Source organism: Amblyraja radiata, chromosome 23 (genome assembly GCF_010909765.2).
Source record: "Amblyraja radiata isolate CabotCenter1 chromosome 23, sAmbRad1.1.pri, whole genome shotgun sequence".
In the NCBI taxonomy this organism is placed as follows: Eukaryota; Metazoa; Chordata; class Chondrichthyes; order Rajiformes; family Rajidae; genus Amblyraja; species Amblyraja radiata.
Window position 1 is genome coordinate 6,526,686 of NC_045978.1, and position 144,179 is coordinate 6,670,864.

At 44.6% G+C, this 144,179-nt stretch overlaps 3 protein-coding genes and 1 long non-coding RNA gene across 5 annotated transcripts; 1 reads left to right on the forward strand and 3 right to left on the reverse strand.

Annotated features, from left to right (window-relative positions):
* Positions 1–1,310: 1,310 nt before the first annotated feature.
* Positions 1,311–38,622, reverse strand: LOC116986187 (sodium-dependent lysophosphatidylcholine symporter 1-like). The gene is made up of 15 exons (XM_033041463.1): positions 38,257–38,622; positions 34,891–35,016; positions 29,728–29,852; positions 28,692–28,824; positions 26,393–26,471; positions 22,009–22,166; positions 14,768–14,858; positions 12,648–12,769; positions 10,522–10,605; positions 9,749–9,832; positions 8,567–8,679; positions 6,801–6,944; positions 5,164–5,334; positions 5,077–5,082; positions 1,311–4,008 (listed from the first exon to the last, which is right to left on the reverse strand). The coding sequence occupies exons 1-15, from the start codon at positions 38,350–38,352 to the stop codon at positions 3,969–3,971; spliced, it is 1,572 nt and encodes a 523-aa protein (XP_032897354.1). The 5' UTR covers positions 38,353–38,622; the 3' UTR covers positions 1,311–3,968.
* A 7,887-nt stretch (positions 38,623–46,509) lies between these two features.
* Positions 46,510–77,822, reverse strand: LOC116986188 (NSFL1 cofactor p47-like). Its single transcript, XM_033041464.1, has 9 exons — positions 77,660–77,822; positions 70,330–70,424; positions 65,255–65,326; positions 62,450–62,615; positions 60,993–61,085; positions 59,085–59,194; positions 57,756–57,893; positions 53,374–53,538; positions 46,510–49,665 (listed from the first exon to the last, which is right to left on the reverse strand). The coding sequence occupies exons 1-9, from the start codon at positions 77,762–77,764 to the stop codon at positions 49,503–49,505; spliced, it is 1,107 nt and encodes a 368-aa protein (XP_032897355.1). The 5' UTR covers positions 77,765–77,822; the 3' UTR covers positions 46,510–49,502.
* Positions 56,602–82,747, forward strand: LOC116986189. Its single transcript, XR_004415434.1, has 3 exons — positions 56,602–56,635; positions 74,988–74,991; positions 82,630–82,747. It is a non-coding gene; the product is annotated as an uncharacterized LOC116986189 (long non-coding RNA).
* A 3,278-nt stretch (positions 82,748–86,025) lies between these two features.
* On the reverse strand, positions 86,026–104,720 carry LOC116986190 (protein FAM110B-like). 2 transcript variants are annotated; one of them, XM_033041466.1, is made up of 2 exons: positions 104,473–104,720; positions 86,026–88,107 (listed from the first exon to the last, which is right to left on the reverse strand). In XM_033041466.1, the coding sequence occupies exon 2, from the start codon at positions 87,892–87,894 to the stop codon at positions 86,911–86,913; it is 984 nt and encodes a 327-aa protein (XP_032897357.1). In that variant the 5' UTR covers positions 87,895–88,107; positions 104,473–104,720; the 3' UTR covers positions 86,026–86,910. The 2 variants fall into 2 exon arrangements, with proteins under 2 accessions (XP_032897357.1, XP_032897358.1); XM_033041467.1 differs by having other exon boundaries at positions 104,394–104,487.
* Between the last annotated feature and the right edge of the window lie 39,459 nt (positions 104,721–144,179).

Sequence of the window (144,179 nt, forward strand, 5' to 3'; positions counted from 1 at the left end):
CAGACAGCACCTGTAGGCAGGATCGAACCCAAGTCTCTGGCGCTGTAAGGCAGGTAAGCAATGCTACTGCTGTACCACCGTGCCTTTCCAGAGGACTCAACTCAAGGTAGTTTCTTTAAGAAACAGGGCAAATGTAAGGGTTTTGTAGATGGTGGATAAGCCAAGTGTGAGATGAAGTGAGAGATGATAGACATCAAAAACTCGGTCAGCTTTAGCTTATGGACGAGTTAGTGATTTGATGCAGACAGCGTGGTCCAAGCTGGGGGAAAGGCCCTGAAATCAATGCTAATGCTCATCGTAGTCTCGGTTTAACATAGAGCATTTGAATGAGATACAAGGAACTGCAGATGCTGGTTTACAAATAAAAGACACAAAGTGCTGGAGTAACTCAGTGGGTCAGGCAGCATCTCTGGAGAACATGGATTTGTGATGTTTCTGGCCGGGGCATTTACCCCACCCAAAATGTTCCCGATGTTGGGGGAGTCCAGAACCAGGGGCCACGGTTTAAGAATAAGGGGTAAGCCATTTAGAATGGAGGTGAGGAAACACTTTTTCCACACAGAGAGTTGTGAGTCTGTGGAATTCTTTGCCTCAGAGGGCGGTTCCCTGGATACTTTCAAGAGAGAGCTAGATAGGGCTCTTAAAAATAGTGGAGTCAGGGGATGTGGGGAGAAGGCAGGAACGGGGTACTGATTGGGGATGATCAGCCATGATCACATTGAATGGCTCGAAGGACCGAATGGCCTACTCCTGCACCTATTGTCTAAAATGTCACCTATCCACGTTCTCGAAAGATGCTGCCTGACCTGCTGAGTTACTCCAGCACTTAGTCTTTATTTTTTGCTTTTTGAATATTTGAATGTGGAGTATTTGTTTAGTTTAGAGATACAGCGTGGGAACAGGCCCTTCTGCCCACCAAGTCCTCATTGACCAGCGATCCCCGCACACTAACACTACCCTACACACTAGACACAATTTACAAATTTACCGACTCCAATTAGCCTACAAACCTGTATGTCTTTGGAGCATGGGAGGAAACCACAGCTCCTGGAGGAAACCCACGCGGGTCACGGGGAGAAGACACAAACTCAATAGAGACAGCACCCGTAGCCAGAATCAAACTCGGGTCTCTGCCGCTGTAAAGCAGCAACTCTACCGCTGCGCCACCGTGCCACAGGCCTGTTTCCGCACTGTACCTATAAACTAAATGGAGTATTTGTGTAGATTACAATTACTGTATAAACCCACTGAGGCTGCTTTACCCGATGCCTGTCTAGATTCCTATTAACAAAGTGCAGTATAATCAGAAGTTAACTTAATGTTATAAATTTAATATATAATTCTGTGCACAACAATAATTAAATTTACATCATGTAACAAAGGAAAACAAAAGATATAAACACCCGACAGATTTTAAGTGACAGAACAAAGTTTTCAGAAGCATTTACAATTAATTCTCGTTACTTCCAAAGGATATTCAGCGTAAACATAAACTGTGGAGATAAAATGCAAGTCCTGGCCCACTGTGGTCCTAAACTGGGATGTTTCATGCTTAGAGCAAAGATACCTTGCTGCTAATGAGTTTTTAAAGGGCCTACATGGGCTATCCTTCCTCTCAACCATCCAGTGTTGACACTGCTTATTGGGAATGGCTACTAACGGGTGTCAGGGGTTATGGGGAGAAGGTAGGAGAATGGGGCTAGGAGGGAGATAGATCAGCCATGATTGAATGGCAGAATGGACCCAATGGGCCAAATGGCCTAATTCTGCTCCTATCACTCATGGCCCTTATTGACCACTTTCCTGCACAAAGTCACAATGTTTTTTCACACATCATTGAGGTTTTATTTTCCACAAGTTTCTTCACAGAGATTTCAAATGTTTCCTTATCAGATTCGCCGGCCACTGCACAGACAGACAGAAAAGTGCTGGAGAAACTCAATGGGTCAGGCAGCGTCTGTGGAAGGAATGAACAGGCGACGTTTTGGGTCGGGATATTTCCAGTCTGCAAAAGGGTCGCGACCTTCAAAATGTCTGTCCATCCCCTCCATAGATGCTGACTGACCCACGGAGTGTTTTCAAACACCAAGTGCAAGATTATGTATTGAAGTCTATCATAGATTGGCATCCATCCATGGTTCTGGTGTTGGACTTGTGCAGCTCCCTTTCAACTTACAACACAAATTAACATTGTTTACACCTGATAATCAGTTATAAAATGAATGAAACTTTAGGAGAAATATTGAAAGATGCCCTAATTTGTGCACTGGCCCAGAATACAATTTATTTTGTCTTTTAAAATTAATAAAAGATCTTGGCCGTAAGAGGTTATATTTAGCTTCCTGTCCACAAAGCTAATAGTAGCATGAAGTACATCAGTGCTCTGTGAAGAAGTTCAATAAAACAGAATATTCTCAGAATCACCCATCCATTACACAATGAAACACAAACAGTGTGGCTCATCCTTCAAATCACGAGCTTGACTCAAATTTCACTGCACCTTAATTGGTACATGTGACAATAAACTGTCCTTGACTCAATTTCAGAAAATGCTAAACACATTGTAACAAGACCAAAATATAAATAAAAAGTTTAATCATCATCTAATTCTTCATTTTTCCTATTAATCATCCTTCCTTTCCCTATTACTCATTGCTTTTTTTAGAAAAATAGAACTTTTACACTCGTGCACATTCAAAAGTTTATGGAAATGCGTTTACGGGCTATTTCTCAGGTAATTATGCAAAAAAACACTTATTCCCCCCCGAGAGAGTTATTCACTTAAAAAGTGAATAACTGTTGGCTTCCAAAGTACCAGGTGATAGATCAGTGCAGAAACCAGAGCAAAAAGGGTATTTCAGATCCCTTCCCCTTCGTTTCAGCCATTGCTCTCCCCACCCACCCCCCGACCCCCCTCACCCAAATAGTATTAAAGAGATGGCTGAGCAACGTTTGGGCCAGCATTTGTTTCATTAAATGCTTTTGATATATTTGTATTCATGTTAGCTGCAATATTATAATACATTATTTTCCTACATTTACATGAGTGGAGAAATTCACACGTAATGATGAATATCTCTCTTTACTGTGGATTTATAAAGCACAATTCAGTTATAATTAGATCTTTTCTCTTGATTTCTCCTGTGGTTCAATTCATTTATTGCACGCACACATCTGTTTAACTGAGGTTGTATATTTAAATTCTGCTTTTCTAAATGAGAAATAAAAATATCAGCAGCATTTAATGGCAGTACATTTTCTACTGTCTCCCTTATCAATAGCTCCCAGACGTAGCACATGGAAGGCAAAAAGTGTCAGAGGCTTGAGAGATGACCTTGGCTCCCACATCTCCATTCAAAGTGCGGTGGATACGGTGAACTGCATATGCTGGAATCTTGAGCAAACACAAATTGTCGGAGGGACTCGGGTGGGTCAGGCAGCATCTCTGGAGGGAATGGACAGACGTTTCAGGTCGAGACACTTCAAGTCTGAAGAAGAGTCCTTCTGTCTGCCTATTCCCTCCACAGACGCAGACCTGACCTGGCCTGCTGAGTTCCTGCAGCACTTTGTGCTCTGCTTGCAGAACGAGGAATTGTTATTAAACTTTTCCTGCAAGCCAAGACTGAGTTAGCGCATGGTTTGACATATACTAGAAAAACAGGTTTTATTTAAAAAAAAAAAAAAAAATTTAAAACAAAAACAAATGTTCTTTATTTTGGTGTCATGTTGTTTTGGCCATGGTGGGTGACGAGGTAAGGCTTGGTTAGTTCAGGTCTGCTTCGGTCTCCATGTCTCTCTGTGGCAGCTCGGTGACGAGTCTGGTTTGATTCTTTACGGGAGGAACGGCTCTTTGATGACCACTTGTCCTCACATCTGTATTACAAGAATTCGGCATCTCAATCTTCAACCTGAAGCCAGAATCCACACGAGTCACAGATCTTACAAAGGATTTGGTGCATTTTTTGGTTTCAAAGTGTGTTCTCTTCGAGTTCCACTTCCCAGCTTGTTCTGTCAAAGAAAGGCATTGTTGATGAAAGGGTGACGTGATGAGCAACTGTACACACAATCGAGGACAGCGACACAAAGCTTCTCTCTCTCTCTGATCTATTCAGTTCCTTCAGCTTCCTTTGTTAGATGGTCATCATCGGTACTGCCATCTTTATAACACAACACAATTGCTTACAACAAGTGCTATGGCCCAAGAACTGTCTTAGTAAAATATGGTGTTGTAATCATTAGTGATCAGAGCAGAATTAGGCCATTCGGCCCATCAAGTCTACTCCGCCATTCAATCATGGCTGATCTATCTCTCCCTCCTAACCCCCATTCTCCTGCCTTCTCCTCATAAACCCTGACACCCATACTAATCAAAATGTAACAGCTATTCAATATTTTAAAGTTAATTCCCTCACTTCATTGGGACAGTTTATTACAAAATCAAAATTGTTGTGCAATAACAGAAGGGATGATTAATTTAATGGTTTGGTATAAAATGTAAACATTCTCCCTAGTGTGTGTAGGATAGTGTTAATGGGCGGGTAATCGTTGGTCGGTGTGGACTTGGTGGGCCGAAGGGCCTGTTTCCGTGCTGTATCTCTAAACTAAAACTAAGCTAAATCAACTCTGACCAGCGATCCCCGCACACTAACACTTTTACTAAAGCCAATTAACCTGCAAACCTGTACGTCTTTGGAGTGTGGGAGGAAACCGGAGCACCCGGAGAAAACCCACGCAGGTCACGGGGAGAACGTACAAATTCAGTGCAGATAGCACCGGTGGTCAGGATCGAACCCGGGGCTCTGGCGCTGTGAGGCAGCAACTCTACCGCTGCACCAGAGTGTGGCCCTGCCTTTGGGACATGTGGGAAACCTATGCGGACACAGGGAGAACGTGCAAACTCCACCTAGCCAGCAGCCAAGGTCAGTATCGAACTCAGATCCCCAGAGCCGTGAGGCAGCAACTCTACCGCTGCGCAACCGTGCCGCCCCGAATACGTATCCGCCTGTTCTTCCCTCTGTCCTTATGAAGCTGCTGCTAAGGGCACCGTGCCCAGGAAGCCATCAAACCACTGTGCACAGAACTCTCGCCAACTTCACTTGGCCAATCTTCCGTCTCTACCAAAAACCCAAGCTAAACAAAGAGATTAATAGCCCACACGCTTACACTTCAAGCTCCATCTTTAATTCTCTTCTCCGCTTCTCGTCTATCGGATAAAAATAAAATATCGCCAATCCGATCAGCACCATCATTATTGGGACGGGTGCCACCAACACCTTCAGAGTCGTCGCCACGGCTGGGATTTGTTCGCAGGTTCCCGGTCTGTAACCTGAAAAGCTGAACAGACACACAGATGACGGAACCCCCTGTGAACTCTGGGGTGGTTGGCAACATGGCAACTCATGAAATGCTTCTCAATGCACTAAGGGTTGAACGATGAAGCACGTTGTACATCCCACCATGGTACGATCCGGTGGCCATCCAGCTATGACCACCTGAAGCACTCGTGTCCCACCACATATGCCTCATAATGAAGCAGCATTCACCTCCTCACTCGCGGTAACAAAAAATAATTTGACCGAGACGTTTGCAGTTCTGGTCGCCCCATTACAGGGTGGATGTGGGGGCTGCAGAAGAGGTTTTACCAGAATGCTGGATTAAAACTGGATTAGACGGCATTAGCTAAACTCCCACCGTTCACATCCTTGTATCCCCATCGTCCCCAGCCAACAATGGACCATGATGGACTCCACCCTCCCCGAGATCATCTGTTGCTGACCCTGTGTTGTTCTGGCCTTTTCTCTCGCCTTCGCCTCCACCCCCCCCCCCACCCCCGAACCAACCCTCCCCACCTCTATCTTTCAGTCTGAAGAAGGGTTCCAACCCAAAACATCACCTATTCCTGGTTGGTGCAGACTTGTTGGGCCGAACGGCCTGCTTCCACTTTATGTCGCTAAACTAAAACTAAACTTGGCCTCACGTCGAGCATGGACATCATGGGCCGAACTCAGTCTGAAGAAGGGTCCCGGCTCAAAACATCTCCTATCCATGTTCTCCAAAGGAGCTGCCTGACCTGCTGAGTTACTCCAGCACTTTGTGTGGCCTCTTGTGAAAACCAGCATCCTTGTTTCTCCACTTTAACAGAGCATACTGTATTGCTAAAGGTATAGATGTATTGTAAGCATGAGGTACATAACTTAAATCAAGTATCTCCGCCCGAGAAATGTGAAATCTAAAATCGGTTATGTAACTAAAACAGTAACACAAAAAAGCAATTGGATGGTTGGAGAGAACAAAAGGGTTCAGAGAAGATTCACGAGGATGTTGCCAGGACTAGAAGGTGTGAGCTATAGGGAGAGGTTGAGTAGGCTGGGTCTCTATTGCTTGGAGTGCAGGAGGATGAGGGGTGATCTTATAGTGGTGTATAAAATAATGAGAGGAATAGATCGAGTAGATGCACAGAATCTCGTGCCCAGAGTAGGGGAATTGAGGAGCAGAGGACATAGGTTCAAGGTGAAGGGGTAAAGATTTAATAGGAATCTTGAGGGGTAACTTTTTCACACATAGGGTGGTGGGTGTATGGAACAAGCTGCCAGAGGAGGTAGTTGAGGCTGGGACTATCCCAACGTTTAAGAAAGACTTAGACAGGTACATGCATAGGACAGGTTTGGAGGGATGTGGACCAAACGCAGGCAGGTGGGACTAGTGTAGCTGGGACATGTTGGCCGGTGTGGGCAAGTTGGGCCCGCTTCCACAATGTATCACTCTATGACTCTATATAAAAACATAAATTGGAAACATACTGCAAACACAAGGTTGAAAAGCCCAGGGAGGCTCCAGCAGCGAATTTAGTGAAGAATACATAGAAGGAGTAGAACAAGGGCTCCAGGTCTAAGCAGCGAGGATTCTTTGCTCGAAAATCATCCACAACATCTGGAAGCATTGACCTGGAAATAAAACTCAGAACAATCAGGCGGGTTGGCGGACAAATCAAACGGAGAAAACCACAATAAAATTAACGCTTAGCTCTGAGTTGCAAAACAAGATTGGGGATTGTAATATACCAATTGAAAAAATGACACCAATGGATATTTTTAAAGCAGAGATAGATAGATTCGTGATTAGTACGGGTGCCAGGAGTTATGGGGAGAAAGCAGGAAAATGGGGTTAGGAGGAAGAGATAGATCAGCCATGACTGAATGGCGGAGTGGACTTGATGGGCTGAAAGGCCTAATTCTGCTCCTATCACTTAAGAATTTATGAAATTAATACAACTGCAATTAGATACTCATCGGAGTACTTACAGCTCAGAAACAGGCCATTCGTCCCTTCTTGCCCATGCCAACCAGGTTGGTACATTAGACTAGTCCCATTTTGACTGTGTTTGGCCCTCAGCTCCCCAAAACCTACCATATATCTGTCCAAATGTTTTAAAAGACAGCAAAGAAAGCTCGTTCGTAAACCACACTTCCCTCTGCAAAGAGCGAGACTGTGCAGCGGGTAGAACTGCTACCTCACAGCGCCAGAGACCAGGGTTCGATCCTGACCTCGGGTGCTGTCCGTGTGGAATTTGCCCGTTCTCCCTGTGCCCATGTGGGTTTCCTCCGGGTGCTTCAGTTTCCTCCCACATCTCAAAGATGGCGGGTTTAGAGATTGATTGACCCCTATAAAATGGGCCCTGGAGTGTGGGATGAGAAAGCGGGATAACATAGAACTAGTGTGAACGGGTGGTCGATGGTCGGCGTGGACACGATGGGCCGAAGGACCTATGCCCATTCTGCATGATCTGTAAACCTGGTTAAAATGCAGTCGAGATTTTTCAGTCGAGATTTTTGGACTCCATCTTTAATTATTATTTTGGTTTGGTTTTTTTTATACCCCTGTTCATCTGAAGCAACTATGTTAAATGAAAGCTGATTATTGCCATTTAATCAAAAAAAAATGGTTGAAAAAAGTTGGGGCGTACAGTTGTAAGATGTAGAATAAGGCATTTAGTCTATCATCTTGGAGGGGCTGTAACCTGGGGCTGGCAAAAAGAGTACAAAATAGTGACGTCTTGAAGGAAAGATACTAGACTATGGATAGGCTTGCTCAATTATGGAAATTCGATATCCAGCATTTCATTTTTATTTTAACCTAGTTGAGTGTGGTTTTAGTTTGGAGATACAAAGCGGAAACAGGCCTGTCGTCCCACTGAGTCCGCGCCGACCAGCGATCTCCGCACACTATCACTACCCTACACACACTAGGGGACAAGTCCCAATTATTACCGAGCCAACTAGCCTATAAAATCTGTACGTCTTTGGAGTGTGGGAGGAAACCGGGGATCCCGGGGAAAACCCACCAGGGTCACGGGGAGAACGTGCTAACTCCGTGCAGACAGCACCCCCTGGTCAGGATCGAACACAGGGACACTGGCGCTGAGAGACAGCAACTCCACCGCCACGCCACCCGCCTTTCACAATTCAATAAGCAAATGTTTATCTCTCTCTCTCTCTCACTGTCAAGAGAATCTTTGGACCAAAGGTTCTATCTGGAGCGTGACGTCACAGTGACTGGACAGACTTACCATGGCAACAGGAAGGCAACGGCAAGGCTGGCCCCAGTAGCGATGGCCATGATGATAATCACTGGCAGGTTACCGTTCACCGTGACTATGGTGATCAATGGAGGGATGTACCACTGAGAGGAAGAAAGAAAGACAGGAGAAAAGATATCCGTCAGTGTCCAAAGTCCTACCTTCGAGTGGTGAGAACACTAATTTCCCTTTAGTGAATTAAATGCAACTAAACAATTATTGATCAGTATACCATGCTAACAGAAGATCGAACAGGTTAGAGGCATAGTCGTACAGCGTGGAAACAGACCCTTCGGCCCACAGTCTACTATACTATATATATTATTTTTATGTGGAAAGAAAGCACAGTTCAAATATATGTGCAAGAAGCCAGTGTGGAAACAGGCCCTCCGGCCCAACTTGCCCACTAACATGCCACGTCTACACTAGCCCCACCTGCCTGCGTTTGGTCCATATCCCTCTAAACCTGTCCTAATGTTTCTTAAACATTGCAATAGTACCTGCCCTATCTACTACCTCCTCTGGCAGCTCGTTCCATCCACCAACCAGCCTTTGTGCAAAAAAAAAGTTACTCCTATTAAATCTCCCCCTCCCCCTCACAAGCAAACTTATGTGAGTATTTTGGTAGAGGTGCTTCCTCACAACGCCAGACACCCCGGGTTCGATTATGCATTGCCTGTTTGACCTCGATTCTCCACCCCATATCCTCCATTTCAGAAAAAAGATGAGGAGGAAATTCTGTAGCCAGAAGGTGGTGAATCTGCGGAATTCATTGCTACAGATGCAGTGGAGGCCAAGACGAGGGGTCATTTTTAACGCAGACATTGATAGTTTCTTGATTAGTAAGACTGTAAAATGGTCACGGGAAAAAAAGCTGGAGAATGGGGTTGAGAAGGAAAAATAGATTGGCCATGAATCAATGGCGGAGCAGACTCGATGGGCCAAATGGCCTAATTCTGCTCCAATGTCTTGTGGTCTTACAATGGAATATATTCAGCAGCAAGAAAGACCATCTGACACCATCCTACACCTCCTCAACAGCTAACAAGCACCTGCTCGATCTAAAACATAATGGTCGCACTCGTCGGGGAGAACAGGACAAAGATCACACCATGGCAATGAGACGGCAGAAAGAGAAAGATTTCAGCTTTGTTGCAGGACATGTCAACTCACGATCAGTCCCACAAACAGAGCTAATTTCTTTCCAAACTTCACCAGGACCCACTGCCAGAACGGAACCATGAGTGTTGCAGAGATCTGGAGAGGGAGAGAGAGAAAGAAATTTAATCATCTAATTGCTTTCTACTAGAAATAAAGCAGAGATCTAGGTATATGATGAGATTAGTATGGAGGGACTATTTGATAGTCAGCATGCATTTAGTGGGCTGAATGGCCTGTTTCTGTTTTTGGTGCTATTGAGGGTTGACTCCATTGACGGTTATTCGAGGGTCAGCATGGGAGCGGTGGGCTGAAGGGCCTGTTTCTGTGCTCCATAACTCTACGACCCTCAACAGCAACATCAGGTTAAAGGGCGCCAAAATAATTTTGCCCAATATTTAATTTGTGCGTGCCTTGTATAAGTCACGTCAATCATTAATGGGACAAGGAGGAGGTAACAATATAAATTGTCCAGCTATTAATGGGGCAGAATTTATAAAATGTAGGCACCATAAATCTTCAAATTGACTGAAATGCATGCAATCAAAAGATCCAAGTGCAAACAAATAAATGACCTAGAATGCAAGAAAATAAAGTTACAATTGTACATAAAATTGTCCTATTGCAATGTTTAAGAGGCAATTGGACAGGACAGGCTTAGAGGGGTATGGGCTAAACTAGTGTAGATGGGACATGTTGGCCGGTGTGGGCAGTTTAAATAGACATATTATTCACACAAAAGATTTCCTTGAGAAATTACATTTGCGTCTGTGAACATCGATACATACCAAGATGACAAAGATGATGTGCTGGAAGTGATTGCCCAGCCCAGCAGCATGCGTGCAAAACAGGGCAAAATTATTCTGGACGAGCTGCGGACATGGGAAAGCAATAGGAAGAAGTGTTAAGCTTATTACATTTTAGACAATAGACAATAGGTGCAGGAGTAGGCCAATCAGCCCTTCGAGCCAGCACCGCCATTTAATGTGATCATGGCTGATCATCCACAATCAGTACCCCGTTCCTGCCTTCTCCCCATATCCCCTGACTCCGGCATATCTTTAAGAGCCCTATCCAGCTCTCTTGAAAGTATCCAGAGAACTGGCCTCCACCGCCCTCTGAGGCAGAGAATACCACAGACTCACAACTCTCTGTGTGAAAAAGTGTTTCCTCATCTCCGTTCTAAATGTTTAACCCCTTATTCTTAAACTTGACATGGACATGGCCATTTGCAATGAAGCGTAATCTTAGCAAACACAAATTTCAACAGCAAATCTCAGCGGTGAAAGCAAATCCTGAACACACGCTGTGGCTGCAGGTACAAATGTTTGATTTTTCTGCTTGTGGTTTTCGTGTTCGAGGTTGCTGCCCTCCAGGTCCCGACAGAAATAGTTGGCCTGCATGTGTGTGCCAAGGGAGAGTGTCCAAAGAACACGGGTTCATTGGGCTCAGGAGTAGGTGGGGATACTGGACAAAGGTCATGGGACACATGCCCCAAAGTTCATGGGGTTCAGAGAAGGGGGGGGGGGGACACACCTGATAAAGAGGCAACGCTCAAAGCTGCTTTATTGTCGAACGTACAAAGTGCCAACGCACAGTGAAATTAATTTCTTCCAGTCCCGTAGAGTATTGCCGTATCATCCCCGATTAGCAGTTGTACAGCAACAGTCTACTGAGCCCGCGTGCAAGAGGCGGCATGTTTTGGAGCCATTTTCCAAGTCCAGCCCACGCTCCAGTGGCTATGAGTGGTGCCCGACCCAGGCGAGCCCCAGGCTGCTGCGGGGCCTCCAGCCATCGCCTTCCGTGGTCGACCAACGACTTGGCGGCTGAATTCCATTGTTTTCTCACGCAATTGGTGAATGCACTTAAGACTTTTGAGTCCAAAGAAGGGACCCGAGCCGAAACGTTCTCCAGAGATCACCCGTACACTAGATCTACGTAGAGGCGCCAGGGAAAATTAACGTTTAAACTTGTACGTCTTTGCAATGTGGGAGGAAACCGGAGCACCCGGAGAAAACCCACGCGGTCACAGAGAGAACGTAACAAACTCTGCACAGACAGCACCTCTAGTCAGGATCGAACCTGGGTCTCTGGTGCCCGCCTCTATCTGTCCAATATTCCAGCATTCCAGCATCTGCATTCTCGTATCTCTACTGTGTCTTTCATTCACTCGCACTACTGTTGATTATCAGCTTCAGATTATGTTTCGTCCAGTCTTATGTGGACATAGGTTTAAGGTGAGAGGAGGGGGGGGGGGTTGATTTTTATAGGGATCTGTGGGGTAACCTTTTCACAGAAAGGGTGGTGGGTTTTTAGTTTAGTTTCGAGGTACAGCGCTGAAACAGGCCCTTTGGCCCACCGAGTCCGCGCCGTCCAGTGATCACCGCACATTGACACTATCCCACAATTTTACATTTACACCCAAGCCAATTAACCTACAAACTTGTGTGTCTTCGGAGTGTGGGAGGAAACCGAAGATCTCGGAGAAACCACACGCAGGTCACGGGGAGAACGTACAAACCCTGTACAGACAGCACCCGTAGTCGGGATCGAACCCCGGGTCTCTGGCGCTGTAAGGCAGCAACTCTACCGCTGCGCCACCGTGCTGTATGGAATGAGCTGCCGGAGGAGGTAGTTGAGGTAGGGACTATTGAAATGTTTAAGAAGCAATTAGACAGGTACAATGGATAAGACCCATCTTGAGGGATGTGGGCCAAACGGGGACAGGTGGGACTAGTACAGATGGGATACTTTGGTCGGTGTGGGCAAGTTGGGCTGAAGGGCCTGTTTCCATGCTGTACGCCACTACGACTCTAATACTGAACAACATGACTTCTGGGTTCTTTAGTTTACCAATGATGCTAAAGCCTAACGGCAACAGATAAATACAGTGCAACATAGTCACTTGAGTTACCTGAAAAGCCAAGGAGATGAATAGAAAGCCAAAGGTTAGACTCAGGTATGGTTTGTGACTCATCACCAGCTTCAGGCCCGTCAGGTACGACACATGGAAATGGTCTTTGGGAGTAAAGCAACCTGCAATAACCAAAATAAAAGTACCAATTAATCTACAAGTAATGTCTTCCAAATACACGTAGACACAAATAACTGCAGATGCTGGTCTATAAAAAAAAAAAGACACAAGGTGCTGGAGTAACTCAAGGGGGCCAGGCAGCGTCCCTGGAGGACAAGGATAGACGACATTGTGCCGTCCAAAAAAAAGGGTTCCAGGATGTTGCCCGACCCGCTGAGTTACTCCAGCAATTGGTGTCCTTGTAGCCCTGTCCCACGGTACGAGTTCATTCCAAGAGCTCTCACGAGTTTGCCCTGATTCGAACTCGGAGATTTACGGTAATGACCGCTTGTCGGTACTCGGGGCCCTCGTGGACATTTTTCAACGTGTTGAAAAATCTTCACGAGTCTTCCCGTGCTTTCCTGCCGTTAGCGAGTCTTCCCGAGTACCAGCCGTTAGCGTTACGAGCCGCTAAGAGACGTCCCCGAGCTCCGACGTACCCGCTGGGTACGTCGGAGCTCGGGGACGTCTCTCAGCGGCTCGTAACGCTCATTCTCCGTGCTTACCACGAGTTTGATTTTTTTTAAACTCGGGAGAGCTCTTGGAATGAACTCGTACAGTAGGACCGGGCTCTTACTACACTCAAATACACATAACTGGTTCACTGAGCATCTGAGGGTATCGGAATCAGAAATTATGTAAAGCTTAAACTTGTCCAATCTGTTTGCTGCCTTAAACAAACTATGTCGTAAATTTCAGTGGCTGGGGTCAGGTATAAAAAGTAGCTGTTCTGGTGAAGCAATAGACTCTTGTTTAATTGTCTATGTACTGACAACTAAAGTTCGGATAGCAGGCCTGTAAACGCGATAAACACAGATAAATATTGCAATCAAAAATTCAATAAATTAATAACCATAACACTGGTGCACAAACAAGAGGTGTTTAGTGCAGTCAAAGACAGTGCACAGAAGTCCATTGTTCACAGTTGCTGAGGTTAGTGTTGTGTAGCGTTCAAGAGCCTGATAATTGCTGGGAAGAAGCTTTTCCTAAGCCTGGTGGTCACAGTTTTCAGGCTCTTGTACCTTCTTAGAGAGTCATAGAGTCTTAGTGTTGAAACAGGCCCTTCAGCCCAACCTGCCCATACCGGCCAACATGCCCCATCTACATTAGTCGCACCTGCCTGCGTTTGGCCCATATCCCTCGAAACCTGTCCTATCCATGTACCTGTCTAAATGTTTCTTTAACGTTGCAATATATTTAGACAGGTTTCTTCCTGCTGTCAGGAGTGAAATGGGTGCGTGGCCAGGGTAGTGCGGGTACTTGTTGATGCTGGTTGCCTCTTTGGGCCAGTGCCTCCTATAGTTGCCTTCGATGGAGGAATGATTAATGCAAAAAGAGAGAGAAAAAATAGCAGAGGCAAAAAATGCACAGTGGCGCTGTGGTAGGGCTACTGCCTTACAGCGCCAGAGACCCGGGTTCGATCCTGACTTCGGGTGCTGTCTGTACGGAGTTTGTACGTTCTCCCCGTGACCTTTCTCCGAGATCTTCGGTTTCCTCCCACACATCCAAAGATATACAGGTTTGTAGGTTAACTAGCTTGGTATAAAATTGTAAATTGTCCACAGTGTGTGTAGGATGGTGTTGGTGTGCGGAGATCGCTGGTCGGTGCGGACTCGTTGGGGTGAAGGAGCCAGTTTCCGTGCTGTATCTCTAAACGAAAGACAAGTTCATACACCAGTATCCGGGCAGCAATTGAACATTTTAGTTTGCGAATAAATTTTGTTTATCAGCCTCATGGGCCTGTCCCACTTAGGCGATTTTTCAGCAGACTGCCGGCAACTGTCAGGGTGGAACACACAAACACACAGCTTCCTTCACCAGCCCATGTGAATTTTTTAGACAGTGCTCCCCCCCCCCCCGCTTGCCCTGTCTAAAAAATTCACACAGTGCAAAGCCAAAGTGACACAGACACACACCGCGATGAACAGGAAGGTTGGCGCTGTAATATACAAGCAACATACCTGCGCGTTCCTTAACTCCAATTAATAGAATCAATGCACAGAGGAAGTATAGGCTACTAATCACCATTGCTGCCAGCATGTAGGCCCATTTCTGCGGAAATAGAAAAATACATGTTCCTTGTATTAATATCCCAAGCCCACGGCTCGGGAAAGTCCCTTTACATCATTGCAACTAAACCGAAAGATCCTAGCTGTTGTCGGCTTGAAACAAAATTCAATCTACTCAAAGGTTTTACTGTCGAGAGTGGCACAGGGTAGACCCTGGTTCGATCCTGACCTCCGGGTGCTGTCTGTGTGGAGTTTGCACGTTCTCCCTGTGACCTCGTGGGTTTCCACCGGGTGCCCCGGTTTCCTCCCACGTCCCAAAGACGTGTGGGTTTGTTGGTGAATTGTAAATTGCCCCGGGTGTGCAGGGAGTGGATGAGAATGTGTGGGCAACATAGCAGTAGTCTGGACCGGTGATCGATGGTCGGTGTCAACTCGGTGACCCACGGGCCTGTTTCCAAATTGTGTCTTTCAATCAGAAAAACTCCAAAGATTTTATTCTTCACCATCTCAATCAAGAGCCCATTCCACTCATTGGTGCCTCTTTATCTGATGCTGACAATAGACAATAGACACAGGAGTAGGCCATTCGGCCCTTCGAGTTAGCACCGCCATTCAAGGTCATCATGGCTGATCATCCCCAATCAGTACCCCCGTTCCTGCCTCCTCCCCATATCCCCTGACTCCGCTATTTTTAAGAGCCCTATCTAGCTCTCTCTTGAAAGCATCCAGAGAACCTGCCTCCACCGTCCTCTGAGGCAGAGAATTCCACAGACTCACCACTCTCTGTGAGAAAAAGTGTTTCCTCGTCTCAGTTCTAAATGGCGGAGACGAGGTCCTGAACGAGGTCCCCATCACCGTCCCATGTCAGAACCGCTATTTGACTTGCTGAGCATTTCAAGCAGAGAGTCGTAGAGACAAAGAGTGCTACATCGTGGCAACAGGCCCTTCGGCCCACACCGGCCAACATGTCCCTGCTACACCAGTCCCACCTGCCTGCATTTGGCCCATATCCCGCCAAACCAGTACTATCCATTTGCACCAAGGCAAATTCCTTGTATGTGAACCTACCTGGCCAATAAAGTTATTAATTCATTAATTCATCCATGTACCTGTCTAACTGTGTCTTAAACGTTGGGATAGTCCCAGCCTCCACTACCTCCTCTGGCAGCTCATTCCATACACCCACCACCTTTTGAGTGAAAAAGTTACCCCTCAGATTCCTATTAAATATCACTTCCCTCACCTTAAACCTATGGCCTCTGGTCCTCGATTTCCCCTATTCTGGGGCAAGATTCGCTGTGCATCTATCTGATCTATTCCTCTCATAATTGTACACACCTCTACAAGATCACCCCTCATTCTCCTGTGCTCCGAAGAAGTCCCAGTCTACTCAACCTCCCCCTATAGTTCAGGCCCTAAAGCATTCTCAACTCTCATTGCCAACTCGTTCTCATTGATGTAGCTTCACCTTCTAAGTACATGCAGCATTTATAGACAATAGGTGCAGGAGTAGGCCATTCGGCCCTTCGAGCCAGCACCGACATTCAATGTGATCATGGCTGATCATCCACAATCAGTACCCCGTTCCTGCCTTCTCCCCATATCCCTTAACTCCACTATCTTTAAGATTCCTGGACTTTCCCGTCACCCTGGGAAAGGAACATATTCCGGGACTGGGTTTTCTCCGGGTGCCTCAGATTCCTTCCTCATTCCAAAGCTATGCAGCTTTGTGGGTTATTGGTTTTGTGAGCTGTCCCTAGTGTGTGGGATAGAACTAGTGCATGGATGATCGTTGGTCGGCACTGACTTGGTGGGCCGAAGGGCCTGTTTCCACATTGTATCTCTAAACTAAACTAAGAAATTGTTTTAAATGTACACGATACAATATTTCCCTAGCTCTTTGGTTAAGAGTGCTCAAGCATGCTGGTGTTCTAGATTTAGTTAATGTTTTTAAAATTACTCAGATGAGGTTCTCCATGATGAAATAACATACTCAATATTTTTTAAAAGAAGCAGTTTCTACAGCAGTTCCCATAACTCACTCCCTTCATTTCAAGGACCGTTCTTCCAACCTTCCCCAAGCCATGCATAGATAGACCTTCAATATTATTTACTAGACAAGACTGATAAGCCTTGAGGTGGGAGCAAGTGGATGGCTGCAAACAATGGCAAGAGAACTTGGAATAGACCACGCACAGGCCAGACCCCCCACCATTGACTCCATCTACACTTCATGCGACCTCAGGAGAGCAGCCAACATAATCAAGCACCTCGAAGGTAGACAAAAGTGCTGGAGAAACTCAGCGGCATCTATGGAGCGAAGGAAATAGGCAACTTTTCGGGCCAAAACCCTTCTTCAGACTGATGTAGGGTGGGAGGGCGGGGAGAAGAAAGTAAAAAGGAAGAGGAGGAGCCCGAGGGCTGAGGGAGAGCTGAGAAGGGGAGGAGACAGCAAGGGCTACCGGAAATTGGAGAATTCAATGTTTATGCCTCTAGGTGTGAGGTGTTGCTCCTCCAATTTCCGGTGGTGCTCACTCTGGCCATGGAGGAGGCCCAGGACAGAGAGGTCGGATTCGGAATGGGAGGGGGAGTTGAAGTGCTGAGCCACCGGGAGATCAGGTTGGTTAATGCGGACCGAGCGGAGATGTTCGGCGAAATGATCGCCAAGCCTATGCTTGGTGCCCACCTAATCGAGCTCCTCGATCTTTCCTCCTCCTCCCAGCTCAGGCATGAAGGCGCGCACCACCAGACTCAAGAACAGCTTCTTCCCCTCTGCTATCAGGCTTGTGAACGGCCCTTCCATAAGCTAGGCTACTGTCCCAATTCTCCAACCCACCTCATTGTGGACAATGGACTTTTTCTTTGTCACAATGTTAGCCACAATGCTGAGAAACTATATTCTGCACTCTGTTTAAGAAAGAACTGCAGATGCTGGAAAAGTCAAAGGTAGACAAAATTAGACGGTAGACGTATTCTGCACTCTGGTATCTTTCTCTTCACTTCTGTACCCGTGGCTGGCCTGATTGTATTCATGTATAGTATTATCTGATTTCTTTGGATAACGTGGGGACAGAAGCATTTCACTGTACCTCAGAACATGTGTCAATAGTCGGCCTAATTCCTAATACATTGAGATGGATCCAACACATCTTTGGATCAAACTGCTATAGCACTTTAAAGTATAACATCTGCTTCCGCTAACTTATCTTTTACAATTCTCACTGTATAATACAGATATGAATTTGATTTCTCAACTTCCGTTCTGTTGCAATTAAACACATATGGGCAGAGAGTCAAACAGGCCCTGCGACCTAACTTGCCCCACACCAACCAACATGCCCCATCTGCACTGGTCCCATCTGACTGCATTTGGCCCAAATCCCTCTAAACCTGGTCTATCCATGTACCTGTCTAAATGTTTCTTGAATGTTGTGATAGTACCTGCCTCAACTCCCTCCTCCGGCAGCTCGTTCCGTACACCCTCCACCCTTTGTGTAAAAATGAGAAGATTTCCGAGGATGTTGTCAGGGCTCGAGGGTCTGAGCCACAGGGAGAGGTTGACCAGGCTGGGACTATTCCTTGGAGCTCAGGAGGATGAGGGGTGATTTTATAGAGGTGTACAAATTCATGAGAGGAATAGATCGGGTAGATGCACTGGGTCTCTTGCCCAGTGTAGGGGAATCGAGAGCCAGTGGGGACATACAGTAGGTTTAAGGTGATGTGGGAAAGATTGAATCTGAGGAGGAACATTTGTTGGTTGAGGGTATGGAACGAGCTGCCACAGGAGGTAGTTGAGGCAGGGTCTATTGCATCGTTTAAGGAACAATTAGACAGGTACATGGATGGGACAGGTTTAGAGGGATATGGGCCAAACGTAGGCAGGTGAGACTAGTGCAGATGGGACAATAGACAATAGGTGCAGGAGTAGGCCATTCGGCCCTTCGAGCCAGCACCGCCATTCAATGTGATCATGGCTGATCATCCCCAATCAGTACCCCGTTCCTGCCTTCTCCCCATATCCCCTGACTCCACTATCTTTAAGAGCCCTATCTAGCTCTCTCTTGAAAGTATCCAGAGAACCGGCCTCCACCGCCCTCTGAGGGCAGAGGACATGTTGGTCGGTGTGGGCAAGTTGGGCTGAAGGGCCTGGTTCCATGCTGTATCACCGAGGGATGTACATATTCAATTCAATTCAATTCAATTCAAGTTTATTGGTCACATACTCAATTATACAGGTATAACCAGTAGTGAAATGCTTAAGTGCCTGTCCAGTTGTGCATGGTTCCCCACTTACACATAACCCACATAAAACAATACCCACATATAACACATACCCCATAAATATACCATATAGCAAGTAGTGCTGTTACAAGCAAAGTGACAAGTGCCGTGGAACACCTGTGATGACAGCATGTTCCATCCAGTTCAGTCCCATGTGTGTGTGTTTGATGGTAGCTAGGCAGGGCGGGGCGGGGGGTTTGGGCTGGGGTGCAGGTGCTGGTGAGGTGCTGGTGAGGAGGGTGGGGAGGGTTTGGGCGTTGGGCGGCTGGGGGGCTGGGGGGGGGGGAGGGGGGCGGCGACACTCAGTCCTCGTTCAGCAGTCTCATGGCCTGGGGAAAGAAACTCCTCCTCATTCTCTCCGTGTTGGCCCTGAGCAGCCGGTACCGTTTCCCTGAGGGCAGCAGGGAAAACAGTCTGTTGTTGGGGTGAGTGTGGTCCTGGATAATCCTCCTGGCTCTTGACCTGCAGCGCTTGGTGTAGATGTCCTGCAGGTTGGGAAGGGTGGTTTTGATGGTCGGCTCAGCTGAGCGAACCACCCTCCTCAGAGCCAGTTGTGGTCCCTCTTGGTGGTGTTCCCCCTCCAGGTGATGATGCTCCCACTCAGGATGCTCTCCACAGTATGGGTGTAGAAGTTCTTGAGCACCCTGAGGGGGAGCTTGAAGTCCCTCAGCCGTCTGAGATGGTAAAGACGCTGGTTGGCCTTCTTTACCAGGCTGCTGAGGTGGTGTGACCATGTCAGGTCCTGGGAGATGTGGATGCCGAGGTACCTGAAGCTCTCCACCCTCTCCACCTGGGCCCCGTTTATGCTGCTTCCTGGAGAAGTCCACTATGAGCTCCTTGGTCTTGGAGGTGTTCAGCTCCAGGTTATTCTCCCTACACCAGTTTGCCAGGTGGATGATTTCAGAGTGGTAGGCTGCCTCATCATTGTTTGAGATTAGGCCTACCACTGTGTTGGTTGAGGGTATGGAACGAGTGTATTCGGCAAACTTGACTATGATGTTAGAGTCTGAGATGGCCTTGCAGTCGTGGGTGTAGAGAGAATACAGCAGAGGGCTCAGCACACAGCCCTGGGGGGCCCCCAGTGTTGAGGGTGAGGGAGGATGACATGTGATGGCCCACACGCACCACCTGTGGTCTGCCGGTCAGGAAATTGTGGATCCACTTGCACAGGGGTGGGCAATTTGGGTTAACACTGCAATGAAAACAGCAAATGCTTGTAATCTGCAGCAGGGCAAGTTGCAATAACTGCTGTGGGACGGTGATAAGGTTTTGTTGTTGTCTTCTTACAGCGAGCATCACCATAAACCCATCAACCTTTTGGTCTCCACCCCATCAACAAACCCTCCCTTTCCTTCTCTCCGCCCAGCACTGCATGAGCCGCAAACTCATCACTTCCCCGAGAATCCTGATAAAAGTTCACCAACCTGAACGGTAAATTATTTTTCACCCCTCACTGATGTTGCCCGACCTGCCGAGTCTATCCAGTATTTTCTGCTCCCTCCTCTCCACTCCCCAAACTAAATTTCCAGCATCAATAATATACGGGGCCCAAAATTGCTGACAATACTCCAAATGCGGACTGAAACAGCGCCTTATAAAGCCCCTGCATTACATCGAAGATAGACGCAAAGTGCTGGAGTAACTCAGCGGGACAGGCAGCATCTCTTGAGGGAAGGAATGGGTGACGTTTCAGGTCGAGGCCCTTCCTCAGACCGTCTGAAGGCAAGGTCTCGACCCGAAACGCCACCAATTCCTTCTCTCCAGAGATGCTGTGTGTCTCTCTGAGTTACTCCAGCACTTTGTGTCTATCTTCGGTTTAAACCAGCATCTGCAGTTCCTTCCTCAGCATTACATCACTGTTTTTATATTCTAGTCCTCTCGAAATAAATGCGAGCATTGTATTTGCCCACCTTACTACCAATTCAACTTGCATATTAACCTTTAGGCAATCCTGCACCAGCACTCCCAAGTTCCTTTGCACCTCCGATTTCTGAATTCGCTCCCCATTTAGAAAATAGTCCATGCCTTTATTCGTAACGAAGTGCATGACTCCGCACTTTGCTACGCTGTATTCCATCTGCCACAGCTCTGCCCACTCCCCCAACCCGGCCCGAACCCGGGTTCGATCCTGCCGATGGGGTGTTGTCTGTACGGAGTTTGTACGTTCTCCCTGTGACCTCGCGGGTTTTACCCGGGTGCTCCGGTTTCCTCCCACAGGTTTGTAGGTTAACTGGATTCTGTATATCGCACCGCAGTATGTCAAATAGAACTAGTGTACGGGTGGTTGTTGGTCAGCAGGGTCTCGGTGGGCTTAGGGGCCTGTTTCCGTGCTGTATTTCTCCCTTAAACTAAGCTACGCTTGCTAAGTAACGAGCTTACAAGAACACAAAATGCTGGAGTAATTCAGCAGCTACCCGTTTCAAAAGCCACTGGAAGTCTAAGATGCTAAGCTGATTATTTTGAATCACTTCCCTCTAGAAGGCAACTCCGGACTGTCAAAGCTGCCACAGCCAGTCATAAAAACAGTTTTTATCCACGAGTAGTTGCTCTACTCAACAGCCAAAAATCTGTAGCCTCTCTTTGATCTGGTACATGCTTGATCAATGATGTTTTATCATTAATGCTTTATTATTATTAATGTTTAGTGTTTTCTGAGTCATTCGTAACCGTCACTGTATGTCATGTTGTCACTTGTGGGCGGAGCACCAAGACAAATTCCTTGTATGTGAATACTTGGCCAATAAACTTACTTAGTTTAAGAAAAGATTGATGCTGGCCGCAGAACACTTGTTCACAACATCCAGTAGCACTGAGCTTCACTGTCACGTCCACTCATCTCTGAATTTAGCCCGAGCAGAATAGCCGGCAAGACGCCACAGAGACCACTGAGACTATTCTTAAACGACACTGACCGTGTTATTGAGGCTGTTCACTAGTGCAGTGGTAGTGTTGAGTGTTGTCACATTCTGGAGCATCTGGCAGGTTTCCATAGTTTGTGTATGGTAGGCTCCCACGATCTGGCCCTGAATAGCAGCTCCAGCCAGCGTGGCGACAACCTCGACTCCCATTCCTGCAAGAAGACGGCAGTAAGACGTCAAATCGGTATTAAGGCAAAATCAATTAGTTTAGTTTAGAGATACTGCATGGAAACAGGGCCTTCGACCCACCGAGTCCACACTGACCAGCGATTCCCGCACATTAACACTTTCCTACGCACGCTAGGGTACAATTTACACTTATGCCCCTGTCCCACTTAGGAAACCTGAACGGAAACCTCTGGAGACTTTGCGCCCCACCCAAGGTTTCCGTGCGGTTCCCAGAGGTTGCAGGTGGTTGCCGGAGGTTGCAGGTAGTGGAAGCAGGTAGGGAGACTGACAAAAACCTCCGGGAACCGCACGGAAACCTTGGGTGGAGCGCAAAGTCTCCAGAGGTTTCCGTTCAGGTTTCCTAAGTGGGACAGGGGCATTATACCGAGCCAATTAACCTACAAACCTGTACGTCTTTGGAGTGTGACAGGAGGCTAAAGAACTCGGAGAAAACCCACGCAGGTCGCGGGGAGAACGTACAAACTCCGTTCAGACAGCACCCGTAGTCAGGATTGAACCTGGGTCTCTGACTCTGTAAGGCAGTAGCTCTACCCCTGTGCCACCGTGCTGCAATGCTAACATTTATTTTGCGAGGACTAGAATATTAAAACAGGGATCTATCGCAGTCGCTGCCTCAAAAAGGCTGGCAGCATCATCAAGGACCCACACCATCCTGGCCACACACTCATCTCTCCGCTGCCATCAGGTAGAAGGTACAGGAGCCTGAAATCTGGTACATCCAGGTTCAGGAACAGCTTCTTCCCCACAGCCATCAGGCTATTAAACTCGCCATCAACCAAACTCTGAACTATAACAGCCTAATGCACTTTATCTGTTTATTTATGTATATATATATGGTCTATGCTATATATAGACACACTGAACAGTTCTGTGTTTATGCTTACAATATTCTGTTGTGCTGCAGCAAGCAAGAATTTAGTCTGAAGAAGGGTTTCGGCCCGAAACGTCGCCTATTTCCTTCGCTCCATAGATGCTGCTGCACCCGCTGAGTTTCCCCAGCAATTTTGTGTACCTAAGAATTTCCTTGTCCTATCTGGGACACATGACAATAAACTCTCTTGACTTGACTCGGATGTAATGTTGAGGCTTAAGAAGGCGCTGGTCAGCCCGCATTTGGAGTATTGTGAACAATATTGTGCTTAAGCAAAGCAAGAATTTCATTGTCCTATACAGGGACACATGACAATAAACTCACTTGAACTTGAATATTGAGCCCCATGTCTGAAGAGAATGATCCCAGGAATGATTGGGTTAACATATGGTGAGCGTTTGGGGGCCACTGGGCCTCTACAGCTTTTAATACAATCATCCCACAGCAGCTGGTGGAGAAGCTGAAGCTGTTGACTGCTGTTGACAGTCAGGGTGGGCAGCCGGACATCACGAACCATCGCTGTGAGCACTGGGCTCACCCCAAGGCTGTGTCCTAAGCCGCCTGCTGTTCAGTCTGCTTACTCATGACTGTACTGCCAGACTCGGCAATAATTATATCAACAAGTTCGCTGATGACACAACAGTGGTGGGTCTCATCAGCGACAACAATGAGTCGGCGTACAGGATGGAGGTGGAGCTGCTGACAGAGTGGTGCAGATCTCACAATCTCACCCTCAACGTGGAAAAGACAAAGGAGATGGTGATCGATTTCAGGAGGGCTGGAAAACACCATCACACTCCGCTGCGTATTGATGGCGCTGCTGTGGAGAGGGTCAGCAGTGTGAAGTTCTTGGGACTCCACCTGGCGGATGACCTGACCTCAACGACCAACACCACAGCAGTCATCAAAAGAGCTCAGCAGCGGCTCCACCCTCTCCGGAGACTAAGGAAAGCAGGTCTCTCTACTGTTCATCTAAGGACCTTCTACAGGGGCACCATCGAGAGTATACTGACCTACGGCATCACTTCCTGGTTTGGGAGCTGCAAGGCTTATGAACAAAAACAACTTAACAGGATAGTGAAGACAGCCAGCAGGATCATTGGTGCTCCACTCCCTTTCCTGTTGGAGATCTATCAGAAGCGGAGCATCAGCAGAGCCATCTCCATTATTAAGGACCCCCATCATCCATCACACCACATCTTCTCCATTCTGCCATCTGGGAAGAGGTACAGGAGCATCAGCTGCAGAACCAGCAGGATGCTCCACAGCTTCTTCCCACAGGCAATAAGACTGATTAACGGACTGTGTCCCCTCCCCATATATCATACACCAACACTATAACCTCGCCCATACTATGACAGCTCGGCACTTGTCAAAGCAAAGCCACTGTTCGGTCTGAATGTCTGTTTTTTTCAATTTAGAAACATAGAAACATAGACTATAGGTGCAGGAGTAGGCCATTCGGCCCTTCGAGCCTGCACCGCCATTCAATATGATCATGGCTGATCATCCAACTCAGTATCCTGTACCTGCCTTCTCTCCATAACCCCTGATCCCTTTAGCCACAAGGGCCACACCTAACTCCCTCTTAAATATAGCCAATGGCAGGGAATTCCAGAGATTCACCACTCTTTGTGTAATAAATGATTTTCTCATCCCTAAAAGACTTCCCCCTTATCCTTAATTTTTAGGCCTATTTTAGATATGTTCATTTTAATTTTAAAGCTATATGTATTTATTCTGTTTTTATTAACTGCACTGACGGGGACTGATTGAGAAACTATTTTTTCGTTTCTTCTGTGTATGTAAGTACTCAGTTAAAATGGCATTAAAGTAAATGCTGAATACTCGCTGGAGTTTAGAAGGATGAGGAGGAACCTCATTGAAACTCACCGAATAGTGAAAGGCCTGGATAGAGTGGATGTGGAGAGGATGTTTCCACTGGTGGGAGAGTCTAAGACCAGAGGCCACTGCTTCAGAATAAAATGATGCACCTTCACAAAGATGAGGAGGAATTTCTTTAGTGGTGAATCTGTGGAATTCATTGCCACAGACGTCTGTGGAGGCCAAGTAAATGGATATTTTGAAGGCGGAGATTGACAGATCCTTGATTAGTACGGGAGTCGGGGGTTATGGGGAGAATGCAGGAGAATGGGGTTGAAAGGGGAAGATAGATCAGCCATGATTGAATGGCGGAGTGGACTTGATGGGCCGAATGGCCTAATTCTGCTCGCATATCTTACGATCTTATGAACCCATTAATGTCACCATTCACATCTCAGCGTTCATATTTTCCATGTGCCAAATTTTCAGGTTTCAGATTTCTCTTCCTGAAATGTCACCCATCCAGACATGCTGCCTGACCTGCTGAACGACTCCAGCACTATGTGGCATCTGAAGAAAGTTCCCCAACCCAAATCATCACCTATAAGAGTCATAGGAGCAAACTAGGCCATTTGGCCCGTCTAGTCTACTCCGTCATCCGATAATGTTTGACCTATCTCTCCCTCCTAACTATTAGAAACATAGAAAATAGGTGCAGGAGGAGGCCATTCGGCCCTTCGAGCCAGCACCTCCATTCATTGTGATCATGGCTGATCGTCCCCTATCAATAGCCCGTGCCTGCCTTCTCCCCATATCCCTTGACTCCACTAGCCCCTAGACCTCTATCTAACTCTCACTTAAATCCATCCAGTGACTTGGCCTCCACTGCCCTCTGTGGCAGGAAATTCCACAAATTCACAACTCTCTGGGTGGAAAGGTTTTTTTCTCACCTCAGTCTTAAATGGCCTCCCCTTTATTCTAAGACTGTGTGGCCCCTGGTTCTGGACTCGTCCGACATTGGGAACATGTTTTCCTGCATCTAGCTTGTCCATTCCTTCTATAATTTTATATTCTCCTGCCTTTGCCCTGTAACTCTCGACGCCCGTACGTATCAAGAATCTGTCAATCTCCGCCTTAAAAATATCCATTAACTTGGCCACCACAGCCGGCTGTGGCAATGAATTCCACAGATTCACCGCCCTTAAAACCTGCGCAATCTAGTTTTGGACTCCACAACCCCGGGGGGAAATACGCAAAAAAACGAAGAAAAAATGCAAAAAGGGTACATGATGCAAGGAAAGGGGGAACCCCGGGGAATATTCAGGGTGGAGTCAAAATAATATGAAGCTTTGACAGGGGCGAATAGACACCTACTGTATGCTACACAAAAATGCTGGAGAAACTCAGCGGGTGCGGATGCACCCGCTGAGTTTCTCCAGCATTTTTGTGTACCTTCAATTCTCCAGCATCTGCAGTTCCTTCTTAAACACCTACTGTATGCTGTTGCAGAATCTCGGTCACGTTGATCACCGCCTAGAAACATGGTCAATGCAGAGTAGGGGACGTGGAAACACTGTGGGAACAGCAACAATGAAAGCATTAAAACAAATCTCGAATGGCATTCGCAAAGGCAGAGCCAAATATACCAGGAGTTTCTAGTCTAAACAGAATGAACAGTTCAAAGTTCAGAGGTTGACTGGGTTTAGAAAGCCATTTCCCCCCCCCCCCGTGGAATCTGAATTACGATTCCAGTCTCGGTCAAGAGGGGACATAGAGGGCACAGCTTTCAAATACTAGAGGGCAAAGGTTTAAGGTGAGAGGGAAAAGGTTTAAAGGAGATTCTCAAGGCTTTTTTTGTTGTTGTTTTACACAGAGGGTGGTGAGCGCCTGGAACATGCTGTCAGGATTGGTGGTTGAGGCAGATACGATAGTGGCAGGAGCAGAGATAGAAGCAGAATTAGGCCATTCGGCCCATCATGTCTACTCTGCCATTCAATCATGGCTGATCTCTCTCTCCCTCCTAACCCCATTCTCCTGCTTTCTCCCCATAGCCCCTGACACATGTACTAATCAAAAATCTATCTATCTTTGCCTTAAATATATCCACTGACTTGGCCTCCACAGCCTTCTGCGGCCAAGAATTCCACTGATTCACCACCCATTATGAGGCTTTAGGAGAGGCGTATGGATATGTCGGGAATGTAGGGAACATGGATTATGTGCGGGTGGATGTGAGATGTTTGGCACAGACACTGTGGGCCACAGAGCCTATTTAAGTGGTATGCTGTTCTATAAGCCTTCTCAGGGACTGTCATATGCTGAGAGAATGGAGTGGCTGTGCTTGTACACTCTGGAGTTTAGAAGGATGAGAGGGTATCTTATTGAAACATATAAGATTAAGGGTTTGGACACGCTAGAGGCAGGAAACATGCTCCCGATGTTGGGGGAGTCCAGAACCAGGGGCCACTGTTTAAGAATAAGGGTTAAGCCATTTAGAACCGAAAGGAGGAAACACCTTTTCCTCACAGAGAGCTGTGAGTCTGTGGAATTCTCTGCCTCAGAGGGCGGTGGAGGCCGGTTCTCTGGATACTTTCAAGAAAGAGCTAGATAGGGCCCTTAAAGATAGCGGAGTCAGGGGACTCAGGATTTGTGGAATTCCCTACCACAGAGGGCAGTGGAGGCCAAGTCACTGGACGGATTTAAGTGAGAGTTAGATAGAGCTCTAGGGGCTAGTGGAATCAAGGGATATGGGGAGAAGACAGGAATGGGGTACCGATTGGGGATGATCAGCCATGATCACATTGAATGGCGGTGCTGGCTCGAAGGGCCGAATGGCCTACTCCTGCACCTATTGTCTATTGCCTATAGATATCTAATAACAAATAACTCTTTCTTTGGGTCGCTCTTCACTTATTCCCAATCACCTGCTCCATGAAATAAGTCGAGAGGTTTGGTTACATTGAATTGCTGATCTTTCACTCAGTGGCCATTGTGTGAAAGAGAGATGAAGCTGTACAAAATGCATTGGACATTGTTGGTACAAAGGAACGATCACCCACCCACTCCGCACCACACCACCAGACTGAGGGAGCATCACATTACATTCCTACACTTCATTAGGTTTAAGCCCAGCTAAGGTCATCTCAAAGACAGCTTGTTTCATTTAATCCAAAGAATACAGAAGGCTTTTAGTCTTTCAATATTTAAAATGTAGAAAGTGCAAACCACAACGCAGACAGCACAGAAGCTCTTCCTCTTTGAGATTGACCAACTTCCTGCACATGTTGAAACCTCTGCTCAAATATTGACATTTTGCTTTTCTAACGTGTTTTAACCACCAAAAAAATTTTTTTTTTTAATCCTCTAAGTCCCTCCAATGGTGTCTGTACACCTGCAACTTTATTTGGCAGTGCTGGGAGTTACGCTTTCACGGTTATATTTTCTGATCTTTCTTTCTCTCCGCTGCTCGGAGCAACAGGCTACTGTAAAGACACCATATCGATGTTACAGTGAGATACTGAGTGCGCCTGAGTCACGTACCACTGTCAGTTATCCTCGCAGTAAACAACAATGCCCATTGAGAGGTTCAACTATACTGCTGTGCCACTGTGCCGCCCCAAGATATTATTAGGATATTATCAGGATATTATTTTGAACAATTTAACACTTGCCCCATGCCTTTGTATTTCACAGCAAGGAGGAAAAAGGACCCAACCTTCAGATCCAGGGATGGTATTAGATATTAGTTTATTGCATAGCCTTGGAGTTTAATCCGATTCAAATGAACACTTACACTCATGCAGGTATGAAATGCACAGTAGGTCATAAGATACCAGAGGAAGCTGTATTCCTGGGACATCGTGTAAGAAGGACTGAACCACAATAGGAAGTAAGAAACAACTCCAAACGGCATGGAGAACAGAATCCTGGAAAAATCACAATGTCAAAATTATTCAGTTGCGACAAATTTCTTTAAAATCAAATCCAAAAACAAAGTCGCAGGATATTTTCTTCCAGAGCCAATTACTCACGACTTAATTCCTGAGATTTAAGGGGCTGTCCCACTTGGGCGACCTAATCTGCGAGTTTAGAAGAGTGTCTTCGACCGTCAAACTCGCAGCATGGTCGACACGTGGTCCTAGGAGGTCCTATGAGGTCGCTGGAACTCTCCTTCATGCTCGAGGGAAGTTCCCGAATACTCGTGGCCTCAGCTAGGTCGCGGAATAATTTTCTGCATGTTGAAATTTTTTTGATTGTGCCTAATGTGATTGTCACTGAAACGTCTGCATAAAATAATGTCCTTGCTCTTAGATACATGTGAAAATAAAGTATCATTTTAAAGTACCATTGAACTTCACACAGACAGCACCCATAGTCAGGATTGAACCAAGGTCTATGGAGCTCTAATGCCCCTGTCCCACTTAGGAAACCTGAACGGAAACCTCTGGAGACATTGCGCCCCACCCAAGGTTTCCATGCAGTTCCCGGAGGTTGCAGGTGGTTGCCGGAGGTTGCAGGTAGTGGAAGCAGGTAGGGAGGCTGACAAAAACCCCCGGGAACCTCCAGGAACCGCACGGAAACCTTGGGTGGGGCGCAAAGTCTCCAGAGGTTTCCGTTCAGGTTTCCTAAGTGGGACAGGGGCATTAGGCAGCAGCCGCGCCACCGTACCACCCAAACCGGTTTCAATTAACAGTTGGTTTTGTGTTAAATGCCTCCAGAACAAAGCACGTGTAACTCCCATGACTACAGCGTTCATTACCGGACCCCAAGTCCAAATGTACCGCTTCGTGTATTTCCCCACAAATTAATATGATTGAGGGTATCCTCACCATGGGAGCAACTTGCCAAATCTTGTTCTCCTGCTTTTGCTGATGAGGAAACCAACACCTGGATCTGTGAAAGCGTCCCAGACTCGACCAATGAATAAAATAAGAGATGCATAGAAAGCCTCCATCTGATGAAGAAAGAGTTACAACACATATTGTTTATTGTGCAAGTTTCAATCAAAAATAGTTCCCAAGTTACAGTGCCCTCCATAATGTTTAAGAAGGAACTGCAGATGCTGGAGAATCGAAGGTACACAAAAATGCTGGAGAAACTCAGCGGGTGCAGCAGCATCTATGGAGCGAAGGAAATAGGCAACGTTTCGGGTCGAAACGTTGCCTATTTCTTTCGCTCCATAGATGCTGCTGCACCCGCTGAGTTTCTCCAGCATTTTTGAGTGCCCTCCATAATGTTTGGGACAAAGACCCATCATTTATTTATTTGCCTCTGAAGTCCACAATTTGAAATTTGTAATAGAAAAATAAATCATGTGTGGTTAAAGTGCACATTGTCAGATTTTATTAAGGGTATTTTTATACATTTTGGTTTCACCATGTAGAAATTACAGCGGTGTTTATACATAGTCCCCCCTCACCCCCCCCATTTCAGGGCATCATAATGTTTGGGACACATTGCTTCACAGGCATTTGTAATTGCTCAGGTGTGTTTAATTGCCTCCTTAATGCAGGCATAAGAGAGCTCTCAGCACCTAATCTTTCCTCCAGTCTTTCCATCACCTTTGGAAACTTTTATTGCTGTTTATCAACATGAGGACCAAAGTTGTGCCGATGAAAGTCAAATAAGCCATTAGGAGACTGAGAAACAAGAATAAAACTGTTAGAGACATCAGCCAAACCTTAGGCTTACCAAAATCAACTGTTTGGAACATAATTAAGAAGAAAGGCATACAGAGGCAAATAAATAAATGATGGGTCTTTGTCCCAAACGTTATGGAGGGCACTGTATTTAAGTTCCCAAGTTAAACTTCGTGTTGCAAAGTAAAGAAACTAGAAGGCACGAGGCCCTTCAAATAGATTGATACAAAATAATGTGGACTAATACATAGTAAATGCACAACACATTCCCGCTCTTTGCCTTCAGCCAACCTTCTATCCATGCTAGTATCTTTCCTCTATAGTGGCGGCATGGTGGCGCAGTGGCAGAGTTGCTGCGTGACAGCACCAGAGACTTGGGTTCCATCCTGACTACGGGTGCTGTCTGTACGGAGCTTGTACATTGTCTCCGGGACCACATAGGTTTTCGCCGGTGCTCCGGTTTCCAAAGACGTACATGTTTGTAGGTTAATTGGCTTCGGTGAACATTGTAAACTGTCCCTAGTGTGTAGGATAGTGCTAGTGTAGGGGGGATCGCTGGTCGGCGCGGACTCGATGGGCCGAAGGGCCCATTTCTGCGCTGTGTCTTTCAAAGAATTAAATAAAAACCTAAAACTCCACTTCTTTCATCTTCTTTAGCAGCCTCGTGTGGCAAAGCTTTGGTTGCGTGACGAATCATATGGCATTTTGCTGGAGTATTGAACAAACTTTGACATCAAACATCAAAAGGGGACAATAAATCATATTTGGGTACATCTTACAAGTCATGTTGGGGAAGTGAATGCCAAAACATCGTGTCGGGGCCAAGATAACATAACTGCCACAGTGCAAGCAAGCCGTGCAGAAAGCCAGAAATGGCCGTTCAATCCTGACTACGGGTGCTTGTCTGTACGGAGTTTGCACGTTCTCCCCGTGTGGGGTTTCTCCGGGATCTTTGGCTTCCTCCCACACTCCAAAGACGTACATGTCTGTACGTTAATTGGCTTGGTATAAATGTAAATTGTCCCTAGTGCGTGTAGGATAGTGTTAGTGTGCGGGGATCGCTGGTCGGTGCGGACTCGGTGGGCTGAAGAGCCTGTTTCCGTGCTATATCTCTACACTAAACTAAACAGTCATGGGACTCGTTTGGCTTTTAAAGTAAGGGAGATTTCTTCCTCTTCCTCAGATGTGCAGCCTAAAATCCTTCAGAGCACAAAGACTATTTCTGTGCCTGAACAGGCTGATTTGTCACGTGGAATGAACCATGGAAACTAAAATTATAAGCGTATCGAGTGGGAACATCTTCTTTTCTAACTCCACTTCCCATTAATCAAATTTGGTCTCTTAGCTCAAAGACTGGTGAAGTAAGTCATGTTTCACAATGTGTGAAAGTTCTAGTATTTACATGGTACACAAAAATGCTGGAGAAACTCAGCGGGTGCAGCAGCATCTATGGAGCGAAGGGAATAGAATTCCACAGACTAGTATTTACATGGTTTAGGGTTAGTATTGTCACCTGCTCCTGGGATGGCGGGACTGTCATATGAGGAAAGATTGAAAAGACTAGGCTTGTATTCACTGGAGTTTAGAAGGATGAAGGGATATCTTATAGAAACATGTAAAATTATAAAAGGACTGGACAAGCTTGATGCAGGAAAAATTTTCCCAATGTTGGGCGAGTCCAGAACCAGGGGCCACAGTCTTAGGGGAGGCCATTTAAGACTGAGGTGAGAAAAAACGTTTTCACCCAGAGAGTTGTGAATTTGTGGAATTCCCTGCCACAGAGGGCAGTGGAGGCCAAATCACTGGATGGATTTAAGAGAGAGTTAGATAGAGCTCTAGGGGCTAGTGGAGTCAAGGGATATGGGGATAAGGCAGGCACGGGTTATTGATTGGGGACGATCAGCCATGATCACAATGAATGGCAGTGCTGGATCGAAGGGCCGAATGGCCACCTCCTGCACCTATTTTCTATGTTTCTATGTACAGAGAAAAGCTTTGTTCTGTAAGTTATCCAAACAGGTCAGATAATAACAAGCATAAATACAGTCAAGTCAATCTCAAGTACGACAGATAGAGCAAAGGGGAAGATAGGAGCAGGGAGGTTCTACTGCAGTTGTACAGGGTCTTGGTGAGACCACACCTGGAGTATTGCGTACAGTTTTGGTCTCCTAATCTGAGGAAAGACATTCTTGCCATAGAGGGAGTACAGAGAAGGTTCACCAGACTGATTCCTGGGATGTCAGGACTTTCATATGAAGAAAGACTGGATAGACTCGGCTTGTACACGCTAGAATTTAGAAGATTGAGGGGGGATCTTATAGAAACTTACAAAATTCTTAAGGGGTTGGACAGGCTAGATGCAGGAAGATTGTTCCCGATGTTGGGGAAGTCCAGAACTAGGGGTCACAGTTTAAGGATAAGAGGGAAGTCTTTTAGGACCGAGATGAGAAAATCATTTTTTACACAGAAAGTGGTGAATCTGTGGAATTCTCTGCCACAGAAGGTAGTTGAGGCCACAGTTCATTGGCTATATTTAAGAGGGAGTTAGATGTGGCCCTTGTGGCTAAAGGGATCAGGGGTTATGGAGAGAAGGCAGGTACAGGATACTGAGTTGGATGATCAGCCATGATCATATTGAATGGCGGTGCAGGCTCGAAGGGCCGAATGGCCTACTCCTGCACCTATTTTCTATGTTTCTAAGATACAGGGAGTAGAATCCTCAGCATTGCAGAATTATAGGTAGAAACAAGATTTAAAAGAGTAGAGCCATGGTGTTGGATGATAGTAGATCCTTCTCTGGGAAGAGCATGTGAGATGCCGTACTCCAGCGCCATCAGCCTTTAGAGATGCCGCGCGGGAACAGGCGCTTCGGCCCACCGAGTCTCCGCCAACCAGCGATCACCCCGTAGACAAACGCTATCCTACACACCCGGGACAAACCTGTACGCCTTTGAAGTGTGGGAGGAAACCGGAGCACCGGGAGGAAACCCACACACACGCATGGAGAACGTGCAAACTCTGCACCCGTAGTCAGGATTGAACCTGGGTCTCTGGTGCTGCAAGGCAGCAACTCCCCCACTGCGCCACTGTGTCGTGCAGTGGATATCCGTGAATATTTCTTTAACCATCAGTGGGTTGTTAACCCCTTTCAAATAATGTAATAACTAAACAAGTGGATAGGCACAAATTTTTGGAGTAACTCAGCGGGTCAGGCAGAATCTCTGGGAAAAAGGAGTAAGTGTCATTTCGGGTTGAAATCCCTCTTCAGACTTCAGTCTTCAGCCTGAAGAAGAGTTTTGCTCTGAAAAGTCCCCTATTCCTTTTCTCCAGAGGTGCTGCCTGACTCGCAGAGTTACTCCAGCATTTTTGGTCTATCTTCGGTGTAAACCAGCATCTGCAGTTCCTTCCTGCACCATTGAGCAAGTGGAGCAGACTGAATATGGATGGCAAGTTCAATTTTCTGAAGGTCATTTATGAACTAATTGAGTTTTGAAACTGAAAGTTGAGAGACCTGGATGAATTTACTGGATTTTATTAGACGATTTGCCATTGGGAGACTCTACACTGACCATTTCTGGGCTGGAGTAACTCAGCGAGTCAGGCAGCACCTCTGGAGGAAAGGAACAGGTGACTTTTCACATCTAAACCCTTCTTCAGCGTAGCGGTTACAAGGTTAATTCCCGGGATGGCGGGACTGTCATATGCTGAGAGAATGGAGCGGCTGGGCTTGTACACTCTGGAGTTTAGAAGGATGAGAGGGTATCTCATTGAAACATATAAGATTGATAAGGGCTTGGACACACTAGAGGCAGGAAACATGTTCCCGATGTTGGGGGAGTCCAGAGCCAGGGGCCACAGTTTAAGAATAAGGAGTAAACCATTTAGAACGGAGATGAGGAAACACTTTTTCTCACAGAGAGTGGCGAGTCTGTGTAATTCTCTGCCTCAGAGGGCGGTGGAGGCCGGTTCTCTGGATGCTTTCAAGAGAGAGCTAGATAGGGCTCTTAAAAATAGCGGAGTCAGGGGATATGGGGAGAAGGCAGGAACGGGGTACTGATTGTGGATGATCAGCCATGATCACATTCAATGGCGGTGCTGGCTCGAAGGGCCAAATGGCCTACTCCTGCACCTATTGTCAGACTGAAGACTACGGGTGCTGTCTGTACACAGTTTGCACGTTCTACATGTGACTGTGTGGGTTTCCATCAGGTGCTCCGGTTTCCTCCCACACTTCAAAGACATCCAGGTTTGTAGGTTAATTTGTAGGGTGATCTGGTGACTAGTATGTGCTTCGTTCCTCGGTCATGGCTGCACATTTGGACATGAAGAAAGATCCATCCGTTTAAGTCCTACCTGAACCACATCCAGCAGGAAGATCTGGAGGAAGAATCCAATGGCGTTTCCTGTCATTTGGTACGGAGCACCTCCCATGGCAAAGCAAAGCTTCTGGATAAATGGCAGCCCTTGACGATTGCCCTTCTGTGGAGAGAGGTTCGATCGGTCAAAATCTGGGATGCAGACCAATGGTTTCGGCAAAGATAGTGGTGCGGAATAACTCAGCGGGTCAGGCAGCATCTCTGGAGAAAAAGGATGGGTGACGTTTCGGGTCGGGACAAAACCTTTTTTCGCCTCCAGCTCTTCAGCTCCACCACCTCCTACTTTCTGTCTGAAGAAGTGTCCCAACCCGAAACGTCATCCTCCAGAGATGCTGCCCGAGTTACTCCAGCACTGTGTGTGTATCTTTGGTGTAAACCTGCATCCGTAGTTTTTTGTTTCTATAGTATCAGGTAACAACCCAACCCCCTACCATGCCCTTTCCCACCACCTCTCTTGTCTATAACCCACTGGATGCACATCCATTCCCCCCCCCCCCCCCCCATTATTTTTCCTTCCCTCGATGTTCCTTCCTCTGGCTTCACATTTTCACTCCTCATCTCTCTTCATCTCACAGCCTTTCACCTTCTTTTCATCTCAGGCTTTTGTCCATGCATCTGCCAATCAACCCCCACCCCCCATGTATCCACCTATCGCTTGGCCAGGCTTTGATCCACCACCCACCTCCTTTCTGCCTTCTCCCCCTAACCCCCCACTCCAATCAATCTGAATATGGGTCCCAATCCAAAACGTAGCCCATCCACATCCTCCAGAGATGTTGCCTGACCCGTTGAGTTACACCAGCACTTTGCGTTTTGGTTTTAAGATTCAAAGAAAGATAAGCTCAAACAGACAGTTCTAAAGAAAAAATTAGTGCTGGAGTAACTCAACGGGTCAGGCAGCATGTCTGAGATTTCTCAAGATTGCAGAATTTGCAAATCCTTGTTTAGTATTATTGTAACATGTGCCGAGATCGAGTGAAAGATCCTCAGTACACGTGACAATAAACTAAACTCAAAGCTTTTTGTTGCATGCCATCCAGTCAGCAAAAAGACTACACATCATTACAATCAAGCCGTCCACAGTGTACAGATACAAGATAAAGGGAATAATGTTTGGTGCAAGATGATGCCCAATGAAGTCCGATTAAAGATCGTTTAAAAGGACTACCTCAACATTCTGTGTCTCCAGTTGTACTAAAGATCAAATTACTTCTGAATTAATAGTCTTTCCTATGCTTCTCTGGCCTTTCAAAAGTACTGTCTCTTCATAAGTAATAGGAGACGAATTAGGCCATTCGGCCCATCAAGTCTACTCCACCATTCAATCATGGCTGATCTATCTTTTCCCTCTCAACCCCACTCTCCTGCCTTCTCCCTATAATACCCTAATGGGCCTGTCCCACTTAGGCGACTGCAGGAGACTATGCAGTCGCCACATGTTCGCGGGTGGCTGTCGGGTAATCGCCTTCATGGTCGTGAGGAGTTCCCGCATTCTGGGAACTAGGCGCGGCCTCATTATGGTCACCACGAATTTATCAACATGTTGAGAAATTAGCGGCAACTCGAATGAAGCCGCCATGGAGAGTAGTGGGTCGCCTGGAGGTCGAAGGTTGTTGTAGGTTGTAGCCGGTGCTGACCGGTGATTTCCTCGGTTCATTGGGAAAAAAAACATAAGCAGTAGTTTTCAGAACCAAGGATAACCAACCGGTAATGTTAAATGTCCGCCGAACTTCACAGCTGTGTATCTCTGGCTTCTTAAAAGTTGTCTCCACTCCTTCTCACCCCCTCTCTCCCCAAGGACTTACCGTACACTGTGCTTTAGCCGTCTTAATTACAGCGCCAACCTTCCTGTTCATCGCGGTGTGTGACTATCACCTTGGCTTTGCACCGTGTGAATTTCACTCAGACAGCGCTCCCCCACTTGCCCTGTCCCCCGCCTGTATAACGGGCTGGTGAAGGAAGGAAGGAAGGAAGGAAGGAAGGAAGGAAGGAAGGAGTGTGTGTGTGTGTGTGTATGTTCCACTATGACAGTCGCCGTTTTTTTTAGGCGACTGTCAAGCCTAAATGGGTAAGGCCCATTACTAATCAAGATTCTCTGTCAATCTCCATCATGAAAATATCCATTGGCTAGATCTCGGCAGCCTTCTGTGGCAATGAACTCCACACATTCACTGCCATCTGACTGAAGAAATTGCTCAACTCCTTTCTAAATGTGCGTGCTTTTATTCTGCTATGGGCTCTGTTCCTAGACTCGCCCACTAGTGGAGACACTAGTGTCACTTCAGGAGATGTTGTTTTTGGATCATCAATAAATCCTTGGTAACTCAACCACATCATAGTCCCTGGTTTATCAAGTACTTCACTACAAAATATTTCACATTGGGTTCCTGACCTGATCTCAGTCCATATCAAGAGTGAACACTGAATCATCTGTAATCCTCATGGCAGCTTTGACTGATTCTCTTAAACATGGACAGAAGTGGTTACGGATTTCAAAGCATAGAAACACAGAAAATAGGTGCAGGAGGAGGAGGCCACTCGGCCCTTCAAGCCAGCACCGCCATTCAATATCTTCCAGAATCAGTATCCTGTTCCTGCTTTCTCCCCATATCCCTTGATTCCGTTAACCCTAAGAGCTATATCTAACTGTCTCTTGAATACATCCAGTGAATTGGCCTCCACTTCCTTCTGAGGCAGAGAATGCCACAGATTCACAACTCTCTGGCTGGAAAAGTTGTTCTTCATCCCAGTCCTAAATGGCCCACCCCTTATTCTTAAACTGTGACCCCCCTGGTTCTGGATTCCCCCCAACATGAGGAACAATTTTCCTGTATCTAGCCTGTCCAATCCCTTAAGAATGTTATATGTTTCTATAAGATCCCCTCTTATATCCTTCTAAATTCCAGTGAATATAAGCCCAGTCGACACTTGCATTTTTCTCTGGCTTCTTAGTAAAAGTGACGATACTCTACAATGAATTGCCATCTGACCGAGATCAGATTGTGGAAGGCGCCTTTTTTGGACCCCACACCAACTTCCCTCTTTCAGCTTGCAACTTCAATCTCTCTGCTATTTAATCTCTCCCCCTTTCACCCTGTGTCTTAAAACGTCCCTCTTGCTTTATCCAGCGCTTGATCTCATGAATAATTACTCTACGCAGATGGTTCGCTGACAAGCTGCAGAAATCTTCAGCATGTTGTTGTTATGTAAGAGTTGCACAGCTCTGCTTGTGCTTCAGATACTAAGCGACCCACACAGCATATTTAAAACGGGCATAAGTCCCTCCCGCTCTAGAGTAGCTGCTACCCAACCTGTTCAACACCTGGTTTGCAAGGTGTCTCACCTGCAGGACTCGCACCGATCCCTCTGGCTCTGGCTCTGGCTCTATCTCGGTCTCCTGCAGTAGTTTCTCCCCCAGGCTGCGCTCCTCGGACCCCATCCCGCTCGCTGGACAAAGCAGCCCCGGGGCCGCCTCTCGCACCAAGCTGAGCCGGGAGGAGCTGGTGCCGCCTCGTCACAGCGCCCGGGGATTGTGATCGAGCCGCGGCCGGGGTAGCGTCACCCTTTGAATGAACAGCTAGCGCTAGCTGCTACACTCACGACACTACACTCTGCTCAGCCCGCAGCTGGAGCAAAGATACAGCCAGCTCCGCTCCGCCCCTGCTCCACCACAACTTCACAACAAGCCCCAGCTCTTCCGCTCTCCCTCCAAAGGGGGTGGAACAAAGCCTGAATGCACACCCACCCACCCACGCACGCCTCCCCTGTAAGATGACAGAGTCTGGACGGGTTTGTGTTGACAATGTGGTTCTTCAATGCAGTTTATAATGAATGCATGCATAGAGCCACTCGGTCAGTTGTGGAGATGTACTTCAAGATGGACATTTTGAAAAGTATTGGAGAACTCAAAACAATTTAAATTCAACTGCAATATTGTGGACTATCAAAAACAAAAGATGACATTCCACAAACATGGTGCTGCAGGTTAGAGTGATGCATTTTTGGGTCTACATTTTCTACCACGATTTCAGCTTCATTCCATTGCTATTTCAGTGTTGCCGCTACTAAACGCCTCTGCTCAGAACTTCCCCGTTGTTGCTTGCTGCAAGTAAGAATTTCATTGTCCTATCTGGGACATGTGACAATAAAACATTCTTGACTTGTGTAGGAAGGAATTGCAGATGCTGGTTTATAGACACAACGTGCTGGAGTAACTCAGCCGGTCAGGCAGCATCTCTGGGGAACCTGGATAAGTGATGTTTCGCGTCGGGGCCCTTCTTCAAACTCCCAAGATGCTCCTGAGTTACTCCAGCACTTGAGCTACTCCAGCACTTTGAATCTTTTTTGTTGTTGTAAACCAGCATCTGCAGTTCAGTGTGTTTATAAGCGTAGGAAGGAACTGCATGTGTTGGTTTACACCGTTGATAGACACAAAATGCTGGAGTAACTCAGCGGGTCAGGCAGCACCTCTGGAGAAAAGGAATATGTGACGTTTCGGATCGAGACCCTTCTTCAGACTTAGAGGGGGGGGGGGGGGGGGACACCATTTTCTTGGAGTTGTGTACGCCTCTGACAGAGAAATCTTCCATTGTTGATTGATGCAAGAACTGGCAATACTTCTGAAATTGTTCCAGCAAAAGATATAACGGGAGAAAAGGTTTTGGTTGTTTTACTCGCCTCAGTTAGTGGACGCAGAATTAATCAACGCCCTCAAAATGAAGTTGTTATGGATAATATGTCGAGGAAGGAACTGCAGATGCTGGTTTCCACCGAAGATAGACACAAAATGCTGGAGTAACTCAGCGGGACACGCAGCATCTCTGGAGAGAAGGAATAGGTGGCGTTTCAGGTGGCTCCAGGTCTGAAGAAGGGTCTCGCCCAGAAACGTCACCTTTTCCTTTTCTCAAGAGATGCTGTCTGACCCGCTGAGTTACTCCAGCTTTTTGTTTCTATCTCGATAGTAATTTGCTGGGGTACAGAGGAAGTGCAGGAGGGATAGAATTATCGATTTACTGTGAGAGCCGGCAATGACTCGATGGGCCAAATGTCCTGTAATGTAACATTTTGGATTCAATCCAAGGAGTCCCAACTTTTGTGGCACATTCTTTATGCCAACATCTTTCACATTTAGGTATATTGTCACGTGTAAAGAGGTACAGTGAAAAGCTTCGTTTGGCAAGCTATCCAATCAGATCAGATACTTTACACAAATACAAATCAAGCTAAACTCAAGTACAATAGGTTGAACAAAAGGGGAAGTCAGAGTGCAGAATATAGTTCTCAGCAGGTGAATTATATTCAACTGAAGTAAGCGTGCAGGTACAGCAGGCAGTGAAGAAATCGAATGGCACGTTGGCCTTCATAACAATTGGAGTTGAGTACAGGAGCAAAGAGGTCCTCCTGCAGTTGTACAGGGTCCTAATGAGACCACACCTGGAGTATTGTGTGCAGTTTTGGTCTCCAAACTTGAGGAAGGACTTTCTTGATATTGGGGGAGTGCAGTGTAGGTTCAAGAGGTTAATTCCTGGGATGGCGGGACTGTCATATGTTGATAGATTGGAGCGGCTGGGCATGTATACTCTGGAATTTAGAAGGATGAGAGGGTATCTTATTGAAATATATAAGATTATTTATGGTTTGGACATGCTAGAGGCAGGAAATATGTTCCCAATGTTGGGAGAGTCCAGAACCAGGGGCCATAGTTAAAGAATAAGTGGTAAGCCATTTAGAACAGAGATGAGGAAAAACGTTTTCACACAGAGAGTTGTGTGTGTGGAATTCTCTTCCCCAGAGGGCGGTGGAGGCTGGTTCTCTGGATGCTTTCAAGAGAGAGCCAGATAGGACTCTTAGGGAAAGCAGAGTTAAGGGATACGGAGAGAAGGCAGGAACAGGGTAGTGATTGTGGATGATCAGCCATGATCAGATTGAATGGCGATGCTGGCTCAAATGTTATATGGTTAAAGGGCCGAATGGCCTACAGCTGCACCTATTGCCAGTCTAATTCAGGGACAGTTTCTTCTAAGCTGTTATCAAGCAACTAAATCATCCCACCACAACCAGAGCAGTACTGTGCTACTATCTACCTCTTTGGTGACCCTCAGTCTATCCTTTAAGAAAGAATTGCAAATGCTGCAAAAATCGAAGGTAGACAAAAATGCTGGAGAAACTCAGCGGGTGAAGCAGCATCTATGGAGCGAAGGAATAGGTGACATTTCGGCTTTAGACCCTTCTTCAGACTGATGTGGGGGTGGTGGGCAGGAAGAGGCGGAGACAGTAAGCTGTGGGAGAACTGGGAAGGGGAGGGGAAAGAGAGAGAAAGCAAGGATTACCTGAAATTGGAGAAATCAATGTTTATACCGCTGGGGTGTAAACTACCCAAGCGAAATATGAGATGCTGCTCCTCCAATTTGCGGTGGGACTCACTCTGGCTATGCAGGAGGCCCAGGACAGAAAAGGTTGGATCGGAATGGGAGGGGGAGTTGAAGTGCTGAGCCATCTGGAGATCAGGTCGGTTAATGCGAACTGTGCGGAGGTGTTGGGCGAAGCGATCGCCAAGCCTGCGCTTGGTCTCACCGCAAGCGCAAGCTTGCAGATCGCTTCGCCCGACACCTGCATTTGTACACTGTAAACAGCTCGATTGTAATCATGTATTGTTTTTCTGCCGACTGGATAGCACGCAACAAAAGCTTTTCACTGTACCTGACATGACAATAAACTAAACTGAACTGAGCATGTAGTGTATCCATTCCATATACAAAGTCCAAACGTCCACAATTGGGTGGAGGTGAAATGGTTCCCCCGATGTTCCTTCCTCTGGCTTCACATTTTCACTCCTCATCTCTCTTCATCTCACAGCCTTTCACCTTCTTTTCATCTCAGGTTTTTGTCCATGCATCTGCCAATCAACCCCCACCCCCCATGTATCCACCTATCGCTTGGCCAGGCTTTGATCCACCACCCACCTCCTTTCTGCCTTCTCCCCCTAACCCCCCACTCCAATCAATCTGAATATGGGTCCCAATCCAAAACGTAGCCCATCCACATCCTCCAGAGATGTTGCCTGACCCGTTGAGTTACACCAGCACTTTGCATTTTGTTTTTAAGATTCAAAGAAAGATAAGCTCAAACAGACAGTTCTAAAGAAAAAATTAGTGCTGGAGTAACTCAACGGGTCAGGCAGCATGTCTGAGATTTCTCAAGATTGCAGAATTTGCAAATCCTTGTTTAGTATTATTGTAACATGTGCCGAGATCGAGTGAAAGATCCTCAGTACACGTGACAATAAACTAAACTCAAAGCTTTTTGTTGCATGCCATCCAGTCAGCAAAAAGACTACACATCATTACAATCAAGCCGTCCACAGTGTACAGATACAAGATAAAGGGAATAATGTTTGGTGCAAGATGATGCCCAATGAAGTCCGATTAAAGATCGTTTAAAAGGACTACCTCAACATTCTGTGTCTCCAGTTGTACTAAAGATCAAATTACTTCTGAATTAATAGTCTTTCCTATGCTTCTCTGGCCTTTCAAAAGTATTGTCTCTTCATAAGTAATAGGAGACGAATTAGGCCATTCGGCCCATCAAGTCTACTCCACCATTCAATCATGGCTGATCTATCTTTTCCCTCTCAACCCCACTCTCCTACCTTCTCCCTATAATACCCTAATGGGCCTGTCCCACTTAGGCGACTGCAGGAGACTATGCAGTCGCCACATGTTCGCGGGTGGCTGCCGGGTAATCGCCTTCATGGTCGTGAGGAGTTCCCGCATTCTGGGAACTAGGCGCGGCCTCATTATGTTCACCGCGAATTTATCAACATGTTGAAAAATTAGCGGCAACTCGAATGAAGCCGCCATGGAGAGTAGTGGGTCGCCTGGAGGTCGAAGGTTGTTGTAGGTTGTAGCCGGTGCTGACCTGTGAATTCCATTGGTTCATTGGGAAAAAAAACATAAGCAGTAGTTTTCAGAACCAAGGATAACCAACCGGTAATATTAAATGTCCGCCGAACTTCACAGCTGTGTATCTCTGGCTTCTTAAAAGTTGTCTCCACTCCTTCTCACCCCCTCTCTCCCCAAGGACTTACCGTACACTGTGCTTTAGCCGTCTTAATAACAGCGCCAACCTTCCTGTTCATCGCGGTGTGTGACTAGGCTGGCAGTATCATCAAAGACCCACACCATCCTGGCCACACACTGATCTCCCTGCTACCTTCAGGTAGAAGGTACAGGAGCCTGAAGACTGCAACAACCAGGTTCAGGAATAGTTACTTCCCCTCAGACATCAGGTTATTAAACCTGGCTCGGACAAAACTCTGATTATTAGCAACCACTTTCTGTTATTTGCACTACCAGTTTATTTATTCATGTGTGTATATATTTATATCATGGTATATGGACACATTTATCTGTTTTGTAGTAAATGCCTACTATTTTCTGTGTGCTTAAGCAAAGCAAGAATTTCATTGTCCTATACAGGGACACATGACAATAAACTCACTTGAACTTGAACTTGAACTATGGGCTCTGTTCCTAGACTCGCTCACTAGTGGAGACACTAGTGTCACTTCAGGAGATGTTGTTTTTGGATCATCAATAAATCCTTGGTAACTCAACCACATCATAGTCCCTGGTTTATCAAGTACTTCACTACAAAATATTTCACATTGGGTTCCTGACCTGATCTCAGTCCATATCAAGAGTGAACACTGAATCATCTGTAATCCTCATGGCAGCTTTGACTGATTCTCTTAAACATGGACAGGTGGTTACGGATTTCAAAGCATAGAAACACAGAAAATAGGTGCAGGAGGAGGCCACTCGGCCCTTCAAGCCAGCACCGCCATTCAATATCTTCCAGAATCAGTATCCTGTTCCTGCTTTCTCCCCATATCCCTTGATTCCGTTAACCCCAAGAGCTATATCTAACTGTCTATTGAATACATCCAGATACAACTGCAACGCACTCCACAATTTTACCTATTAGTTATATCTAAACCCTAAAACGAAGCCTTGATGCTGAGGGCCATTTAAGATGATTATGCACCACTGTCATCTTTAAGTTATTCTGCACTAGAATCTATATTGCATTTACCCTGGAGTGGGGCTGCGGGTTTCATATAAACCCGTAAACTGGCATGTGGTCAACACTGCAACATAAGGTCAAAATTTCAAGCATTCTCAAATAGCGAATACTATTTGACCCAATGTAATCATACTAAATGAACAGTGTCCTTAGACTGTGCCTCAGGGTCAAGTCTGACTTGCCTCCATTCCCGTTCTGCAATCATAATTTCATGTCATAGGAGCAGAATTAGGCCATTCAGTCCATCGAATCTACTCCGCCATTTGATCATGGCTGATCTATCTTTCCCCCTCAACCCCATTCTCCAGCCTTCTCCTCATAACCTTTGACACCCTTACTAATCAAGAGCCCGTCAATCTCCGCTTTAAAATTACCCAATGACTTGGCCTCCACCACCAACTGTGGCAATTAATTCCAGATTCACCAACCTCGCCAAAGAAATTCCTCCCCATCTCCTAGAAGGTACAGGAGCCTGAAGACTGCAACAACCAGGTTCAGGAATAGCTACTTCCCCACAGCCATCAGGCTATTAAACCTGGCTCGGACAAAACTCTGATTATTAATAACCCATTTTCTGTTATTTGCACTTTATCAGTTTATTTATTCATGTGTGTGTATATTTATATTATGGTATATGGACACACTTATCTGTTTTGTAGTAAATCCCTACTATGTTCTGTGTGCTGAAGCAAAGCAAGAATTTCATTGTCCTATACAGGGACACGACAATAAACTCACTTGAACTTGAACTTGCAAAGGTACATCCTTTTATTCTGAGTCTGTGCCCTCTGGTCCTAGACTCTCCCACTAGTAGAAACATCCTCTCCACATTCTACTCAATCCAGCCCTTTTACTATTTGGTAAGTTTCAATGAGGTTACCCCCTCATCCTTCTAAACTCCAGTGAGTACAGGCCCAGAGCCGTCAAACACCTAAATGACTGCATATGGTCAAAGTGTGATTTGTAACCTGTTCCACAGATGGTGGTGGATGTACCGAACAGGTGAGGTGATCAGATTCTCTGCATGGGGGACTACATGGAATAGTCATGAATGGTGGCTGTTGCAACCGAGGTGTAGCAAGGTGCTAATGGATTGTTGTGCTGCCCAACATAGCCAACCTTCATCGCCCTCATTTCAGCCTGGCTTATAACAAATGGTATTTACATTGGCACCTGTACATAGGGGGGGACTTGGCGGGGTCTGCTGCCCACTTGTGGCAGCACTCTTTGTTCCCTGCTACGTGCAGAAGACTGTTCGATTAACATTGTGTAACTTTGTCAGTGCCAGAAACAGGCGATGCTTTGTGTACTGTCTAGGTGAGGTGTGCCGGATCATTTTACCAGATTGTATGCAAAACAAAGAATTTCACTGTACCCAGGTACGTGTGAGAATAAATTATCATTGAATCACAAACATACCAAAGCATGCTCGGTGTGTTCTCAAATTGTAAATTATCCCTAGTGCGTAAGATAGCTAGTGTATAAGAGTGATTGCTGATTGGTGCCAAAGGCCCAGTTTCCGCGCTGTATCTCTAATGTGAACACTTACACGGGAGGTCATTTGCTAATGAACTTACTATCCAGCATATTCCCACGGTTTCTTCCCACATTCCCCAGACGTTTGTAGATTAATTGGCCTCTGTAAATTACCCGTGTGTAGGGAGTGGATGAGAGAGTGGGCTAACATAGGACTAGTGTGAACAGGTGATCGATGGCTGGCATGGACTCGTCGGGCCAAAGGGCCTGTTTCCATGTTGCATCACTCAACTAAAGATACAAAGATACAAAAGTGGAATAGTTGGCAGATCAATTATTTGGTTTATGACAAACCCACATACAAGGTCCATCTAAACCATTTTGTTGCACTGAAAAGTGCAATGACACTAAAATTGAATCTAATCTAATCTTTACGTTACACCCACCAGCTGATGTCTCCCAACTCCACATCTCCCCTATTCTGTTCCATCTGCCCATCATTCCTCTCCTCACCCAGCTCCTGCCAGCCACTGCCTTGCCCCACCCTCTCAGCCTTCTATTCTGGCCATCTCTCCACCACTCCCCCTTCTCGATGCAGGGTCTCGAGCTGAAATATTGACCATCTCTTCACCTGATCCGCTAAGATCTTCAAGCAGTTTGTTGTGCGATTCCGATTGTAGCATCCATCGTAGGTGGCCCGATGAGCTTGTTCCTGCTACAATTTCAATCTTGGCTCCGAATAAGGAATATCCATGATGGAAAGCTTTAAGAACCATGTTCATAAATGAAAGGAACAGAATTAGGCCAATTGGCCCATCAAGTCTACTCCACAATTCAATCATGGCCGATCTATCTTTCCCTCTCAACCCTATTCTCCTGCTTTCTCCCCATAACCCTGACACCCCTATAGGTCCAAAGTCAACAGTTTGTTCACAACTACATACACACTTAAGTGTGCTACAACCTACCGAACACAGTGTATCTGAAAATGTTACTTCCGAGAAGGAATGATCTAATTTATTGATATAAGACATGATTCAATAGAGTGCATGTTTAATTCAATGTCACGGAGAAATACACGTTGATACATGGCACGTTATGATGTCTTGAACGAAGACTAACTTTCCTATTTATCCAGAATTAACGATAGTTAAAAAGTACACTGGGCAACAAAGGGGCTGAATCTACTTTAGCAACCACTGGTGTCTTGGAGACATTAGGTCTGGTATAAAAGCACACATAATGAATATGTATTTTCATTCTCTTGCCTGAAGGTACACCAACTTCTCACTTTTACCTTCTTTAAATAACTAAATACCACCCACTCGAATCATGGTACCAGGTTACATATCAAAGATTACCCAATATGAACAGAACACTTAATGGAGAAAAGATGTTCTAAACACTCGATAGTACGTACATTTCTGGAGCATTGCCAAGTGTTGGTTCTGGTGTGCACCTGCTGTTAATAAATAAAGCATGCAAAAAGATCAAGTTAAATGAATCGAGACTCAGATTCAAGGGGTAATTAGTAAACAGTGTGCCTTATGGTAGATTGTCGGAACAAGTTCATTATGGCTTAATGTTGCTCTTGCAGTGTACACTTTCTGACAAATATTACCAAATTGAAGGTTGTTCAATTTATGTCAAGTTTGAGATCAAAACACCAGTAACAATGAACCACAAGTTGCTTTGGATTTTCCTAACTTCATCAAACTTCAGATAAATGATCACTCCCACCTCCCCCCTCCCCATAAGAAGGTTTTTTTTTGTTGTTGTTGCAAAGTAGGGTAACTTGTTTGGTTCCTGTTCTACAAGCTGATAAAATGGAATTACGAAGTAAACATTTTAATAATCCTTCATCTGTGAATAGCCTTATAAAACACTGAAAATAAATTTAAAATTACGGCGAGCCATTTACCATATCTGGTGTTCTTCACTTTCTTGGTAAATTAACTACAAATTGCAGCTAAAACTTCAGTTTGAAGAACTATCCTGAATAAATATAAACTAATTTCTTCCAAATGGAGGAGTGGGTCACGATAGATCTTGGCATAAATTCTTAGGGTTCACTATTGTGGATGTTCTACTGACACGTGTGAACTGTTCAAAATGGTAATCTTTTGCTTTGGATGTTACTTATGCTGAGAATAATAGTTGCAACCAGGCTAACCAGCAGAAATCATCATTTTAATGGTGTGATCTGCTTACATTTTCCAAATGGCGTGGCATCACCACAAATCTTCCACAATTCTCTTAAAACCCCGGGATCATCACATCTCCATTCTGCTCAGGATGGAACTGCAGACGCTGGTTTAAACCAAAAATAGACGCAAAATGCTGGAGTAACTTAGCGGGACAGGCAGCATCTCTGGAGAGAAGGAACGGGTGACGTTTCGGGTCGAGAACGGTCTTGACCCGAAACATCTGTCCCCCCCGCTGAGTTGCTCCAGCATTTGTGCCTATCTTTTATTCTGTTCAGCACTGTTTTCTTCCATATAGTACCCTGGGGTATGTTTTACCATTTTAAAAAAAATGTTAAAGTATCTTAACACAAGAAACTGCAGATGCTGGTTTACCAATGAATCCTCTAATTTTAGGTAACTAAAAAAAACCCCAACCCTCTCCCCTTTCTTTCCTGCACCTCTCTCCTGTGACCCACATGGACTCCCACCTAGTTCTCCCCTCTCCACCGACATTCTTTCCTCTAGCTTCACAACTCTCCAATACTTCTGCCTCACACCATCTGTCCTTTAATCTCTGGCCATTGTCCAACCAGCTGCCTGTCAAAAACTCCCTCAACTAGGCTTTGTCCTGACCTCCCTTCTCTTCCAGTTCTCTCCCCCCCTACAACCCAATCCCTCCACAAGCAGCCTGGAGAAGGGTCCAGACCCAAATCATCACCTGTCTATGTTCTCCAGAGAAGCTGTCTGACTCGCTGAGTGAGTTTCTCCAGCATATTGGATCTTTTTTCTTACATGAAAGTAAACTGGTTGTTTTTTTAAAAAGCCATCTTGGGTTGTTGTGATGGCCATTATATGTCTGGTCAGAGAGAAAGGCACTTTCTATTAAAGAGGCGATAATGCCAAACTCAAAAGTCCACAACCTCCATCATCAAAGAGAAAACGGATGGGGTTTGATTCCGATTCTATATCCGATTACTACGTGAGGCTTTCGAGATAAAGAAGAGTTATACAGTTCTTGGGTTCTTTCCACTGGTTAGTGAATGTCCACATACAGAAAGTAAATAAAAATGTCTTCAGTCAAAATGGAAGAAATTCTAAGTCCTAAATCATTGCTAAAATGAAACTTAAATGTCTACTTGAGGAGGATTTTTGAAAAACAAACTCATTTTATGATCTAATAAATTGAATTAGATTAACCAGAAAAAAGCTCCACCAACAAGATGGGGGGAAATGAAGACAATCTCTCTAATTGTCAACAGCAACTGAAGTTCATTATGAAACCTCAATGGGCATAGGGGGGAAAAAAAATAAAATTTGGTGATCGTTTTTCTGCAAACCATTCTACAAAGAAAGTTATAACCCAGGCTGAAAATAAAACTCACAATAACATTGTTGTCAGATTATTCATTCAATGCAGCAGTGTACAAGATGAACAATGCTTGGTACAGGACACATTTCACAAACATAGTATGTTTAAAATTTGGTTTGATTTTTAGAATGCAATTTTCTATCAAGGTACACCTTCTCCTATACATAGCAGTCACAGAGAATTAGAGTTAGTTGGGATGCATCAACTTATAATGGTGAATTTGAACTTCAAATGTGTAATGTTTTCACTTAAAAACGGCAACAAAAAAAAATTATAAATCAAATGCGCAATTAAAGTTTTATCACAAAGTCACGCCGAAAGCTGTGTAACCGAATGAGCACATGAATAACCTCAAGGGTAAACCGTTTTGTCTAAAAGCATTGTCTCCAATTTATCACAACCAGTGAGTTTAACTAATGGAAAGTCTGAACAGTTCAAGTACTCCACAAACGGAAGGTTTGACGGAGACGGCATTCATTTCAGCCTCTGTACTATTACGGCATTCATCAGGTTGGCATCTTTTACGGTTTTGTCCTCATTTGTCAGCTCTTCACTGGGGAAGGTGGTCATCAGCACAAATGGAGTATAAGCCAGAGATGGACGGGCATCGATAATAAAATGCCGAATATCCTGAATCCTGCAGGCAAGAGGAAAACACCCATTACATTTCTTCACACAAGTTTACAATAAATTTGAGGCTCTGTACAGATTGAATTCTTTAAGATTTCCAGACTGTTAAGGGCCTGTCCCACTTGACCGTCATTTGCGCCTCATTTACGCGTAATGTGTAAAATAAGTCGATGCGTCGTTACGCGAGCAAATCACGCGTCATCGTGCCTTCTGGTGCGCATGACGTCATTAGAATACCCTGCGGCGCGTGGCGACGCATGGTTACGCAAGGTGATGTAACCATGCGTCACCAAGCGATACACGTGAGACGTCGGGACGCAGCGTGCGAAGCCAATGCGTCAGCGAGCGTACGCAATACGTCACGAAGATGGCGCGCGACGATTTCGTGCAGCACAAAATCCTGGAGCGCCGTGCGATACTGCGCGCAACTCCACACTGCTCCACGCCTCTCCATGCGCCCGTCCCGCGCTACCCACAGGCTACCCGTGCGTCACAACGTGACCACCTATTTCACATATGACGCGTAAATGAGGCGCAAATGACGGCCAAGTGGGACAGGCCGTTTATATGGGAATTGAGAATAGCGCCAAACTGACGACTCTGTATACTGTCTCAGTGTTCTACTGCTATACATTTGTAAAATCTAATGTGTATCTAAGTGCTTATGTGTAGTGAAGGAAGGAACTGCAGATGCTGGTTTAAACCAATGATACACACAAAAAGCTGGAGTAACTCTTCGGGTCAGACAACATCTCTGGAGGAAAGGAATAGGTGACGTTTCGGGTCGAGACCCTTCTTCAGACCCTGAAATCTCCTGATGTTTTTTTCTGGGATATTTAGATGAGAAATTCCATTTATCTTATAGACTCAGTTATCCACTAGTGTCGGAGATTTGCTGCAACAGACTGTATCATTCTCGTCACACGAGGAGAAGCGGTGCCAAATCTGTATACTGTCTCAGAGTGCTACTGCTATAGACTTGTCCTATATCTGAGATGCTTACCTACGATGTATCGAAGTGTGTATGTATAGTGATACTTGTACTGAACTGTATACAAACATGGATTTCACTGTACCTCACTGTAGCTCTGCAGTGGGAGAGTCTGGGACTAGAGGTCATAGCCTTAGAATAAAAGGACGCATGTTTTAAAAGGAGATGAGGAGAAATTTCTTTAGTCAGAAGGTGGTGAATCTGTGGAAGTCTTTGCCACAGAAGGCTGTGGAGGCCATGTCAGTGGACATTTTTAAGGCAGAGATAGATAGATTTTTGATTAGTACAGGTGTCATAGGTTATGGGGAGAAGACAGGAGAATGGGATTAGGAGGGAGAGATAGATCAGCCACGATTGAATGGTGGAGTCGAATGGCCCAATTCAACTATCACTTATGAACTCAGTACCCGTGACAATAAAGTACCATTGAACCTACTCAGCCAGAGTTCTAACTTCATTGATTGAACGGTCTGCAAACATCCAAGTTCTTTTTTGTGAGCGAGTGAAATGTTCAATCCAGAATCCTTCAGATTAGATGTCAACTCGATGGGGTTATGCAAAAAAATGAAGAGGAGACTTTTGCGATACTTAAAGACAACAAGAAGACTCTGGTCACAGTGTCCTGGCCAACGCCACTACCTCTGATGGCATTACGCGATCCAAGATGATTCATTATTTACATCATGGGCGGATTGTGGTTGCTGGCCCAAAATGTCTTTCATGAAAGTGGAAGTGGTGGAGGCAGGTTCGTTGGTATCATTTAAAAATAAATTGGATAGGCACATGGATGAGAAGGGAATGGAGGGTTATGGTATGAGTGCAGGCAGGTGGGACTAAGGGAAAAAAGTTGTTCGGCACGGACTTGTAGGGCCGAGATGGCCTGTTTCCGTGCTGTAATTGTTATATGGTTATATGATTATAAAGCATCACTGCATTCATTTCATAAACAAAACTTTAACAAAGAGCCAATACAACAAAATCATCAAATTCGAATTTCAGATGTAGATGTAGACACAAAACACGGGAGTAACATAGAGGGTCAGACAGCATCTCTGGAGAAAAGGAATAGGTGACGTTTCGAGTCGAGACCCTTTTTCAGACTGAAGATATCCAAGGGTCTCGACCCGAAACGTCACCCATTCCTTCTCTCCAGAGATGCTGCCTGGCCCACTGAGTTACTCCAGCCATATGTGTCTATCTTCAGTTTAAACCAGCATCTGCAGTTCCTTCCTACCAATTTCAGCTATCATTTTTAGAAAGCTAGCTATGCTATAGAGTATATACAGCATGGAAACAGGCTCCTCGGCCCAACTTGCCCTCACTGACCAACATGTCCCATCTGCACTAGTTCCACCTGCCTGCGTTTGGCCCATATCTTATTTTTCCACTTTGGGATTCAAACACAGAAATAAAAACTTTGCTTAGAATTTTGGTGAATTATCTTTGGTCATTACAGGCCCAATTCTGAAATGACGATAAATAAAAAGGGAAAAGGCGAGGGGGCTTCTCTGCATGTTCACTCCCACAGCTTGGCACAATAAGTTATACATATATTATTTCTATAACCTTATTCACACTACAGGAAGAATTTATCTTCGAGCCAGCACCGCCATTCAATATGATCACGGCTGATCATCCAAAATCAGTACCCCGTTCCCGCTTTTTCCCCCACATCCCTGGATTCCGTTAGTACTAAGAGCTAACTCTCTCTTGAAAACATCACACAATAAGGCGAGTATCAGATTATGAGATTCAATTTATTTTCCGATCTTACTTTATCTCAGCTGAGGTAGGAACGGGACACAAAACTAACTACTGGCATTAATTCTGAAGGATCAGAGGGATAAATATATACTGCGAAGTTTTCTATGTAAACCTCAGAAGATTCTATCAATTAAATCATAACCATTGCAGATAAGTTCAGTTGCCAGGGTTAAATTTAATCTTGAATTATGACTCCCGGATAAGGTACTATCTGCATTCAGTATGCAAAACAATAGTTCTATCAGCTACAATAAAGAAGCAGAAAGAAAAATCACTTCCATTTTCCTTTCCCATCTGGTGTCTAAGTCATTCCAGTGTAAATGTTTGTAGTACTTGTGGCACAGTGGCGCACGGGGAGAGTTGCTGCCTTACAGCACCAGAGACCCGGGATCGATCCTGACTACGGATGCTGTCTGCATGGAGTTTGCACATTCTCGCTGTGAGCACGTGGGTTTTCTCCAGGTGCTCGGGTTTCCTCCCACATTCCTAAGTTGTGTGGATTTATTGATTAATTGGCTAATGTAAATCGCCCCTAGCGTGTAGGAGCAAACTATTATACAGGGAGATTGTTGGTCGGCATGGACTCGGTGGGCCAAAGGGCCCGCTTCCATGTTGCATCGCTAGACTAAACTAAATGTGTGCGCGGTTATGCAGGGGCGATGTGGGAACTAACAGACTACAATATTTTATACATAGGCTTCTTTAAGTTAATTAAGACATCAGGAAATGGTCTTCAAAATAAGGAATGTAGAATGTAGAAACAAAGAACTGCAGATGCTGGTTTACTCAAAGTGCTGGAGTTAGGCAACATCCGCTGAAGAAAATAATTATTCCAAAGAAGGGTCCTGACCCGAAACATTGCCCATCCATGTTCTCCAGAGATGCTGCCTGACCCGCTGAGTTACTCCAGCATTTTGTGACTGTTTATCTTCAAAATCACCTTGCTTTCCATCATCCTACCTGTGTGTGAGGTTAAACTTCTGAACAAGACGCCCCCCATCTGCAAGTCGTATCTGGATACTGGTAGTTTGTTCCGCTTCACTTAGATCTACAGAAGAACTGGCCTTGGCTTCATTTTCCGCTTGCTGGGCTGGAGTAGTTGTGGTGACCAGCTGAGGAGTGGCACTGCAAACCAGAAACACAAACAGAAACACTAATCAGAGACACTTGGCAACACTAATTGGCGCAACATATAAAGATCAAGAGAGTACAGAAACGGAACAATATGTGGATAATAAGGGAAAGTAACTTGAATCTTTGGGAAGCACTGGTAGGGAATGTTTCCAAACTGACTGGAGATACGTTGTGCAAGACGAACAATAATATGGATTTGCTGCTGACTATCGAGTCAAAAGGTGGACATTATTGTGAGGAAAAAGAGATACATATGTTCAAACAAACAGATCATGCTAACGGATTATAATCGACCTACTATACAGTGGCCTGAATCTCAGACAGTACTGCTCCCCATGCCCGCGTGAGGGGTTCCAGGGGAGACATCGTTATCTAGTGGATAGCATCTTTATCTAGTGATATCCCCTGAAACCATGACATCATCAAATGTAAAATAATGGGAATAAAATAATTTTCAGATCAACGTTTCACAGGGAAATAGTGATTAAAACCAGATTAAACAATTAACTTCAAGAATTTACCATTATACATAAAAATAAATGCATGAATGTAGAAACACAGTATGATAAGGAAATGTGATAGTCATCTGGTTACAATGATCCAGGGCAAGATATACCTCATTGAAACTTACCGAATAGTGAAAGGCTTGGATGGACTGGATGGGGAGAGGATGTTTCCACTAGTCTAGGACCAGAGGTCATAATCTCAGAATTAAAGGACGTTCCTTTAGGAAGGAGATGAGGAGGAATTTCTTTAGTCTGAGGGTGGTGAATCTGTGGGATTCTTTGCCACAGAAGGCTGTGGAGGCCAAGTCAATGGATATTTTTACGGCAGAGATAGATAGATTGATTCTTGATTAGTACGGATATCAGGGGTTATGGGGAGAAGGCAGGAGAATGGGGTTAGGAAGTAGAGATAGATCAGCCATGATTGAATGGCGGAGTAGACATGATGGGCCGAATGGCCTAATTCTGCTCCTGCCAGTTATGACCTTATGGTATTTTCATACTTGTGGCTAAGTAGCATAATTGTAGTCATAGCCATGGTTAATCATAGTATTAGCTGGACCTTCAACCAAACTGACAAGCCGTGGAAACTCAACAACTTTCATGTTTTGCAGTGTAAAAGCACATGGAAACAATTAATATAACATCCACATCTAGAGAACAGCCAAGAGGCAAATACCAAAAACGGAATTACTAAGAATTATTTAATCATAAAAAACGCACGCACGGCAACCTATTGATTACAAAATAGATTAGAAAAGTTTAAATCAAAACCTGTACTTCAAGTTAGACTACTTCTGCCAGACTAGGAAGCATAGAGCACAAGCAACCACTAACAAAAGGCAACTTCTCCACTTACACTGTAATTAATAGCACGAATATCATCCTACCTTAGAGGTATAGGAAAGCATGTCATAGTCATAACAAGTTGCTGCATGTTTAATTGTTTGGGGAAAGGGTGGCGTTGATCTAACTAGTTTATATGGAAATAACTCAGATGCCCTATCACATACATTTTGAGCAGCTTCATTAGAAGTTCTATGCATGCAGTCGTTGACAAGATTTTAAAAAAATAACAATTTCCTGCTGCTATCTCTCCATTAACCAGCGACCTGGATCCAGGGGTCATCTCATGACCACAAGAGCACATTACGCCATTATCTCACATTCAATCTTCCTTGGTTAAAGCACAGCTTTAAACGGCTGCGGTTTAAACCAGCATCTGCAGTTCCTTCCTCTACAGCTTTAAAAGGTGTCAGGAAAGGGGCAGAGCGCAATAGTTAAATTGATAAAAACAGATCATTCCTTGGACTTAAACTGAGCGCAAATGCAACTTTCCAATAACAGGCATCAGATGAGACGACATAGGGCACATATACTGAGCTTACTGAAAAGAAATACTATATCCAAATCAAATTTCTTCCTGGAATCTGAAGAGACACTAAAGATATGGGGTGTCTTTAGTTGCAATCTCTTATTTGTTCTGTTTAGATGTTGGCATTAACTTAACCACACTTCTTCTGAGACGAGCCAAAATGTGTAGGAAGGAACTGCAGATGTTGGTTTATACCAATGATGGACTGTGCTGGAAGTCCGAGTCAGCATGGATTTAGGAAGGGGAAATCACGCTTGACTAATCTTCTGGAATTTTTCGAGAATGTAACTAGGAAAATGGACAAGGGAGAGCCAGTGGATGTAGTGTACCTGGACTTTCAGGAAGCATTTGATAAGGTCCCACATAGGAGATAAGTGGGCAAAATTAGGGCACATGGTATTGGGGGTAGAGTGTTGACATGGATAGAAAATTGGCTGGCAGACAGGAAACAAAGAGTAGGGATTAACGGGTCCCTTTCAGAATGGCAGGCAGTGACTAGTGGGATGCTGGGACAGCAGCTATTTACAATATACATCAATGATTTAGATGAAGGGATTCAAAGTAACATTAGCAAATTTGTAGATGACACAAAGCTGGGTGGCAATGTGAACTGTGAGGATGCTATGAGAATGCAGGGTGACTTGGACAGGTTGGGTGAGTGGGCAGATGCATGGTAAATGCAGTTTAACGTGGATAAATGTGAGGTTATCCATTTTGGTAACAAAAACAGGAAGACAGATTATCTAAATGGCGTCAAGTTGGGAAAAGGGGAAATACAATGGGATCTGGGGGTCCTTGTTCATCAGTCAATGAAAGTAAGCATGCAGGTACAGCAGGCAGTGAAGAAGGCGAATGGTATGTTGGCCTTCATAACAAGAGGAGTTGAGTATAGGAGCAAAGAGGTCCTTCTGCAGCTGTATAGGGTCCTAGTGAGACCACACCTGGAGTATTGTGTGCGGTTTTGGTCCCCTAATTTGAGGAAGGACATTCTTGCTATTGAGGGAGTGCAGCCTAGGTTGACAAGGTTAATTCCCAGGATGGCGGGACTGTCATATGCTGAGAGATTGGAGCGGCTGGGCTTGGAAACTCTGGAGTTTAGAAGGATGAGAGGGAATCTTATTGAAACATATAAGATTATTAAGGGTTTGGACACACTAGAGACAAGAAACATGCTCCCGGTGTTGGGGTAGTCCAGAACCAGGGGCCAGTTTAAGAATAAGGAGTAAGCCATTTAGAATGGAGACAAGGAAACACTTTTTCACACAGAGAGTTGTGAGTCTGTGGAATTCTCTGCCTCAGAGGGTGGAGGAGGCCGGTTCTCTGGATACTTTCAAGAGAGAGCTAGATAGGGCTCTTAAAGATAGCAGTCAGGGGATATGGAGAGAAGGCAGGAATGGGGAACTGATTGTGGATGATCAGCCGTGATCACATTGAATGGCGGTGCTGACTCAAAGGGCCGAATGGCCTACTCCTGCACCTATTGTCTATTCTCTATAACTCAGCGGGTCAGGCAGCTTCTCTGGAAAAAAAGAATGGGTAACTTTTCGGGTCGGAACCTCTCTTCAGTCTGAAGAAAGGTTCTGTCCCAAAATGCCACTCATCCTTTTTCTCCAGAGATGCTTGCTGACCCACTGAGCTGCTCCAGTATCTTGTGTCTTTCCTCAGAAGCTATATGAGAACTGCAATATGCTAGAGATCAGATTAGCGGGGCCTACAACTTGACAATTCCTAAACAGAAGAAAACAGGAGGATTTGGGAAGATGGAAATGGTATACCTGACTACAGGAGTGGAGTTGAGTACTGCTTTAAAAAGGTCGAAGTGGATAGATTAATTATAGGCCAACTAGTTTGACTATTTGGGGGGGGGGGGGGAATTATTGGATACATTTCTAAGGGATAGTGGACTTTTAGATGAGAAAAGATTAATCATAGGGTGGGGAAATAAAGAACTCGAGGACATTGATTCAAGGCGAGGGGAAAGATTTAATCAGAACTTGGGAGGAGAAAGAATTTCTTTTGTCATATTTGAGATTTACCCCAAATGCATTGGTGCAATTCGTAAAGCTGACCAGTGTTGTCCAAGCACTTTAGTTCCATGTAATTCTCTATAACTTGCTGCCGATTTATCAACCAGGAGACAGCTACAGCATCAACTTACTCCATTTCTCGAAGTAAGGAGAAAGTTACACTAAAATACAACATTATTCTGCAGTAGACTTTCTGCAGAGACATGCTGTGGCAATTTATGCTGTCTTTAACATTTAATCTCCCTAAAAGTGTTTAAATTATTGACTTTGTAAGAAACGTGAGCAATTTATCGCCATTACCTCCCCAACTTTTGACCTTCGCCTCCAAATGCCTTAAATGTTGCCTTTGACTTCACAAAGTCTTGGTCGCGATGGTCCTCCATGTCCAAGTTCACCTGCCCACCTCGAGCCAATCTCCGCAGCTCCAGCGGAATCTCACTGCCAGAGGCAAAAGAAAGAGATACTCACTCCAATAGATTTAAATGTGGACCTACCTAAACATTTTACCTTTCCTTTTACTCGATGTTCCATGCAAAGTAATAATAAATAATAGCACGGTTACTTGCAGTGGTAATAAAACAAATGAAACACCATTTATTGTCGTTTCTGTTATTTACAGATACTTTGAACTTCTTTGCTCAAACTTAGGGTGGCACGGTGGCGCAGCGGTAGGGTTGCTGTCGTACAGTGCCAGAGACCCAGGTTCAATCCTGACCAAAGATGCTGTTTATTTCAATGGAATTTGTACGTTCTCCCAGTAACTGCATGGGATTTCTCCGGCTGCTCCGGTTTCCTCCCACACTCCAAAGATGTGCAGGTTTGTAGGTTAATTGGCTTCTGTAAATTGCTCCTAATGTGTAGGATAGAACCAATGCATGGGTGAATGCTGGTCGGCGTGGACTCAGGGCCTGCTTCAACACTGTACCTCTAAACTTAGATTACATCAAAATCCGAGAGCCGCTGTCAGCTACTTCATAGTTTATACCAAAATCCTAAAACTGTTCACAGTTATTTAATGCATCCACTGCTTGCAGCCTATTTTTAGTTAATAGTTACTTCCACTTCCAATGGCCAATTCAAAGAATCAGATTATGAGATAACTCTGCTGTGCATTAATTCATGCCTCCAGTGGCAACATGATGAACTACTAACAATGAGTTCAGTCTCAAGGATGTCCACCAGGTGTCACATTTTTGCAAGTTACATCCAACTAGCAAACCAAAAGCAAGTTAAATATTTCCATGTTTTAACCGTTAGTCAGCTTTAAAAGAAATTAGCTGCTGCATTCATAATTTATCTACAACCAATTATCTCAGACGAGTTGGATACACAAGAAAGTGAAGATGCTGGAATCTTGAGCAAAAGAAAGTGCTGGAGGAACTCAGCAAGTCAGGCAGCATCTGTGGAGGGAATAGACAAGATGATATTTCAGGTCAGGATGCTGTCAAACATCACATATTTCAATGTCCATACCCTACCTGACATATGCTAACTGACCTGCCGAGTATTTTTCCAGCACTTTGTGCTTTTATCTCAGAGAAGTTACTTTGCACAAGGACAAACATTAAGGCAGAAAATAAAATCCTAACATACACATACGTAACCAAACACAAGCAAAAAGCCACTTACCCTCGCCTAATAGCTTCTAAAAACTGAGCATTTGTCGGGTCAGTATAATTTCTCTGCTCACCATTATCAACACTGAAACCACTTTTCCAAAGCTTCAGTATAACATGAACCTGTTAAATAAAATGCAAAAATATACAGAATTTGACAAAATATATATTTTTAGATAATGTACAATCCAAATCGTTGATGGTCTCTATGGAAAAAACCCAATCCCTTCTGTAAACACCGGAAATTTGTACCATGTAAACTGTCTAATTATAGCTGATCTACCTCAAAACTTACCAGCAATAATGTTGGCAATTTAAGAACGCAAGAATGTTTAATATAATGCTCAGAAAGTGCAAGTATTTGGAAACATACCACTTAATCTTCTACTTTGAGGAATAACATTTTCACTAAACGAATGAAATATAACTATCTCCAGGTTCTTAATATTTGAACTTGCTTCAGAGTATTTTAATAGTTATTTTAAGTTACTTATTGATCAGAATCAACTAATTTCTCTCCTCCTGTTTACAAGCACACATTAGCCTTGTAGTTATAGCAACCCAGAGTTCATGGGATCAAAGTTAAGCCCATGATTAAACCAAGTGGTTTATTCCTTCAGGGAAGGCCTGCTACTGCTATCTGGTTAGGTGTCCACGTGACTCAAAGGCAAACTATGTACTTCACTAGAAATGGCTTCAGGTGAAAAGGGGTGGGGAATAAATCTTGAGTCTCTCCTCCCCACCTCCCTAATAGGTGGAAAAAACATGCTGATTCTCAAGCCTGAAATATAGAATCACAGACATACAGCATGAATACTGTTCACCAGCCCAACTTGCCCACATCGACCAACATGTCCCATCTTCACTAGGCCCACCTGCCTGCGCTTGGTGCATATCTCCCTAAACCTATCCTATCCATGTAACTGTTTAAATGTTTCTTAAACATTGCGATAGTATCTGGGTTTTTTCTTTCTTTTACTCCCAGAGGAGGTGGTTGAGGCAAGTTCTAATTAAAGCAGGCTGGGAGTTGATCAGGGTCATGTTATGTCATTAAAATTACAATAGATTAAAATATATACAATTGCACTAAAAAAATTCCTAAGGGAAGACATTAGGAAAATTGTTAGCAAGACTGGCAACAACTAGAGAGCCATCTTGAACTACTATCTACCTCGTTGGGAGACCCTCAGACTATCTTTGATTGGACTTTACTGGCTTTATAGTGCACTAAACGTTATTCACTACATTCCCTTTATCATGCATCTGTACACTGCAGATGGTTCGATTGTAATCATATATTGTCTTACCGCTGACTGGATAGCACGCAACAAAAGCTTTTCACTGTACTTCGGTACACGTGACAATAAACTAAACTAAACTAAAGGAACTTTTCAGTTTCTCCTCAAGTTGCAAAGGGAATTTTAACAAGTGAACAAAGATGCATTGTTCTTTATCACTCCACATCACCATCTATATCTCGTTTCCCTTATTCCTAACCAGTCTGAAGGGTCTCGAACTGAAACTTCACCCATTCCTTCTCTCCAGAGATGCTGCCTGTCCTGCTGAGTTACTCCAGCTTTTTGTGTCTATCTTCGGATTAAACCAGCATCTGCAGTTCCTTCTCAAACAACTAAATACAAATGAACTGATGTCTAAATACAAATGTCTGAAGAAGGGTTTCGGCCCGAAACGTTGCCTATTTCCTTCGCTCCATAGATGCTGCTGCACCCGCTGAGTTTCTCCAGCTTTTTTGTGTAACTAAATACAAATGATAGGTTTCAGTTTCTCCATTGTTACTATGTAGCTTATTCCTGACATTTTATACCAAACTAATGAACCATACTTCCATTGCACTTTTGTCACTATCAAACAGAAACTTGGGTTATACTGAGGACATTATACATCTTCTCTTAAGACTTACATCTTGTGCCGCATCTGATCTCCGCTCCCCCGTTACATATGAAGACTGCTCCCCCTCGGTCGCTCCCAAACGGTAACCACCACCACCGAACGGCTTTTGGAAACACAGAAGTTAAGTTGCACAGCTTGGCAATTAAAAAAATGAGTTTTTTAATTCAAGGCAGATCCAGCTCGTTAACTTTCTAAATTACGGAGATAACATCAGGAGCAGCAAAGCTGAAACTGAAACTGAAAGCAAACACATTGATACCAGGGTGCAGCTGCAGGAAATCCAGTGAGCCAACAGTGAAAGAAAAAACATGTAGTGTGGCACTGATCACTCTCCGTTAACATTATGAAGTGAGGTTCTACATCTGGTCTCAGCGGCGTTACACTGACAGGGGTTCCAGAACAGATTGAACCGCCTATGGAGTGAGTGCTTAAGGATAAAGTCTGACTGCAATATCCAGCAAGAATTTTGGTGCAAAGGCAACCCTTGCCTGAAAATAAAAGATAAAAATAGATACACTTGTGAACAGTTTGAATCTCCATATTGAAGAAATGACAACAAAAAAAGATTCAATAGAATGATACCAATCCAGATATCAATAAAAATATTTTTTTTCCAGAACGGCAAAGGCGGAGCAGAGATTTGATAGATAGATTTTTACCGAAATTATGAAGGGGTTTGAAAGGGTAAATTTGGGGCATTTCCATGTCAATAAAATCAGGACAAATACAAGTCAGTCATTAATGAATCGATTGGGGATGTTTTAGAGAAAATCTTTTATTCCGAGTGGTGAAAAATCACTGTCTTTAGGGGAATTTACAAGCAGCGATGGGATACATTAGTGTTGAATGGAAAACAAAGGGTTGAGTTTTGTATGTAGCACAAACATCAACATGGACCCACACAGACACCACCCAAGGTCAAGTTCAGGTTCCTGGTGCTGTGATGCAGCAGCTCTACCAGCTGCACCACTGTGCCACCATAAACAGTGGGCATTCATTTGTTGGGCTTTTCCCAACCTCTGCAGCATTCAGAGTCCAATTTGTTTTTCTTGTATGTATCCTGTTCTGCACTAAACTTCAGAGGTATTATGAACATTTTTAAAACATAATTCCTGAAATTTGTTTTAAAAATGTAACTGCAAAATAATAAAGCACTTTTACCTCTACAATTATAACTGGAAGAAAAACTGCTAAAGTTAAGAACCCCAATACCAAGGAACGGGGCACTGATTGTGGATGATCATCCATGATCATATTGAATGGCGGTGCTGGCTCGAAGGGCCCAATGGCTTACTCCTGCACATAGTTTCTGTTTCTAAGACTTCACTATTGGAAGGTATCAGTCCAGTTCAGGAATGTAATTGATCATAGCTATAAAAATTAGCATTTGATATGAGATTGGTACACTTACTACATTAAGTGCCTTACTAATCACAAGCCTGTAAATCACTCTGATATCGTGCACACCTTAGATTTACTGGATTCTCCAGGACCTCTGCCAGCTCGTTCAACAGCAACTGCACCATGTTCCTTTGCTCCTTTGAAAAGGTCTTCTACAACTTCATTAGGATTTTTCTTTTTTGGAGGACCGACAATTTGTTGCCCACTTCTTTCAGAGCCACCGGCATAAAACCTTAGAAATATAATCATTCATTGCATACTGATAACATAGAAAATCAAATTGTTGTGTGTTCTAACGATATAATTGCTACTCATTAATGATTTCCCTCATAGGATTCGTCTATGCCTTAACAGCCACAAATATTCAGCGGGTGCCAAATATTTAGTTGTTGTTTTAGTTTTAGATATACGATGTGGAAACAGGCCGTTCGGTCCACCGAGTCCATGCCAACCAGTGATCCTCGTACACTGGTTCGATCCTACAGGCTTACAGAAGCCAATTAATCTGCAAACCTGCGCATCTTTGGAATGTGGGAGGAAACCGGAGCAGCCAAAGAAAACCCACGCAGTCACAGGGAGAACGTGCAAACTCCGTACAGACAGCACCCTTAGTCAGGATTGAACCCAGGTCTCTGGTGCCGTAAGTCAGCAACGCTGCCGCTGCACCACCTCTATCGGCATTAAAGAATGTGCAGGATTCGACAATTAATATTTCCCAGTGCAGCTAAATGCCAACATTCTTATGATCCTTCATTAAGCACCATTAATTCATGAAAAAATAAATAAAATGTCTCATAACAGCACTTAAAACGAGGACATGTATAATGCTGTTGCAAAAGAGTGTTTGTTTCCAATTCCTAACATTCCAATGCATGCGTGTTATAACATTTAAAAAACCCAACCTGACCTCCACACATTGAGCTAAAAACATGCAGCCCATACAATACAGAATGCATTCGAGAAAATAATAATTTTAGCGACTGCAAAGGAAAATTCCAGAAAAGCAAATTATATATTACTTGCTATCTTCATCAAAGGATTGTTTATTGTTCACTAGAAATTGCTTTAGGTGAATAGGAGGGGATAACAAATCCAGTGTCTCTCTCTCTCTCCATACCTCCCACACACCCTCAGAGTATATGAAAATACCTGCTGATTCTGAAGCCGAGTGAACTAAAGCAGTCTGGAAATCTGTTCAGGGTTATCTATTGTCATTGAAATGTATAGCATTGCACTGTAAAAATCAATATTTTATTAGGACATTAGGGAAGATACTTTGCAGTTTATCCTATGTTTAAGAAAGAACTGCAGATGCTGGAAAAATCAAAGGTAGACAAAAATGCTGGAGAAAATCAGCGGATGAGGCAGCATCTATGAAGAAGTCTGAAGCAGGGTCTCGATCCGAAACGTCACCTATTCCTTCGCTCCATAGATGCTGTCTCACCCGCTGAGTTTCTCCAGCATTTCTGTCTACTTTCAGTATATCCTAAGGTTGCAAAGTGAATTTATGATTCACAAGTAGACGAAGGTTAGAAAATACAAATCATAGGTTTCCAATTTCTCCATGCACTTTATTGTTACTGCATAGCCTATACCAAAAAAATGTTAGGCCGAAAAATAATGAATTAACCATGCTTCCATTACAGTTTTGGCACCATCAAGAAGAAACATGGGTTAAATTTAAGACAATATGCACCTTGTCATAATACTGTTTATTTTTAAAAGGGTTGGGGTTTGGCTCAAAATATATTCATCTGCGTCTTTTAATACCTGTTCGGTTAAGGCCCACAAAAGTATTTTTTTTAACAAGTGGTTTTCTCCTCATGTTGCTTGCAAATGAAATTATTGATGTGCATACAATCAAATTAAGCAGGAGTCATTTTCAGTTCTCCTCCATGTCAGCCTTGGTTTGCATTAGAGGGCATGCACTCAGTACCAGTGCAGCAGTCACTGCTCCCCTGCTGCCACCTCAATTGCCGATTCATTACGTTTGCAGACGCAAGCTAACATCGATTTTAAACTAGCATCTTCTCACATTTCAGAAGAGCACAGCTCCCAACCTCACTGAATTTTAAGTTAAAAACCCCTTCAGGTTAAACTTTTAAAGATGCATTATTCCATTCATATTTGCTAATCAGGTTGAGCACACTATGAGTGGTGAAAGTTAATAGTGACTATCTCGCAAAATACGAAGGGAATCCAACAGGAGACTGCCAGACCGCACATGTACGAAGGAACTGTAGATGCCGGTTTACTCCAAAGATAGACAGAAAATGCTGGGGTAACTCAGTGGATCAGGCAGCATCTCCGGAGAAAAGGAATAGGTGATGTTTTGGGTCAAGACCCTTCTTCAGGCTGAGTCAGGGGAGAGGGGGAAACGAGAGATATGAAAAGGTACAAAGAAACAAATGAATGAAAGGTATGCAAAAAGACAAATCAAAGCCAGCAACGGTCTAATATGTAGTTAAAACATAATCAGACACTTGTCAGAGAATGTGTTGACTACCTTTGGACTCACTGCAGAAATCATAAAATAATAGAGGCACAAATCCATGTTGACACTTCAGTAGTGCTTTCTAATTAGTCCCAGGCCCGGTAATATTTTCATCTCAGGTATCTATTCAATTACGCTGTCTGTATACAAGACATAACATGAAAACGTATATTCCAGAGAAAATTGGAAAGGAAAATCAGAACAACCTGGTGGTATTCAGCAGACCAAACAGCATCACTTCCCACAGGCATCCTATATGATTAGCGAGTATATCCAACACTTCCTTTTATTAGATATGACAACATCGGTTTCAAAAGCAGGATTTTCATGTGCATCAGAGAACGTCAGAATATGTTGCGAAATAAAGTTTTACAGACCTTTGGCCTTCATCATCATCGTCATCTTTCTCTTCATTCCACAAATCTCTGAACGAGGTTACTCGGACGTCACTGAAATTATAAGAGACCCTTTGCATCAGTTACATAAATTAAATTGCTTCTGATTATCTGCATTTAATTTTATCAAATAAATGGCTTAAATCACGTACACACCCGCCTTTCAGTGAGCAATATCCAGCACTCCTGACCTCCATCATTTCAGTCCCCAAGAAAAATAGAGTGACCTGTCTCAACAACTACAGCCCCAATGACAACCACCCAGAATCTCCAACGTCAATGAAGTGCATTGAAAGATTGGTAATGGGCCAATCTTACACACACAATGGGTTCCGGGTTCCGATCCTGACCTCACGTACTGTCAGCATGGAGTTTGCATGTTCTCCCTGTGAATACTTCAGGGTGCTCCAGTGTCCTCCCGCAACCCAAAGACATGCGGGTTTGTAGGTAAATTGGCCTCTGTAAAATTGTCCTAGTGTGCAGGGAGTGGATGGGAAAGTGGGACAACATAGAACTAGTTCAACTCTGCAAGGTGATGGTCAGCATGGATTTGGTGGGCTAAATGGCCTGTTTTCCTGCTGTATTTCCAAACTAATCTAAACTATCTGGATCCCCAACAATTCATATACAAGAAAAAAAGGTCTACGGAGAACGCCTTCCCTAATGCACATTCTGTCCTGGATAACATTTGCAATAAGAACAGCCATGTCAAGATGCTATTAACTAACTGCAGCTCAACCTTCAACCATAATTGTAAACAAGCTCTGGACCTTGACCTTGAGGCCTCCATCTGCAACTGGCTTCTGGACTTCACTGCAATTATAAGTTAGTTAGAATTGGTCAGTTAGAATTGGTCATAACATTTCCTCCACTCTGACCCTCAAAACCCTTGGAATTTGCACTCAATAACAACATTTAGAAGACACTTAAATGCGGGCAAATGAGACAAGCTTAGATGGAGCATCTTGATCAGCATGAATGAGATGGGCCGAAGGGCCTGTTTCCATGTTGTATAATTGAATTGAATTGAATTGAATTTCCTTTATTGTCATTCAGACCTTTCAGTCTGAACAAAATTTCGTGCCTGCAGTCACACATACAATAATAGACAACAGAACAGACAGTAAACACAAATTAACATCCACCACAGTGAGTCCACCAAGCACCTCCTCACTGTGATGGAGGCAAAAATATAATATAATTCCATTTTGCACCATTCTATGATCTTGAACTCATTGTTGTATTAATCATTACCGCATGTATATTGTTTACTCGATGAGCATCATGCGAGCAAGGAATTTCATTACTCCCTGGTGTATGCAACAATAAACTAATCCTCTGAGGATATGAAGTTAACTAATGCACGGATGGCAACCATATAATATACCAGTGAATGATGTGATGATACACTTATAACAGCGACACACAGGAAAAAAAAAAATATTAAAATCAGATTTTATTTATTTTATTCAGTAGCAAAATAAGTAGGCTCTTATAAAGCAGTAATGAAATATTAGAGGTGAATATAAAAATGCTACTAGTACTACTCTGACCCGATTCACAATGGGCGCATATATATTGTAAACTGCTTACTGCTCTTAAATGAGTTCAATCCAGTATAAATATAATCTACCGCAGATCAACACACATTTCTCTTCCTTGTAGCTCTTTTGCAGCTGGACTATTAAATCAATGGGCTTAAATCACATCTGGCTGGATTAAATGGGGTTTATTTTTGAAGTGGCTGAAAATTTGTTCCATATTCCCACAAGCTTTCAGTCAGCCTAGTAGCTGACAATTCTCTAGTGATTAAAATGTTTTTTTAAACAAATCAAAGTACATCATACCATAGCTCACGAAGCTTTGTGGGTTATAGCGCGATGTACTTTGATTTAAAGAGGACATTTGAAACGAGACACATCAAAGTTCTTTCTGGATGGAACAGCAAACTAATCTGGAAGGTGTAAAGGTGACGACCGCTGCAGAAAGTAAAGTTAAGGTAGAATGAAAGTCAAAACCAAACTAGATATCATTATAAAAGGAAATATAAAAGCAATCGAACAAGGATTAGTGCTGGGACCACTGTTGTTTGACATTTATATGAACAATTTTACTGTGAATGCAGGTGGCATAGTTAGCAAGTTTGGAAATGGCACTATAATTGATGGTTAAGTTCATAAGTCATCAGAGCAGAATTAGGCCATTCGGCCCATCGAATCTACCCGCCATTCAATCCTGGCTGATCTATCTTTCTCTTGAGTTTAGTTTAGAGATACAGCGTGGTAACAGGCCCTTCGGCCCACAACGCCCAAGCTGACCAATAATCGCCCGTACACGAGTTCTATCATACCTTCTAGGGACAATTTATAGATGCCAATTGATCTACAAACCTGCACATCTTTGGAATGTGGGAAGAAACCAGAGCACCCAGAGAAAAACCACAGTCACAGGGAGAACGTGCAAACTTCGTACAAACAGCACCGTGGTCAGGATCGAAACTGGGTCTCTGGCGCTATAAGGCAGCATCTCTACCACTGCACCACTCTCTCAATCCTGTTCTACTGCCTTCTCCAAGTAACCTCTGACACCTTACTAATGAAGAACCTGACAATCTCCGCTTTAAAAATACCCAATAGCTTGGTCGCTACTGCCATCTGTTGTCATTAATTCCACAGATTTGCCACCCTCTGGCTAAATAAATTCCTAATCTCCTTTCTAAAGGTATATAATGGACAGTGACAAAGGTTATCCAAGATTCCAGCAGGAGCTAAGAATAACAAACAGAGTTTAATTTGGACAAATATGAGGTGTTGCATTTTGATAACACAAATCAGGCCAAGGTTTACACAGTAATGGTAGGACCCTGGGCAGTGTTGTAGAACAGGAAGACCTGGAGGGTGCAGGTACATTGTTGCATGAAAATGAGGACACAGCTAGAAAGGGGAAGGAAGGTTTTTGGCATGCTCGTCTCCATCGGTCAGGGAACCGAGAAAAGGAATTGGGGCATTGTGTTACAAATGTACAATATACTAGTATCACCACATTTGGAGCACTGTGTACAGTTCTGATTGCCCTGCTATAAGGATGTTATTAAACTACAAAAAGGTAATAAAAACAATTTACTAGGATGTTAACGAGTCTGGAAGGTTTGAGTCACGAGGAACGATAGGCTGGGAACTTTTTTCCCTGGAGCATAAGAGGCTGAGGCGGCCTTGGAGGGGTTTATAAAATCATGAGGGGCATAGATAAAACGAATAGACCCAGCCTTTTCCCCAGTTTAGAGGAGTCCAAATCTAGAGGGCATAGGGTTAAGGTGAGAGGGGAAAGATTTGAAAAGGGACCCGAGGGGAAAGTTTTTCACAGAGAGCGATGCGTGTGTGGAACTAGCTGCCAGAGGAAGCAGTAGAGGCAAGTAAAATTATGACATTTAAAAGACACTTGTACAGGTACATCGATGGGAACAGTTTGTGAGATATAGAGCAGGAGCAGGCAAGTGGGGCCAGCTCAGTAAGGCAACTTGCTGCAATGGAAGAGCCCTATGACTATAATTATTGTCCTCATTATTCCCCTGCACTCCCACTCTGTTACAATGGCTAAATCAGAGAATTCTTCACATCCTGTGTACTTCATCCATGGAGTCACGAAGAACTGTTTTAAGGCAGATAACCAACTAAATTACGATTAGCTTTCGTATTCCTAATGATGGGAGAACCAACACATAGATTTGATACTGCACGTGTTGATGTAAATTCTGGTGTCAAATTGTGTTGTTCAGCCTCAATAATACAATTAAAATCACAAAGCTGCCCATAACATGGTTTGTAGGCAATAACGAATTGAGACGGTTTTAAACATTTCCCTGTTAATTTATTGCTGTAGATTACATGTTCAGATGGCAAAAAAGCAACTGATTAATGTTTCATGTTGATTTTAACTTTGCTAATGGGTGTGGGAAGAGAATAGTTTTAAATATTTGATGTTCCGGTGGAAGCAAGGTTCATAAGATATAGAAATAAACATTTTCAAATCATAGCCATTTTCATTATAGATAGGCATCATTTGTAATACCAGCGAGCAAAAGGATTAAACATGTTATGTGGCCACTACAAATTTCCTATGTTCAGCCACCACACAGAAACAAGAATATTGGATTTAATCTTTCAGTACTCATTGAGTATCAAAACCCCCCAGAAATAATGGCAGTTATAAGAAATATAGGACAGAGGGATCCTGAAGTGCACATCCACAAATCTCTGAAGATCACAGGACAAAAAGATAAAAGATTGTTAAGAAGGTATACAGCTAATTGCCTTCATTGATTGAGGCACAGAATACAAAAGCAAATGGGGCATGATGAATTAGACTAGAGCTCAAACACCACGTACAATTCTGGGCACGTCTCACGAAGAATATTTCAGCTCAAGAGAGGCTGCAGAGATTTGAAGATGTGCCCAGACTGGAAAATTGTAGTTACATGGAGGGATTCTCGAGTCCAAGGTTCTTTTCTTTAGGATTTTTTAAAAAAGACTGAGGGGAAGATTTGATTGAGATACACAAGTAGCAAAGATAGAGAAAAATAAATGTTCTCTTAATCAATGAAGTCAATAATTAAAATGCATAGATTGTGTATAATAATAATAAATTTATTTTTACTTTTTATTTTATTTATTTATTTATATATCAGTGGAATGATTGCAGCAGAGTTGGGGAAACCATTAATTCACTCCATGAGCCATGAGAATCTAGACTTTGCTACGAGAAAGGGTATCAGAAACAGAAAACGCGATCACCATTAAAAAGTATGTGGTGAACACAGCGGAGCTATGGGAGAAGAGCAGGAAATTGGGATGAAGACAAAGGGTATTTTGATCAGCATAGATACTTTGGACAAAATGATCTCCTATATCAACGTCCATGATTCCACAAACCTATTTAAAAAGCAGATACAGTGGCATATCAATACCTCAATAAGCATCAATGGTTAAAGAGAAGATAGAAGAGAATAATGTGCGAGTGATGGAATAAAGAATGACATGAGAAGACGATAATACTCTCACCTTGGCACAGTTCTGGAACTGGTGCTGGATTCAGGCTGAGGAAGGGTTATAACATCATCATCACCACCTTCTTCAAAAAAGCTGCCTAGAGCCAGCTGCAAACAAGGAGAAGCACAGAAGTGGATTATCTTTCTTGGAGCATCAATTTAACTTATTGCAATTGGGTTTTTTGTTAAATCACCAGTTTTACTTTAAATCTGGCATCAGAGCATCCATGTGTAGTAAAGAACTGCAGATGCTGGTTTAATGCAGATGACGTGTCTACAATCAGAGCATCCATGATTCCTTGGATCAAACAGCCCAATATTACGAGGCCAGCATTGCACAAAGGCAAAGTGATGAGAAAATCCTGCACAGTTGAAACCTTGTCCAAAGTCCAGCAACTATAAATCAGTAGTACATTAGCAATTAAAGCCAAAAATCATTGTATCAAGAATGAGCCCATCCATGCCATCAAACCAATAACAGCAATTTGAAGTCCTTGGTACTAAGATACAGCCATGCAAATTCTCCTCACCACACATACACTTTTCTTAAAATTTAAAAGAGACAACTTTTAAGAATTTGCTACCACCACCCTTTCTGCCAGTGATTTTCACATCATAACTATACCGTGGGTGAAAATGTTTTATCCTGTGTTATCTTTTCCTTCTTTTGCCAATTACCTTAATTTTGACCAAATGATCTTAATCTTTCACCAGTGACATAATGTTGTTGTAGTTTAGTTGAGAGATGCGCCATGTAAAACAGGCCCTTTAGCCCACTGAGTCAGCGCCCACAAACGATCACCCCTACGCTAGTTCTATCCTATACACTAGGGATCATTTACAGAAGCCAATTAACCCACAAAGCTGCATGTCATTGGAATGTGGGAGGAAAATCGGAGAAAACCTGGAAAAAAACTATGCAGTCAAAGGGAGAATGTAAAACTCCGTACAGACAGCACCCATAGCGAGGATCGAAAATGTGTTTCTGGCGCTGTAACGCCGCAACTCTACGGCTGCGCCACTGTGCCGTCCAAATATACTTCATCCAGGCCCTTCATGAACCTCAGCAGGTCAAATTACCCCTCAACGTATAGTATCTTTGGTGAAGGGCAGCACGGTGGCGCAGTGGTAGAGTTGCTCCCTTACAGCGCCAGAGACCCAGGTTCGATCCTGATTACGGGTGTTGTCTGTACAGAGCTTGTACGTTCTCCCCGCGACTTGCCTGGGTTTGCTCCGAGATCTTTGGTTTCCTCCTACACTCCAAAGACATACAGTTTTATACGTAAATTGGCTAGGTATAAATGTAAATTATCACTAGTGCGTGTGTACGGTAGCGTCAATGTACGGGGGTCGCTGGTCGTTGCGGACTCGGTGGGCTGAAGGGCCGGTTTCCGCGCTGTATCTCTAAACTAAATGACCTGTCCCACTTACGCGACTTTTCAGCAAACTGTCTGCGACCTTCAAAGTCGGGGGCACTCGCCTGAAAAACCGCGAGCGGGAGAGAAGGGGTAAGAAGGAGTGGAGACTCTTTTAAAAAGCCAGACAACTTTTAATAAGCCAGAGATACACAGCTGTGAAGTTTAGCGGGCATTTAACATTACCGGTCGGTTTTCCTTGGTCCTGAAAACTCGTGCTTACGTTTTTTTTCCCCCCAATGAGCCAATTAAAATGCCCGGTCAGCAAAGGAGATTACCTACGGCTACCTGAACTACCTACAACGACATGGCGACCCCACTAACACTGCACTACGAGTTCAAAAGTATCGATTTTCTCCATGCTGACCAATTTTTAACTCACAGAATATTTTTCAGCTGTTGAAAATTTTTCCTCGACCAAACTGAGTAACCACTTTGCGGGAACTCCTCTCGACCATGAAGGAGACATACCAGAGACCACCTACGACCATGCTGCGAGCTTGTGGCGAGTGCAGACTCCCCTAAACTCGCCAATAAGGTCGCCATAGTGGGACAGGCCCTTAAACAACCCGAGTCTTTCCAGCATGTCCAAGCAATGATAGTCCCTTTCCATGAGGTCATGTTAATAATTCCTTTATAAACTGTTCACAATCATAGGTGCCTAGAATTAAGCACAGTATTCAGCACAGCCGAACCTTTGTTTCATAGAGGATACCTCCACATTATTGCTTTTGTTTCTTTATATATAAAGTCCAAGATACTAATCATAGCCCAACAATTGGAAAAGAGATCAGCAGAAATCACCATGTGGCTTATCACACTCCAAAATGTTCTCTTACACAGAAAATATGCATTACCTATACTAAATAAGACAATTTTCAAATAAGAATTATGTTGTGAAGACTAAGTGACTTTCAAGATATAATGATTCATCCTTTAAAGTCAGCATGCACTAAACCAGATGCTCATTGAATCAAAGTGCTATGTATGCAAGACAGCTAACTTCAGCTTATAATGGTCGCAAAGGGATGCTACAATTGTTTGTATTTTGTCGTACACCAGCAAAAAGAAAGCTTGTCTATGGTTTCTGTTGCTAATTTTTGTCCAGTGACCTTCGTTGGAAGCTGTGATACTGAGTCAAAGTAAAGGACAGCTCACCTATGATACCGACTACATTCAAACACCCTGGACTAACAGGAACAGCTCGTTGATCGAGGTACCAGAAGGCAGCTGATGCCATGGGGTTAAATCCCAAAGTGTACATGGGTCAGTGTGACTCAGCAATGGAAGAGTCATTACCAGAAGAGAACAGGATGGAGCTTCGATTAATGTGGCCCAACTTTGCTTTTAACGAAATGACAAGGAACTGCAGATGTAGGTTTATACCAAAGAAAAACACAAAATGCTGGAGTAACTCAGCGGGTCAGGCAGCATCGGAGGAGAAAATGGATAGGTGACGTCTTGGGTCAAGACCCTTCTTCAGACCCTTCTGAAGAAGGAACCCAACCCAGAACATCACCTCTCCATTTTCTCCAGAGATGCTCCCTGACCCGCTGAGCTACTCCAGCATATTTTGTCTATCTTCGCTTTTCATGAGTTTCCTGACAAACAGTCTAAAACTTTTCTGTAAAACTCTGTTCCAGTTCCAGTCATAGTGAGGGCAGCGTTTCTTTACCAGAAATTTTATGAATTGCATAAATTTACAGAAAAGAGTGTAATTTAAAAATATGGGCATTTCTGCAACCGTATTTCTGCAAAATAGTCATGGTTTACATCGCACATTTCTTTCAGCTACAGCTTCGTTTTACGTTCTTTTGAGCTTTCTCACCATTTTCAGTTTTTCTCTTCAAAAATGTTATTTAGATTAATCGTCAATACTTTTTCTTGTTTAGAGATACAAGGAATTTTTGGAAAGGGAGGAAATCATAGAAACTACGGCAAATAAGGAAACAATTTACAATTTAAACTGTCAATTCTATTTTTATTTACTTGCTTGTAAAATGTTGCCTTTTCAAATATTTATCAATTTCTCCTGTGGCTTCTTAGAATTCATAAATTAATGAAAAGCATGCCATATACTAATAACCAATTAAAATATCTTGAAAATTTCCCCTTTATTCTGCAGTTTCCAAGTTCAAACCCTTTATTGTAGAACGCTTTCAACTTTTAAACATTGTAAATTTTGAAAAACGATGTGACATCCCTTGTTAATTTTTGCCCCATGAAGTATTCAAATATTGCTTTCTCCTCATTTGTACCTTAGTACTTTCATTGTTATCCTGACCTGGAATTAAAATTGCATTCATTCATGAATGTGGATGATCAGCCATGATCGCATTGAATGGCGGTGTTGGCTCGAAGGGCCGAATGGCCTACTCCCGCAACTATTGTCTATTAGCATTGGGTCAAAACGCATCCAAACTCTTTTAACCAACAACACATTGGGAACGACTTCACCACACAGAGTGCAGCAATTCAAGGAGATGCTGCCTGTCCCGCTAAGTTACTCCAGCTTTTTGTGTCCAACTTCAAGGTATTACTCATTTTGGTATCCCCTTGTGAGGGCAATTAGAGATTGGTTTACAATTTCAACCCATGTTCCAACAGATTTTTGGCGTTCGGGGAATCTTCCTTTGGTTCAGCAGCACAGTTCGGTCAGGATAAATATTTTCAATGCGCACTCACAACCATTGACCAGAGGACGGCCGCGCCATTTTATAAATTTGGGATCCAGCAGTTGGGAATTAAATGGGTTTTGGCCTAAAGAGCTGAGGATGAACCTTTCAAATTTTTGATCAGTTTGAGTTTAGTTTATTGTCATGGGCGCCGAGGTACAGTGAAAAGCTAACCAGTAATCAGTTTGTATTTTACAATAGTTACATCAAACCTAATTTTCGCAACAAAATTAAAGGAGATGTGCGGGGCAAGTTGGGTTTTTTGAACACACACTCAGAGGCAGGCGAGTGTGTTGGACGTACTGCCAGGGGTGGTGGTTGAGCCAGATACTGTATTGGCATTTAAGAGACTTTTGGACAGGTAAATGGATTTGCAGGGAATGGATTATGCACAGGAAGATAGGAGTTGGTCTGGCATCATGTTCAGCACAGACATTGTGGGCTGAAGGGCCTGTTCTTGTACTGTACTGTTCTATATTCTATTACAATTGCTTGCATATGATAATATGCAATACACTATGATGTTCTAATCATCCATCCAATGCCATCTAAGTGATCAACAACACAATTAGTCTTTACAGCAGTGTTTTTTTTAGTTTGCAAAGGTGATTCCTGCTTGAAGTTCTGTATGGTGTGCCCTTGCCGACCAAAGCACCCCCCTCAGGCTGATATGTCCCTTTACTGGGATGTAATGATGAGGCTCTATAAGGGGTTGGTGAGGTCGCATTTGGAATATTGTGAGCAATTTTGGACAACATATGTGAGGAAGGATGTGCTAGCTCTGGAGAGGGTCCAGAGGAGGTGCACAGAATGCACGCTTGTTGGCACTGGGCCTGTACTCACTGGAGTTTAGAAGAATCAGAGGGGGACCTCATTGAAATATACAGAATAGTGAAAGGCTTGGATAGAGTGGATGTGGAGAGAATGTTTCCACTAGTGGGAGAGTCTATGACCAGAGGTCATAGCCTCAGAATTAAAGGATGTTCTTTTAGGAAGGAGATGAGGAGAAGTTCTTTTGTCAGAGGGCGATGAATCTGTGGAATTCTTTGCCACAGAAGGCTGTGGAGGCCAAGTCAGTGGATATTTTTACAGCAGAGATAGATAGATTCTTGATTAGTGCAGGTGTCAGAGGTTATGGGGTGAAGACAGGAGATCGGGGTTAGGAGGGAGAAATAGATCAGCCATGATTGAATGGAGCAGTAGACTTGATGGCCCGAATGGCCTCATTCTACTCCTGTCACATGATCTTATTAAACTACATACACAGCCACAGCAGTTGTTTCAGAGATTTCACAGAATAATCTTGGTAATTCAACCCTGTAACAATCAGAACAAGTGAACAGGGTGGAACTCCTCTCTTGGGGAAAGATAAATCAAGAGATGACTTCAAGAACATGATAGTATTTGGCCGAGATAATCGTCCCATCTACACGAAACTGGAAATAGGGGGCAATAAATAGAGCAAGAATAAAGTGTGTAATTGGAAAAACGTAGCAAAATATGCAATTTACATAAAATTATTCCCCCTCTCCCCCCACACAACTTGCAACAGAACTCGGCAATTGAGACTGGCATCAGACTTTATTGGGAAACTACATAGAAATAAATAATGCTGCGAGCTGCAAGGCAAAAGAAGCAGCTCTTGTGGGATACAAATACCAGCAGCATCTCTGGAGTTATGGAATAGGAGACGTTTCGGCATGGAACTCTTCTTCAGACTGATTGGGGGGGGGGGGGGGGGGGGAAGTAAATTAAAGGCGAGAAATCACAGCAGATGCTGGAATATTGAGGGCGGTGGAGGCAGGTTCTCTGGATGCTTTCAAGAGAGAGTTAGATAGGGCTCTTAAAAATAGCGGAGTCAGGGGATATGGGGATAAGGCAGGAACGGGGTACTGATTGGGGATGATCACCCATGATCACATTGAATGGTGGTGCTGGCTTGAAGGGCCGAATGGATTGCTCCTGCACCTATTGTCTAACTCAGCAAGTCAGGCAGCATCTGCGGAGGGAAATGGACAGGTGATGCTTTGGGTTGGGGCTCTTCTTCAGACTGAAGACCTCAAATGTTCCCTGTCCATTTCCTCTCCACAGATGCTGTCTGGCCCGCTGGATTCCCCCAGCACTTTGTGTTTTACTGAAGATTCCGGCCTCTGCTGGAATTTCCTGCTTCCAGTTTCACTTCCCACCACCTCTATCTGTCAGTCTGAAGTGTTCCAACCCAAGCACATCATCTATTCCTTTTCTCCAGAGATGCTGCCTTACCTGCTGGGTTCCTGCAGCATTTTGTGTTGGAGTTTGAAGGGGGGTTTGATGGTCACTTGGCAAAGGGTGGGGGTGAGGGGTGGGTGTGGGGGTGAGGGGTGGGTGTGTGGGGTGGGGGTGAGGGGAGGGGTGTGTGGGGTGAAGTTGGGGGTGAGGGGTGTGGGTGAGGGGTGTGGGGGGGTGGGTGTGTGGGGTGGGGGTGAGGGTGAGGTTGGGGGTGTGGGTGAGGTTGGGGGTGAGGGGTGGGGGGGGGTGTGTGTGGGGTGGGTGTGGGGGGTGGGGGGTGCGGAGGGGTGTGGAGGAGAGGGGTGGCGGGTCTGTCGGTGGGTGTAGGTCGAGGGTGGGGGGTTGGGTGTGGTGGAGGTGAGGGGTGGGTGTGAGGGATGTGTGGGGGGAAGGGTGAGGGAGGGGTGTGGGGGTGTGGGTGTGTGGGGAGCGTGGATGGGGAGGGGTGAGGTTGGGGTATGTGAGGGGCTGGGGGTGAGGGTGAGGTTGGGGGATGAGGGGTTGTGAGGTGAGGGGGGGGGTGGGGTGTGGGGGGTGAGGGTGGGGTGGGGGGGGGTGGAGGGAGGTGGTGGGTGTGTGGGGGATGGGGGTGAGGGGGGTAGGAGGTGTGAGGGTGAAGGCTGGTGTGTGTGTGGGGGTGTGGGGGGGGGGTGTGGGTGCAGGGGTGTGTGGGGGGTGGGGTGTGTGGGGGGGGTGGGGGTGTGGGGGTGTGAGGGGTGTGGGTTGAGGGTGTGGGTGTGTGGGTGGGTGGGGGTGGGGGGTGTGCGGGGGGTGGGTGGGGGGAGGGTGAGGGGGGGTGTGTGGGGGGAAGGTGAGGGTTGGGGCGGCTACACCCGGCCCCTCAGTCACACTGAAAGCTGAGCCGAGCGGCCGCGACCCGGCGCCATTTAACGGTGCGCTCCCTGTCCCTGGGCCTGAGGCCGGGACCCGGCCCCATCCTCCCCGCCCTCTCCCTCCCCCTCCATCCCCCCCGCCGCCTCCTCACCTCCAGGTCCCAGTCGGCGGACTCTAGGTAGAAGCGGGCCCGCTCCTCCTCGGCGCCCGTCACCGTCACGAACTCGCGGATGGCTTCCTGCTCGGGCAGCGCCATGTCCCTGTGGCGGCGGCGCGGCGGTGCGCTTCCCCCTCCCTCCCCGGCTCCTGCAGCTCCCCACAAAGGTTCCGTCACAGACAAACATTCCCTCCTCCAACTCCTCCCTTAAGAGTCAAGAGTGTTTCACTTTCATGTGTCCCAGATAGGACAATGACATTCTTGTTTGCTGCAGCACAACAGAATATGTAAACATAGTACATAACTGGAGAAAAACAGTTCAGTGTGTACATATACACATGCACACATTTTCAATAAATAAACAAATATAGTGCAATAGCAATAATAGTCTGTTGTAGTCATGTTTAATAGCCTGATGACTGTGGATATTCCTGTTCCTGTAGGGAAGAAGCTGTTCCTGAACCTGGACGTTACAGTTTTCTGGCTCCTGTACCTTCTTCCTGATGGGGGTAGTGAGATGAGTGTGGCCATTAGGTGTGGGTCTTTGATGATGTTGGCTGCCAGCATCTGCAGTTCCTTCCCACACATATATCCTGAGATGAATTGTGTACGCGGTAGGCAAACTTCTAAAGCTCCACATGTTTTGAGGCCCCTGATGTCACAATCTACAGGGCATAAACGTTAAGAGTCAAGTCATATGTTCTGAAACGGTACAATGAAATTCTTGCAGTAATTTTACTTAACTTACATAGCTTTACCTTGATGAGAGGGTCATAAGGTGATAAGGAATAGGAGTAGAATTAGGCCATTCGGCCCACTAAGTCTACTCCGTCATTCAATCGTGGCTGATCTATCTCTTCCTCCGAACCCCATTCTCCTGCCTTCTCCCCATAACCATGAAGCAGAGAAGAGTAACAAAGTCATTGAGTGCATTGAACATTGGTGAACCTATGAATCTGAAAACTCACAATTTGTACTTGAAGTGACAGGATTCATGTTCAGACTTGAGCATGTAGGAATAAAATGTTGTGCATGTGGATTGTTAATTACCTTCAACTTGTAACACTTAAAAGGTTAAATGATGTGAGCCAGCAGCTTGGACTATATCAAACTATATCTGAAATGTTGGCGTTCGTGGTGAATTTTGAAAACCTTTAAAATCTTATGTGGAATGGATGGAGAGGTCATAGCCTCAGAATTAAAGGACGTTCCTTTAGGAAGGAGATGAGAAAGAATTTCTTCAGTCAGTGGGTGGTGAATCTGTGGAATTCATTGCCACATACGGCTGTGGAGGCCAAGTCAATGGATATTTGTAAGGCAGAGATAGATTCCTGATTAGTATGGGTATCGGGTTATGAAGAGAAGGCCAGAGAATGAGGTAAAGAGGGAAAGACAGATCAGCCATGATTGAATGGCAGAATAGACTTGATGGGCTGAATGACCTAATTCTGATCCTATCACTTATGAAGTTATGAGATATTCGTAAGGGAAAACAGAATTGTTGAAATTGAGTTTGTTTGCCCAAATGTTGTCCTTGCTCACAACCAAGCAACGCATGACAGAGTTAGGCCACTTCAGCATGTGTCAGAATAATATGTGTTCATTCAATTAGATTATAGACAGATGTGGGTATCACTTCAATGCAGCACATTATGAGGGTCTATGAGATACAGCATGGAAACAGATCCTTCGGCCCACCGCCCATCGATCTCCCATTCACACTGGTTCCACGTTATCCTACTTTCAGATCCATTCCCAACAAGAGGGGCCATTTCTGTTTTTACTGAGGCCAATTGACCTATAAAAGCACACCCTCATGATAAAATGAAGAAAGGTGACAAGACAAAACTAAAGACGTGGATTTGATGACACACAAGCATTCTCTTCATCCAATGTAGAAACAAGGAACTGCAGATGCTGATTTACCCCCCAAAAAATCGACTCAAAGTGCTGGAGTAACTCAGCGGATCAGGCAGCGGCCCAGGAGAACGTGGATAGGTGACGATTCGGGTTCAGGACCATGCGGAAGGACCCCGACCTGAAACGTCAACTATCCATGCTCTCCAAAGATGCTGCCTGACCCGCTGAGTTACTCCACCACTACTGTATGTGTCTTTTTTCTCTCTTCATCTAATCTAGGTAGAGGCAAAAGCAAAAACATTGTACGTACACGTAAATGATAGAAATCTAAAACACAGGTAGACCACTGATTTTCCGGCACCCTTGGTTCCAGAGCCTTGCCGGATTATCAATTTTGCCGGACCAACAGTCATGTCATGATAATTCAACAATACAACTCCGACCCACTAATTATACCTCTCCCATGTCTCTAAAGCACCATAGACTGCTAGAAAGCAGAGGGTGGCACGGTGGCGCAGTGGTAGAGTTGCTGCCTTACAGCGGCAGAGCCCCAGGACCCGGGTTCGATCCCGACTATGTGTGGGTACTGTCTGTACGGAGTTTGTACGTTCCCCTCGTGACCTGTGTGGGTTTTCTCCGAGATCTTCCACCACTCCAAAGACGTACAGGTTTGTAGGTTAATTGGCTCTGTGTAAATGTAAGTGGTCCCTATTGTGTGTGGGATGGTGTTAGTGTGCGGGGGTCGCTGGTCAGTGCGGACGCGGTGGGCCGGAGGGCCTGTTTCCTCGCAGTGTCTCTGAAGTGAAACTAAACTAAACTAAAACTAAACTCAAATAAGGAATTCACATTTTATCAAAGAAGTACACACTGAACTCTTTCAGGACGGAGGCACACGACCCAAAAGAATGTGCTCCACACTCAACATGCTCATCACTTTGGCTGGATTAAAGGATGTCTCGGACAATCAGTTGCATGGTGGACCTGTTAAAAGTGAAAAAGTACTGGGGAGAGGTCTTCGAGTTCAGGAGGTGAACCTCTCATTATGGGATAGTTTAGAAGAATGAGGGGGGACCTCATTGAAACATACAGATAATTGAAAGGCTTGGATAGACTGCATGTGGAGAGGATGTTTCCAATAGTGGAAGAATCTAGAACTAGAGGTCATAGCCTCAGAATTAAAGGACGTTCGTTTAGGAAGGAGATTAGGAGAAATGTCTTCAGTCAGCAGAGGATGGTGAATCTGTGGAATTCTTTGCCACGGATGGCTGTAGAGGCCAAGTCTGGATATTTTTAAGGCCTCTTTTTTAAGGAGATAGATTCTTGATTAGTACGGGTGTAAGAGGTTATGGGGAGAAAGCAGGAGAATGGGGTGAGGGGGGAGAGATAGATCAGTCATGATTGAATGGCGGAGTCGACTTGATGGGCCAAATTGCCGAAACCTATTTCTTATGACCTTATGACATCCAGTCCCTGACCTACCCTTGTAGCCCCAGAATGAATGTGGTCGGCCCTGTGAAGTTTCTGATCTATGAAAGCACCCCTTCCCCACCTCATCAGTGAATGATGCAGATGCATGATCTTCATCCATAACTGGAAACAGAGTGGTGAGGGGTGAGACAGTGTATGTGGGAAGCAGCAGAATGGAGGTCTGCAATAGGGTGGGGCCCAGGAGTGATTTAATGGTGAAACTGAGTCAACGGGCATCAAGAAAAACAATCTCATTGATGAAGTCATACCTGGTACAAAAGTAAATCATTTTTGTGTTTGAACATCTCAGCCTGAGGGTATAACTGCAGGACTTTGTCGAATTAATATCTCAGGCTGAATTAGTAACAATGATTAGTAGGCGAGGCACGGTGACACAGCGGTAGAGTTGCTGCCTTCCAGCACAAGATGATCCCCGGTTCAATCGTGACCACGGGTGTTGGCTGTACGGAGTTTGCATGTTTCCCTGTGACCTGCGTGGGTTTTGACTGGGTGCTCCGGTCAATTGGCCTCTCGAAGTTGGCCCTAGTGTGTAAGGAGTGGCCGAGAAAGGGGATAGAAACATAGAAACATAGAAAATAGGTGCAGGAGTAGGCCATTCGGCCCTTCGTGCCTGCACCGCCATTCAATATGATCATGGCTGATCATCCAACTCGGTATCCTGTACCTGCCTTCTCTCCATACCCCCTGATCCCTTTAGCCACAATGGCCACATCTAACTCCCTCTTAAATATAGCCAATGAGCTGGCCTCAACTACCTTCTGTGGCAGAGAATTCCAGAGATTCACCACTCTCTGTGTGAAAAATGTTTTCCTCATCTCGGTCCTAAAAGATATCCCCCTTATCCTTAAACTGTGACCCCTTGTTCTGGACTTCCCCAACATCGGGAACAATCTTCCTGCATCTAGCCTGTCCAACCCCTTAAGAATTTTGTAAGTTTCTATAAGATCCCCCCCTCAATCTTCTAAATTCTAGCGAGTACAAGCCGAGTCTATCCAGTCTTTCTTCATATGAAAGTCCAGACATCTCAGGAATCAGTCTGGTGAACCTTCTCTGCACTCCCTCTATGGCAAGAACGTCCTTCCTCAGATTAGGAGACCAAAACTGTACGCAATACTCCAGGTGTGGTCTCACCAAGACCCTGTACAACTGCAGTAGAACCTCCCTGCTCCTATACTCAGATCCTTTTGCTATGAATAACATGGATCGAGTGTGAACGAGGTGATCGATAGTTGGAGGTACACAAAAATGCTGGAGAAACTCAGCAGATGCAGCAGCATCTATGGAGCGAAGGAAATAGGCAACGTTTCGGCCCGAAACGATGCCCATTTCCTTCGCTGCATAGTTGGCGTGCACTCAGTGGGCCAAAGGGCCTGTTGGCAAGCTGGATCTTTTAATCAGAAACATTAGATAGGTACTAATACTTTTCTAAACAGGATTCAATCAGCGTGTCAGCCCAAGTATAATATGTGAACGTTTTTATCCATAAAACAAATATGGTGGCGTGTTCAGCCTCACGTTTCGTCTGGAGCGTGTAGTGGGAAGGGTGAGAGTAATGATTTTGCTGAGGCTAGATTAGCTGTATAGAATCTAGTTAAGAATTAGCTGTATAGAATTAGTTAAGAATAAAGGGTCAGCCACTTAGGACTGAGATGAAGAAAAATGTTTTCACCCAGAGAGTTGTGAATCTGTGGAATTCTCTGCCACAGAAGGCAGTGGAGGCCAATTCACTGGATATTTTCATGAGAAAGTTAGATTTAGCTCTTTGGTCTAACGGAATCTGGAGATATGGGCAGAAAGCAGGAACTTGGAACTGATTGTGGATGATCAGCCATGATCATATTGAATGGCGGTGCTGGCTCGAAGGGCCGAATAGCCTACTCCTGCACCTATTGTCTATGTTTCTATGGATGTACTAAACAAAAAGCAGTCTGTGTGCCAAATGACATACTACTTATTTGCAGCTGTATATATTAAATGAAAGCCAGTCTAGTGAGCTGAATGACATCCTGGTTATTTCCAGAGCTCAGTGCTGTGAGCTAATTCAAACGGAAATGTGAAGACTGTAACACTGTGACAAAGCTATTGGCAGGAGGCTAGATAAAAGTAGGCTGGTGGAGAAGATAGGGTGGGGCTGGGATTACGGTGTTGTTCAGGACGGATTCCTGCAATATGAAAGGAAGTTGACTTATGTTTTTGTAAAAGCCATGTGTGACAAATGATGACGTGGCATTGAGTATGAATACAACATGAAGCATTATCTCAGCTGCTGAAGTCATCACAGAGCTAATTGGATACAGTAAAACATAAAGTGCTGGAATAACTGCAGGTCAGGCAATATCTCTGGAGGGCACGGATAGGTGACGTTTATGGGTGGGGTCCCTTCTTCAGACATGCATGTGTGTGCACGCATGCCTGAAGAAGGGTCCCGACCCGAAAGTGGGATAACAGAACGAGAGTTATCAGATAATCGATGGTCATTGTGGACTCTGATGGTTGAAGGGACTGTTTCCATGTTGCACCAATAAATCATGCAATATCATTTATTCATTCAGTGATCTGTATATGGACGTGTTGGGCAGAGTATGCCATTATGCTAGATTAATGTGCTATCTACAGCACAAGAAATCTGTTGAAATCTATCGGGCGGCACAGTGGTGCAGAGTTGCTTCCTTACAGCACCAGAGACTCTGGTTCGATCCAGACTACAGGTGCTGTCTGACCGGAGTTTGCACGTTCTCCCTGTGACCGCATGGGTTTTCTCCAGGCGCTCCGGTTACCTCCCACATTCCAAAGACGTGCCAGTTTTTAGGTTAATTGGCTTCTGTAAATTGCCTTAGTGTGTCAGATGCAAAATTGGGATAACATAGAACTAGTGCAGAGGTGATCATTGGTCAGTGTGGACTCTGTGGGCCGAAGGGCCTGTTTTCAAGCTGTATCTCCAAACTAAACCTCGAGATGGTGGAAAATAAATTTGGAGACATCCTTTGTTCTTTATGTTCTGCTACCCCCACCAGTTTTACATTACAAAATTATATTGAGTACACATAGGAAAAGTGCTGTTAGGTTTCAATACCAACTAATTATCAAGAGTATTCAATGGATCCAAACTCCCTCTTGTAATTATTCCATAGCTGGTATTTTGTACTCTTGATATGCGAGCTGTTTCACTCAGTGGTATAATCAGCCAGCACTCCTTGTGATTGGGGTTATTTTTATTAATAGGTGTGGATAAAGTTCAGTTCTTTGCTTGTAGTTTATCGTGAATGTCTGTCTCACCAGCAAGATCCAAAAAGTATTTTTTCTTTAGTAAATGTGGATTTCCCCCTTGCTGTCATAGATGGATCCTTCACCAATATCTCATCTGTGTTCTGTATTTCTTCTCTTGCTCCCCCTCATGGAAAGCTCCCCCAGTCCTTACCGTTCACCCCACCAGCCTCTGCTTCCAGCACATCATTCTCTGACGTTTCCACCATCTTCAGCATCATCCCACCACCAGTCACGTCTTCCCTTCCAAACCCCTCTCTGCCTTCTGCAGAGAATGCTATTTCTGAAACTCAATAGCCAATTGGTGCAGGAGTAGGCCATTTGGCCCTTCGAGCCAGCACTACCATTCAATGTGATCATGGCTGATCATCTCCAATCAGTACCCCTTCTCCCCATATCCCCCGACTGCTATCTTTAAGAGCCCTATCTAGCTCTCTCTTGAAAGTATCCAGAGAACCGGCCTCCACTGCCCACTGAGGCAGAGAATTCCACAGACTTACAACTCTGTGTGGAAAAAGTGTTTCCTCACCCCTGTTCTAAATGGCTTACCCCTTATTCTTAATCTGTGGCCCCTGGTTCTGGACTCCCCCAACATCAGGAACACGTTTCCTGCCTTTAGCATGTCCAAACCCTTAACAATCTTATATGTTTCAATAAGATAACCTCTCATCCTTCTAAACTCTAGAGTGTACATGCCCAGCCACTCAGCATATGACAGTACCGCCAATTAATCTTGTAAACCTACGCTGCACTGCCTCAATAGCAATAATGTCCTTCCTCAAATTAGAGGGCCAAAACAGCACAGAATACTCCAGGTGTGGTCTCACTAGGGCTCTGTACAACTGCAGAAGGACCTCTTTGCAACTTGGTTCACTTGCCCCTTCCCACCTCAAGGAGCCTCTCCCCGGGTACTTCCTCCTGCAACTGACCTTTCTGTCCTAGGCCTCATCCATTGCCAGAAAGTGGCCACATGCAAACTGGAGGAACATCACCTCGTTCAGCTTGGGTGGCTTACACCCCAGCTGTATGAACATTGAATTCTCCAATTTTGGTCAACTAACCTACAAAGCCCCCACCTCCTACCCCATTCTCTTCCCTGTGACCCACCTGGATTCATACTCAAGTCAAGTCAACTCACTTTTATTTCTATAGCACATTTAAAAAACAACTCTCGTTGACCAAAGTGCTTTATATTGGTGGAGGTACTAATGGTATACAACAGTGGTTCATAGATTAAGTACATACATAATCTATGAACCACTGTTGTATAATGTTAGTTAGTTATAACTCATTTCTCCCTCCCTTTGTCTATATTCCTTCCTCAGGTTTCACATCTTCTATCCTAATATTATGATCTCATACTTTCTCCTCACCCCCCCCCCCCCCCCAAATCACTGACCTTGTCCAACCATCTTGCTAATCAACCCCCCCCCCCCCCCATTACCTGTAAAGATCTATCACTCGTCAGGCTTTGTCCTGCCCCAACTCCCCCCCCCCATTACATTCAGTCTTAACAAGGATCCTAACCCAAAACATGACCTATCCATGTTCTCCAGAGATGCTGCCTGACCTACTGAGTTACTCCAGCACTTTCTGCCTTGTGTTTATCTCCAAGGCTATTACCAAATTCCAACTTATTAATTTATAAAAATATTAATTTTCAAACTGCTGTGGCAGAATTTTAAACTCATTGGCTCCAGATTTATTAATCCAGCCATTTGGTATCTTAAGTTTTTGTTTACAAGCAGTCACTTTAGAACAATTGGTAGTACTTTATTGACCAACATAAAGCAGATTCAAACTGTAGGCTGAATTTTGCTGGACATAGTATATATATTATTGATAACAATTCTGATAATATTATGTCCACTCTAGAGGCAAAATACAACAATATTGTATTTTCATGCTTACAGCTATTGACCTTTAATTAAAGTAGCAAAATATTCCAATTGTAGTCTTTTAAAAAATACATAACAGTCAAAGATTCAGTATTAAGAAAATGAGATACTGACAAGTGATAAATACAGCATAGACTTAATAAAGATAACTTTAATCTCCAGATAAAAGTACATTTGCTACCAGATAAAGGGTAATACTAATTATTTTAAGTTTGAAACAGCAAATCAGTGTCTAAAACAGGAATGATATTCTTATTTCGGACAACCTTCACCAAGATAAAAAGTGTATACCCATGTTTTATCCTTTTCTCTGAAATGACAATGGCCTGCTGCATATTTGAATCATATTTTGTTTACTACCGTTAGGCATCAAAATGTAGTAAATCTACACAGATTTGTCCCATTTCAGATTTGTTGTTCAAAAGATGATTTCTGAAGATCTTTGTTTTTTTGTTATAAAATTCACCCAAATCATTCAGTTTATCTCAACAGACCTAAAACGTATCAAAATGGAATTCAAAGTTTCAAAAATTGTGCAGTCTTTTTCACAGTTTACACAAGGACAGCCCTTTACAAGTTTTATTAAAAAAAGTCTTTAAAGAGTAGCAGTCAGTGGCAGTAATGAACACAAGTTAAATGTTCACATTCCCAATGAAGTGGCAAATCCTACATCAAGGATAAGATCGTGAAGTCACAGTTTCAGCTTCTCCCATTGACCTGGTATCTCCTCCTGCCTTATACAGGCGACACCCTCCGAGACTCCTTCGCTTCCCTGCAGCTGTACAGCCACTTGATGACCCTGGCGTTGCGTTCAATGATGGAGATCCCATAGGGGATGCGTTCACTTGGCTTCTCCTCGATGGCGTTGCTGCACTGGGAGCGGCCGTACTCCGAGCTCAGGTTACTTGCGCTGTGGAGCTTGAGGGACACGATGTCGGAGCTGGCTCTGGCCAAACACTCCATCCCTACATTCTCCAGCTCCTCGGGATCCAGGCCACAGTAGTTGAAGAACCGCTCCAGGTTGGCGCTGACCCGGGAATAGTGGTCACTCAGATCGGACTTGGACCGGTGCAGGGAGAGCTGCTGCCGGGCGCTCAGCTCGGGTTGAAGCCTCCACGACGAGCCCTTGGAGCTGGAAGAGGACACGAGTCTGGACTTGGACATGGACGGGCAGGGCGGTGTCCTGACACACCTGCTCACACTGGGGCGCACGTCCACCCGCCTCACTGCCGCGTTGTGAGCCGGCACAAGGAGGGCACTCCGCAGCTCCTTCCCGTGGCTGTTCACCGGCTCCTTCCCCCGTTGGGATCCCCGTGGATTCCCAGAGCTGGGATTGCCCGCCTGTTCGCCGATCGACTGCTTGGTCGGCGTCTCGCAGGCGAGCATCAGGTTTCTCAGAGTCTCCAGGTTTAAAGCCCCTCTCCAGTCTGAGTTGTCCGTTCTGCCAGCACCAGCGCTGCAGGTTTTCCTGGCACTTTGCTGGGTCCGTCTGATGATCGGTAACGGGACCGGTTCACTCGCCTTCACTGGCTCCTGTCGCGTACTTGCCACCTGTTGACTCTTCACATATTTTAACTTATCGGCCTCCAGCCTCTCCACGGCACTCGGCTTCTTGCTACTGCCCTCCAACTGCTTTCGAAAATAATCTGGCCCCTTGTTCAGAATCCGAAAAGGAATGGGGGCGGTGAAAGTAGGCGTGCCGGACACTTGTTGCAGCATTTCCTTTGCTCTTTCTGCTTCTTGTTATCAGGGTCAAGAATTAGAATCCACTTGCACACATCATTACTGGGACATCATACCTCGCATTGAATCCAACCAGATAAAAATGCATCAATAAAGTTCCCAGTTTTGCAAATTACTCGTCAGATTCTTGGTTCTGCTTGAAAGTTGCTTTTCTAGTCTTTGCGATTGCCTCCAGCCAGCAGGGATTTTCTGTAAAAGCATAAAGGAATATCAATATCAATTTTAAACTTACAGTTCACTTTGTCACGTGTACCGAGGTACAGTGAAAAGCTTTTGTGGCGCGCTATCTAGTCAGCGGAAAGACAATCCATTGTTATATTGAGCCATTTACAGTGTATAAAGAAAGAAATGTTGCTAGGGCAATAGAGATTTAAGAGTGTGGAACGATCGTAATAAGAGTTTTGCCCCTGTCCCACTTAGGAAACCTGAACGGAAACTTCTGGAGACTTTGCGCCCCACCCAAGGTTTCCGTGCGGTTCCCAGAGGTTTTTGTCAGTCTCCCTACCTGCTTCCAATACCTGCAACCTCCAGGAACCGCACGGAAACCTTCGGTGGGGCGCAAAGTCTCCAGAGGTTTCCGTTCAGGTTTCCCCAATTGGGACAGGGGCATTTGTATATCTGCTTCTGTGGCTAGCAGCAAATTATCGCTTGGGTTGTGCACCATCTTGGAAGGGGGATCTTAAAATCCAAAACCCTCCAGCGATGGTCACTTATTGAGACACACGTTGTCCCCCTTGAAGGGAACCCCATACACCATCCCAAAATGCATTGCCAAACATGGATTACTCTACTGGAATCAAACCACCACCATAACCAAGATCACATTATAACGTTTGCAGAATGGATACATTGACAGGACAGGTTTAGAGGGATTTGGGCCAAATGCAGGCAAGTGATAGATTGGATGTTGAGAGGATGTTTCCGCTCGTGGGAGAGTCTCGGGCCAAGAATTAGACACAGCCTAGAATTAAAGGACATTACTTTAGGAAGGAGGCGAGGAGGAATTTATTTAGTCAGAGGGTGGTGAATCTGTGGAGTTCATTGCCACATCAGGCTGCGGAGGCCAGGTCGATGGATATTTTTAAGGCAGAGGCAGTTTCTTGATTAGCACAGGTGTCAGGGGTGATGGGGAGAAGGCAGGAGAATGGGGTTAGGAAGGAGAAATAGATCGGCAATGAGTAGACTCGATGGGCCGAATGAAGTAAGACTAGTGTGGAAGGTACATGTTGGCCAGTGTGGGCAGGTTGGGCCGAAGGGCCTGTTTCCAAACTGTACGTTTCCAAGGATCCTAATCCAAAACATTGCCTATCCATTCTTCCCACAATTGCTGTTTGACCCACTGGGTTCCTGCAGTCCTTTGATTTTTGCTCAAGATTCCAGCATCTGCAGTTCCTTGTGTATCTCTTTACCAAGTTAGGCCATTGTTAACAAGGTGCAAAACAAAATTATACACATTTATAAGCACTTGGCTTTCCCATTCCTAGAACATCTGAAAGCATTGCACAAAAATGCAATAATCGTAATACACAATTACTAATAGCAAGAAGAAACATGCAGTGACTGTAGACATAACAAAACTCCATAAAAATGCTGATAGATTTGACTGAACAATCAAGTATTGATGGTACACAAAATTGCTGGGGAAACTCAGCGGGTGCAGCAGCATCTATGGGGCGAAGGAAATAGGCGATGTTTCGGGCCGAAACCCTTCTTCAGAGTCCAAAACCCTCCAGCGATGGTCACTTATTGAGACACACATTGTCCCCCGAAACGTCGCCTATTTCCTTCGCTCCATAGATGCTGCTGCACCCGCTGAGTTTCCCCAGCAATTTTGTGTACCTTCGATATTCCAGCATCTGCAGTTCCCTTTTGAACAATCAAGTATTGATGGTGTTTATCAAAATGCATTCAAGTATCCACGCTGTATCTCTAAACTAAACATCACTTTTGGATTTGGAGATTCTCATTAACTTTTCCCCAATGATTGTGAAGTTGTGTGCATGCTGCTCTCAAATATTGCTCTGCTCTTTAGATAACCAACAAGGCTTACAGGTGGAGAAATGGAAAGAGCATCCAGAGCAAGCCCAGAAGACAGTTCTAAAGACATTAGGTACATGAATAGAGAAGGTTTGCAAAGACAGGGGCCAAAGGGGGGCAAATGGGATTAACTCAGCTTGACATCTTTGTCAGCAAGGACATGATGGGCCAAAGGGCCTGTTTCTTTAGCTTTTACTTTAGAGATACAATGTGGAAACAGGCCCTTCGGCCCACCGAGTACATGCCAACCAACGATCACCTCTTCCAGCAACATCCTCCTCCACACCAAGGACAATTTACATTTTTTACCAAAGCCAGATTAGCCAACAAATCAGCAAGTCTTTGGAGCGTGGGAGGAAACCAGAGCACCCGGAGAAAATCCATGCGGTCACAGGTAGAATGTACAAACTCCGTACAGACAGCGCTCCTAGGCAGGATCGAACCCAGGTCTTTGGCGCTGCCAGGCCACAACTCCACCACCACGCCACTGCGAACCACACTGCGCCAACACGCTCTATAAAATGTTGAGGGAAGAGTGGATGCTGGCCAGAACGCTAGGAAATATCACTGCTCTGTGACTAGTGTTGCAGAATTTTTCATTAGATTAACATCTCTTTAAAAAAAAACTGTCCTTCACTACTACACTCAAATATCAACCTCAGTTATGTGATCAAGGTAGTGGCATGGGGTTTGAGCTTAGAATTATCCGAGCCAGCAAGACAATGATATCTTTAACCTGAAGGAGAAATCGTCATGTTAGCCATTAAGCACGGGTTTAGAGCACAAATTTTAGAATTTGATCCTACTACAGGATGAACAGCCCGACAGGAGATCCTTGGGCTAATCGTTAGTTTGTTGTGGCTTCTTTTCTTTCACAACGCATCTCATACTAGTTCAGAGGAGAATTCGAATACTATTAGAAGGACAATAGACAATAGACAATGGACAATAGACAATAGACAATAGACGCAGGAGTAGGCCATTTGGCACTTCGAGCCAAATGGCCAATGTGATCATGGCTGATCATCCCCAATCAGTACCCTGTTCCTGCCTTCTCCCCATATCCCCCGACTGACGAGATTGATCCCTGGGATGGCGGGACTGTCATATGAGGAAAGATTGAAAAGACTAGGCTTGTATTCACTGGAGTTTAGAAGGTTGAGGGGGTAACTTGTAGAAAAATATAAAATTATAAAAGGACTAGACAAGCTAGATGCAGGAAAAATGTTCCCAATGTTGGGCGAGTCTAGAACCAGGGGCCACAGTCTTAGAATAAAGGGGAGGTCATTTAAGACTGAGGTGAGAAAAAACTTTTTCACCCAGAGAGTTGTGAATTTGTGGAATTCCCTGCCACAGAGGGCAGTGGTGGCTAAGTCACTGGATGGATTTAAGAGAGAGTTAGATAGGGCTCTAGGGGCTAGTGGAGTCAAGGGATATGGGGAGGGCAGGCACGGGTTATTGATAGGGGACGATCAGCCATGATCACAATGAATGGCGGTGCTGGCTCAAAGGGTCGAATGGCCTCCTCCTGCACCTAGTTTCTATGTTTCTATGTTTCTATGACCGCTATTTTTTTTTTTTTTTTTTTTTTTTTTTTTTTTTTTTTTTTTTTTTTTTAAGAGCCCTACCTAGCTCTCAGTTGAAAGCATCCAGAGAGCCTGCCTCCACCGCTCTCCGAGGCAGATAATTCCACAGACTCACCACTCTCTGTGAGAAAAAGTGTTTCCTCGTCTCCGTTCTAAATGGCTTACTCCTTATTCTTAAACTGTGGCCCCTGGTTCTGGACTCCCCCAACATCGGGAACATGTTTCCTGCCTCTAGTGTGTCCAAGCCCTTAACAATCTTATACGTTTCAATGAGAACCCCTCTCATCCTTCTAAACTCCAGAGTGTACAAGCCCAGCTGCTCCATTCTCTCAGCAGGAAAGGCAGGAAATATCCACGTCACAGAAGTCTAGTGGCACCTACATCCATTGTAATGAAGTGCTTTGAAAAAGTTGCAAATTAGCCCCTGCCTCCGACACGACCCGAATCCGCTACAATTTACCTCTCGGCAAAACAGGACATCAGTGGATATTATCTCACTGGCTTGACACTGCTCTGGGCCATCAAGATACCAGGAACACATAGAATAGGCTGCTGTTCATCGACAGCTCGGTGTTCAACACTATCATCCCCTCCAAACTCATCACCAAAATCTAAGATTGGAACTCTCCGCCACAAAAGACAGTGGAGGCCAATTCACTGGATGTTTTCAAGAGAGAGTTTGATTTATAGCTCTTAGGGTCAATGGAATCAAGGGATATGGGGAGAAGGCAGGAACAGGGTACTGATTTTGGATGATCAACCATGATGATATTGAATGGTGGTGCTGGCTCGAAGGGCTGAATGGCCTAGTCTTGCACCTATTTTCTACGTTTCTATGTTTCCAAGGCCTCTGCATCTCCCTTTTGAAAATTTTCGGCGACCTGTACTGACCTATGACAAGTGCCGGCAGTCGCCGAAAAAGTCGCTTAAGTGGGACAGGCCCATTAGACTTCAGAGATACAGGACCTTCGACCCACCGAGTCAGCACCAACCAGCGATCACCCCGTACACTAGCACTATCCTATACACTAGGGACAATTTACAGAAGTTAATTAACCTACAAACCTGCAAGTCTTTGGAGTGTGGGAGGAAACCGGAGCACGCAGAGAAAACAGGGAGAATGCACATACTCTGTACAAACAGCTCCTGTAATCAGGATCGAACCTGGGTCCTTGGCGCTGTGAGGCAGCAACTCTACCGCTGTGCCACCACCTCACTGATGACACAGGTACACCTCAATGATGAGAGAATGGAGCGGCTGGGCTTGTATACTCTGGAGTTTGGAAGGATGAGAGGGATTCTCACTGAAACATATAAGATTGTTTGGGTTATGGCGGTGATAAGGGTTTGGACACGCTAGAGGCAGGAAACATGTTCCCGATGTTGGGGGAGTCCAGAACCAGGGGCCACAGTTTAAGAATAAGGGGTAAGCCATTTAGAACGGAGACGAGGAAACATTTTTTCTCACAGAGAGTTGTGAGTCTGTGGATTTCTCTGCCTCAGATGGCAGTGGAGGCAGGTTCTCTGGATACTTTCAAGAGAGAGCTAGATAGGGCTCTTACAAATAGCGGAGTCAGGGGATATGGGGAGAAGGCAGGAATGGGGTACTGATTGAGGATGATCAGCCATGATCACATTGAATGGCGGTGCTGACTCGAAGGGCTGAATGGCCTCGTCCTGCACCTATTGTCTATTGATGAGTGTTTGGCCACGCTCTCCTTTCTTTATATTCTTGAATGATTAGCTGAGCACAGCTCCAACAATTCCAAAAACGACACAAAGTGCTAGAGTTATTCAGCTGGTCAGGCAGCATCACTTAGAGAACTTAGATTGGTGACATTGAGTCAGAACCCTTATTCAGATCCAAAGAGTCACATAGGCATGTTCTCCAGAGATGCAGCCTGACCCACTGAGTTACTCCAGCAATTTGTCTTTTTTTAAATTAAAATATATAAACCAACATCTGCAGTTCCTTGCAAAGTTAGTGAGGAAGATTGTTCACAGCCCTCTACTTAGAATTGCATTATTGTTGGTGAACAATTTTTTCCATCAGTTTATTCTGTATCACTTTTACAGACAATCAGTCCGAAGAAGGGTTCCGACCCAAAATGTTCTCCAGAGATGCTCCAGAAATGTTCACCAAGTTGCTTCAGCACATTCTCTTTTTTTTGTAAACCATTATCTGCAGTTTCTTGTGTCTACAAGTTCACCACTGTGGTTGGTCAAATCATTAGTAGTGATGATTAGGATAGACTTTTGACTGAGATTTCTCTCTTGAACAAGGGACAAATGAAAGGAGATAGATTGTGAACCACTTCATTTCAACCCTTCATCAGAGCAATCGACGACACTGGGCCTGTACTCGCTGGAGTTTAGAAGGACGAGGGGGGGGGGGGAACGGACCTCATTGAAACTTACCAAATAGTGAAAGGCTTGGATAGAGTGGATGTGGAGAGGACGTTTCCACTAGTGGGAGAGTCTAGGACTACAGGTCATAGCCTCAGAATTAAAGGACATCCCTTTAGAAATGAGATGAGGGGGAATTTATTTCGTCAGAGGGTGGTGAATCTGTGTAATTCTTTGCCACAGAAGGCTGTGGAGGCCAGGTCAATGGATATTTTCAAGGCAGAGATAGATTCATGATTAGTACAAGTGTCATGGGGAGATGGCAGGAGAATAGGGTTAAGAGGGAAGAGATAGATCAGCTATGATTGAATGGCAGAGCAGACTTGATGGGCCAAATGGCCTAAATTCTGCTCCCATCACTTATGGCCTAAATACACCAAAAAAAGCTCCCAGTATTGAAAGTCTGCACACACCTCACACAGCAACTGTAAAGCCAACAGTGTTGTATTCCAATCACTGGGTTGTGCAACAAAGAGAATTTTAAAAAGTTTTCCTTTCCGGTCCTTAAGCTTGTTACGACATTTAATTAGATCATGATTGATCAGCACACAACACCATTTTATCTGGTTTGCCTTAATGCAATCCACCACAACAAATTTATCAGACTCAGTTGTGTTATTCTCAATTGGCCTGGCCTCAGCTTATTTAATGAGGAGTTTCTGACTTTTTCATTAATTTGTGTGACAAAGTGCTAGACAATACCCCAGAGCAACTTGGCTCGGATTTTAATGCTTTGTCACCTTATTATCAACTCGTCACCAAAGAAAATAGCTGTTTCCCTAATCCATTCCATTAATCATTTTAATTTTTCATGCTTGTCTTGCAGTGGCGGAACCAACACAAGGAAGGCCACAAAGGGCTGGAATTACGCAGGTCAGGCAGCATCATTGGAGAACATGGATGATATGTGACGTTTCGGGTCGGGAAACATCCCGAAATCTATGTTCTCCAGACTTGCTGTCCGACAAAAGAATTTATGGTACGAAAAAATGCTGGAGAAACTCAGCGGGTGCAGCAGCATCTATGGAGCGAAGGAAATAGGCAACGTTTCGAAACCCTTCTTCAGACTGATGGGGGGTGGGGGCGGGGAGAAAAAAGGAAAAAGGAGGAGGAGCCCGAGGGCTGAGGGAGAGATAGGAAGGGTAGGATCCTCCTCTATTTTCTCCCTGCCACCCCCCCCCCATCAGTCTGAAGGGTTTCGGCCTGAAACGTTGCCTATTTCCTTCGCTCCATAGCTGCTGCTGCACCCGCTGAGTTTCTCCAGCATTTTTGTGTACCTTCGACTTTCCAGCATCTGTAGTTCCTTCTTAAACACAAAAGAATTTATGGTCTGGCTTGGGTTTCCATTTTGGTGCACCAGGCAGAGCCACCGCCTCACAGCGCCAGAGACCCAGGTTCAATCCCGACCTCGGATGCTATCCGAGTGGAGTTTGCGCGTTCTTCCTGTGACCGTGCGGGATTCCTCACGATGCCTTTGTTTTCCTCCCACACACTTAAGATGTGCAGGATCGTAGGTTAATTAGGCTCCAAAAAAAAATTTGTCCCCCCAATATGTAGAGAGTGGATGATAAAGTGGGATAACATGGAACTAGTGTGAACGGGGTGATTGGCGGTCAGCATGGGCTGGGTGGAACGAAGGGCCCGTTTCCAAGATGTATTTCGAAACCCAACCCAAAAATTGAACTACTTATGCAGTGTCAGAATAAAAGCAATACAAAGAATTTTAAAGACAATTACAAATCTGTATTTGGATGATTGTAGTCTGCCATTACCTCGAATATAAACACATAATGCTGGAGTATCTCAGCAGGACAGGCAGCATCTCTGGATAGATTGCCTGAAGAAGGGTCTCGACCCAAAACGACACCTATTCCTTGTATCGAGAGATGTTGCCTGTCCAGCTAAATTACTTTAGCATTTTGTGTCTAATGTTCGGCTTAATCCATCATCTGCAGTTCCCTCCTGCCATTACCTCGACAGTTACAATCAAATCCAACAACATTTCAGCAACACTTGAGGAAGAAGCATAAAGGAAAAATGAGAAAATCTCTCTCATGTGCCCAAGGAGATAACAGGAACATGTAAAAAGATAAAAGCTCTTTTGATCCTCAATATCTGCTGAACAAAAAAAGAGGGTAAAACAAGATGAAAGAGGAATTACTCCAGTGAATAATGTTGCAACTAAATAATTCATGTTCAAGTCACATAACACGACATCATGCCCGTTTCTATTTCGACAGCTCGGTGCAGTCTGCAAAGCGACAATCTCCAGATTATTTACCAAAAGAAAACATTCCCAACTAATTGTCTTCAACCAGCTGGAAAATAAACATTATTGCACAAAATATCAATCATGATAATTCTGTTGCAGCTTGTTCCAGCTAGTGTTTGAATTCACTGCTGCATAACTAAATATTACATGCATTAGAGAAGAATGTGACCCTTTCTGCCAGTCGCAGTAACAAGACTGCAAACGTTCTCACCAACTTGATAGTGGCACGTTGACGCAGCGGTAGAGTTGCCACCTTACAACACCAGGGACCCAAGTTCGATCCCGACCACGGGTGCTCTCTGTACAGTTTATATCTCTTCCCCGTGACTGCCTGGATTTCGCCCGGGTGCTCCAGTCTCCCACACTCCAAAGACGTACAGATCTGTAGATTAATTGGCTTTAGTAAAGATTGTAAATTGTCTCTAGTGTGTAGGATGTGCGGGTGATCGCTGGTCGTTGCAGACTCGGTGGGCCAACAAGCCTAATTCCGTGCGGTAACTCTGAACTTGAAACCAAAAGAACCATTTACAGGTTCCTTTTGAGATTGAAATATTGTGCATTGATTGGTATCATTTAGAATACATATCTTAAATGTAAACCTCATCCACATTTATACATCTGTCTGCAATTGCACTTGAAGTTGAATGACAATCCAACAAACTTTATCATATATACTTATTAAAAGTCTAATCTTGTACGTGTGTATATGTGGTCGTCTTTACATCTTCGTAAAAACACAACGCGGTAACGATTACATTTTTAACATATTCCGATTGTTATTTTCCCCCTCACCTTCACGGAACATTTTATGCTTTATTTCTCGACTTATTCTCGTCTCATTACTGATTAAAAGTTGTTTTTTATTTAATCAAAAGACTTTGAATTTAAAACGACCAGCTTCAACTGATGACATCACAATGGCTTGGCTAGCAGTGAAGATTTCATCCTATATGAGGACTACACCTCCCGTGGGGGGTATGGGTAGGGAACGGGTGTGTTAGGGGAGCAGACCCAACAGTTCTGCACTTGGTCTAGTAACATTTAAAAATCAAACAGCATATCAAACTGCCTCCCTTAAGACCACTGATAATGGAGTCAGCTGCAAAGATGACTGCTTGCCAAAGGTGTCCTATTTCCAGTTTTCTGAAACCAGCATCTGCAGTGACATGCCCATCTGGCATGTGTGCCTTGTTAATTAAATCTACGCAATTACCTCAAACATTGGTGAAGGCCTCAGATTGTGGTCAGAGTTAGGCAACATATCATTGGCTTCATGTCCCTTTAGGGGAAAATTAAAAAGATACTCCCACTACATCCTGCCATATTACCATTTTGAATTGTGGTATTTTACTTCCAGGTAAAATTTGATTAATTAGACCATCGTCATAGAGTGATACAGCGTGGAAACCAGCCCTCCAGCCCAACAGGTCCCAGCTACACTAGTCCCACCTGTCTGCATTTGGCCTATATCCATGTATCTGTTCAATTGTTTCTTAAACGTTGCGATAGTCTCTATGTCATCTACCTCCTCTGGCAGCTTGTTGCATACACCCATCATCCTTTGTGTGAAAACATTACCCCTCAGATTCCTATTAAATCTTTTCCCTTTCATATTAAACATATGTCCTCTGGTTTTCAATCTCCCCTGCCCTGGGCAAGAGACTCTGTGCTTCGGCCCAATCTATTCTTCTCATGATTTTATACAGCTCTGTATGATCACCCCCTCATCAATTTTCTGAAGATGCAAGTGATCACTTTCCTGTCTTTTCTATACTTCTCGAATACAATTTTATTTACATTTCTGTTAAATGGCATCTGATCCCTTTAATTGCAGGTTTTATTCATTTTCTTTGGAATGTTTAACTATTTTAGGTTTGTTTTTTTGAAACAGGTTTCTCTTCCTTTCTTTTTCGTTAAATCTTTATGGCCTTTCGCTTTCTTTTTATGTTATAACTACGAAGTGTCTTCAGTTGCACCACAAACTTTGTTTCTTTTTCCAACTAGTACTACGGTTATTAATTTATTAAAACAATTTTTATTATTGTATTAGTGTGTGTTGCATTTGTGGGCCTTTAACTGCTTCAAGTAAGAATGTCATTGTTCTGTTGTTGTTACATAAGACTATTAAACACTCCACATATTCTGAGCACTTGATATTAAGCGCTTTCTATGCACAAAATAATTCAACATGATTTGTAGAAATCAGCAAATTAATTTTAAAAATATTCATCCATACGTCAAACAATGTAACTTCTACCTTCTGGCAGACGTTACAAGGCCTTCTGCGCCCACACCTCCAGACTCAGGAACAGCTTCATCCCCAGAGCTATCGCTGCTCTGAACCAGCCCTGCTGAGTTCCCCCACCCCCATGAACTGTCTTCCTCGGATGGTCACATCGCACATCGACCCGGCGCTTTATACGGTTTCTGTTTTACTGTCTTTTTTTTAATATAAATCATGCTTCTCTGGGTATCTAAATTTTAGTTGTTTAAGTTATGACATCGAATGGAAGCTGCATACTAAATCTCGTTGCACCTATGTGCAATGACAATAAAATATATTATTATTAGGTGCCGAATACACTCTGCTCTGACCTACCATTAACTCATCGAACAATGTTTTGTAACCATAGATTTTGATTTTTAAATGCATTTAAAGCTAGTTGTAGGAACTCCAAGAACGATGCCATCTCAACAACCATTCCCTGCACCACATTGTCCAGTTCTGATCAGTTCATGTGTAAATGTAACCTAGTCAGACTAAATGGCTAATTGACATTTTGCACATGAAAGAATCAACTCTTAATTATCCTATCAAATGTGACCTAGAACTCCCCTGTCCCACAGTTTAGTTTAGGGACAGCATGGAAACAGGCCCTTCTGTCCAGCGAGTCTGCAACGACCAGCCATCCCCACACACACCAACACTATCCTACACGCACTAGGGACAATTTACAATTATACCAAGCCAAATAACCTACAAACCGGTGCACCTTGAATGTGGGAGGAAACCGAAGATCTCAGAGCAAACCCGCGCAGGTCACGGGGAGAACGTACAAACTCCGTATAGTTAGGATCGAACCCGGGTCTCTGGCGCCACGAGTCAGCAACTCGACCACTGCGCCAGTGTTCATCCATTTCATTTTCTAAATACGTTTTCCCCCTCCTAAATCCAACACAACAACATGCTGGCTTTTACAATCCTTGTAGTTTCACTTTCTGGTCACACAAAGCCCTGTTTCCCGGGTATTATCTCATTGTACATTTACAAACAAATCAATCTAAGCTGTAGAAAGATAAAAGGACATTCCAAACATATGTAGATGTTCAAGTATTTGTTCACAGATCTCACTCACAATGCCATTGATATGTTTTCATTAGTGCCCTGATTATTGGGTCGAATCTGCGCCTAGTCAGAGGGTGGATCTGTTCTTCCATCTGCCAGGTCGCTCCCTCAGGGGGTTTCCTCATGGCAACTAATTGTTTCGGGGAAATCGCCACATGCTTTTTAAATATTTGTTCTTTTTGAAAGAGATGCAAGCACATTTGTTTTAAGTTAGCGATTGCAACAGCTTACGTTTAGACCCAAATTCACTGAACGGTCAAAATACTGGTGCTGGAAATGGTAGGCACAAAATGCTGGAGATACTCAGCGGGTCAGGCAGCAGAGTTTACTCCAGCATTTTGTGTCTATCTTTGGTTTAAACCAACATCTGCAGTTCCTCCACATAGAAATGGTGTAAATGGGTGACCAGTGGGCTGAAGGGCAGAATGGCCTCCTCCTGCATCTATTTTCTAAGGGCCCATTACCATGCTGTATCTCTAAACTATACACAACACAGCTAGACGTGGAATGTTAATGACAAATCTGACTCACATTTTGCAACCAATACCCACTATATCTGCCATGACATCGTGTTTCTATTTCCCATACACGATGCCATGTAGCCCATCAAATTGAGTCAGTTAACTAACCTCAAATTACAGGGAGTTTTGTAGCATAGCTCACACCCTCATAGGAAACAGAGTGATACCACCCCTGTTCGTGTTATACAAGGTCTTACTGCAAACAAGGTCACCAAAGTAGGGATAACTAAAGGGGACTTCCATCCTTTTGGTGTTCTATGAGGGCTGGACAAATTTGACAGTAGGTGCCAGAGAAAAGTGTTTAATTCTAGTTCACACTATTTGATATTCCAGAAGAGACTACAATATCAAAGAATCAGCAGTCACCGTCCTAGAGGGTCCAAATCGTGCATCTTCCTTGCTCCTCATTAAAATCTCTGACCACAGACCAATAATGCCAAGCCACTCGTGTCTACATGAATATGGAGCTAAAAATCCAAATATCTTCATCAGGTTTTCTGAGCGCAGGCGGATGAGGGGTCATCTTATGGAGGTGCAGAAAATGGTGAAGGGAATATTTAGGGTGAACTCAGAGTCTTTCAGCCAGAGTAGGGGAATCAAGATTCAGAGGGCACGGGTTTAAGGTAGGGGTTCCCCAACCTTTTTCATCCCGTTTACCCATGGCAACTTCAGTAGCAGATAACAATGGTATTTCACTTATTTATGAACAGCTAATGAACAGATACCGGTATACTAGAACCAAACACAGTCAGTCAATGAGAAAAAATATGTACAAATCCAGAATCAACAAATTTACCCCTTCAGTAGGCGAAATGTACCCCCTGGGGGGTAAATTTACCCCAGGTTGGGAACCCTTAGTTTAAAGTGAAAGGGGAAAGATAATAAGAACCAGAGGGGTAACTTTCTCCCCCACACAGAGGGTGGTGTGTATATGGAACAAACTGCCAGAAGGGGTAGTTGGGGCAGGTACTATAACAACATTTAAAATACATTTATATAGATACATGGATAGGAAAGGTTTAGAAAGATGTGGGCCAAAGGCAGGCAGGTGGGATGAATGTAGATGGGGCATCTAGGTTCATGTTATAGGAGCAGAATCAGGCCATTCGGCCCATGAAGTCTACTCTGGCATTCAATCATGGATGATCTATCTTTTCCTCTCAACCCCATTCTCCTGCCTTTTTCCCCCCAAAGCCTCTGACACGGGGAAGCTGGGTTGGCATGGGAAAGTGGGGCCGAAGGGCCTGTTTTCATGCTGTATGACTATGGCTGGTGGCAAACTGGTGAAGCCAAGCTTCCAAGTCTGAAGAAGGGTTTCGGCCCGAAATGTTGAAATTTCCTTCGCTCCAGATGCTGCTGCACCCGCTGGGTTTCTCCAGCACTTTTGTCTACCTTCCAAGTCTAAATCTAGGCCAACAATTTGGAATATCAGTATTTGTCCCTTTCCCAGACAAGCAAAACCTTAACTGTTTATTTATTCAAAACCCTACAATGTACCACTAGGTCCCACTGGAGTGCAACTAAATGTTGCCATTCTGAATCTGTTTGTCGAAAGTCTTAAATAATTAAAAATCACACAAATAGTTGCATTAACCTAGGCCAATCTGCCGACTGAGTGATAATGTGAATACATCAAAGGTTAAGGAACATATTAGTAGACGGTTCACCATTAGAATTAACACCATGAACTTAGTGACCCAAGATTCCAGAGGTGACCTGCTACCCTTCTGATAACAGGAGATATTCCAGGATATTCACTGCAACAGATCCCTGCTTGTTTCAACTGATCTCAACTAGCCCTCTATAAACAAAGAGTGCGAAGCATCTTGTAATAATGTTTCTTCTCAAAGAAGTGAACCATATTTAAAAAAAAGTGCGCGTTGACATCAATTTTTTAATAGCAAGTCCTACCCAGATGGTTAGTCATCTACGAAAGATTTGATACAAAAGGATTGACACAAAGTGCTGGGGTAACTCAGCAGGTCAGGCAGCAATACTGGAGAACATGGGGAGGTGACCTTTCTGGTCAGGATCCTTCAACAATCAAAGATGTGGTCCTTATTTTGTAATAAACACAGCGAATATACTGCAGTTTCTTTCCCAAGCAAATGTTTTGATGTCTACTGATCTCTTCAAGTTGCAATATGTTAGTTTGCTGTCGGGTTTGAAAGCAGCATATTTGGTGGAATTTTCCTCCATGTTACTCCAAGTTTCAATGAAATCTGCCTCCACCCCCATCCCAAGTGTGGTGAAGGGGGCAGATACAATAGTCGAGAGTCAAGAATGTTTTATTGTCATAGGTCACTGATAGAACAATGAAATTCTTGTTGCAGCACAACAGAATATGTAAACATAGCACACTGTAAACAATATAATAAATGAGAAAAAACATTCAGTGTGTATATACACCCATATGTATGTATGTATGTATGTATGTATGTACGCACACATACGTACACAAAAAACAAACAATAGTACTATAATAATAATAAATTGTAGTTCAAAGCTTATTTGAGGTTGTAGTGTTTAATAGCTTCATGGCTGTAGGGAAGTAGCTGTTCCTGAACCTGGACGTTACAGTTTAAGTGGCTTTTAGATCACTTAGGCATTAGACAATAGACAATAGGTGCAGGAGTAGGCCATTCGGCCCTTCGAGCCAGCACCACCATTCACTGGGATCATGGCTGATCATCCACAATCAGTATCCCATTCCTGCCTTCTCCCCATACACAATGGATGGTTGGATATGTATCCCGTGTGGACAGAGATTAGTTTAACTTGGCATCATGTTCGACATGGACATTGTGGGCCGAAGGGCCTGTTAATGTACTGTACTGTTCTAGGTTGTTTTTTTTTTTAAATAGATAGGGTCTGACATCCCTAGAAACTTTTCCAATAGATCAATTGGTCACCGAGTCAACGTCAGACACAAAGCGCTGGAGTAACTACTCAGCGGGACAGGCAGCATCACTGGAGAGAAGGAATGAGTGACGTTTCGGGTCGAGACCCTTCTTCAGACTCAATCACCCATTCCTTCTATCCAGAGATGCTCTCTGTCCCGCTGAGTTACTCCAGCTTTCTGTGTCTCTCTTCGGTGTAAACCAGCATCTGCAGTTCCTTCCTACACATTCGGTCCACGCCTTGGCTTCATATCTGTTACATCTGTCAGAATATATTGGCTTCATGAAGAACTCGCTGTTCTATTCGGACAAGACTCAACTCAAACATGTTACAGTACTGCTGAAGTACAGTCACTGATGTCCGGTGGACTGACTCTGGCGGTTAAGTCACACACAGCGACAGCCTGCAAGCTAGAAATTTGGCAATGGCCGTACAATTTGCTTAGTGGCGGTTTGATTGAAAGATTTGATAGCAAGAAACTGGAGATACTGGTTTTATACTAAAGATAGACACAAAGTGTAGGAAGGAACTGCAGATGCTGGTTTACATTACAGAGAGAGACAAAGTGCTCGAGTAACTCAGCGGGTCAGGCAGCATCTATGGAGAGAGGAAAAAAAACCCAGGATAGGTGACGTTTGGGATGTGGAGCCTTCTTCAACCTGACATCTCACAGATGCTGCCTGACCCGCTGAGTTACTCCGGGACCTTGTGTCCCATCTTCGATAGATTTAGTCCACTTTTTGAACGACCCGAGTTCACGGCTCCTTCGAGGGGGACAAAAAAACCTCCAAAATCGCAACTCTCTCTCTCTAGTTGATGTGTTTTAAGGCTCCATATTAGGTCTCAGCTCGGGCTGGGAATTTGAAGGCAGGCACAACATGCTGGAGTTAACTCAGCGGGTGAGGGAGGCAGTGCCTCTGGAGAGAGAGAGAGAGAGAAGGAATGGGCGACGTTATGTGAACTTGCCCTTGACAAGCTATCGCAGTTCGAGCTAAATCATGTAGCAGGAATAAACAAACCACATGGAAAGATTTCACCTGCGCACCAGGTAACACCTGAAATAACGAATAGAAATGGGCGTCCTATTTCACTGCACCCACAACATCAAGGAACAAAGGAGATAGACGAAGAAGGCACGGTTTGGTCGAAGCCTCCCACAGATAAACTAGCCAACCAAGGCTCAATGTCCCGGGCTGGACATACAAAAAATAGTTTTACTAGGACGAGGCGCAGAAGCAAGGAACACCTAGATAGCCGCTGGTGAATTAGAGTCAGTACTCGCGGTGAAAAGAAACTATGAGAGAATAAGATTGGAGAAAGGGTAAATTAAACCATGCATAAAAATCTTTCGTACAGCATAGGGGGAACTTCACAACCCCCCCCCCCCCCATATACCTGGAATTAACCAGTGATCCCACGGTGAAACTAACCAGCTCGATCGTGGACTGGAGAGCCCTTGGTCGTACAGTGTGACACCTTCCTCACCTGTAAAAGAGTCCTGTCCTCACACACTTTGCCACAGCGATACCCCGGGGGTCTGGGCTGATCCGACACCAGCACAAGCGATGAAGGCGAGTGGCAGACGAGACGGTGCAAGTGCGGCTTTGCCCCCCCAGCCTGTGTGGACTGCCTTCATATGCTGCTCGCCCCACAAAGAACTCATTTCCTGCTAATTTGTGGGCGGGGACAGCAACCTATCAGAGGATTTAACCGTTTCGTTTACTTTTTTTTCCCCCTCTCGCCGCCTGTCTGGTTTGAATATGCAAAGATGTGTGTGTGTGTGTGTGTGAGAGAGGCCGAGGGAGAGAGAGAGAGAGAGAGAGAGACAGAGGGAGAGAGAGACAGACAGAGAGGGCGAGACAGACAGAGAGAGAGATAGAGACAGACAGAGAGGGAGAGGGAGAGATAGACAGACAGAGAGGGAGAGACAGACAGACAGAGATAGAGACAGACAGAGAGGGAGAGGGAGAGATAGACAGACAGAGACACAGACAGAGAGACAGACAGAGAGATAGAGACAGACAGAGAGGGAGACAGATAGAGGGGGAGAGACAGAAACAGACAGACAAAGACAGAGACAGAGAGAGACAAACAGACAGAGGGGGAGAGAGAGACCTAGAGAGAGAGAGATGCCTCTGTTGTACAGGTACCCCCCATGTCAGGATCACCTCCCCCTCCCACTCCCACTCCTCGCCCAGTCTAGATGGGCAAGTGCCAAATACTGTCAGCTGTCAACGCTCAGGTCCACCACATAGGGGGGTCGGGTGGAGCGGGCCAACACTTTCTTTACTTCCCTCCTTTTTCCCCTCTCTCATTATTTCCAGTTTTACCCGCCCGTTCCCAAGATCAGTTTCTTTTTTTTCCACTTTTCTCAATCCTCTCCCCCCCCCCCCCTATTCTCACTTCCAAGACCCCCCCCCCACCCCCCCCCCCCTCATATAATTCAGCAGACTGACCAAGAGAAGGCAGAGGTAGTTGGAAAAATATTTATTTATGGTGGCACGGTGGCGCAGCGGTAGAGTTGCTGCCTCACAGCGCCAGAGACCCGGGTTCGATCCTTGCTATGGACGCTGTCTGTACGGAGTTTGTACGTTCTCCCCGTGACCAGCGTAGGTTTTCTCCGAGATCTTCGGTTTCCTCCCACACTCCAAAGACGTTAATTGGCTTTGGTTAAATTGTAAATTGTCCCTAGTGTGTGTGTGTGTAGGATAGTGTTAATGTGGGGGGGGATCGCTGGTCGGTGCAGACTCGATGGGCCGAAAGGTCTGTTTCCGCGCTGTATCTCTAAACTAAACTCAACTAGATTTAGTTGTAGGTTACAAGCGGGTTCTACACCTCCGCGGGTTACAAGCGGAGGTGCAGAACCTGGCGGACTGGTGCGCCAATAACAACTTGGCACTAAACACCTCCAAGACCAAGGAGCTGATTATTGACTTCAGGAGGTCCCATTCTGGAGAATATGCCCCAATCTCCATTTATGGGGAAAGTGTGGAGAGAGTGTCCAGCTTTAAGTTTCTGGGCACTCACATTTCAGAAGACCTCACATGGTCCACAAACACCGCCGCGCTGGTCAAGAAGGCACAGCAACGACTGTTCTTCCTGAGGACATTAAAAAAGACTGGTCTGCCCCAACAGCTGCTGACAACGTTCTACCGCTGCACCACAGAGAGCATACTAACGTATGGCATCTCTGTGTGGTATCTCAGCTGCACGGAGGCGGAGAGGAGAGCTCTTCAGCGCGTCGTCAACAGAGCGCAGCGGATCATCGGGACAGAGCTACCAGCCTTGGAGGGCATCTACCACACGCGGTGCCTCAGGAAGGCCCTCAGCATCCATAAGGACTCATCACACCCCTGCCACGGTCTGTTTCAACTACTTCCCTCCGGCAGACGTTACAAGGCCTTCTACGCCCGAACCTCCAGACTCAGGAACAGTTTTATCCCAAGAGCTATAGCGGCTCTGAACCGGCCCTAATGAGTGCCCCCCCCACCCACCCCCTTTGGACAGTCTCCCTCAGATGGTCACGTCAATCAATTCAGCTTGCTTATTTATGTATTGTATTTATTTACCTTTCTTGTACATCAGTGGAGCTGCACACTAAATCTCGTTGCACTGACGTGCAATGACAATAAAAGATATATTATTATTATTATTATTATTATTATCTATAGCGTCCCCACAAACATCTGAACACCTGTTAGAAGGTATCTAACAACATCTAACAATAAGCTATCTAACTGGTTGGGGAGCTGGGAGCTGGTTTTCTGAAGACCCAAAGCCAAATTTGGCCCTCCAAACAGAAACACCCCCTCTTTTAAAAAGCTTTTTTTTTAAAGTGCTTTTTAAGGAGCCTTTAAGGAGTGGACACAAAAAGCTGGAATAACTCAGCGGGTCAGGGAGCATCCCTGGAGAAAAGGAATTCGTGACGTTTCGGGTCTAGGCCCTTCTCGAAAATTGGAGGCAGATTTGAGTGTGTAGTTGACACATTAGACTGCAGATGCTGCGATCTTAACCTAAGTACAAAGATCTCAGCGGCTCAGGCAGCATCTGTGGAGGGAATGGGCAAGCAATGTATTGGTACATTCACTCTCCAGATGCTGCCCGACCTGTTGAGTTCCTCCAGCCCTTGGCGTTTTGAGTGCTTGGTCTACGCGCAAAAACAAGGGAAGTCTGAAGTTGGTCTTATCCGGTTTAGTGCTTTTAAAGGTGATTCACACAAAAAAAGATCCTCACATATTTCCCGCCCACTACTGTTTGTCACCTAAACATTTAACTGACGTGGAACTATCTTCTCGTATCCTTTATTAGTCACTGTCAGAGCTACAGACGGATGTAGCTTGTACAGGAGACTGATGAGCCAAATGCAAATCGTGGAGTTCAAAACCAAAAGAGCTACAGTATCAAATTTCATTGGTGCTGGAGTAGCTCAGCGGGTCAGGCTGCGTCTCTGGAGAAAATGGATAGGTGACATTTCGGGTCCAGACCCTTCTTCAGACAGATTGTAGAGGGAGGGGGGAGGGGGGAGGGGGGGGGGGGAAGAAAGCTGGAAGAGAGGAGAGGCAGGACAAAGCGTGGCAGATAAGAGGTGGATACAGGTGAGGGGGGTGGGCTGTTAAGCAAATGGTGGGCAAAGATAATGAGGGCCATACACAGATTGATATTCCAAAACAGAATTGAAACAGCAAAGTTGTATACAGTAGTTAGAATGATGTAGCACAATTCAGCTACCCATTGATCTGAAACAGGATCTGTACACCATTTGTTTGTTCGTTTCATTCAAGGTTTTAATATCTATGAAAATATATCTGATCGTACAAATAGGAGGAGTCGCATTCTTTAATGCAATTTTTAAAAATCCCAGGGAACGGCTTGTTTGAATAAATCAAAGCTGTAGCAAAAGATTAAAACCATCAGAGGGATTTGATGTCCCTCTCTGAAGGCGTGTTGACTTTACACACTCAAAGGGTTTATAACCATAGAGAACCATTTGTTAACATAACTACAACCTTGGCAACAAACCAACCTCCCTTCCATCGACTCCATTTACACCTCGCGCTGCCTCGGCAAGGCCAGCAGCGTAAACAAGGACGGGTCGCACCCCGGCCACTCCCTCGCTCCCCTCTCCCATCGGACAAAAGGTATAGAAGTGTGAAAGCGCACACCAAGTCAAGTCAAGTCAAGTCAATTTTATTTCTATAGCACATTTAAAAACAATTCTCGTTGACCAAAGTGCTTTACATTACACCAGATGTCCCATTGCTCCTGATGTAGTTGTGGGATCTGTCAGTGTGGCAAGAGTATTGAGATAGTATCCAACTATTGTAAGGCGGCTGGTAGAGCTGCTGCCACTCAGCACCAGAGACCCGGGTTCAATCCTGACCTTGGGTGCTGACCTTGTGGAGTTTCCATGTTCTACCCCTGACCGCGATTATATTGTTTATTGTACTCTGTTTACATATTCTGTTGTCGCCAATTTAATTTAATTGTTCTGCCTGACAATAAAACACTCTCGACTCTCTTGAAATGCTACATGGTTCTGTCTGACCTCATTGTCCAATGTTGGGATGTTCATCGTAAATGATCAAATAAATCTAAATATATCTCAGGTGCGATTCAGAGATATAAAGCATTGGAGAAATGAGGGGGCTTTGCCATGGTAGGTGGATTGCAACTACGGTTATGCTTCACCGTGTCTTTCCGCCCGGGTCTCACCATCCAAAAAAACGTGCGGGTTTGCAAATCGCCCCCAAGTGTGTCGGAAGTGGATGGGAATTTGGGATAAAGATAAGACTAGTGTGAGCGGGTGATCGATGGTCGGTGTGGACTCACTGGGCCAAAGGGCCTGTATCACTAAACTAAACTAACCTAAACTAAACTAAACGCAAGTCATGTCAACTTTCTTTGTCACATTCACATACAAGATGTGCAGTGAAATGAAAGTGGCAATGCCTCCGGATTGTGCAAAAAACTACAGAACAGGATAGAACAGAATCAGTATTTACATGTTAGAAAAAAACACTAACCTAAATTAAATAAACTAAATTGAAGGAGGTTCCTACCTGAAATATCACCCATCCTTTGTCTCCAAGGATGCTGCCTGACCTGTTGAGTTACTCCAGTACTTTGAGTCTATCTTTAAACTAATCTAAACTAAACTAAACTTATGCACCTTTCATTATTATTCTAAAATCAGGTATAATACAAGGTAATAAACCCATATATATTAATTCACCCTATGATATAAAAAATGTGCACATTTGCATGCTCCTCCTACAGCTACCAATTAAGATTCCACAAGCCTAGCTGGGAGAACATTCAGATTTAGGTTTCTAATTGCCGTGTACCAGAGTACAGTAACTGCTTTGTTTAGCATGCTACCCAATCAGATCAGATCATATTATATATAAATACTATCCAGTCAAACTCAAATACAGTAGGTAGAGGTGGGGTCGGGATACAAAGTGCAGAATATAGTTCTCAGCACTGTAGTGCGACAGTTCTACACACCCTGAGTTTGGCGGTGCGCTCTTTCTAGATTTATAGATAGAAAATAAATATAAGAGTAGCAGCACGGTGGCGCAGCAGTAGAGCTACTGCCTTACAGCACCAGAGACCTGGGTTCAATCCTGACTACAGATGCTGTCTGTACGGAGTTTGTTCTTTCTCTCCGTGTCCTGCGTGGGTCCTCTCTGTGTCCTCCGAGATCTTTGATTTCCTCCCACACTTTTTTTTCCTCCTACAAATATGTAATATGTGAATATGTGATTCTGTTCCATTGTGTTTTGTAGTTTTTTTTGCTCACTCTTTTCATTTCACTGCACATCTCGTATGCGTATGTGACGAATAAACCTGACTTGACTTGACTTGACTTGACATACAGGTTTGCAGGTTATTTGGCTTGGAATAAATGTTAAAAAAATTGTCCCCAGTGTGTAAAGGGTAGTGTTAATATGCCGGGATCGCTAGTCGGTGCGGACTCGTTGGGCCGAAGGGCCAGTTTTCCATGCTGTATCTCCAAACTAAACTAAAGTGGGGCAATTGTGTCGGATGTTAGCAGAGCTTCCCCTGGGAAGAGCAAACAAAGACCACACTCCGACACTCTTTGATTAATCTGCACTTTATATTGGCTGGCTTATAACCTTATGTCCTTACCCGATATACTTACAAGCCAACAGTATGAAAATTGATTTTTCCAATTTTAAATAATCTCTTACACCCCCCCTCCCCCCCCCCCCTCCCCTCCCCCTCCTCCCCCACACGCCACCTTTCTTATCCCCCTTTCCCCCTCCTATGCCCAACCTGGCCTCACACTTGTTTCCCCCATCCCCCTCCCCCCATCCCCCTCCACTTATATTCCTTCCTCTGGCTTCACAATTTGCTGCTCTTCAATCCTTTTGCCTCCACTTTTTTTTAAATTATCTCTGGCCTTTGTCCAACTATTTGCCTACCTCCCCCCCCCCCCCCCGCACCTTGCCTGTGATCACCTATTACAGGCAGCACTTTGTCCTACCCCTCTCTTCTATTTTCATCCCCCTTACAGTCACTGAAGAAAGGCCTTGACCTGAAACATCACCGATCCATGTTCTCCAGGGCCTGACCCACTGTTTTCGTCCAGCACTTGGTATCTTTTTTTTGTTGTAAACCAACATCTGCAGTTCCTTGTTTCTTCACATACTTACCTCTGCTTCAAATATTTATCGCAATTCACCTGAGGTTTTACCACGTGGATGACTACATTCCCGTTAGCTATTATCGAGGTCAAAACTTCTCGTATCCCAAAGATTCTGCATGTACGACTTCTCTAAGTTGCACTATTCTTTAATAGTTTGTTACAAGTTGGTCGATTCTCATATTTGATACTCGACAGAAGTGCCCTTTATCCAATAAATCTCAATTAAAATGTTACATTATATTCTCCAATAGAATGGAAATAGTTTAGTTTAGTTTATTGTCACGTGTACCGTGGTACAGTGAAAAGCTTTTGTTGTGTGCTAACCAGTCAGCGGAAAGACAATACATGATTACAATCCAACAACCAATTCCCTCGTGACTATGGGTCCTTAAATTTGATAGATGTACACAGTGTGCGCTGATAATAACTACACTCTGACTTTTAATAAGTCTGTACTGTTTCGGATTAACGTAAACATATTTAAATCCGTAACAAAGTGATCTTGATTACAGATTCTAAGAATGTTCCCACTGATATTAGATTAACCACTCCAGTTATTCAGTTAATCCTTCTGCCTGCTCCTGAAGTGATGAGTCACAACTAGTAGTCTTCAGTATTTGCATATCTTTGGGGAAGCAAAGAATACTCTTGCTTAATAATTCATGTTGAATGTAGAAAAGGGTTTGCATGGAAGAATATTGCCCTGTCAGCTGTAGAGGACGTAGCCACTAAAACAACAGCATCGTCTCACTGCTCTTTCTCCATTTGGATTGCTGGAAATTATTCAAAAGTTATGAATCATCCCTGCATTGCAGATTTTACCGGATTTATTACACCTCCTATTTTTAGTCATCTTGAATATAAAGGGCCTGTCCCACGAGCACGCGACTCCATGCGGCAAGCGCGACCTAACGTGATCGCTTGAGCCGTACGGCCTCGCGGGGCCGGTCCCACTTCGATCGCCGGAGCCGTATGGAGTTGTGCGGAGCTGGTCCCGACATCGCGCGGGGCTCCGAAAAACTGACCGTGTTCAAAACCTCCGCGCGGCAACGGCCTGCCGGCCCGCAGCCACCTCGACGCCGTATGTCACGCGCGAACTTCCCGTGGACTTCGCTCGAACTTCATGTCACTCACTCGACCTCCGCGCGGCCCCCGCTTCTGGTTTGGTTGCGCTTGCCGCATGCAGGCGCATGCTGGCGGGACCGGCCCTTTAGGTCGCGCTTGCCGCATGGAGTCGCATGCTCGTGGGACAGGCCCTTAAAGCTAACTAACGTATCGTAACGTCCAAGGTGGACAAAAATACTGGAGAAACTCAGCGGGTGAGGCAGCATCTATGGAGCGAAGGAAATAGGCGACATTTCGGGTCAAGACCTTTCTTCAGACATAACGTCCAAGTTCTTTTTCCTCCATTTCAACAAATATTAATCATAAATAGAGCCCATAATGGGAAACATAGGTTTGGCTTTCACCCAAACAGTTATAGACTGAATCCACCTTTAATTAGAGGTCAGATTATATGTTATCTTATCTCCTTCTCACGAATCCTGGCACCAACTAAACGCTGATCCCATTAAATACTTGCCTTCTTTCTTTCCAAACAGCATTAATTACTATCTACATAGATATTCTATCAGCGGCCCTTTGTCTACGAGAACATTGCCAAACGTTTATCCCACAGGATCCAACTCAGCAATGATGCCTACCTATTGTGAAGCATCTTATCAAAGTTCAGATAGACAAAGGCAATCAATAAACCTGCTAACTATTTTGTGGATTTCAGCCAGGTTTAGTACATCTGTGTACAAAAACATAGTGGACCCGTTTTCAAAACGCTTTCTGGATTATTCTTTATTAGATCGATTAGATTAGTATATCTTTGCATATCTTTCATTCATTTGTTCTATATCTATAACACCGTTTATATCTCCTGTTTCCCTTTCCCCTTTTCTTCAGGGATGCTGTCTGACCCAAGAGCCAAGAGTCAACAGTGTTTTATTGTCATATGTCCCAGATAGGACAATTGAATTCTTACTGGAGCACAACAGAATATGTGAACATAGTACATAATGGAAAAAAAAAGTTCTGTGTGTGTATATACTCAATAAATAAACAATAATAATAACATGTTTGTTTTAGTTCAGAGCTTATTTGTTGTTGTGTTTAATAGCCTGATGGCTGTAGGGAAGAAGCTGTTCCTGAGCCTGGACGTTACAGTTTTCAGGCTCCTGTACCCAGGGCCGGTGCTAGGAATTGCGGGGCCCAATTAGAAAACTGATGGCGGGGCCCCTACTCTAGAAAAGTAAAAATTTATGTATGTTTATATTTCGTGTAGTTTCGGGAATTTTAAGGCAAGCTGGTTGGTGATTGGATGCAACCCCCTTAGAGACAGCGTTTGATTGGCCGCCAAATAAATTTGTCAAATCTGTAACAAAAATCGCTGGTCAGTGCGAACTCAGTGGACTATCTGGTTGTATCTCCAAACTAATCTGGTTGTATCTCCAAACTAATCTGGTTGTATCAACCAGACTATCTGGTGGTATCTCCAAACTAAACAGTATAACATGCAGGTACATTCATTTAAAATTAAATTCAGTGCTTATTTCACATGATTTCTCACTGTGTAAAACTCAATATCTGACCAATTTCTGTTTAACACGTTTGGTCTGCCGTGAGCATTTTTCGTTGCATCTCGTTGCATCTCCCCTTTTCCTAATCGGCCACAATTCAGATAATAGTCTACTTTCCTGTTTTTGCCACCAAAGTGGATAACCTCACATTTATCCACATTATACTGCATCTCCCATGCATTTGCCCACTCACCCAGCCTATCCAAGTCACCTTGCAGCCTCCTAGTTTAGAGGGGTTTAAACGGTTTAGAGATGTTTAGAGGGCTTCAGATGGGTTCAGGTGTGTTTACAATTGTTTAGAGGGGAATAGAGGGAAATAGGGGGGCTAGAGGAGTTTTAGAGGTGTTCAGAGGGTCCCAGAGGGGTTTAGAGACGTTATAAGCCCCCCCGTGAGAAATTGTATTTCTCTGAAATTGAAGATAGACATAAAGCTGGAGTAACTCTGCAGGACAGGCAGCGCAGCGACTTTAGAGAGAAGACCCTTCTTCAGACTAAACTGAACTCTCGTCGGTGAGATTAGTTGTGATTGTCTGAAGAAAGGTCTCGACCAGAAACGCAACCCTCTCCCCAGAGCCCTTGCGCGTCCCGTTGAGCCACCTTCAACTTCAGAGCCAAACAAAAAACACAGAGTGCTGGAGGAACTCAGCGGGCCAGGCGACTGCCTCACCCGCTGGGTTTCTCCAGCATTTTTGTCTACCGCAAAACGTCAATGATTCCGGGAATGCCGAGGCGACAGTGTGAGAGAGCTAGAGAGAGGCGAGATGGGGAGCGGGAGAGGGAGAGAGCAAAACACAAAGAGACACAACGTGGGTGAATGACTAACCTGCACACCAGGAAGAAGCCCCTTCTCGCGCTCCGGGGCCCTCACTCATGATGGTGAGTTTAAAGAAATTCTCAACGTGTCATCGATCTACATTACATCTACATGTAATTGTGTTTTAAACAAGTATTAATGACGCCGCGTGAATTTTATTCAAAGGAACACGACGTTATTAATACTTGTTCAAAACACAATAACATTTACTGAGGAAGGCGGATGGATGCATTGATGACATGATTGTATAACAACGAGTTAAGTACTTGCTGATAAGAAGTGCTAACAGTACTAGTTAACACATCGTTTGTGTCTGATGGCCGTGCAGCGGTTGTTATACAAAAAGATCCTATAGTGGAGCTCTGCTAGAAGATCTTTGGTTATACATGTTCGTTTAAAAAAAAAATCCGGATGGCGAATTAAAAAAAACTTTAGTTAACAAAGAGAATTCGTATTTCCATACGAAGTACGGAACATTAGTGCGGGGCCCCCCTAGGCGCGGGGCCCAATTGGGAGCAATCGGTCAAATCGGCTTAAAACCGGCCCTGCCTGTACCTTCTTCCCGATGGCAACGGTGAAATGAGTGTGTGGCCAGGATGGTGTGGGTCTTTGATGATGTTGGCTGCCTTTTTGAGGCAGCGACTGCGATAGATCCCTTCGATGGTGAGTTACTCCAGCATTTAGTGTCTATCTTTAGTACAACTAGTTTTCCTTTCCAAGGGACATGTTGGCAAAATCGCCATTTCCCAATTGTATAAAATCTGAGTGGCTTCAGTAGTAGAAGCAATTGTTCCAGAGTGGAAAAGAATGTATTCTAATATTGATATATGATGCACCAGATTTGACTGCATACACCCAGAGTTTTATATAGAACAAAATTAATGTGGAAATACAAAGAATATGGTGTTATTATCTATTATTTGTACAGCACTTTTTCCACAGGTTACCTATTTATTGCTGAATAATTGTAAAATCTTCAGTGAACCTGTAATCTGGTTTTCTGGGTATATATTCTGTTAGGATTTACGATTATTTCACAAAATTCAGCTTCCCTGTGCTAATGTGTAGGAAGGAACTGCAGATGCTGGTTTAAACTGAAGATAGACACAAAATGCTGAAGTAACTCAGCGGGACTGGCAGCACCTCTGGAGAGAAGGGATGGGTGACGTTTTGGGTCGAGACCCATCTTCAGGCTAGAGTCAGGGGAAAGGGGAATGAAAGATATAGACGGATATAGAGAGTTAACCCCCCACACTCGTCGCACCTGCTTCTCCTTCTCACCTAGCAAACAGCTCACCATGGCCTGTTTCCTTCATATTCGTTACTTTTTGTTGCATATCTTTCATTCATTTGTTCTGTATCTCCCTACATCCATGTATATCTCTCATAGAAACATAACAAATATAGACAATAGGTGCAAGAGAAGGCCTTTCGGCTTCTTCGAGCCAGCACCGCCATTCAATACGATCATGGCTGATCATCCAAAATCAGTGCCCTATTCCGGATTTTCCCCCCATAATCCCTTGATTCCTTGAGCCCTAAAAGCTTGTTTCCCTTTCTCCTGACTCTAGTGTGAAGAAGGGTCTCGACCCGAAACATCACCCATTCTTTCTCTCCAGAGATGCTGCCTGTCCAGCTGAGTTACTCCAGCGTTTTGTGTCTATCCCTGTGCTAATATTTAGCGCATTCAATGTACAGATAAGACAATAGTCGTAATGCATAAAAGCAAAATAAAACATCGCAACTGAAAACATTTACAAAGCGGGGGCATGGGTTTTTCATGGGGATTTTGTAAAGTGATTGTTGATTATTGAATCAATTCAATAAAGAAGAAAACGGAAAATGTTTTGTAAATGGGTCCACTGTGTTTTAATATTGTTTTATCTGCGATAAATTCTGAAAGCCATTCTTTGCACATATTGGGGTGTGCCATTAATTTTCCATTCTGGAAAAGCATTTCCATGCTGGAGTACAATCCCACCATGTGGTGACATATGTTATGTCATATGCCTCATGAAAGTGTAAACAGTTTCATTGCATTCAGCATGTGACTGACTGCCTGCCTGCCTGCCTCAGAGAGAGAGCACGCTCTCTGCCTGTCATTTAATATGCAATAGGCCGGCTCATTTGCTTCGGAGGTCAAGATTTCGGTTTTGCGCTGTGTTGACCATTGACTGCTGCAGCCCTGGCAGATGGAGATTTACGGATGTCATTGTAATTATAAACCAGGGAGTTGCCCTTTGTTTGTTGACAGCTGCAGTTTAATACATGTTGATAATGGCCCTCTCAAGCCCAGCCTGCACCCTGGCTCGTGTCTGGCTGAGGTCCAGACTACCAGCTGTCATGGAAGCACCCTCCAGCAAGGTGCAATATGTTTAGCAATGCAGGGCCTCGGAGCAGGCAGACCCAGACACTATAGCCTTTGGGTCACGGCACACGTGCCAGACCCTTTGTTCAAACATGGATTGATTTGCCAAGGTCTATGCCCATTGAGACTATTCATGTGTCTGCATTTTCATTGAGAACTCTGCTTTACAATGAGACAGCACATTACTCATAACACTGAGCCGATCTCGGCCAGTCCAACCATTCTCTCCAATAACTGATTAAATATTAAATAGTTAGAAATTTAAATATTTGAGCAGCACAGCCTATATGTTAGCAGGGTGCAGAATAACAAAGGGATTTAGCAAATTACGGATGGCACGGTGGCACAGCGGGAGGGTTGCTGTCCTACAGCGCCAGAGTCCCGAGTTCGATACTGACTGCGGGTGCTCTCTGTACAGAATTTCCCCGCGACCGCGTGGGTTTTCCCCGGGTGCTCCGGCTTCGTCCCACACTCCAAAGGCGTACAGGTTTGTAGGTTAATTGGCTGCAGTAAAGATTGTAATTTGCCCCTAGTGTGTGTAGGATAGTGCTAGTGTATAGGGATCGCTTGTCAGCGTGGCCTCGGTGGCCAAAGGTTCTGTTTCCATGCTGTATCTCGAAACTAAAACAAATTTATTTAAATACATTTGGCTCAGTGGGTGTTCAATTACTTCACGTATTTAACAAATATATATATACATTAATAACAAAGTCATTCAAAGCTTAAGCACTTGAAGGGGACTCTTAAGATCTTCTTAAACAGATCCTTGTGACCAAGGGGAATTGCTTCCTATAGGTTTCAGTTTCAATTTAGGTTAGTTAATGTCGCATGTACCGAGGTACAGTGAAAATCTTAGTTTTGCAGACTATTCAATCAGATCAGATAATTCGATACTTCAATAGAATCAAGCCAAACTCATAAGGTCGAAAGGAATAGCAGAATTTAGCCATTCAGCCCATTAAGTCTACTCCGCCATTCAATCATGGCTGATTTATCTCTCCCTTCTTCTTTCTCTTCTTCTTGCATATGGCGTGCACAGCCTAAAGTTGTAAGACAACTTGTTCTGTTTGATCTTCTGTTTGTGCACGCCAGGTTGATTGTATTTGTTGAAACAGGGTGGACCATGTGAAGGTTGCAATCTCCCACCCCAATCTCTCCCTCCTAACCCTATTCTCCTGCCTTCTCCCCAGAACCTCTGACACCCATTCTAATGAAGAATCCATCGATCTCTGCCTTACAAATATCCACTGACGGCCTCCACAGCCTTCTGTGGCAAAGAATTCGACAGATTCACCACCCTCTGACTGAAGAACTTTCTCCTCATCTCCTCCTTTAATTCTGAGGCTATGACCTCTAGTCCTCGACTCTCCCACTAGTAGGAGCATTACCCAAGTATAATGAGTAGAGCAAAGGGCGCAGAAGCTGTTCTCAACTCTGTGGCACACCAGCTCCACAGACAAAGTCCAATGTCCGCAATAGCTAGGTGGATTGGATAGTACCTTGGAATGGCCGTTCAGAAGCCTGATAACAGAGGGGAAGAAGCTGTTCCTGAGTCTGGTGGTGCGCGCCTTCAAGCTTCTGTATCTTCTGCCTGATGGGAGTGGTGAGAAGAGGGAATGACCAGGGAGGGGCTAGTCTTTGATTATGTTGGCTGCTTTCCCGAGGCAGAGCGAAGTGTAGATGGAGTCAATGGCAGGTCTGTGTGATGGACTGGGATACATCCTCAACCCACTGCAATTCCTGGCGGTCTTGGTAACTGCTCCAGTTTTGCTGGTTCTGAGGTTAACATTTCCGCACTGTCTCTAACAATCAATTCATTTAATCAAAAAAACTATCCTTTCCCCCACTACCTGATCTGTATTGTGAGTGTTCAATGTATTGATGAATCCAACCATTTCAGGTATAGTTATGTCATTTTGATTTAATTTTAGAAACTCCACATTATCAGGGTTGATTTCCATCTCTGTGTCTTGTTCCCTTCTGTTTCATGCCGTGGCCATTAAAGATATGATCGATATGTAGGAAGGAACTGCAGATGCTGGTTTACAACTGAAGATAGACACAACATGCTGGAGTAACTCAGCGGGACAAGCAGCGTCTCTGGAGACAAGGAATGGGTGACGTTTCGGGTCTCGACCCGTAACTATTTCAGGCAGAGATCAGCCATGATTGAATGGCGGAGTAGACTCGATGGGCCGAATGGCCTAATTCTACTCCTATAACTTGCAAACTTGTAACGTCACCCATTTTTTCTATCCAGAGATGCTGCCTGTGCCGCTGAGTTACTCCAGCTTATTGTGTCTAACGACTGTCTCAGTACCACCCTCTCGAAGAAAAGGTAGAAAATAGTAATTTAAGTGAGCAACAAGGATCTTTTTGCAGTGTTAAGACCGTGTTTACATACCAGGTTCCCCCCCCCCCCCCCCCGCTACAGATACAGCAGATTCTCTATCAAATTCCACACTAAACAAGTCCCAACAATGTACAGAGCAGTTGTTCACATGTTTCCATTCCTAAAATAGCACCAACCAAATTTATATTTACCCCAATATCACAGTCACAGATAAACACAAAGTGCTGATGTAACTCAGCGAAAGGGCAGCATCTCTGGAGAAAAAGAATAGATGACGTTTTGGGTCGGAACCCATTCTTCAGATCACCCCTCATCCTCCTGCACTCCAATAAATAAAGTCCTAGCCTGCTTAGCCTCTCCCTATAGCTCAGGCCCTCAAGTCCTGGCAACATCCTCGTAAATCTTCTCTACACCCTTTCCAGCTTGACAACATCTTTCCTATAACACGGTGCCCTGAACTGAACATCAATACTCCAAATCCTGCCTCACCAATATCTTGTACTGTATATCTGCAACATGACCTCCCAACTTCTATTCAAACTAGGTTAATAATAATAATGGATGGGATTTATATGGCGCCTTTCTAATACTCAAGGCGCTTTACATCGCATTATTCATTCACTCCTCAGTCACACTCGGTGGTGGTAAGCTACTTCTGTAGCCACAGCTGCCCTGGGGCAGACTGACGGAAGCGTGGCTGCCATTCTGAGCCTACGGCCCCTCCGACCACCACCAATCACTCACACACATTCACACACATTCACACACAGGCAAAGGTGGGTGAAGTGTCTTGCCCAAGGACACAACGACAGTATGCACTCCAAGCGGGATTCGAACAGGCTACCTTCCGGTTGCCAGCCGAACACTTAGCCCATTGTGCCATCTGTCAAGGTTGGGTGTACTAAAGTAGTATTTTTATGTGGAAACCAAGCAGAGTTCAAATGAATGTACAAAAAGTGAGTCGGGTGTATTAATGTTTAAGAAGGAACTGCAGATGCTGGAAAAATCGAAGGTCGACAAAAATGCTGGAGAAACTCAGCGGGTGAGGCAGCATCTATGGAGCGAAGGAATAGGTGACGTTTCGGGTCGAGACCCGCTGAGTTTCTCCAGCATTTAAGTCTACCTTGGGTGTACTAATGTGTTATTTTTATGTAGAATCAAAGTACTGGTTAATACACGAAAGGCCACAAAGTGCTGGAGTAACTCGACAGGTCAGGCATCATCTCTGGAGAACGCGGATAGGTGACGCTTCGATTCGGGACACTTCTTCAGACTGAATATTTTGAACATCTTTTCTATAACTGGGTGACCAAAACTGAACACAATCCTCTAAATGTGGCTCCACCAATGTCTTGTACAACGGGCACATGACCTTCCCAACTTTTATGGAAGATAGACACAAAATGCTGGAGTAACTCAGCGGGACAGGCAGCATTTCTGGAGAGAAGGAATGGGTGACTTTTCGGGTCAGGAACCTTCTTCAGACTGAAGAAGGGTTTCGGCCCGAAACGTTGCCTATTTCCTTCGCTCCATAGATGCTGCTGTACCCGGTGAGTTTCTCCAGCATTTTTGTGTACCTTCTTCAGACTGATGTCAGGGGAGTGGGCGGTACAGAGATAAAATGTAGTCGGAGACAGTAAGACTAGTCGGAGAACTGGGAAGGGGGAGGGGATGGAGAAAGCAAGAACTCCCAACGTCTATACTCCGTGTGGGGATGGAAGTCACTAAAGATGGATTTGGATTGTGTCTGACATCATAGGCAATTCTGACATCATTTTCACACAGAGAGTGGTGAATCTCTGGAACTCTCTGCCACAGAAGGTAGTTGAGGCCAGTTCATTGGCTATATTTAAGAGGGAGTTAGATGTGGTCCTTGTGGCTATAGGGATTAGTGGGTATGGAGAGAAGGCAGGTACAGGATACTGAGTTGGATGATCAGCCATGATCATATTGAATGGCGGTGCAGGCTCGAGGGGCCGAATGGCCTACTCCTGCACCTATTTTCTATGTTTCTATGCTTCTATCATGTTTTTCAGGGGAATATTGAACTAAGAGGGCACACAAGGGATATTTTCAGACACTCTGGGCTCGACACTCTGAGAATGCTCGGGCCTCATGTGTTATGTAGGTTTTTTTCTGCATGAATTGCCCATGCTGTCAGCATGATTAAAATCACAGAGGCAGAATCTAGCCTAACACTACACTCCATTGTATCCGCCCGTGCTCCTCGATGTGGAGGTCCAGCAAGGGGGGGATGTACAGGATGTCCTTGGTTTACCCTTGCACGTTTCATTTCCCTTAGCAATAGTATCGTGTGGCGTGCAGTAAACGTGAGCTCTGTCGTGGGGTTAAGGGCCTGTCCCACTTTCCCGAGTTACTCACGAATTCCCCCGAGTTTTCCCCTTGATTCAAACTCGGAGAAGGTCCGTAGCTAGACCGTAGATATATCGTAGCGGCTCGTTATGCCAGCCATAGGTACTCTGGGCATCAGCTAAGTCGGGACGAATTTTCCAGCATGTCAAAAAAGTCCATGAGTAAAAAGATAGTCGGGAGATGGAGTTTGTAGATCACAAAAATCTTGATTTTTTTTTAAGGTTCTTTCAACTCGGCAGAGGACTTGGGAACGTGGGGCAAGCCCTCTACTAGGCCAGTATACAAAGGTACCTCAGTTACAGCTACAGTGCACCAGGCCAGCCAATAAAAAATACCAACACCAACTACAATTTACCACAAGATTAGAACCACTATACTCATTCAATAGCACATAATAAAATTAAGGGCAGCACAGTGGTGCAGTGGTAGAGTCGCTGCCTTACAGCACCAGAGACCAGGGTTCGAACCTAACTAAGGGTGCTGTCTGTACTGAGTTTGTACGTTCTCCCCGCAACCTGCATGGGTTTTGTCCAGGATCTCCCGTTTCCTCCCACATTCCAAAGTCATCCAGGTTTATAGGCTAATTGGCTTGGTATAACTGTAAATTGGCCCTGGTGTGTGTAGGATAGAGTTACTGCGCAGGGATCGCTGGACGGTGTGGACTCGGTGGGCTGAAGGGTCTGTTTCCGCACTGTATCTCTAAATCTAAATAAAAACACTTCATTGAATGCATTTGGCAATTTTATTTCTCATGATATTGAAACGTAACGTTTCGTTTCTGAATTTTATCATGCGAGAATTAATACTTCTTTAATCTATTTCTTAACAATAACTGGTAGATTTTCTGCCTCACAAAGTCAGAGATTCTGGTTCGATGTCGACCTTGGGTGCTGTCTGTGTGGAGTTTGCATGTTCTCCTTGTGACCGCGTGGGTTTCCCTCGGGTGCCCCCGGTTTGCTCCCACATCCCAAAGATGTGTGGGTTTGAGGTTATTTGGCCTTTGGTATTGCCCCTGGTGTAGCGAATGATGCAAAAGTGTGATAGTATAGATCTAATGTGATCGATGGTCAGCATGGACTCTGTGGGCCGAAGGGCCTCTTTCCATATTGCATACATCCTTCAAACACGCTAAATGCAGGAAACATGTTCCCGATGTTGGGGGGAGTCCAGAACCAGGGGCCACAGTTTAAGAATAAGGGGTAGGCCATTTAGAACTGAGATGAGGAAAAACTTTTTCATCCAGAGAGTTGTGAATTTCAGGAATTCTCTGCCTCAGAAGGCAGTGGAGGCTGACTCACTGGATGCATTCAAAAGAGAGTTAAATAGAGCTCTTAGGGCTAGTGGATATGGGGAGAAGGCAGGAACGAGGTACTGATTGTGGATGATCAGCCATGATCATATTGAATGGTGGTGCTGGCTCGAAGGGCCGAATGGCCTCCCCCTGCACCTAGTTTCTATGTATCTATGTAAACAATCAATCAATTAGAATGACTGAGTTAAATCAATTTTGAAGAATTTTTGAACAAGAACCCCCAAATACGCATCAAATTATTCTTGAGAGACTTGCAAGAAAATTCAACCATTGTTAAAAATATAAGCAGCACAAAAAATGGTGTTGAGGTGAGGAGAGGTGACTGGTTTATTTGTTGGTGTTGTGATGTTGCGATGAAGTTATATTAAAACATACCTAAATTAATGCTTGTTTTATTATCCTGTCTCTCTCCTCCTTATGATAATAATAATACATTTATTTGTATCGCACATTTAAAAACAACTCACATTGACCAAAGTGCTTCACATCAGCGCAGATACTAATTTGATACATACAACTGTAGACAGACCCAATAAAACATACATAAACTGTTTACAGCGCCCCCTCAGAGGGGCTCAAAAACGCTATGGAGTAGAAATAGGTTTTGAGTCGTGACTTAAAGGAGTTGATGGTGGGGCAGTTCTGATGAGGAGCAGGATGCTATTCCACAGTCTAGGTGCTGCAACCGCAAAAGCGTGGTCACCCCTGAGCTTAAACCTAGACCGCGGGATCATATTAACTTATAACAGTATTAACGTAGATGGTTTTAACTTGATCGGATGAACGATTCTTAACCCGTTTACCAAGATTTGGGGCAGCACGGTGGTGCAGCGGTAGAGTTGCTGCCTTACAACGTTTCGGTCCTGACTACGGGTGTTGTCTGCACGGAATTTGTACGTTCTCCCTGTGACCGCGTGGGTTTTCTCCGGGCACTCCGGTTTCCTCCCACATTCCAAAGACGTACAGAATTGTAGGTCAATTGGCTTTGCTAAAAAAATTGTAATTTGTTCTTAGTGTGTAGGATGGTGCTAATATCCAAGGTGATCGCTGTTCGGCACGGGCTCGGTGGGCCGAAGGGCCTGTTTCTGCGTTGTATCTCTACAGTCTAAAGTCCAAAGAACAGATTTTTTGATCAGTCGTTTATAGTGAGAAATCCGTTTGACCAAAAGGAATATTTCAAGTCAATGTAATTAAAAAAAAACAGATTTTAAACACAGTCATTGCATCACCATGAAGGCTTGAAACATATTAATGTGCATTGTTGAAATGATCCACAACAGGAATAGACCAATGTATCATTATATGTTTTTTTTATTCTTAATGAAAAGGTTTGGGCATCATCTTATTCACCAAAGGTTTAAATGGATCTTTTGTTTTTGGACAACGGTAACAGCTGTGTAGATAATGAGCGAGGGTTGTTCCAGTCCTTCCCGATATCCCTCCAGCTTCGCACTTGGCATGTGCCTTAATGATTAATGCAAATCGAATGGAACAAAGGCCACACTTGCTTACATGCTCATTATTCCTCTTTATATTTGCTGCCCCATATTTCAGCCCTTCTGAAACGTGCCATTAGACTTGCAAATTTCAGTGGTCGTTGCAAATTTTCTGTCTGTCTCAATAAGTATTCATTGTCCATCCAGTATTTCTAAGAATGCTCAATTTAGTTTTTTTCTTTACTTTGTTTTTATCTAAGAAAATAAGCAAATGGCAGTTTCCCAAATCGAACGATTATACTATATAATAATACACGATATACCCTTTCAGATTGCAGCTTCAGAGCTGAGCAGAAAGCCTGGAATAAAATTCTAAGCCATTTTAGCCACAATGTTATTTTTAATTTTAATTTTAGTTTAGAGATACAGCATGGAAACAGGCCTTTCGGCCCACTGAGTCTGTGCCGACCAATGATCACCCGTACACTAGTTCTATCTTACATACTAGGGACAATTTACAGAAGCCAATTAACCTACAAATCTGCATTTGGGATGTGGGAGGAAACCGGAGCACCCGGAAAAAACCCACGTGGTAAGCTCGTTGTAAAATTGTTACTGTTGTTCCTGATGTTGGAAAAAATATTGAACCTTTGGGGTGTGCAGATTAATAGAATGTAGAAATAGCAAGTAAATAAAATATTAAAGCTGATCGATTGCTTTCTGACGAACTTTGCAGTTTTAGATTTGATTGGATTTTTTTCTCCATTTTCAAAGGGATGCTAACAATAAAAACACAAAAAGCTGGAGTAACTCAGTGGGACAGGCAGCATCTCTGGAGAGAAGGAATGGGCGACGTTTCGGGTCGAGACCCTTCAGACTGAAAGTCACAGGAAAGGGAAACGAGACATATAGACGATGGTGTAGAGAGATGAAGAACAATGAATGAAAGATATGCAAAAAAGTAAGGATGATAAACACAACAGGCCATTGTAAGCTGTTTGTTGGGTGAAAATGAGAAGCTGGCGCGACTTGGGTGGGGGAGGGATGGAGAGAGAGGGAATGCCGGGGCTACCTGAAGTGAGAGAAATCAAGGATCATACCACTGGGGTGTAAGCTGCCCAAGCGAAATACGAGATGCTGTTCCTCCAATTTGCGTTTAGCCTCACTCTGACAATGGAGGAGACCGAGGACAGAAAGGTCTGTGTTGGAATGGGAAGGAGAATTAAAGTGTTTAGCGACTGGGAGATCAGGTTGGTTCACACGGGCTGAGCGAAGGTGTTCAGCGAAACGATTGCCCAGTCTACGTTTGGTCTCGCCGATGTACAAGAGTCTACATCTTGAACAACGGATACAGTAAATGATGTTGGAGGAAGTGCAAGTGAACCTCTGCCTAACCTGAGAGAACTGTCGGTGTCCCTGGACAGAGTTGAGGGAGGAGGTATAGCGACAGGTGTTGCATCTTCTGCGGTTGCAGGAGAAGGTACCTGGGGAGGGGGTGGTTTGGGTGGGAAGGGATGAGTGAACCAGGGAGTTGCGTAGGGAACGGCCTCTGTGGAAGGCGGAAATGAGTGGAGATGGGATAATGTGGCCAGTGGTGGGATCCCGTTGGAGATGGCGAATATTTCAGAGGATAATTTGTTGTATGCGACGGCTGATGGGGTGAAATGTAAGGACTAGGTGGTCACTGTCTATTGCAACTAGGGGAAGGAGGGGGAGCAAGGGCGGAACTGTAGGATACTGAGGAGACATGAGTGAGGGCCTCATCTATGATGGGAGAGGGGAACCCCCATTCCCTAAAGAATGAGGACATCTCGGATGTCCTAGTATGGAACACCTCATCTTAGGCGCAGATGTGGCGTAGACAGAGGAATTGGGAGTAGGGCATAGAGTCTTTGCAGGAAGCAGGGTGGGAAGAAGTGTAGTCGAGATAGTTGTGGGAGTCAGTGGGTTTGTAATAGACGTCAATCGATAGTCTATTTCCTGTGATGGAGACTGTGAGATCAAGAAAGGGGGGGGAGGTGTCGGAGATGGTCCAATTAAATTTGACTGCAGGATGGAAATTGGTGGTGAAGTTGATGAAGTCCATGAGTTCTGCATGGGTGCAGGAGGTCGCAATGATGCAGTCGTCAATGTAACGGAGATAGATGTTAAATACATTTCCAACATGCTACCAATTGGTTAAATGGAAGCTCAACTATTTCCCTGTTTTCGCAACTGCAATTTATAAATTTAGTCTGCTTTTGGAAGATTGAGTATGTTAGATTAATCAAGCACAATATTTGTGAATGGCCAATCCAAAAATAATAGCATGAAAGCTATGTTTAATAAATGGCCATAGCCGCCACTTATATGTTGATGCCCAGGTTATGATGCTCGAGGTGGCTGTGAATATCTCCATATTCCCATCATCTTTGTAAATAATCGGCAAGGGCAGTCCATCACTATGTGTTTCATTGTTTAAGTTTAACCATTGCAGTTGCAACTACTTGTTGACTGAGTATCCATGTGTATGATATGTAGTCACATGGTGTAGCACGAGGGCGCAGCGGTAAAGCACCCAGAGAAAACCCACGCGGTCACAGGAAGAACGTGCAGGCTCTGCATAGACAGCACCCGTAGGCCTATAGGATCAAACCTGGGTCTCTGGGGCTGCAAGGCAGCAACTCTACCTCTACGCCAACGTGCCACCCTCAAAAGTAAGTAAGTACTGTCTACGGAGGGTTTGTGGTCCCCGACCACGGGTGAATAAAGGAGGAGGACTGGCTGAACTTTGTTGCCTTCCCCAACAGTGAAGAATGCTGTGGAGGATGTTTATGTTAAATCTTATTGTGTATTGTGTGTTCTTTTTAAGTGTATCGCTGCTGGCAAATTCATTTCACTGCACCTTCGAATAAAATTGACTTTGACTTTGTCTCTGGCCTCCTGCACTGTGTTGGTGTTGCCCATTGTGAAGCAACATCAACTCTTGTGTCAGGGTTTATTGCAGACTTTGGATTCAATGTCAAATTCTATATGCTCAGGGGAGCTCACATTTGCTCTTTACCTCAGCACTGGCCAGTTCTGCTGTAAGATGAGTTCTCTGTGATACCAAGTTGATTTTGCCCTCTCCATGGACACTGCCTGACATTCTTGTCAGCTCCGGCTTACTCCTTGGTTTCAGGTTCAGCGACAGTTCTGCCCTCCATCGAGCGAGTCCCTTTGTTCCTTTTCTCGTCATTAATTGATTAACCAGCCGACTGAAGCCAGGAATCACCTGGACAAGCGTGGACTCACCCCATCGGAGATAAGCGCAATACCCGAAGCTTGAAAGAGCGCACCACCAGACTCAGGAACAGCTTCTTCCCCTCTGTTATCAGGCTTCTGAATGTTTAAGAAAGAACTGCAGATGCTGGAAAAATCAAAGGTAGACAAAAAATGCTGGAGACACTTGCTTTTTTCCCTCTTCCCCTCCCCTTCCCAGCTCTCCGCCTGTCTCCGCCTCTTCCTTTCTTCTTGGCCATTCACAAATATCAGTCTGAAGAAGGGTCTTGACCCAAAAATAGACACAATGTGCTTGAACATGTCAGCAGGTCAGGCCACATCTTTGCAGAACATGGATAGGTGACGTTACTTGAGTTTGGACTCTTCTTCAGGAAGATCCTGATGAAAAGTCTTTGTCCTGGAATATTTACTCTGTTTCTGTTTCTGCACTTGCTGCCAAAAGTGCTCAGCGATTTCTATTGTAGCAACAGGGAGCTGCCCACCAGTGCCTGGTGGATCAATGCTGGCAGTGGCTGCATCTGGTCACCAGCAGCTGACTGAAGTGTCCACAACTCATGTCTCTGGCGCTGTGAGGCAGCAGCTGGACCAGCTCCGTTACTGCGCCACCCAGCTTTTGTAAACTCTCAGTTTTATTCCTACGGCAATCTGGCCAAATGTTCAACGACTTCGACAAACTCTCTTCTTTCCACATATTTGCCAGATATGCTGCCTGACCCACTGTGTAAACCAGCAGTCACGGTGACATAGCTGTAGAGTTGCTGCCTTACAGCGCCGGAGACCCGGGTTCGATCCTGACTGCGGGTGCTGTCTGTACGGAGTTTGTACGTTCTCCCCGTGACTGCGTGGGTTTTCATCGAGATCTTCGGTTTCCTCCCACACTCCAAAGACGTGCAGGTTTGTCCCTAGTGTGTGTGTAGGATAGTGGTAGTGTGCGGGGATCGCTGGTCAGCGCAGACTCGGTGGGATGAAGGGCCTGTTTCCATGCTGTATCTCTAAACTAAAACTGAATCTGAAGTTTCTTGTTTCTACATTCTAAACTAAACTAAACCCTCCTCTAATAGTTTGTTATGCCACAGTACCAATGTATTCCAATAGATGGCGGGGTTGTCTCACAAATCAACTCGACAATTATCAGCATCAACATGTTGTATTAAAAATTATATCCGATGTAGAAAGAAAACACTGTGAATATCTATTGATTGTTCCAATACTAGAAGAATCATAGAGTCATACAGCGTGGAAACAGGGTCTTTGGCCCAACTTGCCCACACCGACCAACATGCCCCATCCACAGATAAACAGCTGGAGTAACTCAGCGGGGCAGGCAGCACCTCTGGAGAAAAGAAACAGGTGACGTTTCAGGTCAAGACCATTCGCTAGACATCGACATTTAATCGACTAAACAGGACGTTTCAGGTCAAGACCATTCGCTAGACATCGACATTTAACCGACATTTCACTGCATCTCCTGGTGCATGTGACAAATAAACTTGACCTTGAACTTGAACTTGACACTAGTCCCGCCTGCTTGTGTTTTGGCCCATGTCCCTCCAAAATGTATCCTATCATGTACCTGCCTGAATGTAAAGTTGGAAAACAAGTTGTAAAATTGTATGAGATAATTTTCCACTTGAAAGTGTAATTAAATTTGGAGACCGATAATGAAAAATGAAATTCTTTACAATTCCCTAAAATTTCAAGGTGCATTCGTCTTTGGTGCTAAGAAGCAAACCAAATCATAAGACTAACACTTCACTTAATTTGAAGAACTCACGAGAGCAAAGTAAAATTGTCCACCGATTGTATGCTAGCACTACAATAATACATTGGGTTTTGAAATCACCTACAGTGGAGATTATAGTTGTCATGGGGTAAATCAACATGTCATTTATTTCACTCTCCAGAAGTTGTCCCTATAATTGCTTTTCTTGCCAGCAGCAATCAAAGTGGTACACGGTGAAATCATTGTGTAATGGTTTGATCGTTGTAAGCAGCAATTGAACACCTTCTAAAGATGTGTAGTCTGCAGATGTAGTTTCATGCGTTAATTTCACTAAATGTGCCAGTTACTGCGTTGGGCACATTGCCCAGAGTCCTAACAACAATTAAACGTTGTCCGCCCTGGTTGAAGCTGGTCTGCATCGTGCAATTGTGGAATTGTGTATTAAGCAAAATAGACCAAAGAAGAAGCAGGGATAGACACAAAGTGCTGGACTGAGTAACTCAGTGGGTGAGGCAGCATCTGTGGAGAGAAGAAATGGGTGACGTTTCGGGTCAGGACCCTTCTTCAAACTGAAAGATAGAGGAGGCCAGAACAAATCAGGGCCGGCAACAGATGACCTCAGGAAGGGTGGAGTCCATAATGGCCCATTGTTGGCTGGGGAAGATGTGCCAACGAGAGGGATACAAGGATGTGAACAGTGAGACGACGAGGGTGGAATGAATGAATGATACTTTATTGTCACATGTGACAAGTCACAGTGATATTCTTTGTTTTGCATATACAAGGTATGCAAAGAGTCGGCACATAAAGGGCACCGACAAAGTTAAAGTATTCAATTTGAAAGAAACCATTTTTAACACATTCCATTTATGGTTCCAAATAGCTCTTGGCAGTTTCCCCACACTGGGTCCTCCTTTCTTTTCCGTGGTGCGTTTGTCCTCTGGCAGGGGAGGAGATGAAGGGGGGGGGGGGGGGGGGGGGGGGGGGGGAGGGAATGCAAGAGTTCCTTAAAATTAGGGAAATCAGCGTTCATACTGCTGGGCTGTAACCTGCTCAAGCGAAATATGGGGTGTTTAAATATCAGATTATATTTAGATTACCCTGGCATTGACTCATATAACTAAAAGCTTTGGAGAAAATGTCATCATGTACCGCCCAGCCACTTATTCTCTCCTGAGGACTTTACACAAAGAGTCATTATTGCTTCAGTGCAAGGGAATCGCTTCCAACAATATTCCATCTAACCTCTATGAAAATTGCCTTCCTTTATGGCTGAAGATCAAAAGTTTTAATGTAACCAATTAATACAAAGTACTTAGACACACTCATTTGTATTCAGAATATGTGACAGGAACGTATTTTAATTAGTACTTCCCCTCATAACCCTGTCATTTCTTTGATCCACTTTTTTAAATCTTTTTTTACTTGTGTTTTATAAAAATATTGGGTTGTGAAGTGTTGGGCAGCTAGTTTCAGTATTAAGGATTCGAAGATCTGGCAGAACATTTCCAAGTGGTGGAAGTGACTCTCCCCCCAATCGAGATTTTGATCAAAAAAATCTCTCGGCTATTTAGACAGAGTTGACGTGGATAAGCTTTTTCCATCGAGAGTAGGGAAGATTCAAAAAAGAGGACATGATTTGAGAATTAAGGGACAACATTTAGGGGCAACATGAGGGGGAACTTCTTTACTCAGAGAGTGGTAGCTGTGTGGAATCAGCTTCCAGAGGAAGTGGTGAAGGCAGGTTCGTTTTTATCATTTAAAAATAAATTGGATAGAAATATGGACGGGAAAGGAATGGAGGGTTATGGTCTGAGTGCAGGTAGATGGACTAGGTGAGAGTAAGTGTTCGGCACGGACTAGAAGGGCCGAGATGGCCTGTTTCCGTGCTGTAATTGTTATATGGTTATATGGTTATATGGTTATTTGGTATTTATCTGTTTCCATTGCTGGTAGTACATGTCCACCACCGAATTTCCGGTAACCGGTGATCCGGCACCTCCCTTAATCCGAACAGAGTTACGAAAGCGCGCTTGAAATCCCCCCCCGGAGATCCACCCGAAAATGTGGCACCTTGACCGGTTCCATCACAGCTCGGTTTGGGAAGGGCTCTGTCCCAGAACGCAAGAAGTTGCAAGGGGATGTAGGTAGCCCACCACATCACACAGTCCAGACTCCATCTACATTTCACACAGCCTCAGAATAGCAGCCGACATAATCAGAGACTTGGCACAACTCTGGTCATTTCATCTTCTCTCTGCTCCCGTCCAGCAGAAGGAACAGAAGCTTGAAAGCGCACACCACCAGTCCCAGGAACAGCTTCTTCCCCTCTGTTATCAGGCTTCTGAATGGTCCTTCCATAAGCTAGGGTACTGTCCGATTCACCTCTACCCTGTTGTGGACATTGGACTTTGTCTATGGAACTGATGCGCTGCAACGCGGAGAACTATATTCTGCACTCTGTATCTTCCCCTTTGCTCTATCTGTTGTACTTGAATTTGACTTGACTGTATCTATGTAAACTATAGCTGATCCGTTTGGGTAGCATGCGAAACAATGCTTTTCGCTGTACCTCGATACACGTGACAATAACCCTACCACAACCAGAGAGCATTCCCGAACTACTATCTACCTCATTGGAGACCTTGCATTAAATGTGTATCATGTATCATGTATCTACACACCGTAAATGGCTCGATTGTAATAATAATAATAATGGATGGGATTTATATAGCGCCTTTCTAATACTCAAGGCGCTTTACATCGCATTATTCATTCACTCCTCAGTCACACTCGGTGGTGGTAAGCTACTTCTGTAGCCACAGCTGCCCTGGGGCAGACTGACGGAAGCGTGGCTGCCAATCTGCGCCTACGGCCCCTCCGACCACCACCAATCACTCACACACACTCACACACATTCACACACAGGCAAAGGTGGGTGAAGTGTCTTGCCCAAGGACACAACGACAGTATGCACTCCAAGCGGGATTCGAACCGGCTACCTTCCGGTTGCCAGCCGAACACTTAGCCCATTGTGCCATCTGTCGTCCCGATTGTAATCATGTATTGTCTTTCTGCTGACTGTATAGCACACAACAAAAGGTTTTCACTGTAACTCGGTACATGTGACAATAAACTAAACTGAACTGAGCTGAACCTAACCCTAAACCTAATCAACAATAAAATGTGGGGTATTCTCTGGAGAACACTACGAGGCAGCCTGTGATCAAACCAGGAAGTCAAATCTCCATACCACAACTATATTTCATTTCATCGTCATTTGTCTTTGCTCCTCATTCCAGTCCAAGCACCTACTTCCCCTCCCATTCCGAATCCGACCTTTCGGTCCTGGGCCTCCTCCATGGCCAGAGTGAGTCCCACCATAAATTGGAGGACCAGCACCTCATATTTCGCTTGGGCAGTTTACACCCCAGCGGTATGAACATTGACTTCTCCAATTTCAGGTAGTCCTTGCTTTCTCCCTCCTTCCCCTCCCCTTCCCAGCTCTCCCACAGCCCACTGTCTCCGCCTCTTCCTTTCTTCTTCCCGCTCCCCCCCACCTACCCCCACATCAGTCTGAAGAAGGGTCTCGACCTGAAACGTCAACTATTTCTTCGCTCCATAGATGCTGCCTCACCCGCTGAGTTTCTCCAGCATTTTCGTCTACCTTTCCAGCATCTGCAGTTCCTTCTTAAACATCTTAGCAGACAGAAGAGAGTAATTATAGGAGACATTTCAAATCAGCCATCTCCCAATTCCAGGCCTTAACTTGAGAGACAACATTATCCCTAGCGTTTGTACGTTTGTACTAGTTTGTACGTTCTCCCCATGCGTATCTCAGGGTTATCCGGTTTCCTCCTACACTCCAAGGACGTACAGGTGTGTAGGTTAATTCGGCTTTGGTAAAACATTATCCCTAGTGTGTAGGATGGAACTAGTGATCGCTGGTCGGCATGGACTTGGTGGACCGAAGGGCCTGTTTCCGCTGCTATATCACTAAACTAATCTAAACTAAAACTAAAAAAAATATCATCCCGTTGATATAAATAAGCAAAAGTAGCCACAGTGCGAATTCAATCAATGGGACATCAGATATCAAATATCAGGACATCAGAAGAGGCAATAGCACAAGAATATTTCCCTCTCACAAAACTGAAGGTGAATTATAATTTTCAGTTCCTTTTCTAACTTTGTTGGAGGTTAAAGTGAGTTTTTTTTCTTTCATTTTATCTTTCAAATGTCAGGTCCCTTTGATCCAAGACTCATTACGAACTTCAATACTGGATTGTTGACGAGCCTGCCTCCAGTCTACAGATTCTGATTCATTTCCACTTACTTCATTCTTCAGTAATCACCAGCATCTGCTATTCCTTAGAATATATTTTTGAACGTGAATGATATCTCTCCTTTCATTAATACTTATCTGAATGCTCCATTACCGAAAGTGAGCGAGCTCCACATTTCTAAAGAGAATATTGATGGAGTTAAAGGGTTTACTTCTCAGAACTCATAATTGTGCACCGTAATGTCATGCTGCTGCGTTTAACATCCTAGAGTTCAGTTCAGTTCAGTTTATTGTCACATGTACCGGGGTACAACAAAAAGCTTTTGTTGCGTGCTATCCTGTTCTAATATTGGTCGTGTAGGAAAGAACTGCAGATGCTTGGGGTTTAAATTGAAGGTAGACACAAAATGCTGGAGTAACTCAGCGGGACAGGCAGCATCTCTGGAAAGAAGGAATGGGTGACGTTTCGGGTCGAGAAAGGTCTGAAGAATGGTCTTGACCCAGAACGTCGCCCATTCCTTCTCTCCAGAGATACTGCCTGTCCCACTGATTTAAGGGGCTGTCCCACTTGGGCGACCAAATTGGCGAGTTTAGAAGAGTTTGAAAAAATGACATGTTGAAGACCTCCTTCGACTATGTTGAAGTCTAGCTTCAACTAGCCACGACTAGCTATGACTAACTTCGGGAAAATTGGACACCGAATAGTGGAGAGCGAAGATGACCTCTTTCGACCTCCCTTCGACTATGATGAAGACTATCTTCGACTATCTTCGACTACCCTCGATTACCTACAACTAACGTGCCGACCTACAACGACCTACTACGACTAAACCTACGAGTAAAAAAAGTATCGATTTTTTCCATGGTGACCTTGTTTTACTCGCGGGTATTTTTTTTAAAAACGCCACGACCTAGCTGAGGCCTTGAGTACACGGAAACTAATCTCGAGCATGAAGGAGAGTTACAAAGACCTCCTACTACCTCATGCTGCAAGTATGAGTCGAGGGCAAACTCGCCAGAACACACGGATTAGGTCGCCCATGTGGGACAGGCCCTTAACTCCAGCATTTTGTGTCTACCTTAGAATAATGGTATGTTGTATTATTCTAAAAAAAATGTAGCCAAGGAGCCGCAATTGCTGACTGACTTCTCCGCTTCTGCCCAACCAAGTTACCATGGTTCTGCCTTTAACTGTTTCAGTGAATTGTTATAAGCCCCAAATGATGAGACTCTGCTCTATATTGAGATATCTCGCATGATTACTTCAACTTAGTTTAGTTTAGAGATACAGCATGGAAACAGGCCCTTCAGCCCAGCGCCGCGCCGACCAGTGATGCCCTTACACTAACACAATTCTACACACTAGGGACGATTTGCAATTTTTACCGAAGCCAAATTAACCTACAAATCTGTACATCTTTGGGAAGCGGAAGGAAACCGGAGCACCCAGAGAAAACCCACACAGGTCACGGGGAGAATGGACAAACTCTGTACAGACAGTGTTCATAGTCAGGATCAAACTATGCAGGAAAAATGTTACCGATGTTTGGAATGTCCAGAACCAGGAGTCACAGTTTAAGAATACGGAGTAGGCCATTCAGGACTGAGATGAGGAGACACTTTTTCACCCAGAGAGTTGTGAAGCTGTGGGATTCTCTGCCACGGAAGGCAGTGGAGGCCAATTCACTGGATGTTTTCAAGAGAGTGTTAGATATATCTCTTTGGTCTAATGGAATCAAGGGATATGGGGAGAAAGCAGGAACGGGTTACTGATTTAGGATGATCAGCCATGATCATATTGAATGGCGGTGCTGGCTCAAAGGGTCGAATGGCATACTCCTATGTTTCTATGTTTCTGTGTAAAGCTGGTCTCTGGCGCTGTAAGGCAGCAATTCCACCGCTGCAATACGAGTTGTCTCCCATGAGCTAGCAGAGAGAGCACCTAGTGAGGCAACGTTTTGGTTGGGCAATAAGACCTCACCAATGGCTTTGCCATCTTCAACCTTTTAGGATGCTTCTGGATGTCGCCAACTTTCAGAAACATTTGAAAATTATCCTAAAGAAAAGAATCAATTAAAAACGTTACTTTAGACTTTAGAGATACAGCGTGGAAACAGGACCTTCGGCCCACCGTGTCCATGCCGACCAGCGATCACCCCGTACTCCAACACAATCTTGCACGCTAGCGATCATTTTTCCCATTTATAGAAGTCAATTAACCTATAAATCTGTACGTCTTTGGAGCGTGGGAGGAAACCGAAGCATCCGGAGAAAACCCACGCAGGTCACAGGGAGAACTTCCGAACTCCGTACAGACAGCACCGAGTCTCTAGTGCTGGAAGGGAGCAACTCTACTTCAGCGCCACTGTGCCGCCCCATTTAAAACAGGATTACATTTTAAAAATGGCGCCAACAACTCTCAGAAAAAGTTAACTGTGCGTCTACCTGATCTATTCCTCTCATGATTTTGTACACCTCTATAAGATCACCCCTCATCCTCCTGTGCTGCAAAAAAATAGGGCCCCAGCCCCTGCTCAACCTCTCCCTACAGCTCAGGCCCTCGAGTCCTGGCAACATCCTTGTAAATCTTCTCTGTACCCTTTTCAACTTTGCAACATCTTTCCTATAACATGGTGCCCAGAACTGAACATGAAACTATAACTGCGACCTCAGCAACACCTGCAACATAACTTCCCAACTTCTATACTCAATAGATAGACACAAAATGCTGGAGTAACTCAGCGGGTCAGGCAGCCTCTCTGGAGAACAGGAGTACACTGTGGACGGCTCGATTGAAATCACGCATTGTCTTTCCGCTGACTGTCTAACACGCAACAAAAGCTTTTCACTGTACCTCGATACACGTAACAATACACTAAACTCATACTCCAACTCAGGTGACATTTTGGGTTGAGACCCTTGTTCAGACTCCACAATACTCAATACAGACTGATGACTGACTGAGACCACACCTGGAGTATTGCGTACAGTTTTGGTCCCCAAATCTGAGGAAAGACATTCTTGCCATAGAGGGAGTACAGAGAATGTTCACCAGACTGATTCCTGGGATGTCAGGACTTTCATATGAAGAAAGACTGGATAGACTTGGCTTGTACTCGCTAGAATTTAGGAGATTGAGGGGGGATCTTATAGAAACTTACAAAATTGTTAAGGGGTTGGACAGGCTAGATGCAGGAAGATTGTTCCCGATGTTGGGGAAGTCCAGGACAAGGGATCACAGTTTAAGGATGAAGGGGTAATCCTTTGGGACAGAGATGAGAAAAGCATTTTTCACACAGAGAGTGGTGAATCTCTGGAACTCTCTGCCACAGAAGGTAGTTGAGGCCAGTTCATTGGCTATATTTAAGAGGTAGTTAGATGTGGCCCTTGTGGCTAAAGGGATCAGGGGAAATGGAGAGAAGGCAGGTACAGGATACTGAGTTGGATGATCAGCCATGATCATATTGAATGGCGGTGCAGGCTCGAAGGGCCGAATGGCCTACTCCTGCACCTATTTTCTATATTTTTATGTTTCTATGAACAGCAATGTGCCAAAACCCTATGCTACCTTCAGGGAATTATGTACAGCACCAACACTCCAAGATCCCTCTGCACTACAACACTCCCCAAAGCCCTACCGTTCACTGTGTAATTGTGTCATCCCTATATTTAATTTCTGGAGTCATAGGATTTGTGTTCAATTACAACAAATTAAAATGGGTAAGATAATAGCTATTAGAACAGCTATCTCTCTGAGCATGGCAATGCAGCCTTGCTTGACTGATCAGGTTGTCTGTGAAATGTTATGAGCTCATTGTATATAATTCTGGTCGAGTGCTGAGAAAGCATTTTCACTTCAACTTGCACAAGTGATTTATTTAGTTCAAATCTAAATTAATTCTGACTTTGGCATCATGATATCAAAGTACAATGTAATTTATTACACAGCATATGATTTCTGCTTATTACCTGACACCCACTGACTTGAAATATTTATCCCAGGCAATGATATTAAAACACCACTTCCATCCTCAGTCTTAAAATAGAACATAGAACATTGAGCAGTACGGCATATAAACAGGCCCTTCGGTCCACAATGTCTATACTGAACATAATGCTAATACCAACTCTTATTTGCCTGCATGAACTGTACAATAAGTTCATAGGAGCAGAATTAGCCGATTTGGCGCCTGAAGTCTACTCCGTCATTCAATCATGTCTGATCTATCTTTCCCTCTCAACCCCATTCCACTGCCTTCTCCCCATAACCCCTGACACCCGTACTAATCAAGAATCTGCCAATCTCTGTCTTAAAAATTTCCATTGACTTGGCCTCCAGAGCCGTCTGTGTCAATGAATCCCACAGATTCACCACCCTCTGACTAAAGAAATTCCTCCTCATCTGCATTCTAAAGGTACGTCCTTTTATTCTGAGGCTGTGGCCTCTGGTCTTGGACTCTCTCACGAGTAATCCATATCCCCCCGTTTCCTGCATATCCACATGCCTATCCAAAAGACTTTTAACGCCACTATCGTATCCGTCTCCACCGCCACCCCTGGCAACGAGTTCCGGCACTCGGTGTGGAAAAAATTGCCCTGCAAATCTCATTTAAACTTTCCCCATCTCATCTTAAAGCCATGCCTTCTAGTATTTGATCTAAAGAGAAAGACTTGGGAGAAAGGCTAAAGGGAAGGCTAAAGAGAAAGATCTGGGAGAAAGGCTTTGACTGTCTACCCTGTCTATGCCTCTCAGGATGTTGTATATTTCTACCAGGTCTCCCCTCAACCTCAGCATTACAGAGAAAACAATCTGAGTCTGTGCGTTTCTTTGTGTTTGTTGAATGACTCATCATTCATGCTGCAATGTTAAATACAGTAATTTGGTTGCATTTTTTTTATAGAGGTGCTTTTTAACTTCAGAATTCAGTGCAACACATGAAGCATTGCTTTAAACAATGCATCTATGTGTTTTGTAATTGCTTCATATTTCTTCACAGATTTACTCATTTAGTGCCCCTTGTTACGATCTTTACATCAGATGAAATTTACAGTCAGGAACAAAGTAATTATAGTTCTGTAGTACCACAGGGGAAAGCACCGTAACTATTTCATCCTAATTGCAGATGCTCTTGTACAAGAAAGGACACAGTGTACAGAAAGTAACTCAGGGGTTCAGTCAGCATCTTTGGAGATCATGTTCTCCAGAGATTGATTGAAAGAAACAGGCCCTTCGGCCCACTGTGTCCGTGCCGACCATCGATCACCCATTCACACTACTTCTCTGCTATTACACTTTCGCATCAACTCCCTAGTTACCAGGGGCAATTTACAGAGGCCAATTGACCTACAAACCCGCACGTCTTTGGGATGTGGGAGGAAACCGGGGCACCTGGAGGAAACTCATGCATTCACAGGGAGACCATGCAAACTCCACGCAGAAAGCACCTATGATCAGTATAGATCCCGGGGTTAGTTTAGTTTAATTTAGTTGAGTTTAGATGAGTTTAGTTCAGTTTAGTTTATAATTGTCGAGGTAGCTAAAGTGGATTGCATGCTATCCAGTCAAAGAAAAGACTGTACATAAAAACAATCAAGCCGTTCGCAGTGCACAGATAGAGGATAAAGGGCACAACATTTGGTGCAAAGATATAACACTGAAGTTCGATAAAGTCCGTTTAAAGATAGTTCTCACGTCTCCAATGAGCTAGATGGAGGTCAGGACTTTAGACTTTAGACTTTGGAGATCCAGCACTCAAAACAGCCTCTTTGGCCCACTCAGTCCTCGCCGACAAGCGATCACCTGCACACTAACACTATCCTACGCACGAGGGACTATTTTACCCAAGCCAATTAACCTACAAACCTGTACATCTTTGGATGTGTGGAAGGAAACTGGAGCACCCGGAGAAAACCCACGCGGTCACAGGGAGAACGTACAAACTGTGTACAGACAGCACCCGTAGTCAGGATTGAACCCGGGTCTCGGGTGCTAGCGCTTTGAGGCAGCAGCTCTACCAATGCGCCACTGCGCCACTCTAAGTGGCGCCCTAAACTGATGTCTGACGGTCTCTGACGCTGTGAGGCCACAGTTCCATCAGCTGAGTAACTACAGTATGCTTTACCTTGCACTAAACGTTATTCCCTTAACATGTGTCTATACACTGTAAATGGCTCGATGGTAATCGTGTATTGTCTTTCTGCTGACTGGATAGCACGCAACAAAAGCCTTTCACCGTACTTTGATAAACGTGACAATAAACTAAATTAAAATTGTAACTGTGCCGCTCGACCTGCTGGGTTACGCCCGCACCTTGTGCCTTCGAATTGTAGATCACTTGTGTAACATATGGCTTATGATGGGGTTCCTTCATTGCTATTTTGTGTATGTTTCTATGTGTGGCATGGAACCGAATTGTCCTTATCTGATACAGTAGAGCCATGAGTAATAGCCTAATCCCTCTGCAATGGTGCCGCAAGAACAGAGAGAGATGAATTCATTTTGATGAAGTGAACTGAGGTGGTCAGTGTGGTATTTATGTTCTCATTGGCATGTTGTGTTTGTGCGAACACCACTGATTAAACTGCCTTGGTTGTGAAATTGTACTGGAGTCTTGAAGAATATGCGCTTGAAGTATTGGTGTTATTTCTAGTGGTAATGGCTTTTAGTTTGATGCACATTTACAAGATTTTCTATCAGTTTTGTTGGCACCAAGGAAATATTTAACAGTGCTTTGCAGCATTTAAATAACCACATGTACCCATGGAATAAGACTGGAATCTTAGTGTCAAGAATATTAGTGTCAATAGACAATAGACAACAGGTGGAGGAGAGGCCATTCGGCCCTCAGTACAGACAGCACCCGTAGTCGGGATCGAACCCATGTCTCCGCCGCTGCAAACACCGTGAGGCAGCAACTCTACCTCTGCACCACTATGGCAGCCCCAGTTCTTAAGTCCTTAATAATATAGTCTTATCTTGGCCTTAAAGGCCTGTTGTCCTGGCGGTTGCAATGGATCATTGACGTAGAGGTCAGAATGACCTGGTGATGCTTCTTGTTTAGTTTCGTTTAGTTTCAGAGATACAGCATGGAAAAAAGCCCTTCGGCCCAACAAGTCTGTGCCGACCAACGATCACCTTTACTCTAGTTCTATCTCACACACTAGGGACAACTTACAGAAGCCATTTAGCCTGCAAACCTGCACATCTTTGTGATGTGGGAGGAAACCTGAGCACCCGGAGAAAAACCATGCAGCCACAGGGATAAAAAGGGCTGTAGCTTTATTAAGAGGTTTATGCCCCTGTCCCGCTTAGGAAGCCTGAACGGAAACCTCTGGTGACCTTGCCCGCGACCCAAGGGTTCCATGAGGCGAGAGAAGGGGGGAGAAGGGGAGAGAAGTGGAGGGGAGAAGGAGTGGATACAGTTTTAAGAAGTTTAATAAAGTTTAGCGGGTATTTTACCTAACGGTGGGTCTTTTAGGTCCTGAAAACTCCAATGAGTCAATCAAAATGGCTGGTCAGCGAAGGAGATGGCCTTCGACTGCCTGTAAGTAAATAGCGACCCCACTCCACTGGCTTCGACCAAACGGCAACCTATTTTTAGTCGAGGCCGGTTTTGATTTTGTTGAAACAATCGAAGCAACCTAGAAGAAGCCTCGACCACGCGGAAACCACTTTCGACCAATAGGGAGAGTGACCAAAACCTCCGGCGACCTCATGGAAACCTTGGGTCGCGGGCAAGGTCACCAGAGGTTTCCGTTCAGGTTTCCTAAGTGGAACGGGGCATAAGAGATACAGCATGGAAACAGGCCCTTCGGCCCACTGAGTCCACACTAACGATCCATCACTCATTCACACTTGTATGTTATCCCATGTTCGCGTACACTAACATGCAGGTTTGCAGGATAATTGGCTTGGTTTGATTGTGAATTGTCCTCAGTGTGTGTAAGATAGCGCTTGTGTGCGGGGATCACTGTTCGGCATGGGCTCGGTGGGGCAAAGCGCCTGTTTCCACACTGTATCTCTAAACTCAACTAAAGCTAAACTGTACGGAATACTCCAAATGTGGCCTCACCAAACTCCTAGAGAGCTGCATCTTGACTTCCTGGCACTTATACTCAATGCCCCAACCCATGAAGGCAAGCAAACCAAATGCCTTCTTTACCACTCTATATACTTGTGTTGTGACCTCCAAGACCTCATGCGGCCTAACATCGAGGAGTTGGCGGCCTTTGCTGGAGACCGGCTTCGAAAGCTCCTACCGCGGGAGCCTGCGGACTTTAACATTGTGGAACTCGCGGTCTCTGGTCAAAGACCAACTTCGGGAGCTCCAAGCCGCAGGAGCTTTGACTGTCTTCTCCTCACTGTTGGGTCTGCACATGTCTGTAGAGGCCGATCCGCGATCTGCACACCTTTGATCGTCCCGACGCGGGAGCTTCGATCGCCCGACGGATGGTTTGATTGCCCCGACCGTGCGAGATAAATGAGGGACTTTATTGCCTTCCATCATCATCATTGGCGGTCACTCAAAACGAGTATGACTGTCCTCTCCTCTCCATTGGGTCGTCTACTTGTGGGTCTGCAGATGTCTGTAGAGGCTGAGCCGCGATCCACACACCTTGGTGCAAGTGGGCAGTGGAGACTGGCGGTGGTTGGTAATAATAATAATAATGGATGGGATTTATATAGCGCCTTTCTAGATACTCAAGGCGCTTTACGTCGAGCCCCCTTCTCTCTCTATTTACGGTGCTGTCGCTTTGTCCCTGCGACACGGCATAGTTCTATTTTGTGACGTGCATCTCCTTCCCGCACGGATTTCCTCCAGGAGCGCCTGTCCAGTGCAATGTGCTCCCAGTTGCTCGATGTGACGTGGAATTTCTTCAGACTGTTCTTGATGTTGTCCTTAAAACATTTCTTTGGCCCGCCGTGGGCTCGCCGACCTTCCTTCAGTTGAGAGTACAGGATCTGTTTAGGGAGACGTGTGTTGGACATGCGGATGACATGGCCAGTCCATCGATGTTGGTGCTGCATTATTGTGGTGGTGATGATGCTGGTCATGTTGGCTTCCTTCAGTAATTGTGTGTCTTGGTGCTTTTTTTTTAAGTATGGCTGTATTGAGAATGAAGCAGCTGGGCTTGTACACTCTGGAGTTTAGAAGGATGAGAGGGTATCTTATTGAAACATATAAGATTGTTAAGGGTTTGGACACGCTAGAGGCAGGAAACATATTCCCGATGTTGGGGGAGGCCAGAACCAGGCGCCACAGTTTAAGAATAAGAGGTAAGCCATTTAGAACGGAGATGAGGATACACTTTTTCTCACAGAGAGTTGTGAGTCTGTGGAATTCTCTGCCTCAGAGGGCAGTGGAGGCAGGTTCTCTGGATGCATTCAAGAGAGAGCTGGATAGGGCTATTAAAGATAGCGGAGTCAGGGGATATGGGGAAAAGGCAGGAACGAGGTACTGATTGGGGATGATCAGCCATGATCACATTGAATGGCGGTGCTGGCTCGAAGGGTCGAATGGCCTACTCCTGCACCTATTGTCTATTGCCTATTGTAATTCGCATATCACTGTATCTTAATTGGTACACGTGACAATAAAAGACCTTTGAAACCTTTAAATAAAGGAGTTATGATGGAAAATCAAGTGATGACGTTTTGTAATGTTGTTGAAGAACTTCCCTCATTTAACTGCCTATCTGCATATTCTTTCTGTTGTCATGTTTTCAAATCTCTTTCTCACAACATTGCTTATCTTCTTCTGTTAAAGATTGTGAAGAAAGTATATACTTTATCAGTAAAGTTCCCCAACCAATGTTGATTCCGTTAAATGTACATGAGGATGTCATCATGTTGGGCGCGCCATTGCTTATATTTTACAATTGAGTTCCCCAAGTTATTCTCTTTACCTGAACAGAAATGTGTGCACATTCTTCACATGTATATGTACTTGTCTTCGTACCTTGAACGGAATGACTTTTTGTCTCTTTGCTTCATTCACTGCTGTCCCGTGGCACTTCGTTTAGTTTAGTCTACGGTATAGTCTCTTCACCCTGTATACAGCAGACTTTAACTATAAGTCTGACACATGCCACGTACAGAAATACTCAGATGATACAGCGATTGTGGCATGTGTAAGGAACGGGCAGGAGGAGGAATACAGGAACTTGACCAGTGCCTTTTGTGCCTGGAGTGAAGAGAACTGTCTCACCCTGAACACAACAAAGACTAAAGAGATGGTGGTTAACTTTGGCAGGTCCAAGCTCCCCCTTCAGCCGGTCAACGCTGCAGGGGCTGACATTGAGGTGGTGCAGACATATAAATACCTTGGAGTGCACCTTGACAACAAACTGGACTGGTCTGTCAACTCTGACTCCCTCTACAAAAAAGGCCAGAGCAGACTCTTTTTCCTCAGAAGGCTCAAACCCTTCAATGTGTGTAAGGATATGCTGCACATGTTTTACAACACAGTGGTTGCAAGCGTTATTTTCTACGCTGTTGTCTGCTGGGGCAACAGCATTAGTGCAAAAAACAATAGGAAGCTGGTCAAACTGGTTAATCGAGCTAGCTCAGTGCTGGAGGGGAGAGTAGACTCTGGGATGGAGGTGCTTGAGAGGCGTATGAGGCACAAGGTGCAGGTCATCCTGAAAAACCCCGGGCATCCCCACCATATAATTCTGGAGAGTCAAAAGAGCACTCGGAACAACAACCGGCTCCTCTCCCTGCCCTGTAGAACGGAGCGGTTCAGGAGATCCTTCACCCCTGCAGCCATTAGATTTTATAATTCGGACCGCTAGGCTGTAGGGGGATGCATTTTGCAATTACTAATTTTTAACTGTTAATTATTGGTCTTTTTAAGTATTTATTGCTCTCAGGTAGTGTCCACATTGTATTCTATGTATTTTCTGTCTGCGTTCGTTTTGAATCTGTGGGTTTGTTGGTTGGGAGCTTCTGGACATCTGAATTTCCCT

Bases quoted from the DNA above. Each gene is read 5' to 3' on its own strand.
- LOC116986188 (XM_033041464.1), bottom strand. From the start codon at position 77,764: ATGGCGCTGCCCGAGCAGGAAGCCATCCGCGAGTTCGTGACGGTGACG. The intron at 70,425-77,659 runs GTGAGGAGGCGG...CCTTGTTTGCAG, and splicing joins CCGCCGACTGGGACCTGGAG to CTGGCTCTAGGCAGCTTTTT. The intron at 57,894-59,084 runs GTAAGTGGCTTT...TGCCTCTGGCAG, and splicing joins TTAGAAGCTATTAGGCGAGG to TGAGATTCCGCTGGAGCTGC.
- LOC116986190 (XM_033041466.1), bottom strand. From the start codon at position 87,894: ATGCTGCAACAAGTGTCCGGCACGCCTACTTTCACCGCCCCCATTCCT.
- LOC116986187 (XM_033041463.1), bottom strand. From the start codon at position 38,352: ATGGGGTCCGAGGAGCGCAGCCTGGGGGAGAAACTACTGCAGGAGACC. The intron at 12,770-14,767 runs GTATGTTGCTTG...TGGTTATTGCAG, and splicing joins TGGAGTTAAGGAACGCGCAG to GTTGCTTTACTCCCAAAGAC. The intron at 10,606-12,647 runs GTAACTCAAGTG...CCATGTCCGCAG, and splicing joins TCATCTCCTTGGCTTTTCAG to CTCGTCCAGAATAATTTTGC.